This window comes from Leuciscus leuciscus (genome assembly GCF_965113295.1).
Source record: "Leuciscus leuciscus genome assembly, chromosome: 5".
In the NCBI taxonomy this organism is placed as follows: Eukaryota; Metazoa; Chordata; class Actinopteri; order Cypriniformes; family Leuciscidae; genus Leuciscus; species Leuciscus leuciscus.
In genome coordinates, this window is record NC_138729.1 from 23,216,798 (window position 1) to 23,358,504 (window position 141,707).

General features: G+C 37.2%; 3 protein-coding genes and 2 long non-coding RNA genes across 10 annotated transcripts; 2 read left to right on the forward strand and 3 right to left on the reverse strand.

The window, feature by feature from the left end:
- The first annotated feature begins 454 nt into the window (after nt 1–454).
- Nucleotides 455–3,704, forward strand: ifngr2 (interferon gamma receptor 2). The gene is made up of 8 exons (XM_082170055.1): nt 455–556; nt 694–821; nt 928–1,042; nt 1,290–1,444; nt 1,548–1,702; nt 1,817–1,964; nt 2,167–2,327; nt 2,583–3,704. The coding sequence occupies exons 2-8, from the start codon at nt 764–766 to the stop codon at nt 2,706–2,708; spliced, it is 918 nt and encodes a 305-aa protein (XP_082026181.1). The 5' UTR covers nt 455–556; nt 694–763; the 3' UTR covers nt 2,709–3,704.
- LOC309499031 lies at nt 3,481–9,179 on the reverse strand. Its single transcript, XR_014206095.1, has 2 exons — nt 5,781–9,179; nt 3,481–4,424 (listed from the first exon to the last, which is right to left on the reverse strand). It is a non-coding gene; the product is annotated as an uncharacterized lncRNA (long non-coding RNA).
- Nucleotides 9,180–12,720: 3,541 nt separating this feature from the next.
- On the forward strand, nt 12,721–80,960 carry slc4a4a (solute carrier family 4 member 4a). 6 transcript variants are annotated; one of them, XM_082169997.1, is made up of 27 exons: nt 12,721–13,110; nt 13,145–13,254; nt 18,899–18,972; nt 26,756–26,929; nt 46,799–46,934; nt 48,765–48,925; nt 50,521–50,700; nt 54,834–54,910; nt 60,201–60,358; nt 60,503–60,590; nt 61,177–61,331; nt 62,603–62,716; nt 63,535–63,709; nt 66,304–66,437; nt 67,383–67,654; nt 70,348–70,418; nt 71,224–71,409; nt 71,675–71,788; nt 73,577–73,738; nt 75,241–75,419; nt 76,693–76,765; nt 76,886–76,954; nt 77,185–77,358; nt 77,596–77,760; nt 78,201–78,294; nt 78,966–79,045; nt 79,418–80,960. In XM_082169997.1, exons 2-26 carry the CDS (start codon nt 13,238–13,240, stop codon nt 79,007–79,009), a joined length of 3,246 nt encoding a protein of 1,081 aa, XP_082026123.1. In that variant the 5' UTR covers nt 12,721–13,110; nt 13,145–13,237; the 3' UTR covers nt 79,010–79,045; nt 79,418–80,960. The 6 variants fall into 6 exon arrangements, with proteins under 6 accessions (XP_082026123.1, XP_082026122.1, XP_082026121.1 ...); XM_082169996.1 differs by having other exon boundaries at nt 12,721–13,023; nt 13,166–13,254; XM_082169995.1 differs by having other exon boundaries at nt 12,721–13,254.
- LOC309499044 lies at nt 43,926–46,792 on the reverse strand. Its single transcript, XR_014206118.1, has 2 exons — nt 45,591–46,792; nt 43,926–44,526 (listed from the first exon to the last, which is right to left on the reverse strand). It is a non-coding gene; the product is annotated as an uncharacterized lncRNA (long non-coding RNA).
- A 10,742-nt stretch (nt 80,961–91,702) lies between the features above and the next one.
- On the reverse strand, nt 91,703–115,201 carry gc (GC vitamin D binding protein). Its single transcript, XM_082170028.1, has 12 exons — nt 115,043–115,201; nt 114,603–114,672; nt 114,183–114,315; nt 104,477–104,688; nt 102,177–102,309; nt 100,736–100,824; nt 100,214–100,340; nt 99,355–99,557; nt 94,017–94,149; nt 92,909–92,979; nt 92,684–92,783; nt 91,703–92,180 (listed from the first exon to the last, which is right to left on the reverse strand). Exons 1-12 carry the CDS (start codon nt 115,104–115,106, stop codon nt 92,139–92,141), a joined length of 1,377 nt encoding a protein of 458 aa, XP_082026154.1. The 5' UTR covers nt 115,107–115,201; the 3' UTR covers nt 91,703–92,138.
- Between the last annotated feature and the right edge of the window lie 26,506 nt (nt 115,202–141,707).

The following is a 141,707-nucleotide window of genomic DNA, read 5'->3' on the forward strand; positions in this document are numbered from 1 at the left end:
GTTGGATTTTAGTTGGACTTGGTCAGAACTGTTTCAAAAATAGTTATCTGCATGATGCCTGCTGCCTTTGGACTCAGTGATGTTGAATTTAAATGACATGTAAAATAAAGACATGTTATGTTACATTATGATGTGGTGTTTTTTGGAAGGGACTAAAGAACAAAGATTTTTTTTATCAGCTGAAAGGAAGAATACAAATGTTTTATTAAGTTAGATAGACATTATATAACAGTTTCAGGTTATATTTTGGTGTTGGTAACATGTCCCACACGAACCACATTTGGTTTGTTTGATGGTGGTCACCCTAGTTAAAAATCGTATTCGGTACCAAACCTTTATTTTACGTTCTATGTACCAAACTAGCATCAAATGCGAGTCGAGTACATACATAGACAGGGTCGAGCATGCGTCTCTGTCTCGCGCTATAATAATATAATCTCGCGTAACTTCGACACGAGTCGTGGGCGGAACGCGGAAAAGACAGACGGAATTGAATCTGATCCAGCCACTGATTGTAATATAACGCTTACAAATAGAATTTATAACTAAAGAAGAAGTAAGAAAACAGTTCTGTCGTATTTATTATTGGGTTTAACAGAATTTTATTGTGTGAGATCTTCTACTGAACTCCGTGGATTACGCTGCATTTACTGTAAGAGCCCAAGAGGAACTAACGTTAGCGTGTTTCAACAGAACACCATAATGGCGCTTCATCAAAAAGCCAAGGTTTCATGGTGAAAAATATGGATACAACACCGTCGAAATGATCCGCCACCTTCACGTAGTGATCGTTTTGATACTGATCATCAAAATCAACATCGGTAAGGACTCAAATGATATGATTTGTGGAATTGCCTCAATTATAGTATTTAAAACAACGTGTCTTGCTTTCGTGTCCTTAAACAGTGTATATCGGTTTTATTTCAGAGAGGACATTCGGCTTAAAGCCTCCTAAAGATGTCAAGATAGTCAAATCATATCTGCAATGGAAGCCTTCCAACGATGACAACGTGCTGTATTCACTACAGTACAACCCTAAATAGTAAGCATATTATGTAAATGTATAGTTCAACCAAAATTAAATGATGTCATCATTTACTCACCCTCATGTTGTTCCAAACCCTTTTGATGTTTTTTTTCTTTCTACGAGAGTTATACATAATTTCAGTCACTTTCATTGGCTCTTTTTCCATACAGTTAAAAATGTAATGGTGACTGAGGAGGTCATATATAACACCTGCACTATCATCTTGCCTTTAACTTATTCTGTATTGTTATTTTGATTTTAGCAAATCAGAGGATGAGTGGCTCAATGTGTCAAGCCATATTGGAACAAAGTTAAGAATGACTCCTGAATTTTATGGAGCGGTATTCCGAGTTCGCACAGAGAAAGGAAACAACGTGTCAGAATGGCAGTATTCAAATCCAGTCCAGTGTGTAAATGGTAAAGATTGCTTTATGTGGTTATATGTACCTTCCATTATAAATGTTTGTTTATCACCTCTAATATCTCTAACACAAACATCTATGTTCTTTGTGTTTCACAGTTGCGTCTTGTCTTCCTGTGACGAATCTGATTGTAACACCTGAAAGGGTTTACCTGACTATGGCACATATGGATGAGAGCTTGGAGAAAGAATATGGAGAGCACATTGAATTTAATATATCATACTGGAAAGTAGATAACGGAGGATCCTCTAAGGTCTCTTGCATCCTTCAAAAAAAAAAAAGAACAAAAAAAATCATGTAAACAAACATTCATTCCATTTCTGTAGGAGGACTAGTGAAAGCTGACAAGAGTTTTTTATTCCTACAGGTAGAGTCTATTATTACGAATAGAAAGAATGAAAACTTGCCTGAACTGGAATCGGAGCAAAACTACTGTTTCCAGGTTGAATATTTGCTTTACGATAATCCTTACGGAAATGCTAGCAAGGAAATATGTGAAATCATCCCGGAAACGCGTGAGTCTTATTCACTTATTTATAACTAGAGCACAGACTGCATCAGCTTCATTCAGAGTGTGTGTGTAATTAAACCCAATCAGAAATTCATTAACTTTCAGAAACTGAAATGAATCACATGCTGCAATACATTATTCATTTTGCTCAAGTGCATTAATTGTTTAACTGAAGTGTGTTCTTTCATTCCTTTCTTCCTGTGTAGCTGAAGCAGCGAGGAGACGTGTTTTGCTCTATAGTATTTTAACCACATTTTTTGTTTCGGCCATGTGTGGTATCTGCATTTTTGTACTTTTTAAACACCACAAAAAGGTGAAACAACTATTACAGCCAGTCCAACTGGAAATTCCTGACCACTATCGAGAGGTACACATCCATATTTTATAATTATTAATCAGTTGAGATAAAGTAAACTGAATGGTAGCTCTAATATGGCAACCTATAACAATTAACTACTTTTTTGATAAATATTGTTTTGGTGCATGTTGAGTTCTGAAGAGGCCTGCTATCATCAGGCAACACATTTTTCTTAAATGATCATTCATCAGTTCAAAGAGTTAGATGTAAATTATTTTATTATTATTTTTAAAATGAGTATTTATGTTCTTTCCCTTTATGTAGGTTCTGTATGGTAGGTTTCCTCTGCAAGCATGTCCAAGTCCCAGCAGTCAGAGTCTACGGTCATGTGACTTGATCACAGTAATAGAGAACAGCAAAGAGGAACAAGAGAAAAGATCTTTGACTTAAAGATTGTGACTGTCTTTACATACATATTCGGTATTTTTGGTATTTTTCTTTGCAATTAACATACTTTGCACATCACTAACAAGCTTACAAATTCAGATGTAAATGCTTCAGAAAACGGTTACATGAGCATTAATATTGTTGTTTAATGTTTATTTGGTTTAGATTAGATTCCAATGATTGATATTTCTTGCACTTTTAACACTAAATCTGAAAATAACTTTGTTGCGACACTGAATTTTTTTTTTCTTTGGCAAGTTTTTGCACAAATATTTTTAAAGTAAATTTCACATATGGAATTAAGTAAACTCTACTTAACTAAGTTAAGTGAAAGTAACTAAGAAAATAAGTAATTTTAACTTGGCTAGTAATAGGTTGAGTAATATTTTTATTTAGTTGAAGTTTCCTTTACAATACATTTCATTCAAACAATATAATATTGAATTAAGCCATACTTTTTAAAGTATATGCTTTACTAAAAAAATACCCAAGTAATTAATACAATAGATATTGTTTAAGACAGTATATCTACATATCAGACATAAAGGTATGAATGCAGAGACCTCAATACTCGGTAGACAATACACAATGACGGTAAAATTTGATGGATCATTTTTGTGTTTGAATTTGTCATTCTGAGTAGAAAATGAACTTCAAATGTCACAAAATTACACACTACTAATCCTAACAACTAAAGCAATGATAAAACAGTGTAAGTACAGCTGGAAAACGGTGACAAATCAACCTCATTAATTATTCAAGGCCTAGTGCATGATGGGAACACCAGTATCAGAAAAGTTGAGTAATTTTACTTAATTTTATAATAACGTTGATATTTACACTTTCATTTCTACACGCTTGAATTGAGTACTAATAGACTTTACTTCGTTTTTTTTTTTTTTTTTTACCTGAATTAACTTTTTCATGTAAATTACATTGTTTTTTCTGTAGTACTTCACCACAAAATAATTTTTAGCAGTGCACAGTTTTAGAATAATGTAATCGCTATCTACATTTAATCTGCATGAGTATCAATGATGGGCTAAGTAGAGATTCAGCTAAAGAAAATAACTAAATTCTGAGAAAAAAAAGAATATAAGAATTCTTCAAATCACTGTAATGTATTTTAGTTGTTTATATTTGGCCATAACAGTAACTGGTTGCTCCATTTGACCCTCTGATATTCTTTCCCTATTTCAACTAAACTGTTACAACACAAGTGCTCAGTTTTCAGTATTGCATATGGGTTTACTTTATTATATTTCAAAATTCCCTTTAAATAGCTGTACACAGTTAGTCTTCCCTCAGAGCATCATTTCTTGTATATGTCCCTCATTTACATTTTATTCTATGTTTTTATATATGTATAGTTTTGTTAAATTTCTTTTTTATTGTGAAATTCATTTGGCTGCCAAAATGTAAAAATATATTGAAGCATTTCATATAGCAACTATATCTGTCTACACTGATGGAGTTAATTAGGAAAAGTAGATTCTGTGTCAGCTTATTTTAATTGTTCAATTGGTCTGCTTTTGATAAAAGCTTGCGCTTGTTTGTATTTTTCTATGTTCTTGTCAAGAGGTTTTTGTTAGTGCCTACATTTGTGATAATGGCCATTTAACATGCAATACAAAGTTAGCAATTGTGGGAGCTTAATCATTTTTAAACTGTGAAATTGTAAAATAATAGTGTAGTTTTTAATGATTGTTTGATTAATAGCTTTAAAGGTACCGTATGTAGGATTGTGGCCAAAACTGGTACTGCAATCACTTTAAAAATACTGTAGAGCCGTGTATCACCTCCCCCTCCCCCCTGACTCGAGGTTGCCAGATAAGCTGCAGGATTCAGCAGAAACGTATGCTGCTTTCAATGAGCTTCCAATGGCAAGTGACGACGAGACGTACACAGTAAGTTTTTTTCTGTTAATTGTGTTTATGCTTCATGAGAGATATTTTGATGAGTCATTATTTATTTAAAAAATGTACTAATTGTCATTAGTTAAATATAATCGTAAAGATTTATGCTTGTATGTGACAGTATAATCATAAAGATGTATGCTCGTATGTGACAGACAGAACGGTAGCTGTTAGTCTAATCTTTTGTTACGTTATGTATCTGTCATTAATGTAAGTACAAGCCTATGTCACTATGTGTAACCAATATCAAAGATACAACTATACATTTAGCTGGACAAAGTCAATATCACCAATGGCTGTCACAGGGTTGTTTTCAGTCCCATCAGAATATATTGTTAGAGTAACTACATTACATTAGCAATGGTCATATAGGTCAACTTGCAGCATGTGTAACTTAGAAGAACGAATGACGAATAATTTTTTTCTGAGGTAAAGTTAGGCTGCTGTCTCAATTAAGTTACGTTTCAAATTGCCATAAGTTAATGGGTGTGCTAATGTTGTTTTCCTCAGCGTCTCAGCATAAGTACAGAGAAACGGGCTCCTATAATGCATTGCTAATGTTAGCATACGTCCATGTGAGCTGTTACGTTACTTTGCACGAGCATGCATAACTTTGTTCGACTGTCATGAATAACGTTATATGAAATGTCCATTGACATCAAGTACAAGTTATCCAAGCATAGATGAATCTTACCTGTCCAGGAGAAAATTAGCAACGTTGGCGTCTGTTTTAAAATTCTTCTCCGTTTTCAGCCGTCTCCATCTGTCAAAAGCATCTCCAATACAAATTCTGGTTTTATTTCGGACTTTGTCACGAAGAATTTCTGAATTGTAACGAGGTCTTTTGGATTTATTAACGTTAGACATTTTTATCCGACTAGAGTTAGGGTAGGTTAGAGCAAAGCTGGCAACCCGGATCCCGAAACACTACTGACTTCGTGATTGGTAGATGGTGGAGGGAGGCGCTTCAGGCCAAAACACAAAATGACAACATCAACATCAGTTGAGGGCTGCAAGTCCACTTTTTAAATGACAATATCCTAGCCATACTACTGTTGTCAGTGATATAAGTATTTGAAATGAACATGATTTCTTAATGTCTAGTGACATATTAGGGCAATTTTATGATTAATTGAAATATATTTCTTACATACGGTACCTTTAATATAACCAAATGAACATTGGAGATTTGAAACTACTGCTAAGCTCTCATTGTGTTCTTTGATTTAAAAAAAATGTTTTTGCACAACTGTGAAATTATACTTCTAAAACAGTGTAGCTGTTTATTTTTTCTTTTTTGTTTTGATGTATACAGAACTTTTATTGTGAACCAGCTCAAGACAAAATGTGCAAAGTCTCTCAATTGTGAAATAGGCGCTATAAAAAAGGTAAATTACTTAAAAAAAAAAAAAAGACAGAAGTGTGTTTCCTCTTGCATTATTTTCAGTTATTAGCATGAGTTGAGTATGCTAATTGCTTGATGTACAATATGCAGATTTTACCTTAAAAATAAAACTACTTTTTCCAACCACAAGAGGTCACAAGCATACTTGACAAATTATTCTTGTTATTCTTATATTTTAGTGCCTTGATTTTCATAAGCATTCAAGGAAAAGCCAACTACAAACTTCCTGAACCTTTCTGCTTTTCTCAGAAAACCTAATCATATTTTGCAAAATTTGTCTTTTTTTTTTTTTTTTTACCTGATGAAAAGACTGGAGTAAAATGCCAGGACTGTTGTAGTCTGAACTGTGAACTTCTGCACCCTGTTTACTCTACAGAACATCCGATCTTTGCATGAGACTGAAGCGAAGAATGTGCCAGCGGCATGCAATGTGTTGGATAGCTTTAGAGATGATAGGGAACAGACTTAAACCCCTTAACTGTTCCTCCTGAAGCCATTGTCTCAATATCTCCATCAAAGGAATGTTAAGCCTCCATGCATTACACTGTGAGGAAAGAAGGGCTTCAAATACTTGAAGCAGACAGGTGTTTACACAAGTGATGCTTGCTTTGACACGTGGATGTTTGTGTCCTGAGAAAGACTGTCAAAGAGTTTATTATCTAAACACTTTAAACTACCATGAAAAAAGCACCTAAAACCAGCCTCAGAAGTTGGTCTTGGATGGTTTAGCTGGTCTTTTGACCTATATCTTAACTAACAGGCTGGCCAAGCTGTTTAGCTGGACGGCCAGTTGGTCCTCCGGCTAAGGCTGTTTTAGCTAGCCTACATTTTTGTTGTTATTTTTTTCTTTCGAAAAGATCGGAAGACTTTTACTATTATGCTAATGAAAGCAAAAGCTGTGTAGAACAACTCTGATATAGTATAACCTTCGGTCTATGGGTCTAATAAAACCATTCTTGTGTGCAAAGGTCAATCTCTCAAGGAATGATTTAAAGAATGGAAAGAAGTACTTTTGATTCAAATGGATGTTTTAAAAGTGGAGGTGATCGTCAGCCTGGAGTCGCAATTTAGAGTTGCATTCATTGATTGTGTGCATTCTTTAGTCATTTTAACAGGATTGATTTTTATATGAGCATTAATTCTCGTTTCATATTAGAAAGCAAGCTAACAACTGCATACTCATTACCACAACATGCTACAGTCTTATACCTTTTAAAAGTTTGGAGTCAGTAAGATTTATTTGAAAATAAAATAATAATTGTATGCATCAAGAAGAAATTAAATTGATCAAAAGTGACAGTAGTCATATATAATGTTACAAAAGATTTCAATTTCTAAATGCTGTTCTTTTGAACTTTCTATTCATCAAAGAATCCTGAAAAAATAAATGATAGAGAAGAAATGAAAAATGTTTCATGAGCAGCAAATCAGAATTTTTGAAGAATCATGCGAGACTGATTGACTTGAGTCATGCAATGTAACATTTGACAAAATTACATTTTACAATAGGCCTATATTAAATAGAAAATTTTAAATTGTTATAATATTTCACAATATTACCATTTAGTTCAGTACCAATTTGTACTGTATTTAATCAAATAAATGAAAAACAAACATTTCAGAAATTTTACCAAGCTTAAACTTAATTTGAACAGTAGTGAACATGCATGTCTTGAGCCAATGTGCAACCCATAGTGAAATATTTGAGAATCAAAACTTATTTTTAAGCAGCAAACCACATTATAACTTACTATATATTCTTATCTATTTATGACAAGCATTTCAATATTTGTTATCGGAATGGACTTTCAAACTAACATGAACAAGATGTAAGCCAAGGCCTGTCATGTCCGTGCGTGACAGCTAATATTGAAGAAGTGCATTCCCTCAATTACTAAACTATTATAAACCCCAGAAGAACCATAACAGCTACTAGTAGGGATTTTGTTCAATTCTGTTTGCAAAAAGAAAAAAAAAAAGACACTGATTCAATCTGTGACTCTTTCTGTAGATTACAGTATTGCACCAGTAGGTGGCGACCAGTTAATGTTTGAGTATTATGATTTAATAACTTCGTTCCAAACAACAAATTAACAGCATAATTTAAAATATGAATTAGGACGATAATAATTAGGCCTACTTGACTGATCAACATTAGGCTACTTGTATTTTTAAACAATGTGAACACATGAGGGCATTTAAAACACTAAATGAGATTACAAAGTTTATTAATTTCATAATAGTCGTATGCTTTATTACAAAGGTTTTCACCTCAGACGACAGAATGTGTGCGCTTACATAGAATAGGCCTATATATATTTTTATTTTTTATTTTTTTATAATGAAGATATTTAGCCGTTTCCTATCAATAGTGTAAATCAGTGTTTCTCAACTGGTGGGAAGACTGTTCTGGCTGGGCTGCGGAGTGCAGGCAAAGAAACAAGATCAACAGCAACAAAAAAACTTAATTCTAAATGTTTTCTGATGTGAGACTTTTATTATGAAAGACATGTGTGAAGCTGTTGACTCTTCTGTCAGACGCAGTTTAAGTAAAGAGTGCCTGAGAAAAACATGTCCCGAAATGTGTGAATGTGGCCGCACACGTTTTATATCTCTCCACTAGCGCAAAAGAAACTACGAACATGCAACGTCGTGGTCTTGTTGTCAATTAGTAAGTCATGTAATAAAAGTAAAGTACCAATAAAATCAGTAACTGTGTAATCTTCGTGTATGTTTATACAACCAGCCCTGTGACAGAAAACCGGACCAACAAAGTAAATAGTGACGTGTTTTGTAAGATTTTCTTTTCTGTTTTCGTGTTCAGTGTTTTCTACACCATGGACTTTCCGGTAGTGAAACTATTGTGCCTTGAGCAGGGAGCTTTGCGACATATGTGCAGTGGGTGCTAGCTTCCTGCGGATCAGCGTTCACCATCGAGGACGGCGCCAGCCTCACTGCCCATTCAGTGCCCAGCCAGAAGCACCTAGATGATAAGGATCGATGTCCTGACCCCACTGCAGGTAGTGCGACGGAGATCGCCGCAATGTATGAGCCTGCACCCCCAAGAGCGACAGAGGATCACATCGCCACGGAGCACACCAAAGACACTTTTTGATTTTGAGTTTGGAGTGTACATTATTCTATACCTGGTACTATTACCTGAACCAGTCTGTCTTCTGCCAGTCTCGCTCCATCTCCAGCTTCGGTGTGCTACGATCTGCCTCGACCCGTCGCCCTGGCACCCGCACTCCTTCTGCCCTCGACCTCAGCGTAGACCATCGGCCATTCAGCCTCGCCGGACTCCCTTGGCATGTCGGCTCCACATGGGTCAGACATCGCTTCACCTGTCTGCTGCTCTCTGGTCCTCCACCCCTTCAGCTGCAGCTCGCTCCGCTCTACCTCAGGCTCCGCCTCCGCCCTCGGTCACTCCAGCTTGCCCTCAGATCCCCCACCTCGGTCTCGGGAGGTCGTCACTGAGGCTCAATCACGGCCACCTAGTTCGTCGTAATCTCTCCACCACCTCGGCTCATCGGCTATGATTCACGCCGTCATTGCCATTCATGCCGTCATTGCCTCCTGTCCTGTAATCCCCATGGCGGCCCTCATCAGTGTTCCTCCATGGCTCCTACCACCATCAACGCCGCCATGGGGCACTCCTCTGGCTGTGGCCTGGATATAGAGCCATCATCCCCGGCTCAAGATCATCCCTTGGCTCACTTCACCTTCATCACCACCCTGGACTTTGTTGTTCGTCCTTCTCCCGGTCGTCCATCCAGCCCTAGAACTTCCTCCTGCCTGTCTGCGCCATTCCTTCGCCATCCCCTCATCCTCTTCGTCTCCTCTTCTCCACGGCGCAAGGTCGTGCCTACCGGGAGGGGGCGTTCTGTTACAATCACGTTAGTTTGGACTTGTTGTGTTTGGTCATCGTCTGCCAAAGTCATTTATTTGTTCTCAAATAAATGGACACTTGTTCTGTGCAGCAGTGCACTCATCAATCACCATCATTATCACCTGTATATATGTTCATTTCTGTTTCAGTTCAGTGTCCAGTGTTGTCTTTTGTGGATGTGTTGTATGTTGCTCTGTTCGTTTGGATTACCCATTGGATTTATTAAATATTACCTTATTGCCTTCATCTTCATCTTCGTTTTCAGCCCCATGACACCCACATACTCAAAATGATCAAGATGAACTATGATGATGATAATAATTGGGTGTAAAATTATTTCTCATGCTCCTAAAAGAGTCTAAAGAGTAGCCTGTTTATCTTGATGATGATACCAATGAGTTATGTAGCTACATGATGGATTAAAACCGCTTTAAAGATTTCAGCCCTTTGAAAACACAATAAAAAAATAAAAAAATAAAAATCATAGATTTTGTGATGATGTTTTTTGAGTTCACAAATGGTCAAGTGTTTAGTTAATAGTATGCTGATGGATATAGATTTGTATTTTGAGAGCTCTTACTGGAAGTCTCCCAAAAACCAATTATATAACTTGAAGGCAATACACAGCAGTCTTTATGTGACATGATCTCCCTGGAGTCAATGACAAGATCCTCTCTTGATCATCTGAGTGTCTGTGTGTGTGTATTTTCCTCTTGCCTCAAGGTGAGACGGTGGGTGTACTTGTCTTGTAAGTATAGTATTTATGAGAAGGAAAACAAGAGGGAAAGAAAAGGGATGAAGTGCATAGATTCCAGGAGTCTCCAAACATCAAGAAGAAGCATCAAAATAAGACTGTCTGGATCAAAAATGTTTAGAGACAGTTGAAACTTCAAAACTGTTGCATGCCATCATAAATGCTTTAGAAAGCTCTCAGAGTGATGTTTTAGTTCGAGAGAATGGATTAAGATTGTCTGCCAAGAAAAAAAGTCAATAGAGCAACAAGGCCTTCAGAATCCCTTCAGTGGTTTATTTTGCTCATTTAAAATCTGCAGATAACACCATACAGCCTAGTTCTGTCCTTGTCTATCCACATAACTATAGAAACCTACAGCCTGTCTGAAACAGTTTGAAGGCAACTCAATGTCTTCATTCTTTTCTGCATACATATGGGAAACATTTAAAGAATATTTTACTTTACAATCAATAGTGTGTTTGAAAACAAGGCAAAATAAACAGAGAATCAAGTAAGCATTGAATTTAGTCTGATTTGAAGTCACCAAATTCATGTGAAAGAAACCATTAATTAATTTGCCCTTGTAATCTTTAATCAAAATAACTTCACCTCCCCCTTGCAGCAACATCTCCTCTCTTCTCTGATGACATGCCTTTTCACCCGGATATACGTCACAATAAGGAAGAAAAGACCATCGCAACTTCCGTTTTGTGCCAACTTTAAAAACATTTGCTATGTTACATAACAAAAACTGCAACCGTTTAATTTGTAAATCATTGTAGTCATCATTTAACCTCTAATTAGTTCATTAATTAGAATGTGTAATTTATGTTGTTGAACAAAACGGGGAATCTTTTTAAAGTAATGTTAACAGATCCTTTTAAAATGAAAACCCATACGAGATTTCCAAGAGAACTCAAGGCTAGTAAATGCTAAATCTCTTCTGACTTTTATAGGACTACAAAATGAGCATCTCTATGAAAGCAACATCAATTCTTCTAATTCAAAAACATAAATGGTATAAATTGTAATGCTGACAATTTTCATTACGCTCTGAAAATAAGATCTTTGAATTCATCCATCTATTCTCCATGCAGCTTATGTAGGAGACCTTTGAATCATTAAATCAAATTTATTCTAAAAAACAACTATTGATATTTCTAAATTATTATTTCAGCTAAAAATTCAGCTACAGTTCAAAACTCAAAAGCGCAAATATAAAACAAACAGCTATTATTAATAGTTATTAGTTAGGCTACTTTCCACCACCATCAAAGTTTCATTCACCCGCAGTATTTAATAAAGTGTTCTGCCTAATGTGATTCAGACAAAAAACAAACAAACAAACAAACAAACAAACAAGAGTAGAGTGTGTGTAAAGAAACTAAAGACAATAATGTGCATACATTTAAATATGACTGTTATAAAATAATTTTTTTCAACCATTATTTTTGTCTACCATCCTCTAACATCTCTGGACTTGAGTCCACTCCCTTTGCACATATGGCTTTTATTCCTACCGGGGAGAGCAAAAGAATGGCTTACCTTCAGAGAGAGGCTCTCCGACTGAGCATTTAATAATGTATCATGTACTAGAGTGTTTGTGTGTAAATGTGTATGTGTCTAAGTAGCATGCTCTGTTTGGTTTCTGTTTCATCCAATTGAAATGAAACCTAACCTAACAAAACATATAACATAACATAACATAACATAACATAACATTACATAACATAACATAACATAACATAACATAACATAACATAACATAACATAACATAACATAGTAATTAATATAGGCTATAACAAAATAAAATAAAATATCCATCTTTAAATAAATCTTATTCAAAAAAGTGCATTCAAATAAGCCTACATTCTAAGTTTAACATGAAAACATTTCACACGTTTTACCTAACGTGTATTTTGACTTACCTGAGAAACAATGTAGTCTGTGTGAGATTTCTTCAGAAGGTGTCGCTGTGTCTCACGTGAACGTGAAGTAGCCACAAGGTGCGCGCGCGCGCACGAAGTACCTGCTTTCTTTCATCCCTCCGCCAAACTTCGGGTCCACTTTGAATCCGTTGATCACTTGAGCTCACATTAAACTAGACACGCGGATTTCTTATGTCTACGCTGAGGCGTGTACCATATTCAGTCGTCTTCTTACGGTGGTGAATTGACGTCTTCTCAGATAAATATGTGTTAGTCTCATCTTACTCAAGGTAAACTTCTTGACCTCCCACCCCACTCGTGCTGTGACGTGACTAGCAGCGGCTAGTAATAAATGAAACGCGCATTTTGAAGCGTCCAGTTGTTCTGCTGCTTCAGCAGACGCGCGTCTGTCACATGCGGCGGGGCACATTCAGACAGAACTGGAGGTATTTTTTATGTTCTTTTCTTTGTCACTTTTTTCTTCTTCTTGCTATTAGAAAAAGTTCTTCTAAGGAGTAATTAAAACCAGTGTTGTCAATGTTTTGAGAGCGCCCAGTAACCGGACAGTTGACACGTTTGCCGTTGCAGTGTTTCTATTGATCGCGCTGGACTGAAACACCAAACCACTGGGATAAACTATCAGCTATTCAACTTCACAAAATGAGCGCCGGGAAGAGGTAAGAAACCCCGAAAATTGTTTCTATATTAACCGGTTCTGTGATTCGGGTTACAGTTCAGTTAACAAGTCTCATTCAATTCATAGCAGAAGAATAGCATCTGAAAGCCCCATATACAATAACAAACACTGTAGACTGTTTATATGAATGAGTCTCCACACATGGGACAAAACAAACCACACAACTTTATCATTATAAGTTTTTACGTCCCTACTTTTTCCAGCACCGTCATAGGCAATGCACGAAAACCTTTATAAAATGAATAGCTAAGTCATTCTGAAGGTCCTCTTTCCATATCTAATCTGCTGTAAGTTCAACATCACAAGCTCTGTTTAGCTTTGTAGTGTTTTTGTTGTTGTTGCAGTTTTGCAGTTTTAAGTAGGCTAATTGCATGAATGATTTCTGCCATTGTCTCAATAGGTTAATCATACAAATTATGAAGACATTCTGTTGGATATTTTTTTAGTAATGTCCCTCATTTTAAGATATTAGTAACTAACTTTATCAGAACAAGTTGGCTACTGCATTTAATATACAGTATGTTATGCAAAACGTGGCTAATTTATCAACACCTTCAGCTGTCAAAACATTAAGATTGTCTTATTAACTAATAACAGTTTGATTGGAACTAAAGTCGGCTTGACTGATTGATTCATTCATGTGAATGAAGACTATAACCTATAGCCTATAATAAACATGCAATAGCCCTACAACCAAACTCAGGTCAGTGCTTTTCATGTTCAGCAGATACATCCAAAACAATTTGTTAATATGTAGGCCTAAACTTATTTATACCTATATTTTTTCTCCTTTGTAGTCTGCCATGTCCCAGTTCTCAAAAATCAGCAATACAGTATCTAAATACAGAAGCTGAAAATATTCGAGACAATCCAATTGTAAATCCAAACTGTAATCCATAAAACACTAAAGAAATCACTTTTAAAAAAAAGAGACCTAGGCCTAATTGATTTAATTTGCCTTTATGGGAATATTGGCCATGTCGATTTTATTTATTTATAAATAGTTTAAAATATTCTGTTACCACTTACCAGTCTTGCTTGTATTGTTAAGTGTGGGTGTAGTTTATTATGCTATAATATTTCCCATGTATTTACCTTCAAAGACTTTTAAATATGTTCTTAATTCTGGTCAGTCGTCAGTTGCCCAAAACAGCAATGCTGAAATGATACTTTACCCAATTGACACCAAAGTGTTTTTAAGGAAACGTGAGGTGAACTCATCTCATGTGAAGGAGCACTGTGTGCCTGCTGTGTCAATATCTGTTCCATAGGTGGCAATGAAGATTGGGGGAGGAAGAGGGACAGTTTTAATCTGATGGGACAGAGTGTGATGTTCAAAAAGCAGTTTCAATGCGGATCTTTCATTTTTCCTTTTTTTTTGTTATTATCTTCTTCCCATAATGGTCGACAAAAGTAAAAATTTTCCAAGAAATATTTTACCTTTAAATCAAAACACTCACCGTGCTCTCCCAGCTAATTAGGTGCTGAGACAAAAGTACATGTAAAAAATACATAAATTATCTTAGAGGCAAAGGTAGGCTCTCGATTAACCCAGGGTTTGTTAAAAGGTACAAAAATGCAAAAAAGGTCTGCACTCTAAGAATTATTTGTTACAAACAGGAGATAAAGAAACGTATCAAAACGTTTAGGCTATGTATTCTTTATCTCCTGTTTGTAACAAATAAAGTATTAGACCTTTTTTGCATTTTTGTACCTTTTAACAAACCCTGGGTTAATCGAGAGCCTACCTTTGCCTCTAAGATAATTTTTTCCCTACAATTTGTAAATTCCGTACAAGTAAGATTACTATAAACAGGATTGTTATGTAGAAGTCTGTGATTTATAATACGGTTATCATTTTTGACACTGTCTATAAAGCTGGTATTGTTGATGGTTGCTATTAACAGTATTAACCAAGCTGTGTGTAAAGTCTAGCTGTTAGAAAGAGACAGTCATGTCCACAAGCTCTGTGTTAGCCAATGTTCATTGACCTTTTAACCAGTCGTCTAGTATTATATCACGTCACGGATAACCAAGTGCTATACAATAATTTACACCTTGTTTGGGTCACAGTTAACCTTCCGTATATAGTTATTGTTTAACAACATGTATAATTGTAAAACCCCCACAGGCCTTGTGATATAGTTTCTTAAATGGTCGTTAGTGTATTACTAACTGTTAGCTTTTAACTTTTTTAGAAAAGTTAAATGGCCCTTTGGGTGACTTATAGCTTGACCTGATGTAGACTGTCACCTAGGCTCATTGGAAAAACGTGCCTCTATCTACATTTTTGCAAAACTCCAAAAAACGTACCTATACATGCAATTCATTGCAGTTTCTAGCTGAAATGAACACTAGAGGCAGTAACATACTAACAATTCCTTTTAAAGTCAGCATGAAGAGTATTTTATTCCCTATTGTGACATATATCCCAGTGAAATGGCTTCATGAATGAGAAAAAAAATTAGGGTGGGACTTTATTTTGTCCATGGAGAACTGATTAGATTGTTGCATGGTTGTGGTTTGCAATAGCTGTGATGTCATGTGAGTGACAGGTTGATCCTGCCCCCGCACCAGTTAACAAGTCATCAAAGAATAGAAGAGATGTCGCTGCAAGAGGAAGGAGAAGTTATTTTGGTTAAAGTTTAGGGCACATGAATTTAGTCAAAATAATGATATGCACGGATAAATCATTTATAATAAACACTACAATATTCCATTAAAAATAAGATTCGTCCATCTTGACCTCATAGTGACTTTAAAACAAATTATGAATACAGAGGCAGATTATCGATAACAAAGACTTATTTTCGTGCGGTTCCTTGCGTAATACTTCATGATCTTAAAATACTTTTACCATAGTGCATGATATCTAAACTGATACACGTTTGCGCTTGTATAACATAATCCTCTCGATGTGCCACCACTCACTGGACATTTCATTAGACAACCAACAAAATAAAACGTTAATCTGTTTCAGATAAAACTGAACACACTTCTAGCGCCACTCATTTGACATTTCACTGAAACGTGCAAGAAGCAATGTGATATCATTGTGCAGAAATGTCACCACAGGCACGCTTTTTTCAATGAGCCTGGGTTACTGAATTGAGTGGTTAAACTTGGCATCTTTTCAGCATGCCTGATTGCATCTAGTCGAGATATGCAGTGACACTGGGCTCTCAGGGAGCTCTGTGCTCTTATCAGAGGAATAAGCTCTATCCTCTCTGTTTGTGTTTACATTTTGGTTTGTTTTTATGGTTTTGTAAACATTCAGTGACAATTCATGTTGTAAGGAGCCCACAGAGGAAATCATTGTCTGAGTGTGTTCTCCAGGCAAAAAAGAAAAGAAAAAAGGAAGGTTTTAATGGATTTTAGAGGTCAAATTCACTTCAATTTTAAACCTGAAAAGATGATTGTGATCAGAACAAATAACATCCTATCCATTTTCTGCACACCTTTAGTCTTACCTTACCTTAGAGAAATGTCAGTGCCTGAATTGTTTCAGTCTGGACTTCTTCCTAAAGTGACAAATAGCAGTCACACCTCGCTAGGAGCAAAAATCTTTGTCTCTATAGTGGACAAATGGCTACATTGTCCCCAAGATGCAATTGTAAAGCACACCACATAGAGTTTACAGCATACCTTTTACATGCAGAGTGTGATGACGTCTCAGAAAAGACATTCCTTTGATGTGTTAATATTAAAATTAGTGTTATTGTACATGGAAGAATTGTGAAACTAACATCATACTCTTTAGTAAATAGCCCCAAAAAATTATTATGCATATTATTGTGATATTCACTAAATTTATTGGTTGCTTCTCAATACACAAATTGATGCTTCCTCGTTTCCTCGCTCCTCCGTCCTTCAGCCTGTGACCCGGAAACCAATCAAAGAAAGCCTTGGAGAAAGACATCTCAATTCTGTATTTGCACCGTGAGGAACGAGGAGTGAGGAAGATTCCAGAGGAGCTATGAGCGAGGATGCACAGGTGTATCCTCTGCAGAAGTCTTTTTTTGTCGCAAAAACCTGATGCACATATAAATTGCACATATAAAATCTAGGCTATATAAAAAATGTTTTAATGTATGCTTTACTTTTTTTTGTTGAAATACATCTCACATATTTCAACAGGGCCTCTTGCTTTATTATTTATTATGAATTTCTTAACCTCATTTTCCTCATTTTCTTTCCTTTGCATCCTTCCCTCGTATCCTACGGGGGGTGGAGCTGAGACAGGAGGAAAGGAAGCAAGGAAATAAAAAGAGAATGCACAAATAAGAAATGAGAAGTAACATTAGTTTTAGCCAGATCAGGTCGGGTGAAAGTTTACTAACGACTGCTTCATGCCCTTCATCAGTCCATTCAGAACTGACTAATAAGAATCATCTTATTATAGAAAGATGTAAATGTTATTCTACATTTTGAACATATGAAGTTTTGTTGACACTTTTAGAACTCTTGTGTATTTGTTGGTTTAAAACAGTTTTAACTCAAAGTATTGAAATTAACAATAACTTTTGCAGTGATATAACTGACTTCACTTCATTAAAAAAAATCTGTATGGAATAGCATACTCTTATTGAAAAATGTCAATCAGGAAATTAGTTAATTTCGGCACTGTTATGGATATTCATCCTCCTTATTCCAAACATCCAGTATATTGGACAAATTTGTTAGAGATTTTCTTTTTGCTGTATTTTCTTGGTATGCTTAAACATGCATCTATTTTATTTTTAATTATTTGTATTATTTTATTTTTGTATTTTATTTTATTTATAAAATGCATAAAAGCACATTACATTTATTTTGATTCGTTTTATTTGCTAACAAATACTACTGTATTTTTCTGAATATAACTCACAATTTTTACATTATTTTTAAATGTAGTAAAATGTAACGTATACCGATGAAATCTCAACAATGCAAATTTGACCTGGCGTGATTTATTTTCCAGAGAAATACAGTAAACATTGATTGTTTGTAAAGTTTCCCATCTCAGGACTGATTAGGATATTTCATTATTGATTTAATGCCACAAGGGCATATAATAATGTCCCATAACCAAGTGATATTACTCCAGCCTTTTGTTAATGTGCGTGTGTGTGCGTCGTGGATCACTTTTGAGTATAATAGACCAGATGGAGAAATCCGATTGTCATAAACGGTGTTTGTGTTCATGCTCAGTGTTTATTCCGCCCACGTGTAGCTTGTTGTATTAGCATTAGTATCGCTCTTTAGCTGATCTGAAATCTGTGTGTGGCAGCCTGGCTCACACCTCCTGGACATCAGACTCAATTAGCATCTTACTAGGCTGCCCAGCCCGCCCCATCCCCCATAGATGGGATTACCCTCCCAATGTCTACCTGACCGCTCCTGCGTACCCTCAAGGGCAGCAGCCTCAGAACAGGACTGTGTCTCGTAAGTTACACCACACATCTACTAACCAGGGCTGGATCCAGAACCAAAAACTTCCCCCTTGTTAGCGGTACCTGCTAACCTGGGAAAATGGCTAGTACTAGCAGAAACACACTGCAAGTGAATGAACCGCGATGCTACGGCTCCACGCTGTCTTTAGAAGATAAATGTGAGCAGTCTTTCTTCCTCTTTTACTACTATAGGGTTGAGGATGAGGCCGTGCTGGACAGAGGGGCCTCGCTTCTCAAGCACTTGTGTGATCAGGAAGAGGTTGAAGGTAAGTACCACATTTTTAGTCTAAAGTCTCTTATTTTCATTGTTTAATTTGTTGTTTTTCAAAGTTTGGAACCAAGAAAATGTTCTAAGTGTGAAAGAATCATTTGGTTTTGATTTGATACAGTTTGATTTGAGTGGAACGTTTAGTGTGTACTTTAAGGTGATGAAGATGTAGGGCACAAATACCAGGTGATTTTGTGTTTACCCTGTCAGTTTCCTTCCGGTCCAAAGATAGATTTAAATGAGTGTTAGTGTGTGTTGTTTATCAGAGTGTAGTTTAGGAGCATGTTTAGGAAGGTACTTAGAAAAGTACACAATTTATTTTTTAATATATTTTTGAATCTATCTACTGTAAGTCAGACAACTAGATACTAAAGAGACTAAATACTTAATAAAATTAGTCACAATGGAAATAGAAGGTCAAGTCAAGCACATTGGATTGTAGGATACAGTATTTCACACTGTATGTTCTGTTGTACGCTGTTAATTTTTAAATGTAGAAGGTCATCTGTGCATTCTGAATATTTTCATACTAGTATATGTCAGTATGCTATTCTAAACATAATCAGAGAAACTTTGTATTACAATTGCATTTTTCATATCTTTGAGGGACACTACAACTATTTAAATGGAAGTACTATCGCTGCTGTTTAAATGGGAATTGGATGGAGCGGTTTAATAATAAGTATTCATTTTATTAAAATTGTATTTACAAAATCTTACTGACCCCAAACTTTACTGTTGTAAAGAAGAAACATTAGTCTTAGAAATCCCCAAAACAACAACAACAACAAAAATGTCGGCCTGCCCTCAAAGTAAACTATAACAACATGTGCCTGTTAGACAAAAAGCCTATGTCGCAGTTCTTTTAGATATAGCCTAAAGCTTTATTAGCATCTATATTAGCATGCACAGTAGCGTGTCGCTATCTTCTGTACTTGTACCCTCCATCTCAACAGCTCTGTTACTGCGGTAACACAAGGTGCTCAGATGTTGAAGCCCATAATGTCCCAGCCAGAATCAGGGAATACGCTTTATCCGGTGACGAATTGCGTGCCACTCCAATTCAGCTCTCTTTCTATGGTCGCATAGAAAAGGGTCCCTCCGAAAGAACAGGAAGCTTGGCACAAAGCTGGCTCGACAATGTGTGGTTCCTCCCTCCCTCTTACCTCTCCCTTTCCTTCTCTTAGTCCTTGCTCTTACTCCCTTTTCCTTATTTGCTCTCGCCCATCCCAGCATAGGTGGGATCCCTATTCATAAATGGTTCTCGATGATCTTTCTGCACCATTTGTTTGTTTGTTTGTTTGTTTAAAACAAGCAAAGAAAAAAGCAAATTGTCTACAATTTACAATCATTTTCCAGAATGTTTGCAGAAAAGATGCTGAATGTTCCCTTGAGCGGACCATTTTGTCTGATTGTTAACTTAAGACAAACAGGCACATAATTAAGTCACTTCCTCAACCTACATGATTTATACCCATGATGCACCAAAAATAAAATATCGTTAGATTTTTTTATTTATCAAAAGGCTTTTTGTATAATTGATGACCTTTTTTGCAAAATAATTTGTAAATCATACTATTAAAAAAATTCACAGTAATAAAAAGTAATTCATACTATGACATTGTGACTAATTATATTGTAACATTAAATATGATCTATTGTGAACGTACTAATGAAGTTACACATATTGGTAATGAGATAAGATAAGAATGAGATGAAAACATGAGATTAACACACTCAATAATTACAAATGCATGTCACATTTGGAAAGACAATTTGGACTGCATCCAAATGCAGTGATCTCTCGCTGACTGTGAGAGTGTATTATCCTGTAAGAAAAGAGACAGCAGGGCTTTGAATCCAGTTTAAACACACTCTGCATAATTTATAATATGGGTGATGTTTTACAAATACAAACAAATCTTTGTGTTTAGGTTCAGTGGATAATCGTTGTCATTTTGCTTTGTTTGATATTTGTCAGGGCCTTAGACGACCATAGTTCAAAGTCCCGGAGACAGTTTTGACTATTATCAAATGCAGGTGCACAAAAACGTGCAGGTTTAATGTAGGATTTGTCTCTGTTTCAGAAGAAGAAAATCATTATAAGATCATAAAAACAGTTGCAGTAGTATCGATTTAGTCAAATATAATAAAGATCAACTGTTTTAGAAGAAATCTCCATTTAAATTCAGGATACACTGGATTGAAAACCAAGTGATTTTCTTTTTTGTTTAAACATTAATACATTTTATGCAATAAGAAAGGTACATCATTTATTTGCAAAACTTTTTTTCCGACTCATCGGAAAGTAAGTAATTTTAGATCAAATTTCGATGCAGAAAATAAAAACAAGAAACAAACAATACAGAATGTTCCCGCATCATATCATCTATAGTCATCTGGACTTGTTCTATCTAGCCATTTAAAGATGCATTCACACTACCAGCGACAAAGCGACACGATCCGATTCATCTCAGTGGAGAGCTGGAGATTTCCGACGACGTGAGCAACAGTTGGCGGCAGGATGTAGGCATGTCCAGCGTAGCGACAAAGTTGAGATATGTTGAATTTTATGCAAATGAAGAGTGACTTTTTGGAGCGACAACCAATAGGAGTTAAATCAGTGGGGCGTTGTCTACAATATGGAGTAACATCTGTGAATGTCATTCTCAAACTTTACTTGGGAACGCCCACTAGTGACCTTACCGCCGGCCACTCGCAACATGCAAAATGCTGGTAGTGTGGACGAAGTGTGGGACATGTTGCCACTGCTTCCAGTGGCTTCATCTGTCGCCTTATGGCGGTGATTGTCCTGCGTTTAACCTCGTCATGCTTGATTATGTCATGAGGCTTGTAAATCACTGTGGTGGTCTATTAGTCTCTCTGATGGGGTGAATCATGATCACTATGTGACCTGTGGCACTACAGCTGGGCTGAAGATGTAAAGACAGCCTTGTAATTGGCTGTGGATAAACAAGTACAGATGCACCTGAATAAATCCTACATGACATGAATATGACTTTGACTTAGTTTTATGAAATTTTTTTGTCATACTTTTAATTGGTGTATAAAACCTTCATTTGAGACGTGCTTTAGCACTGTAACCCTTTAAATACAGAGATTTTAGAAGTCTCTGTCTCTAATACTTGGGCTGAAAGTATTAAATTGAAAATTTTTGACACAGATTGCCATGTTGCAGACCAGAATCGAATCCTTATTATTTTTTACCTCAAAATGTTTAGTTGTCAAAATGTTGTGCATCAAAAGCTAATAAGTGTTTATCTTTAAGTATAGCAGTTTATTATGGAGTCAGAGGTTGCAGAACACTGGCTTTTCGTAAGACCTTTCCAACTAATATTGACATGCATTCATTTTGGTTTAATTATAAATGCACAGCATACTTTAATATAAATTGCTTCTTTGACAACTTATGCCATGTTAGATGCCAGATTAATTAAACATCTCAGTTTAGTTGTAGCACTAGCCTGAAAAAGTTTAGAATTCAGGCATATAATGTATCAGGTCTGGTTTGCAGATCTGCACTGATGTCACTGGTCTAGTTAGAGATGCATTACAGAATATTTCAATAAGTTACACATAGTAACACAGTGTGGGATGTAGTTTTAACAGATGTACTTCATATGACTGGGGGAGAGACATGGAAAGTGTCTGTATGATATGGATCTAAACATTGGATGTTCCGCACTACCTGCTAGCTGTTCCAGACAAAATATTTAGTTTGACAGTCTGCTGCAAACCCCTCCGGTGAAATCCACAATTTCCAGCATAAATTGCGCTGAGGAAGTCACGCCATTTATTTATGTCTTTACTCAGGTTGCATCATATGCTGTAACCAATGGGCCGCAAGGAAACAGTTGGCATTCAGCTCCTGACCTCGGTGACACTACACATTATTTATCTTACAGATGTTGAAGTGTGTAGCTGTGGGATGGTCACGTGGCTTGTGCTATCTTGAAAGAAGGGAACCGTTTATCTCATGACAACAACAATGTTAGGACTGGCATTATTGTATTTACTTGACTTGGCTGAGTCAATTAATTCTGTAAGTGTTTATCTACGTCATCAAGGGCTTTTTTGATATACTGAGGGGAATTCACTCAGAACGAGCTGCAGCCACTGATAGCGTTGTTTTTGCACATTTTGCCTGGGATGCCTTAGCCCGTGATTCACTAAAGGAAGTGCACAGCATCATTCCATCGTCCAGGCACCTGCTTATTTTGTTAAAATACGTTAAAATAAAAGTGCTCTCAACCTCACTGTGTCTGGATTTAAACCCGGTTAACTTCTTCTTCGTTGTTTAATCATCATTTGATAAATAACTGCTGCTGTTTTAAAGGGCACCTATTATGACCCTTTTCACAAGATGTAAAATAAGTCTATGATGTCCCCAGAGTATGTATCTGAAGTTTTAGCTCAAAATACCCAACAGATATTTTTTTACAGCATGTTTAAAGGGATAGTTCACTTTGAAATAAATTTTTGGTATGTTTTAGCTTACCTCAAGGGCATCCAAGATGTAGGTGTCTTTTTTTCCGCAGTAGTTTCAATTTTGATATTTTTAGGTCAAACCGTTCTTGTCTGTCAGTCATATAATGCAGGTCTATGGTCATGATCTCAAAACACAAGCACAGAGTCCAAATTAAAACAATTCCCCGTCGTCCAAATTAAACAATTCCCCATCGTAAGTACACATTGATGGCCTAAGACACGAAACGAGCGGTTTGTGTGAGAAAACGAACAGTATTTAAATCGTTTTTACCTCGTATACGCAGCCATGTCCGAGTGATCTGATCTGACGTGTGCGCAGACTGGTGCATAGATATATACACACTAGATGTCGCCTTGTCTACGGCAGTTCATTGGAACGAATGTCTTTAAGGCGACATCTAGTGTATATATCTATGCACCAGTCTGCGTACACGTCAGATCAGATCACTCGGACATGGCTGCGTATAAGTGGTAAAAACGATATAAATACTGTTCGTTTTCTCACACAAACCGCTCGTTTCGTGTCTTAGGCCATCAATGTGTACTTACGATGGGGAATTGTTTAATTTGGACGACGGGGAATTGTTTTAATTTGGACTCTGTGCTTGTGTTTTGAGATAATGACCATAGACCTGCATTATATGACTGACAGACAAGAACGGTTTGACCTAAAAATATCAAAATTGAAACTTCTGCGGAAAAAAAGACACCTACATCTTGGATGCCCTTGAGGTAAGCTAAAACATACCAAAAATTAATTTCAAAGTGAACTATCCCTTTAAATTGTCATTTTTTGGGGGCTCAGAAAAACGCACCGTTTTAGTGTGTATCCCTTTAAATGCAAATGAATTGCTGCTGCCGGCCCAGGGGGCGGAGCCTCACGAGCGCGTGCTCATAGCCAGGACAATCTCATCTGATAATATCAAAACAGAAACTCTCAGTAGCGGTGTTCATTTCGACTCGGAGTCGAACAATAATGCCCACAGAGCCAGATAATACTGTATGGAGATTGAACAGGTATAGTTTAGCTTAATTATGGTTATAACTTATTTGTCATCTGCTTTTATCCACTATTAATAGAAGCCTGCTGTAGCAGACCTCGTCCGAATGATGACCAAAATATACTGATGAGTTCAATTAAGTTTATTGTACATGACACAAAAGATGAAGCGTTAGTTTTACTCCAGAAAATCACTGTAAGAGCAGCTAAATAAACACAGTATAAGATGTGAGCATTTAAAGGTATAGCGGAGGATTTTCCCGAATTTTAGAAAAGAACCGCCCTCTCCACTTTTTGAAAAAATGCACATGCACAACACTCTACCTGCTCCCGAGAGGGAACGCCTATTAAACGCTAGCATCGCTAATCATAGCTTACATTTACTTTTACTAGCAGTGATTTTAAATGGATTTCTCCAAATAGCATGCCAAACTTTACCTGTCGAGTAGAAACTTCGCGACTGAGGCATCAGTGGGAAGCCCAACCTGTGCTTTTAGCACACGCCAGTGTGTGAAATATTCTCCCAAAAACACTGGTCTTGTTTCTTTCTTCAGAGGCCTTTCTCTTCTTGTCATACAATTCGTAGACACTTTTTCTCTTGTGACCCTCAGACATTTTGAAAAAACCCCGTGAGAACGGCGAGCTTCAATGAATGGCTGAAACCCTAGCTCACCACACATATACACCTGAAAGTGCGCATGCGCAGAAAGGACGAGCACGTACGACGGCCTTACGTAAACATATCACCAGAATGATTAACAATTAGGAGGACCAATAGTCTTGATGATCCACCCGGAAAAAGAAAATCCTCCACTATACCTTTAAGTCTTATCCAAAACTCTCTCTCTCCCTTTCATTAGCATGGAACATACACAGCAAAGTACACAAAACACTCGTTACAACTAACAGTAAACAAATATATACACACCTTTTCAGTCTGTGCTTAATAAACTGGTACACTGTATATCCGTAAAACTACTCGATGAGCTGTCATAAAGAGCACGCTCCCACTTTCATTTCTGCCGTGGTCAGTAACTTTAGGCCTATCGCTCCGGAGACCGTAAGCTGGATCACGAACAGTTGGTACAGATCCATCCTCGAGTAACAACGAGAGTAAATGAAGACTGCTATGTTCATTCTTACATCCTACAACAAAACACCTCAATCGCTTAGGAGACATTCTTGTCTACAGCTGCTCAAGCGTCGAAACAATGGTGGACTGTGTCCCGCTCCCTCAGGGCGGGTCTATGCTCAAACTGCAGTGTCAATCAACAGTCGTGGGAGGGGCCTGTGCAAAGTGACATCACATACGCTGATTTCACGCAGCCGTTATTTTGAAATCGAAAGCGAGGCTCCGTTGGGAAGAAAACCGGAAGTGTCGCCTTTAATCACAGGAGAGTCGTGAATGCGATGGCGTATTGTTGTTTAATGTATAAAATTAGTTATTCTAAAACTGTACATACATTTCTTTCATACTTTAGACTATATACAGTGAAATTCATTTATAAATAAAATATTTTTTTTTTTTGTAATTCAGAAAGTAAAAAAAGATGCAGGAATGAACTATATACATATCCTATATTGGATATTAACCAATAGTGTAAATCGCGGCAGCAGCTTCAGGTTGGTAGTCCAAGGCATTGTTGTTTATCTTTACTTCCGGGGTTCTTCCCACTGGAGCCTCACTTTCGATTTCAAAATGGCGGCTGCGTGAAATCAGAGTATTGCCCCGAATCTGAGAACAGCTAATTCTGAGACAGTGCTTATGATTTATGGGGATTATAAAAAAAGGCACTGGGTGGATTTTTATCATTATAGGGTGGTTGTGTACACACACTGCCAACACACGTTTATGTTCAAACACCATGTAAAAGTGAATTTTGCATAATAGGTGCCCTTTAATATCATAGTTGTTGAAAATAAGGATGTCAAATATCTGAAATACAAAGACTTGTTTATAGAGAATATATTTGAATGAAATAGTCTTTGCCACATTTTTTTTCTTGTTTTGACCATAAATCACAAAACAAAAAAGGTTAATGCAGAAGTTTTTTTTAAAGTTTTTTTTTTACATTTTATTTCCAAGACAATTTACACTAATGTTCAAATGTTTGTGGTCCATTTTTTTTTTACTGAAAAACAACACACTTTTTTTGCAGTGTGCTTATGCTGAAGAGCAATTGTTTTCTGGAGTCTTTTTGTGTCTCTTAGGTTTGGGTGATGTCATGTGATCTAAATAGCCTGACTTATCTTCTCAATTTTACTCTCTCAGGTCACCACACCATATACATCGGTGTGCATGTGCCCAAGAGCTACCGTCGACGGAGACGTCATCGCCGGCGCACCAGTCACAAGGACAGAAAGGAGAAAGTGACTGAGAACACTTCGGACAGGTCAGACGCAGAGAACAATGAGGAGGCCAGCAACAGCATCCTCAAACCACTCAGTAAGCGCTTGCCAAAGAGCCATCAGTTCACATTAATGCTGAGGGCTCCTTCACAGAGCCACAAACACACACTGACACACACACACACACACACACACACACACACACACACATAGACTCACAGCTAAAAGCCAAGGCTGCTGCTGACTCTACTTTGTCAGAACAGATATCCAGAGCTGCCTAGCCAGCAGATGAGTGTGTTTGGACAGACAGGGCTAGGGCCCCTGCGTGTAAGTAATAACCATCCAAATGGGTCACGATTGCCTGACGTGAGCCGCTGAAGGAGGGAAGTATGTGTGTCTCTGAGATATCTAATGGTGAGGTATTATACGCCCAAGGGAGGATCACTTAGGAGGCGTTTCTGTTGATTTGGATGCCAGGACTTTGAATGCTCTCTAATGATGTGATAGCTGAAAGGGAGAATGAGGAGGAAGAGAGGAGGTGAAAGGGATCACTTAAGTGAGGGAGAGGCTGAGAAAGTACATGATGATTCCAAGGTCATATAAGGAAAATGTTGCCTTAAAACCGTGCAGTGGCCATATAGACTTGTTCAAAGTAAATAAAAAAAGTGGGTTTAATTTTTTATTGTCATTTACTCACCATTATGACAAGTTAAACCTTCATTCAGTTTTATTTATTTATTTTTCAGTGGGACACACAAAAGTGATCTTCAAAAGAGTCTTCACACAGAATGTTTCCATACAAAGACACTGGCTTATAGTAAACAGGGTTGTCAATCTCCAAAAAGTAGTTCCTATGATTTGTGCTCTATATTTTACTTTACAACTTTACCTTCACCTCCACTGCAGGTTTCAAATTAAATATGGCACCTATAGTGTACAGGTTTGACATCATCATTTCTGGTTACTTGACACTTGAGAACTAATGACGTTTGATGCTGTGTTTGCTTTGAAAGACAGTTTGATTTGATTTTGACTGTGTGCCACTGAAGACATAATAGCATAAGGGTTTGGAACGACATGAGGGTGAGTAAATAAGACACAGTTTTGGCTGAATTATTCTTATATATAAATCTGCTGAGGTTTTAGTGCAGTTTACTGTGCTGACTCTGCACAAACTCGGTTATTGACCTTAATCTGAAACGTATTCAGCTCCTAATGGAAACTCAAGTGCAACCAAGCAGAATCAAGAACTTGACAGTGATGTCGACCCAGAGCTCACCTGACTTACCATTTCTGGGCTTTCAATTTATCCTCTGAATTCCCTTTATCAAAAACATGTTTTACAATACACTTTACAATTTGGTCCCATTAGTTAACATTAGTTAATGCATTATGCAATAATCTTTGTTAATGTTAGTTAATAAAAAAAAAAATAATATTAGCAGACACAACTTTTGGTTTTAATAATATATTAAATTAACATTAAAGGTACAATATGCATGATTTTTTTGCCGCTAGAGGGCGCTACATTCCAAACAACAACAACGGCGTAGCTTGATGATGGGAACTGTTGTTTTAAACTCCACCGTGGATGTAAATCAGTCAGATGGGAATCGAAAAATCATGTTCATGGATGAGGTAAAGTTCTATTTTTATAAATGCTGCGTTTAATGACATGCTTTTTGTGGCGAGGGGCGTCGTTCAGCGCGGTCTGTAATGGGAGAGAGAGAGAAACGAAACGAGACGAGCGAGTAGGTCAAGTGCAAATGACGAACACCTGTGTCTTATTGCAGTATTATTGGCGTGGAGAGACCGCTTATAAGCTGCGCTGGAACGAGAGAGAAACTGGAGAGAAAATTGGACGCCGAGAAAGAAAACCGGTGGATCCGAGCTCTCATTTTTTAAGCGTTTGTGCCGTCGCGGTTGCCACAGTGTTGTGCGCGACTTTTGTTTGTTTTGTTTTGTTTTATTTTATTTTAATAAAGTACGAGTCCCAGTCACGCCGATCCCTGTCTTCTTCCTTCCTGACTCTTGAACCTCATCACACTTTTATTTCATTAAAATGAATTAACCGTAAGAAAAGTAAGGTTTAATACTACATTGGTTATCATAGATGTTATTGTATGTCGAATTCATTGTTGTGATAACGCGGGGCAGTTTTACGTGTTCTAAACAATTGTAAAAGTATATTCGAACATACCCACATCATTTGCCAAAATACTGATTAATCTTTATGTATAACACATGCTATATTTATTTACATGGCCATAACACCATCATAACGTGATAAACAATGTCAATAAACTAAACACAAATCTAAAGCAATAATACTTTCCTTACATAAACATAACTATTACCGAATGCTACATTTGGAAAATATAAAATTAAGCATGCTTTGTCGACAGAACCAGCTGCAATCGGTAAAGAATAATTGTGTTCCATAACGACAGCACGAAACAAGCTAAAGTTTGTTGCTTGATAGACGCTACAACTACAACTTCCGCATTTGTCCAGGACGAGCGGAAACCGAGGGTAACGCGGATATGACGCAATTGACTGGCGAATCCCAGCTCCCCCCTGCTCTAACGCCCCGTTTCCTTGGTTAAAATCGCAATTTTATCACGATTTAAAAATAGTTGGAAAAATGTGGGATATTGTAAGTAATCAACTTAACAAAATATATAACACTGGCCTTGAGATTTTGGGATATTTTAATGCAAAATTCTTACATATTGTACCTTTAACTAAAAATTTTATTAAACTAAATGCTTCTGAAGTATTTTTCATTGTTGGTTCATGTTATCTAATGTAGTTAACTAATGTTAACAAATTGAACCTTATTGCTATGTGTTTCCTTTTTAGCTCCATAGGAACGCATTAACCCAAATATTTTAGAATAGGAGAAGGTATTTTAAAGGGATGGTTCGGAGTAAAATCAACCTAGAGTCCTTTGCACCATGACCTCGAGCCAAACAGGCTCGAGGTCATGGTGCAAAGGACCCTAGATTAATTTTACTCCGAACCATCCCTTTAAAATACCTTCTCCTATACTATTTCAATATGCACACAACTACCGGTATAAGTAAGCTATTTGTAGGTCATTTGGACAAATTAACTTCTGGCTCAACTAATGGTGTGAATTTGGGGCGGGACTTCCTGTTTAGGTCTTCTTGCATTTAAGTAGAAGTTAACTGAAAGTGAGAGTGAGCTCTCATACATTCTTACACAAAGAATCAAACCTCATTTTTATACGCGTATATGTTTTGTACATGCAAAATTGTCGACACAAATATTGTTGTAAAGTGTGTCAGTGTCTGCTTTTCCCATGCAATGGATTTTCTGATGTAAATTGATATAACACAGAAGATTAGGGCAGTACCACATGTAACAATGTTCTGGCTCCTTGCCTTTTGACCCTGAGCAGTGCGAGTACTGACCTTTGTCTGTAGATGGATTACTTCCTGATTGTTATCCCTAATCCGGATGCATGTTTGTTAGTATCAATCTTCCTCTTTATAGGCTGCAACAAATAACATCATAAATCTTTTTTAAATGTGAACAGTATAATGTAAAATAAATAAAATAAATTGCAAGCACGAAATGTTCTGAATATGTTCATATCCCTGCTTCTTAAAGGAATAGTTTACCCAAGAATGAAAAAAACTCATTTTTTCTTTGGAATACTAAGTTTTCTTTTTTTAAGAATATCCCTTTCAGTATAATAAAAGTGAGTCAATCTTCAAAATTACAAAAAGGCGGCATAAAATCTGTCTATATGACTTTCTTGAGAGAATGCATGATGCATGCATGATTTCTGTATATATCGTTCTTTTGGAGTCATGTCTTTTCAATGAATTGTTGATTCACAAAACTGAATCAACAGATTAGGTTGCAGCAGTTAACCTGGAGGGGAAGATTATTTGTCAGTAAAAATTACATTTAAATGTGTTCATCTCTCAAAGCTTTCAAATGACTTGAGTACTTTGATTGCAGCTTACCAGTCATATAGACCACTTTTAAGGTAATTTGATGAAGCTAGAAACCTCCAGGCCTTGTTTTTTTTGTAATTGCATGAAAAGGATTGACCAGCATATTGGTTGCAATCAAAAAGCCATACAAATTTGGAATGACATAAGATTGAATAAATAAAGCCAGAATATAATGTATCTCTTTAAACTGGCCTTGTTTTTAGGATGAATTCTGCTTCAGTGCTCTGAAGTCATAGTCTTTTGAGCTGCCGTCACCCTTAACTGTATTTTTTAGTGCTGAAGAAACCTCCCTGTCTTATTCCGTTTTCTTTTCCTCCAGTTAAAAACATGCCTTAGTACCTCCAATTCAGCACTATGGTTCATTTTCATGCGTCCAAATATAGGCGGGAAACTCTCCTCTGTGTTGTGTGAGATCATTGCTAATGATCTGATGTGAGCTTTACAGTTAGAGGCAACTGCCCATTGTTTTCTGAGAATTTTATATTCAAAGCTATTTAAAATATGACTCTTATGCTTATGCTCACTGTCTTATGCTCACTGTGATGCATTTTTGTAATGACAACTCTTTGAGAAATTGGCATGTAATGGTAATGTTAATATATTTGGTCTTGGCGGAATAGATCTGCTACCCTGCAGCCGCTGTACTGAGCAAGTACTGAGACTTTCTTTTGCAGTACATTCACAGACATTGCTGTGAGCATGTAAGACATGCTGCTGCTGCACATGTGTCATACATTAAATACATTTGTGAAGCAACTTTTCACCCTGCACAGTTGCACAGGTTAATGGAAGAAATAAACAATACAAACATATATGGGTAGATGACAAATAAGGGTGAAACAGCATTTTTTAAAACAAAGTTCTAAATTGCTTAAGAATTGTATGAATTTGTAAAGTACAAATACTGTTGTTTTTGAAACTGTTAGAGGTTAGCAGATTTTTTTTCTCATTATGTAATTTATTAAGCTTTTCTCACAGCTCCAGGCAAAATATGTCCTGCGGTGTGACATGACATTACTATAAAATTCAAATATTGAAATATTATTAATTTCAAATACAAATCAGGTATGTTTTATGTTTAACAAGTATTCTTAAAGAATGATCATTAAAATTCTGCTTTTTTTTTTTTTTCACAGCTGTTTTTCGATTATATTCTTTGCTTGTGCCATCTTTTACCACTCAATCCAGTGGAAATATTGTTTAAAATGAGAAAAAATATTTGAAAATGTTTATTATTTTTTTATATGGTTATATTATGCAATGTTTTCAAATGCATATAATTATTTAAGCTAGTTAACATAGTAAAAGTCGTTTAATTGTGTTTGAAGTGATGTCACACCACAGGACATCCCGTCACACCACAGGACAAAATGAGACACTGCATGAACATTTATGGTGAAATTTATTGAATACTTTTGTAACAAACAAATTCATTTGCATCTCTATTTGAACATTAATGAAAATCCACCATATCAGTACAATCTTATTACTTAGTGTATGAATTTGAACTAAAAACATAGTGAACAAGACATACTGAATAATTAACATTTTGGAGGTGTCAGATCAGACCCAGTCATAAAGACCATTCATTTCTATTTTTAACTTAAAAGACTAAACAAATATCTTGTTTCTCAGGGGAAAGTCATTAAAATCATGCTAAAAGAATTAAAAGCATGTTAAAATCATCAATTCAGCTCTTTGAACAAAGATTCCAGTGAACAAGAGAAATCTGACTTCATCATTTCCCTGTACCTCCTTGTCCTTTCTTTACTCATGCCTAAAAACTGACAAATCACTTTAAAAACAATGATCAGTGACTGTTAACATACACATACAACAAACAAATGAAGACAGATATATATATTTATGCTTAATATATGTATAATATAGGTATATTATGTATAATGAAGACAGATATATATTTATGTTTAATATATGTATAATATAGGTATATTATATATAATATTTACAATATTTGTTTAATATATATAGAGAGACAGAGATATATTTATATTTATGTTTAATATTGCAAACATAACAGACGAGAATCTAGCTAGACATCTGATTTAATTATGTCACACCACAGGACTTTTTCACTTTTGCAGCCATTTTGAGTAATTGCTATACAAGACTGACCTTGGGCATTACAGTAACTGAATAAGTTCATTGTTTTAAACCTGAATATGATTCTTTTTTAAAAATATTTTTATTTTTTCTCGAACTAGATCAGTCTAGATCAGTCACACCACAGGACTATCAAAAATGGACACGTTCATGGTCTGACAGAAATGATCAAATATATCAAATTAATAAGAGATTAACACTCACATTTTAACCTCCTTAGCACATCCAAACATCTGGGGGACTTCCTGGTAGGGGGCTTGACTAAAGGACCCCTATGGCTGTCCATGTAACTGCCAGTACACAAATCTAATATCCTATGTCACACTGCAGGACAGCATTTGTGTTTCAAAACTAAATGTACTGTAAATATTATTTTAGTACTTTTTAGCATTTTGAAAACTTAAGTTAAGTAAGTAAATGCATACAAAAAAATGCCAAGGCATTTATTAGCTGCTCCAAGCATACCTGCTTTATTTTACTAATATTTACATTTGATGAGTCATCAATGTTACAGTCACACCGCAGGACATTTTGCTATTCACCTTGAAATATGAACAACACCAAATAAATTTTACGTCCCAAAATCATAATATTTAAATAAAATTGTTCTATGCCCCAATGGCATGTGTTGTTTTAATTGAGAAATGCAGTTCAATAAACATTTAGACTTGATTACAGAAAAAACATGCGTCACGTCATCTGCCCATATACACGTGCTGCTGAGGGAGAAAACAAGCTGCTGCATGCAGATATGCATTTGTACATATGAAAATAGACAGAACGAGATTGGACCCCGCCAGGACAAGTACATTTGTTTAAGAGCCATGAGATCGCATGTTTTAATATCTGAACACAATTGTGTAAATGCTGCGGCTTATACGCTTGGTGAATCACTCCACAAGACCGTTAACATAACGCTTAAGCTGGGAACACACTTAACGACTGTAAGGCTGATTATAAATGTAATTTGATACTTACGACTGATCATGCCTAAACGCGCCGAGTCAGACACAGTTGCGTTCAGTCGGTGTTCACAGTCGGTGTTAAAATCTGCTACAGTCGTTGAAAAGTCTGTAAGTGTGTTCAGTTCAGTCTTAGAATGTTTCAGCTTGTTAAGTGTCCCCCCGGCAGTATTAAACTGTAATGATTGCTCATTTAGGAATTAATAAGCAAACCACACAAAACGCATAAAGATAGTTTAATTTGAATATGGTTACTATGATTGAGATTGATCGCATTAGTTTGATCGAAGTTTGCTTTTACATGAGATAGTTTAAATGTAATATTGCCAAAATCCCATTATAATCGCAATAATGAGGGTGCATGTAAATACACTAAGAGATAAAATACTGCGTAATATTGCATTTATTTCAATTAATGAATTGTAGCATTTTTTAAAAATCATTATAGAGAGAGAGCAAGAGATGAGAGATGCACATGTGTTTTCTTGTGTCTGTTCAGCGTCTCTTTATTAACAATGAAGCTGTGAGTTTAACTACTTCAAAACCAGCAATTTTACCCCCTCGTTAATGAGAAATATAACATAGGGATTTAGTAGTGAAGCTATTATATTAATAAAAGTTGCGGGACAGTGTGCTCCTGAATGCTTCTGTGTGTGTGCGTGCAGCGTGATCTCAGAGTGACATGTGCTTGCTTCAATGAAAACGGCATGAGTGACATGGTATGTGTGTGTTTTGCATTGTTGTTTTTTTGCATTGAGAGGATCCAAGCAAAACCTTTATTCAAGAAAAGTCACAGAGACGTTCTCACTACACCACTGAATTTTTTAATTTTTTTTTACATAAATATTTTAAGATTAAAAGATTATTTTTAGTTTTGACTTGATTTATAACGGATGCTCTGTCCCTTCTCTCTGTGTCTCTTGATAATTTTAAACGTCATCAATGTGAGCCAGTCAGACCCTCTACTGAGTAGGATGTCCCACAGGAGATCTCTTAAACCCAGAGGCAGGAGGGCTGGTGCACTGTAATCCTCTCAACTATAGTTATTCTCTTCCTCCACTGCAGGTTATAATTAGTTAATCTTACCTTCCTAAGTCAGACCCACATATGTGATTGCCAGCAATAACAAATCTTTATTTTCTTGACTAGTTAGTTAATATCGGACATGAACAAAATAATGGTCTCCTTGCTATTACAATAGTAATGAATAATCTGGTCTGCATGTGAATGTGGAAACACTGTTTAGTCGAATGTTGTTTTGGATGGATTATCACATTCTAGTGTATACATGTTTGTCAGCTTTGTGTATGATAATATTTGGCAGCAGTTGAACATGTATTATTGAAACATAGAGAGTGTCTGGACATGCTGCTTCCTCTGACCATGCTTTGGGGGATGTTTGGGATTAAAGGTGCTTATAGCTGACCACATGTCTACCCACACACTATTCCCAATGACCAGGAAGTGACCAGATCACACTCGGATATGTGTGAATACAAATAGACCAACACTGTGTATTATCACTACTATGATGCACAGTGATCTCGGTCTATTATGTAGTCTTAAAATTGCATGTGATTTATCTTCCACTGAAAGTTTTGGTTCTCTGTTTTATTCATCTGCTATAATTAAGCCTAATGCCTATTGGCCACAATACACCATCGTCTTGAGTGTTTTATATTATTAAGCACTACATAATAAAAAAAGGACACTGTTTTCATTAAAATTGTATGTATTTTATTTATTATTATGTCAAGCAAATTCAATAATTTCTATCTTTCCACCAGATGTAGTTGGTGGCATTTTTTTTTTTTTGGAGAAATTAATACTTTTATTCAGCAAAACCACATTAAATTGATCAACAGTGACAGTAAAGACTTTTAGAATGCTACAAAGATTTATATTTCAAATAAACGCTATTCTTTTGGACTTTCGATTCATCAAAGAATACTGAAATGTATCACACTTTCCACAGTAAGCAGCAAATCGGTTTTAGAATGATTTCTGAAGGATCATGACTGTGACACTGAGAGAATGATGCTGAAAATTCAACTTTGACCATCAAAATATAAAAATATAAAAAAAGTTATTTTAAATATTAATAATATTCACAATATTAATGTTTTACTGTATACTTTGATCAAATAAATGCAGGCTTGGTGAACATAAAACACTTTTATTTTCAGACTAGGCTTGCTGCAACAGTCAGTGTTACCGATATTACACGGTGTTCAACCACACACTGATTACATAATTTTCCCACCACGGCACCGCCCCCCACTGTTTTGATTTTTTTATAGTAATAAAAATCATTTTCAGTTCAGTTAAAGAACAGACCCTACAATTAAAAACAAATCATGTCTGCTTGTCTGAAGGAAAGTCACAGCACAGATCAGCAGCAGGAGTCAGATATCATTTATTTTATTTGTTTTGTTAATAAAAGTTCTGTTTTAATATAAGCATTTTTGTCATTGTACTGTTTAGTTGTTGTGTTTTTTCATTAAGAATAATAATGAACCCACCATTTAAGCAATTGCCGCCCCCGAAATGAAGTAAAATGCGAACGGCCACACGGCATTCTTAAGCAATTTAAAAGCAAGGTGAAAAAAATGGAAAAACTCCAACTGGTGAATACTGGTATTACCGGTGTTGTCGTGTGTCGATTTTCCTCACCATTACATCCCTAGTTCAGACCCCAAAGTTTTGAACCATAGTGTAAATTTGTGTTTTAGTTTTTGTTTTCCCTATCTGCCTGCTCGTCTGTGTTCCTAGTTTGTCTCCATGGTTTATTAATTTAGCATGAGTTTCCCATGTGTATTTAAGCCTTGAGTTCTCACAGTTCTTTGTTTGGTGTTTCCATTTATGTTGAATTATGTGTATTCTCCTGCATTTTTGATTTTGTATTTCCAGCAATCTATATTAATAACTTATTCTAGTATTTTCCTGTCCATATGTGCTGCTTACAACACCAACCGTAACAGAACACCGAACCGCAAATAAGGATTATAATTTATAACATCATGGACTTACCTGCAGTCCATTTGCTCTGCGTGGAGCAGGAGCAACGTTCCCTCGAGGACCACACAATAGACTATTTTTCATCTGACGTGCCTTACAAACTTCCTAGACTACTCTTTGTGTATGTTTTTTTTGGGGGCTAGTTTGAACAAGCCAACTATGGAACGCCTGCCCGCCGATGGTCCTCAAGTGACATTCATAGAATTTGTGGAGTAGATGCTGGTGAGCTGCTGCTCACCGTTCACTGTCTGCCTAGCTGAGGAGCCCCAGTCCAGACCCAGAGCGCAGCCAGTCTTTTAGCCTCCTCCCTAATTGGACCAAAAGCCTAAACCCTCAGCAGACTTGGAAACCGAGCCAGCCACAAAGACGGCGCTGGAGCTGTAAACTGAGGCCATCTTCGCTCTGGAGTCCGAGCCCCACAGAGAGTCTGACCAGGTGTGTGAGCCGGTAACAACGTACTGTGAGGAAGGTGTTTTAGTGGAGTATACTACACGATCATGGGATGGAGCCCATCGCTGAGGGAGAGCTGTGCCAGGTCCCTATTTGTTTTGAGGAACTGGAAGAGAGAATTCCCAGAAGTCTCTTGTCGCTGCTGGTCCCACCCAACCTCCCTCTCCCGCCTTCTTTACCCAAGATAGCCAGTTCTTTGACCCTGTCTCCACTGGCTCTCTTCAGTTCTGCATCTCCTCAGTTTACTCCACTTTGCTGCGCGGATCCTCCTTGGGTCTTCCGGTCGCCAGCTCCGCCTTGCAAGTGGATCCTCTGTCTTCACCTCAGGCTCCCAAGCCTGTCACTGCACCTTGGCCCGTCGACCAATCTGCTCCCTCTTGCCCCCCAGTATCACTTTGCCTGTGGCATAGACATCTGGCCCTTCAGCTGCACTTCGTCCCTCCACTCCTTCGACTCACTCGGGCTCCACCTTCCCTGCGGCTTCGCCTTGGTCCTCTGTCCCACTGGCTGCACCTCAGTCCTCCACCGCCCTCGCTCTATCTCGGCCGCTCATTACTATGGCTCTGATTTGGCTTCCAGGATCTACGGTGTCACCCAGTCTCATCGTTGTATCCTAGGCTCAGGCTGGGTCTCCACCTATCCCATCTTCGCTTCCGTTGGTCGGTCGCCAGGTTTCGTCCGGACTGTCTGCAAAGGGTCTGTCATGGCTCACAGTTCTTCTTGGTTTATTCTGTGTTGTTTGCATTTAAATTGACAAATTTGTATTGTATTTTTCTCCAGCTTTTAATCTCCAGCAATCTATATTAAACTCTTATTATAGTATTTTCCTTTTTGTGCGTGTGCCTGTTTGTGTTGTGAGTACCATACCGACCATAACAAACTATTGCTATAGGCTATTGTGAATTTCAACATACCTAAAATTTTGAATTTAGAAATCCAGGGCCATAACTATCTGTTTTAAAAAGTTAATTACTTAACTTTTCTTTCCATGAAAGGAAGAAATTGTGCGTGAACCGTAAAATGTATTTTGGAGTACGTGTGAATAAAAAGTAGGTCCCCGCGGGTCTTTAAAAAGTCTTAAATTCAGTTATAAGTATCTTAAATATCTTAAATGGTTTAACAAATTCTTAATTTTAGGAGGTCTTAAATTCGAGTCAGGAAAACAGGAATCTTGACACGGTTTTAATGTGATTATTACATTACAACTTAAGTTTTTTAAGTTTCCTTGAGTTGATGATTTCATTAAATAAATATTAGAGCTGCACGTTCAAAGTAAAATGTGACACTGTTGCCTGAAGCTTTTTGAAATTGCTCACGGTTTCAGAGCAATTCGCAATAATTACTGCAGATTTTTTGCCAAGCAATTGCTTGTTTTAGACAGTTACAAAATAAACTGTATCTGGCATTTAATTCAATGTTTAGAATATGCATAATTCCATAATTATTAAATAACTTCAAATTAAATAATTTTGCTTGTAAATTTTGTATCCTTTGTTTCCTCGTAAGCCTTTAAGACATTAGTCTTTGCGCCCCTAAAGTTCTTTATGGGCTCCTAAATTTTTCAAATTGGGAGCAGATGTGCTCCTTGGAAAAAAAAAAAGTAAGCGTCAATCCCTGCTCTGGTGATATATTTCTCCATTCATTATTAGTCTCTCAGGGCTACCATTATGGAATCCCTCTCAAAACATCAGTTTTAAGTCAGACCCAAATGTATTCCTGGTCCTTTGTTGACTCCGCTCTAATCCTGACATCTGAGGAGGGTCAAGTGTTGAAATTAATTTTCAGATAACAAAAGAGTGATTTCACAAAATTTGAATTGTATCTATAGAGAGCAACACAAACGTCATGGTAAAATTCTCATGAGGTATGTGACAGGCACGTAGGGTAATCAGAGAGTGTTAAGTGGCTCAATCTAATCACTTTCTGATGAGAGTGGAGAACAGACATAAGGGTCCTGCATGTGAGGCTTCTTTTCTGATTAACGGGTCATCGACGATTCTGTCCCCTTGTTGTCGCTAACAGTTGCATAATCACATACTGAATAACAATAAATGTTTATCTGACATAATATGTGCTAGAAAATGTTACTAATAGGGTAGAAAAGTTTAATCTAAAGAGGAAGATGAAAACTCAGGCAGTTAGCTGTCCCAAACAGCTATTCAAAGAATCATTAGGATGTGGACGTTCTCCATGATGTGGGAAAGTTGTTGTGAAGACATTGGTAGTTGTGCTCTGGTGTGCTCAGGGTATCAGTTACTGTCAGGAAGTCAGTAGGAGATGGCAGGGGAGGCAGTCAAGTGAAAGAACAATAGCTGTTCTGAATAAAACTCTTTTGTGCCTCAAACAAAAGACAAGAGCCACTCATCACAGGCATGTGACGCCTCAAATGTGTTTAATCACTGTTGTGCTCATCACTGCTGGACTGATGTGAAACACACAGCAGTGATGACCAGCATTTGACTTCTTTCTTACAGGCTAAATGTTTCATCTGACATAGGAGACAGAAAACATCACACTTGACACGTCATTTTGTCATAAGAGTTAGTCTGAAAGCTACAAATTAAATATTTATTAGTTGTAAACCAAAGTGTTGAGAGTCATAAGTTTTTATAGTAGTTATTAACTTGATAACGGGTAAGACCTAGGCACAAACCATAGTATTAGAGGCACAAATATTTTTGTTTTGAGAACTATTAGATAACCTATAATAAACTATATTCAACTATTTTGAGTTATTGCTAGTTTAAGTGTTTCCCCATTTGTGCTTCCCATTTGGAAGTTGACTTGAAACCTTCTTTGTGTCTTGATATGTGGCAAGTCGTGTGTTTCTGCCAAGCATCTGTTGCTAGGAGAAAATACAAAAGACATCCTCTTAATACACACTCTTATCATGCCTTTTTGTGCCAATAAACCAGTGAAGTGTGAATCTACTCACACATAGCATGGCTGTCAGGTTTACAGAAATGTTTAAAAATATACTGTATGTAAATAAAAAAATTAAATAAACATGTTGCATGCAATTATTCATATGCAACGCAATCATTAGTCTAAAAACTATGTGAAAGTGTTACATACATATGATTGTTTGAAAATGGATTGCTAAAACAAAGATTACTATTGCTCATACCAAATGTGCCGCACAAGTCCTGAAAAGTGAAGCCAAAACGTTTAGATCGCTCCTAGGTGGCTGGATGCAGTATAGCTCATAAACCCCACCCTCTCCATGTAATCGAATGGGACGTGAGACAAACTAAACAATCAAATTAAACTTCAAGATTGGAGTTTTAACTTTAATTTCTACCTTTCCATAGCTGTTTATTTCACACCGACATAATGAGTTGTTCTGCAGTAAACTGAACTACTAACCGTTTCTGTGGGAGTGTGGGTGGGGCCTCCACTTCACGCTCACTACTGCGCGGACTCTGGCTCCGAGTTCACTACTGCGCAGACTCTGGCTCCGAGTTCAACACTGCGCGGACTCTGGCTCCGAGTTCACTACTGCGCGGACTCTGGCTCCGAGTTCACTACTGCGCAGACTCTGGCTCCGAGTTCACTACTGCGCGGTCTCTGGCTCCGAGTTCACTACTGCGCGGACTCTGGCTCCGAGTTCACTACTGCGCAGACTCTGGCTCCGAGTTCACAACTGCGCAGACTCGTTTGAGAGAAGCAGCTGTGAACTGTAAACTGAGCTGCACGGTATTATAAGCTGAACATGTGTAAATGAACAGAGCCGCTCTTCACTCTGAAACTATGTAGTTCTCATTAAATCACAGCATTTGATTTGATAATAGCGATCTGAAAAGATAGATCGTTATTTCAGTTTTTTTTAAATGAATTGTGTGGCCCCATTTCTTAATTTTAATGTTACGTTTGATTGAATTCATTATTTGCCTTTTATCAATTCACGAACCCCCCATTTGGGAAAACCTGTACTATCAAATCTGCTTCTGTTGGTTGTATTTTATGCCTTGAACGGTTAGTTCACCCAAATAATCTGTCATAATTTACTCACTCTCATGTTGTTCCAGACCTGTATGAATTTAGTTCTTGTGTTGAACACAAAAGAAGATATTTTGAAGAATGTTGCCAATCAAACAGTTGATGGGCCCCATTGACTTCCATAGTAGAAAAAAATACTATGAAAGTCAATGGCTACCGTCAACTGTCTGGTTACCAACATTCAACAGAACAAAGAAACTCATACAGGTCTGGAACAACATAAGGTTAAGTAAATACAGAATTACAAATTTTCTCAATTAAACTATTTCTTTAATATTGGCCTCTTTCTGGAAAGCACCGTCACCATCAGCAAAAGAATAAGAGAGCAGGACTTCTGATGAAAATATTGTGTATTCTGAATGATTCTCTTTGAAATGCCCACAAGCTGCCAAGCCTGCAGTTTAATCTATGTCTGTGAGTATACAGGATGTGCAATGCTCCAAAGGCCATTAATTCTACTACAGACAGACGTGGGAAGCTTGTAACTGCCTCAACACCACAATTCACAGACCCACGAGCATTGAGAATTATTGTTTTTCTGGTCTGTGCATGGCGCAAGAATGTCATTGAATACTTGCTCTCAGATGAAGTGAGAGGAATGTGGATTGGGATACTGCTGTTTGCATGTGGGATGTTGCACAGTTTTGCTAGTGAGATTGGGACTCTCCAGCATAAAGTGGCCGCTCAGCTAAGTCCCTTTTTGGACCCTGGGCATACTTCCCCCTCGCTTTTCCCATAAGCCCCTGGTGCATGGACAAAGTCCCCTTTGTGTGGGTCGTAGCTCTTGGCGAGAGAGCCCACAGCTTTGAAACTTTGTTTGAACGATGCGATTTTCATTTCTATCTGTCCTTTGCGCTCTCTCCCATACTGAACTCACCCATGCCTCTTTCTCTCCCTCCCTCGCTTGTTCCCTCTGTCCCGGCCCTGCTTAACAACAGCATGAAGTGAGTGTCCGCTGAGGCTTAGTGCTTGGTATCCATAGCAGAGTTGTCTGTATGCATCGCAGGGTCACTTGAAGAACAGAGTTGGGACACCGAATTGGCCCAAATGAGTTAAACAGTACTGCCTAGTCATTTCCTGTGAACTGAACATATCTTAAAAAATAATAAAATAATCAATAAATAAATACTTTAAACTTTGAGATATATATTTTTTTTACTTTAAACAATGAACATAATGTATTGCAATTTTGTCGATACATACCGTTTCAAAGGTTTAGGGTCTGTAAGAATTTTTTTTTATGATTTTGAAAGAAGTCTCTAATGCTCAACAAAGCTGCATTTATTTGATAAAAAAATACAGAAACATTATTACAACTTAAAATAACTGTTTATTTTTTTATATATTGTACAATTTAATTTATTCCTGTGATGGCAAAGCTGAATTTGCAGCATAATTTCCTGTCTTTAGTGTCTCACAATCCTTCAGAAATCATTATAATATACTGAATTGGTGCTCAAGACACATTTCTTGTTATTATCATCAATGTTTAAAACAGTTGTGCAGCTTATTTTTATGTATTTTATTGAATTTTTATATTTAAATATTTTTATGGAGACTTTGATTAAAAAAAATTAGGATTATTTGACAGAATTTATTTGAAATAGAAATCTTTTGTCACATTATACTGACACTTTTGATTAGCTTATTGCATCCTTGCTGAGTAAAAGTATTCATTTCTTAAAAATACTGACCCCAAACATTTGAACGGTAGTGTATTTGAAAAAGTGTGTATTAAATTCTTGAAATATCTTAAAATTCACCAAAGATAAGAGGAACTCATGGCAGACTATCAATGCAAAATCTCTGTATATTAGTTGCCACATTTTTATAGTCTCAGTTACAGTGTTTTGATTTGTAAACTCATAATAGTGTTCAATATGAACAAAGGTGTCGTAGGTTATGGTATTATAAAAATGTTGGAATTACTGATGTTTTGTGGCTAGTGTAGTTTTAAAGTTTCTTCTCATTCTGTTATCACTTTTTCAGTTGCTGATAGCATCTCTGACCTGCCTTTCACCATATCAGAAGCAATAAAAGTTGAGGGAAATACTGGCTTTGGAAAGCTAGTGTTATATCCAGTACTTCTATCCACTCAGATACTGTAGTTTAATAACCTTTTCAAAGAAACACAAGCGCTTTATGGATAGTAATTCAGTCTGGAGGTTTCGTCAGAAATCACACTGGTTCAGTGCTGAACTGTACAATCAGATTACTCATTTACTCAAACAGCATTGTATCCATGATGTTTATTTTGATGTTATCAACATTAGAAGATGTCAACTCAAGCCAATGACATCAGCAATGGTTGTTGAATCAGAGGTCAGTTTCTCTTTTTATTACAGTATACGAAATGCCTATGACAGTTTATTCACACTGAGCTAGTGCTACATACATCACTTGTACCAATTTTTTCTGAGCATATATTGAATAATAGGGAGAGGTATTGAAGAATAGTCACCATGACCTTTGACCTTACAGAGATATCTGAAAAATATTAAAATGTCCAGTTCTATTTTGTTTGATAATGCAAATTATATAAAAAACAGTGCATAGACTGTATAAAACAATGGACGTAGTGTCCGTGATGTCATCCGCCGGTTTCTGAAGAGCTTATTTGAAGCCCAAAGTGGGCGGAGCTGGCCGTCGCCATCTTGGCAGCGTGTCACTCCTGGATAATCGAAAATGGGCAAAGAGGCGGGATTAGCTGAGGTGACGTGACGGCTAACAGACAGCAGACAAACGGCTAGTAGTGACAGCAGCGGCAATCCACCTGTCACTCAAGTGGCCACGCCCTTAATTATGCTGAACTTTAAGGCTTAATATAATTTAAACGGATGAGTTATAAAAAAGTTCACCCACTTCAAAAAGCACAGTGCAACGCTTCTAGGTCCTACGTCAGAACACCGGCTCATTATTGGCTGGCGGTGTTCACGTGAGCACCACGACGCACGCGTGTGCTGCTGACACAGGAGTTGGCCAATACTGAGCCGACATTCTGATGTACAACCCAGAAGCGTTGCTCTGTGTTTACCTGACATTGAAGAGAAGAAATTGTTGAATAAAGTCGCTATTTTTGCTTGTTTTTTGCGCACAAAAAAGTATTATCGTCGCTTCATAACATTAAGGTTGAACCACTGTAGTCACATGGACTATTTTAACTAGTGGTCGACCGATATTGGTTTTTTGATTGCCGATGCCGATATCTTAGAGAGCAGGGTGGCCGATGGCCGATATTTTTATATTTATTTTAATCAATATTTAATAAATTATAAATAAATTAGAAAACAAATCTTTAAAATAAACATGCTTTTTTACTTTAGATGGCAACTTCTTGAATCTGCAATCCTATTACAGTATTTTTCACAAAGTAATTGTTTATAAATATATGAATATGTGAATAAAGGAAGTAAACACTGTAACAGGGCACTCAGTAAATCTGGTAATTTCGTGCTGGTAATCATATTTTTTTTAAATAAAGACAAGGTAACGCTAATTTTACATACAGCACAGTGAAAATAATATGAATATGACACAGTTGGCAACTGGATATATCACAGATATGAATATGACAGTGGGCAACTGGTTATATATCAGCATATTTTAAAATGAAGGATTTAAGGTTTTCTGATCGCGTCTCCTGTGAAGCTGATCTTCTGTTCGCATTCACTCACTTCGCACGGACCGACCGTCACTCGCAGACGCACACTTCACAAGATATCACAGCTGGATTCAATTAAATCTGCAAGGTTTGTGAAATTAAATCTTTATTAGATATTCAGAGATTTGTTTAAATGACGTAGATGCGCATTTGCTGAATGCTGACGGCAAATGAGAAAGTATTTTAGCCTGAGATTGTTTGCCTTTTCTGTTACAAATAATATAAAAGCAAACGCTTTACTTTACTTACTTCGCATACCATTTACTTTCTTTGTTTACCAGTTCTGTCTAACAAAGTATTAGATATGACTGACAGAGATCGTTAATGAAGACAGAGAATGTGTGTGAGTGAGCGCTGTTTGTTTGATCTGAGGAGCTGCCGTTGCCGTTCTCTTCTGGCGCTGGTGTGTTCTCAGCGCCGCCCGTCAAAATAAAAGTCCGGAGCGCCGTCAAAATAAAAGTCCCGCTTCCAACACATCGGCCAATCAGAAAAACTTATCGGCCGATGCCGATATTTCAAAAATGCCAAATATCGGCCGATATATCGGTCGACCACTAATTTTAACAATGTTTTTACTTCCTTTCTGGGCCTTGAAAGTTGCAAAAACGTTGCTATGTGTGGTTCAGAAACCTCTTGGATTACATCAAAAATATCTTAATTTGTGTTCCGAAGATGAACGTCGGTCTTGCGAAGGTCTTACGGGTTTGGAACCACTTGAGTGTGAGTAATTAATGACAGAAATTTCATTTTTGAGTGAACTGACCCTTTAGTTATCCGGAAATAGTGCTGAGGTCCAACTAAAGATATACTTATTTGATTGTGCTAAAGTGGAACTATTGCATGTATACTTTAGGTACACTTTAAATATCTTGCATTTAAGTATCTTATACAGAGATCATTCTATCCTTACTAAGAGTGATATTTAAACACATTTTATTCGTAATATTAAGAAATGTGCATTGTGCAATACAGAAGTACTCCAAATATTACACATGTCAGTAAATATGTCAATGCGTTATACTTCGTATGGAACAAAAGTATTTTAAATACATTTTGGTATATATTCTTTTTTTACTAGGGACTGTTTACTCTTTTCCACAAGAACTAATAAATATTCAAATTAGAAAACAAGAGAGAAGGAAAGCGAGGCCCTCTTGTGAAGAATGAACAGTTTGTGAAACATTTCCTAATTGTTAATGAGGGGCTCAGGGCAAGGTGCCAAAGTTGGAGGGCCAATGGCGAGGGGGTACAGCCGGAGCAGCCGATGGGCGGGCTATTGCTCTGGGGTGACAAGTGGGACCCCCTTTTAACTACCTAGGTGTCACTGTGTTAGAGTGGGGTGTACGGGATAGCAGACAACACGGAGGATCTCTAATGACGGTCTGAGTGCTGCTTGTCTGCGTGGGGTCTCGTGTCTTTGACCTCCCTCCCACTCTCAGCCATCCTCACCAGCTTTGATCGTGTTCTGGGGAACAAAAGTGTTTTTAAAGAGGGTTTTAGGATGGATGCATCAGATAATAACCTGGAGAACATGTCTGAGAACAATAATGTGGAGAAGAGTGAGGCTGGAGAGGAGGTGAAGATGAAATTTGAGTCCAATCAGGCTGTGGACCCAGATTCAGACCTGTCTGCGGTCAAGATTCCTCCTCCACCTCCTTCTGGAGAAAAACTGGATATCTGGCCTAATGGCATAAGTGATGGCAAGCTGGAAATATGCAGGACTGTACCTGTGCCTCTGACCCGCAGTATTTTTCCTGTTGCAGTTTCACCTGCTGCGGAGCGCATCCGATTCATGCTGGGAGAGGACGATGACAGTCCAGCGCCTCCTCAGCTCTTCACAGAGTTGGACGAGCTACTATCTGTTGATGGCCAGGAGATGGAGTGGAAGGAAACTGCGAGGTAAGAACCTCGTGACTTTGCTGGGACTCAAAAAGGGACCAGAGCTATTAGAACCAGTATTATTAGCAGGTATAAGGTGTTGAAAAAAGCAAAGGTTCCCTGAATATTTATTTGTTTCTAATAGCATTATTTTATCTCATGTTTTGCCCACATTTTATTAATTTTAAATTTGCAAACAGATGTCCTAATTTTTTGGAGGAATTATGTTAATTTATAAGTTTAGGGTCATTTAAGAGTAAAAAAAAAAGAAGAAATGTATACTTTTTATTCGGCAAGGATGCGTTAAAAAGATTTCCATTTAAAAAAAATTAGTAGTTGTGCTCGGGTGGCCCGAGTTCGAGTCCCGGCTCGTGGACCTTTCCCGATCCCATCCCCCGTCTCTCTCCCACCTAATTTCCTGTCAACTCTCTACTGTCCTGTCCCAATAAAAGGCAAAAATAAAAAATATAAATAAAAAAGAACATTCAGTTTTTCAGCATTTCAGCTTTCTATTCAGCATTTTATAATGATTTCTGAAGGATCATGTGACACTGAAGTGAGTTGTAATGGCTGCTGACAATTCAGCTTTCCCATAACAGGAATAAATGGCAATATTTTACAATATTACCTTTTTTGTTGTATTTTTTATCAAATAAATGCAGCCTTGGTGAACATAAGAATCTTCTTTCAAAAACATAATTGTTCAGATCCCAAACTTTTAAATGATAGTGCATTTTTAGAGAAGATGGGAAAAATAGTACACTTATGTTCTGTTTGCTTTATAGACCGCTATGATTACTCTTGCAGACTTGTTATACAGGCTCCATACAATTCATCAAAAGAACATTCAAGTGTACTGGCTCATTGCCAATGACTGCTTGGTGCCAGTATCTGAAGACATTTGAAAAGCCTGACAGTGTCTAAAGGGATGTTTCCCATCTGATTATTTTTTAGGGAATGGTGTGAAGCAGTTTAGAAATATTACATGGATGCTTTCAGCTGACACTCAAGCATTTAACAGACACTGTTGCTTTAAATCCCTGTGATCGTGAGTTCATTTGAGCAGAAAACTTGGTCTCTGATGAAGGACATGTCTTGCATGCAGCACACATCAATTATGGAGCTGTGCTGCTCTTGAATGGGTTTGATCATTCAGTGAGAGAGGCAGTTTCATGTTAAAATTAGTAGCACTCCAGGTGGTCCCCAATCAGTGGCCATTATCACATGCCACAGTGGCCATTTAACAGATCACTACGAATGAGTACAGGAATTATTACTGCTGATCTATTCATTTTCAATCAAGACTTTATTTGAGAGATTGTTTTGGAGATGAGATTACAGCCTGTTTGTGTATTTTAGGATTAGAGATTGCTTATTTAATCCTTTCAAGCCGGCTCATCAATTTGAATAAAGTTTTACAGGAGGAAAGATTAGAGCTCAATATGAGGGCTGTTTTAGACTCTAGTTTGATGTATGGGACTGGATTTTGTCTCTGATACAGTAGATTTAAGAATATAGTTTGGGTTTAGTATGTTTTTAAATTTTTTTTATTAATACTATTATACAGCAAGGATGCATTAAATTGAATGCTGTTGTTTTAAAGTTTCTATTCATCAAAGAATCCTGAAAAATTTCTCTGTATCTCAATTTCCACAAAAATATTAACAAGCACAGCCGTTTTCAACTGTGATAATAATAATAATAAGAAATGTTACTTGTTGAGCACCAAATACATTTTCAATCAATGATCAGTTTACTTGCGCATTGCACTTGTCTTTCATACAGAACTGTTCACATGAGACTTGATTTGAGCTTCATTACCTTCAAGTCTCTGTTGTTTCTTCTACTAAGGTGGATCAAGTTTGAAGAGAAGGTGGAAAAAGGTGGGGAGCGATGGAGTAAACCACATGTGGCCACTCTGTCCCTACATAGTCTCTTTGAACTTAGGACGTGTATAGAGAAGGGCACCATCATGCTGGACCTAGAGGCCTCCACACTGCCAGGGGTCGTTGGTAAGCTTTTCCTTTGCAGACATTTTGGCCTTTGACTGTCCTGCTTACTCAGAGGATAATTAACTTAAAATGTTGTGGATGCTCTGATTACAAATGTAAAGTCTCTATGGCACTCAAATACCCTTTTTCCACCAAAATGGAACCAAAGTGAACTCAAATTGAGTGACCGACTGATTTAAGAGCAGAACGATGACGTAACTGACTACATTATAACAAGTTTTGAAAACAAATATTTTCTTTAACTTTTTATTACTTCCAAAATAGTTTACTTCAGTTTCTTTATCACAAACAGCTAGATTCAATAAAGTAAAATGTATTGCAGTCATTTCACGTGTTGTTTATGTATAAGCCTATCATTTTATTTTAGAACGACAAGGTAAATAAGGCTGAAAGTACATGTTTTTAGAAAATAATTTAACATAATTATAACATTTTGAGCTGCCTTTTCTGTAGTGAAAGCATGCAGAATGGTTTCTTGTAAGGCATGATCTCTGGCACCAGCACTGGCACCCTCTCAGTGGACAGGGCAAAAGAAAGATCATAAAGATAACATTTGAGATCAGATCAGACTCAGAGAAAAAAAAAGCTTTTCCAAATGTACTGTACGGACTGAGATATAGCACGTGTGATATGCATTCACTGTCTCGGCCAGCACAGCCCATCTATTTATTCGCTTTCCAAATGCTCACATGTCAGGATGCATTCATTGCTCTGTTTAATACACTCCTCTCTCAACCTCCGCTGGTAACTCTGGGTTCAGATGCACGGGTGGTTGCATCCATTCAGGGCGGCCATTTCTTTTATACTGAATTCAGACAGAGCGTGAGGAAGATCAGGTTGAAAATTGTGTGGCCGTTAAACAACGCTAGTGCACTGTTAGCAAAGTATTTTGAATCTGGTAATTTTTTCATAAGAGCTTCCTTAGAGGATTGATTGAAAAAATTAGTCATTTACTGCAGCTGTCTGGATTTAAGATGGCTGGTTAGAGATTGTAACCACTGCCACCAATCAAGTGAGATTTATTAATTCACATTCTTGAATCTCATACCCGAATCTCTTACTCAGAGCATGATGTGTCAAGTCCTATTATCAATTTGCAGTAAATCTTAAGTTTGGCTGAGTTAAGCTCAGTCAACCTCATAGAGCGCCTTTTGAGATAAAAATGAATTGAAGGATCAGCCATTAAGGGCCAAACCATTCACAAAAAGGGCCTGAGGGCCCAGGCCTCGTGTCTTTGACCCTCTTTTATAAAAATAGATGCTTACAGGAACCACCAGACAATCTTATGCACAAGCCACTGCCTCATTAGAAGTCCACTTCTAAAGACTAAGAATAGAACGCAATGTGTCGCTTCACTGACGCTGACTTCAAGTTCCTTCAGAGAGTTCAATTTCAAGTTCTAGTTAAAAGTTTTAAGAACAGAGTTATGTAAAGTTGATATTTAAATAAAAAAAATTGCTCTGTTTTGATGGGGTGCAATTAGCTCCTCAAAATCTGTAGAAGTGAAATAACCATTAGGCAGGTCTCTTCTAACCCTCATTTTGCTTTCTCACGGTCTACCTTTCTCTGTTTGCTATTCACTCTGTTTCTTTCAGAAATGATCACTGACAGTCAGATTGAGAATGGTCTCTTGAAAGCTGACCTGAAAGATAAGGTCATGTACACCTTGTTGAGGAAGCATCGCCACCAGACCAAGAAGTCCAATCTTCGCTCTTTGGCTGACATTGGCAAGACGGTCTCCAGTGCAAGTAGGCTGTTTTCCACCCCGGATAATGGTAATATGGGTGCCAGTTTGGTGCAGTTATTCCTCCTTTTTCTTTTTAAGCTATATATATTTTTTTTATTCTTTTGTTTCTTTTTTTTTTTTTATGTAATATTTTGTGAATTGTTTTCTTCACACTTAAAAAAGTATTTTTGCCTTTTTTGATTTTGTTTTTTGAATTTGATTGTGTTATTCACAAAGATAACTGAAGAACCATAAAACCAAATATTTTTTTGTTTTATTAGTTTTTTCTTTATTTTGAAGATTTACATCACAACCTTTTACAGATTTGATAGCATCTGTCACATAGTTTTCGAATATTAAAAATGTGTTTCTAATGAATGTTTTACTAATTTGCTGATTTGATTAAGTAGATGTCTCCATGTTTTAAAGACTCCATGAAATCACTTGCAATTATGATGACATATGCTACCATTCAAAAGTTTATTTTTTTTTTTGTATTTTGAAAGAAATTAATACTTTCATTTAGCAGGGATGCATTTATATGATCCAAAGTGGCAGTAAGGGGATTTAAGATACAAATCATTTCTATTTTGAGTAAATTCTGTTCTTTTGAACTTATATTGATATATTCATCAAAGAATCCTGAAAAAAAGTATCACGTTTTCCACAAAATCACAAATCAGCACAACTGTTTTCAACATTGATAGTGATTTCTGAAGGATCATGTGACACTGAAGACTGTATAGTAATAGCTGCTGAAAATTCTGATATATTTAAATTATTTTAAATTGTAATAATAGTTCACAATATTACTGTTTTAATTTTTTTGGTAAAATAAATGCAGTCTTGGTGAGCAAAAGATACTTCTTTCATAAACATAAAAAATCTTTCCAACGCCAAACTTTTGAACAGTAGTATATTTTCTTTTATAACAGTAGGTTTGGGTATGACATATTAAAGGGATTGTATTTTTTAATAACCAGTAGGCTTTAGTTGTCACAGCTATTAACAGGATTTGCCACTTGCTAGTCAGGTACAGGTCGAATTAGGGGGAGGGGCATTCTCATTCTGGAGAGTATTTTATTGGACAAAAAACTGTGCAGGTAAGGATGAGTCATCAATATCTGTTAACAAACGCATATAGACAAAGTTAGTAGACATGGAAAGAGTTCATGGGGTCTTTAAATAGTAACTTCTTCCTTGTCAGTCCTTGATATTGTTTAGGCCGGCTACACACTGGCTGCGTGGTGTGAGCGTGGCGTTTCTGTTGCGTGTCAGCTGCGTGGCGTTTTCTATGTCTTTGCACACCAGAAACATGTCTGACGCGGCGCTGCTCACGTGATTGGATCACCCTTGTTCGACATATGGGGAGAGGGTTGTGGAAGGCCTATACTTCATGTTAAACGTAAATATATAGCTTACTGATACAGCAAAGACAACGTCGGCAGTATTGACGGCAAAATAGGCTACAGAATATTTCGTTCTGTATTGACAGGTGCAATATTTGAAAATCGATAATTATTATTATTTTTTTATTTTTTTATTACATTTATATCTGCATTTATGTCAAAACCTAGAGAATTTCAAACATCAAAATGCCATTTATTAATATGTATTCGTGTCAAAATGACATATGCACATCTTTTCCTATTCTATTTTGCCTGGAAACGCTTCCAACACGCTGAGACGTGCGTGTCACGCAGGCAGTGTGCAAGCTCTAACCTCGCCGAAATAAAAACGGACACGCCACGCAGCCAGTGTGTAGCCGGTCTTATTCTGTCCTGTCTCCATGTTTTTCAGTGATGCACACACACAATATGCTGTTGCGTTACATTGTTGAGAATCTAAACCGTTATGAACTTGTGATCTAATGAACTAATCTGAGAAAGATAAGATGATACAACACTTCAAATAAGGGTCAAGAGGATCATTCGATTTTTGGCAGTAATATTCACATTACTTCAGTTAAGACAAATAGTTCATTGATAAAAATGTACACAAACATCATGATTCGATTGATGGTCATAGGCTACAAATGCACAGGTTTTATGCCATGAATCCTGTGATTCATTGACCAATGGACTTTTTGAATGTGACAAATGTTATTCACTAGAACTTTATATTCCCTTAACTTCCCTACCTTCTTAACAAATGTTTCTTTTCTACCTTCTCTTTTTCTGAGCAATGTGTGAGATTTTACTCCAGTCTCACACAATCTTTTACAAAACTAGCTAAACTTTATACCTATAACCACTGGTATGACCTCGATCACCTTAACAATCTTTCTTTTCACCCTTCTTACCATTTTTTATCCTCTGGCTGCTCTGCTGCACTTGTCACTAAAAGCACGTAATCCACTTGAGAGTTCAGTGCCTTGTCTAATGACTCGCACCTCTGAGGAGGTGTTGCGAGTCCCTGGAAGTCCAAGCATGGGATGGCCTAGTAAGTTCCAACTTACCAGTTGCCAATGTGTGAATGTGTCTCACCCCACGTAGTGTGTTAATGTTAAGTCCAAAGTATACTTAAGTTTGAATGTGTAGGGTATGCATACAGTTCACATGGTGTGAATTTCATCATCAGCATTGTACAAATGATCCACGAGGTGGCAACTCTACCCTGGCCCGTTGTTTCACAGTCGAAAAATAAATGGCTGAGACGGAACAACAACAAAAACTACTCAAGATGGCAACAACAATAGATTGCCGCGTTGACAATTGCTCGTGTGAAGGGGTTAAAAGAAACCCACAACTTTAGTTTTAATGAGTACAAAGACATTTTTATCGGACACCGGACAACTTTCTAGTGCGCATGAGTTTGACCGCCTGTGTTCACTTACACTACTAAATGCAGTATACTTTAAAAGGCTATGCATTTGGCTGTACTCTCATACACTAGCCTTCACAGAAATAAACTGGAGTATACTTTGGGCTTAACATTGATGTGATAGAATAGCATAGCATGGTAGATTTTAAAGGGTCAGATCTTCTTAGATCTTTTGAAGAGTTCATTGAACTCTTCATTCAACAGTGAGTTTTCTCAGCGATGCCATAGATCATTCATTTTTGGTTCCTCAAAGAACATTTCAGTCAACGGTTCTTTAAAGAACCCTTTTAAGTCTAAAGAATATTAACATCTGAATAACCTTTTCCCACTATAAAAATAATAATTCGTTACATTTATATAGTGCTTTTCTATGTACTCAAAGCGCTTTACATATGGAAGGGGGAATCTCCTCAACCACCACCACTATAAAGAACCTATTGTACAATGTAGAGGTTACATGGATGTTAAAGGAACTGTTACTGCCAATAAAGAACATTCATTTTTAAGATTGTATGAAATGACCTTTCTAAAGTTTTTACCATGCTACCAATTTGTGTTATGTTGTTGTTGTGGCTGTCTGTGTTTAACTAGTCAATCCTGTGATCATTGTTATGTAATGGATTGCCATATCTAGAATTTCTCATTATGGTGATCTTCACCCTTAATAGATTTCAATGCCAAAGTCTTTTAATAATCACATTGGAATCATTTATGTGGAACTTTCCACTGGAGATCATCATATCATTATGACTATAACCTTATTATTTAACAGCTCTGATCAGATAATGTAGGATTTATGAAGGTGGATGTGAAATCTCTCTTTTTTTTTTTCAAATTACAATTTTTTCTTTGTAAGTGATTCATAAGTAAAGCATTTTTTTCATCTTTTGGCTACTTTTTTCTTCTTCTTTTGGCTGCATCAAACTGACATCTTATTCATTATAGCACAAGAATCCTGGTCAGTAATAGTGCTGACAGGTTTTCAGTGACATTTTAAAATACTTCACTGTGCTCGTCCTGTTCTCCTGCACATGCTTTTCACAGCATGATCACAATGACTTGGACTCTGAAAGGTTAATAGTTAACCTTTCAGTAGATTCCTTTCTCTCCTGGCACATCACCTTTCCTAATTTATTTTATTCTATGGACTCAAGGAATTCAGAACCTATAAAATATTCATATTCTGTAAAGTGTTTTCAGTCCCATTAGTTCCCCATTAGTTTATTCTGACATGCAAAGTGCTCTTGCTTTTTCTGCATTTGGGTTTCTCTGTTGACCTCTTTTAAAGTTTGTTTTTAAAATAATGTAACGGTGCCCTTTTAATTTGGGGCTTTTTTATTGAACCATTGTCTTTCTCAGGTAGCCCAAGCACTACACATCGCAACTTGACATCAAGCAGCTTGAACGATATCTCAGACAAGCCAGAGAAAGACCAGGTGAGTCAAATTTATATACCAAATGCCTTAAAGGAATAGTTCACCCAAAAATGAAAATTAGCCCATGATTTACTCACCCTGAAGCCATCCTAGGTGTATATGACATTTCAGCATTTGAAAAAGCGAGGCGTTAGAGAGCACTATTTTGAATGCAAAATACAATTGCACCGCTAGATGGGAAGACATTTCTACACACTGTACCTTTAATAATGGCCTTCTGAATTGAAGCGATGCGTTCGTGTAAGAAAAATATCCATATTTAAAACTTTATCGTCTAAAATAACTAGCTTCCGGCAGGCGGCCTTACGCAAGTCGACTTACGCCAAGAGTAACCCTTGAACTTGACAGACAACGTAATAACGAACGCAGTTGCCCAGCCCTGTTTGTTTGAACCGCGAGAGGTGTCAAAGCTTACGCTACTACTACGTCATACTGTACATCGTCAAGTGTTACTCTTCAAGTGTTCAATGATTCTCTTTTAAACTTCATATTCATCAAAAAATCCTGAAAAAAAAAATGTATCATGGTTTCCACAAAAATATAAAGCCATGTAACAGTTTTTAACATTGGTAATTAAGAAACGTTGGTAAAACTTTACAATAAGGTCTAATTTGTTAACATTAGTTAATGTATTAACTAACATGAACTAACAATGAGCAATACATTTGTTACAGTATTTATAAAGTAATGGATAATGTACATCCAGCCGGTTGTTATCTCAGAATAAACACAGACAGGGTGATCAGGACCCCGACACATCAGCCTGAAAGGGGTTTATTCTAAAATAACAACCAGCTGGATGTACATTATGCTGCTTATTACACAGCTACTTGGCACATAAGTAAATAATTAGACACAAAATATTAATATGAGTCGAAATATTTAATTAGGTCTTTAAATGTAAAGCTTCCGTGGAGAGAGCAGTTGCTAGCGTGGCAAGTTCTAACTGGACGGATATTTAAGTGATATGGTGCAGGCATACCACTTATTACACAGCATTTCATCACATAAATAATTATGGGGATAAGAGATATTGATTTGAGATTAAATTGTTTTAAAATCGTACATGTTTGTACTTTATATTCCAACAGTGTACAAAACAATAGTCGCAAGATGGCAGCTGCTGCGTTTGTATGAAACAAATGAGAGCGAGTCCACAATACTGGATGACATAATTAAATTAAATTTGACTGAGTTGTAATATTTTATTAGCTCACCAAACGCTAAACTTCCACGAAGTAAAAACGTTCCAAGCAAGCGTATAGCGCTGCTGACTTCAGTAACTCGGATGAGCCTCTGTTATCTGTTTTCAGCGGTTGTTTTTGGGGAATAACATACAGTAGGATGACCAATTGACTAATCAGAATCAAATATTCCACAGAGCTGTGTAATAACTAAAGTTAACTAATGTTAACTAACAAACAATATTACGGTTTTGACTATTTTTGATCAAATAAATGCAGCCTTGAGCATAAGAGTCTTCTTTGAACGGCATAAAGAAATATTTTTTATACTCAAATATAAAAATAAAGAATGTATGGTCTCTGTAATTGACTGTAATTTGGATTGCCAGAAACCTTTGCACATAAACACAGTCTTTTTTTATTATTATTATTGTTTTCCTAATGATAAAATAGGACATTTGCGGTTACATGCACAGTAGACCAAAAGCAGTGGACTTTGTAACGCAAGGACATAGCTGGTGGGAATTACAGACTTGCATTGCTAATGGGAAGTTGGTCTCTCATTGAGGGAGCACCAAGAGGTCATAAGGGTGGTGTCAATCTGTGACAAACCGTAAAAATTAACTCACTTCACAGAAGTTCACCTTAGAGGAATTGTAGAATCTTTCCTTTTTACTTGTGAATCCATCCCTTCTTGCTGAACGCAGCATTATGTGAAATAGCTGACACATTTTTGACAGTGTTTCTGTGCTTCGGGCAGAAAATACTAGTGCGAATGTGATTACTGGAAGGCCTCCGCTGTTGACAGACTCTTAGGAGATGGCCCTTGCTCCTTGTGACAGAGTAGGAGATTGAGAGGCTGCTTGCGTGAGGGGGGCCAGAGACATGGACAGATTGCGATTGTAAGCACAGATTGAGGGGTGGCTCGGCTTTGTGTTGTGCACTGTGAAAGCTTGTGGCTTGTCACACTTTAGCTTCTTTTAATTTTTTTGATGACGTCATTCCTGCTTTCTGAGATTAGACATTCACAGAATCTTGAAATGAAGAAAACTAAGTATTTTTGAGTGATTTGGAATGGTGGTTTAGAGTGATGAATTATTTTTCCCTTTGTACAATGAATCATTTTGCTTTTCTAAATTGGGCCAACTTAATATCCATATCCCATGGCTTCTCTCTGTAATGTAGGACAAGAGTACCTTGACTTTTTTCCTCAGAGAGAGCGCCCCCCTAAGGAAGGACCATGAATTTATTAGTCTTTCAAGCCTTGACAAAACTTGTTTTATTACATTTTATTAAGAGTGATGGGAATAAGACAATACAGTATGAAAAAAATAGCAACATTTTTTAAATTGTAAAGCATTCATTTAAACATATTTGCAGAGATTTTGGTTGCAGCCATCCATTTACGTTAGCTTCAACAGGAAGTCATCAGTTCCATGGCTTGACTACATAAAATGCAGGCTGTCAGACTGTGTTGACAGACTGATGTAATAAAGTATTGCTTGCTCTAGCTGGGGAAGTAATCCAGTATCAGAGATGATGCTAAGCCTTTCCACGCCGTATACATTTTGGTATACCTGACAGAGAGCTGGACAGCTTCGGGACCCTAGTGAAAAATAAATATACCAAAATCTATTTGAAATACATTTATTTTAATGCTAAGTATACTACAAATACATTTACATATTATGTATTTAATATAAATACCCTACAATTGTACTTTTGGTATACTAAACTGAAATACTTAAAATCTGCTAAATTGGAACAACTAATTTTGTACTTAATGCACTTTAATTATCCGGAAATAGTGCTGAAGTCCAACTAAAGATATATTTAAGTATATTTGGTTGTGCTAAAGTGGAACTATTGCAAGTATTCTTTAGGTCTGTTTAAATATCTTGAATTTAAAGACTGACCTTATACAGAGATCATTCTATCCTTACTAAGAGTGATATTAAAACACATTTTAGGCTTAATATTAAGAAATGTGCATTGTGCAATACAGAAGTACTCCAAATAAAGGTTAATTATAATATTTATATCAGTAACCCTCAAGCATTATGTCAGTAAATATGTTAATGCATTTGTAGTATACATGAAATAAATATATTTATAAAAACGGATAGTTCCGGTCCTTGATTCTGATTGGTTGAGCCGCGTTTGCAGCCGTTGTAAATGACTCAACAAACATACACCTGTGACCGCATTACATTAGTATTATTGCGCAACTATAACGTTATACTTTTTTGTTGTTGCTGGTGTTTATTTTATGAATCAAATAAATATTAAAATGAATATTTTTATGGAGTAACCGTTTTATAAAAGCAATAAGCCCCTTGAAGCCGTGTTTTATAGTGAATTTAGAACAGCTATGGGGGTTTTAGGCACTCCACTCTGCGTCGTGCCTAACAGCGGCCCTTAGCTGTTCTAAATTCACTGTAAATCACAGCTTCGCGGGGCTTACTGCTTTATTTAAATACATTTTGGTATAGGTTTGTTTTAGAGGGTAGAGATGTAATATTTGATTTTAATAGAAACTGATTGGGGTGTGTGATGTATTGAAAGGTCAGAAGTTACCTTTAATAAAATCGTGATACATACAATGTAAAAAATGCACAAGACTTTGTTACCGCGTTGTATTCAGCATAATGTGCTGCTGAAGTGACCATCTGCCGAACCTTCTTTGACTCCTACATATTACACTGAATGAAGCTCAGAAGTAAACATTCATATAAGTCTGAGAAAAACACTATGGGTTGTTTAAGGTGTGTCCTTCTAATACCTTAATCATCCCTTTGCGCTCGTCTGGTAATGTTGTCTACAATCTGGCCTCCAGTTAACATCAGTGACGTCACTCATCTCCAGCTATGACCTCACTTGTTTTTGTTTCATTCATGGTTAAGATCATTTTTATTACTCCATGGTGGCTTTGCTTTCTAAATTCCCAGATGATTAAGCATGAATTGAGTTTCTACAGGGGTTATTCCCACGAAGCAGGGATAATCATATTGGGCTGCCTCTTTCATCTCAGTCTTCTTTCTTTAACCAAGCAAACTCTGTGTTAAAGGTATAGTTCACCCAAAATGTCTTATTTTACTTACCCTCATGTTCCAAACATGTATGACTATCTTTCTTTAGTGTTACACAGGAAGGAGCCATTAAAATCACTCAAAAGTACCATGAAGTAGTTCATATGCTGCTTCTGATGAGTGAGAGACTTGTCATGTGCTCAGGTGCTCCAGGTTAAATGTTTTCCATTTTGCTTGCTAGAAGTGTTGTTCTGTCAATCGATAACTAAACTGCTTATTCTGCCTGTTAAATAAAACTTCCAGGAGAGAATATTTTTATGTGTTGGCAGTATACTGAGGAACTGGTTTATGAATGACTGACACTGGAACCCCATCTTCAGTTTATCAGCAGAGCTGTCAAATCTGATTTATGAGCTTGCTAATTAACGTCAATGGATTTCTGCCATGTGCGCTAGTCTTACTGTTAAATAAGTAATAAACCAATAAAAGTTCTTTATATACGCAATAACCTTGAGTAATTGTTAAATAACACATTTAGCTATTAAAATAATAATAGAGAGGTCAATAACGACCTTCGAGGCACCAGTTACAGTTGCTTAACAATTTATGGCTATGTGAGCAGGGTGTGCTAATTATCTTTGGCTTGTAAATTTCACATTTGGCATGACCTCAAAGACTGAGCTGGCAGATGCCACTGCTTTGAAGTTGGCCTTCATTTTATCACTGGTAGGAACAACAACAGCCCATATAAATAAAATAAAATTAACAGTTTTTTATACTGGTTACCACTGGTTCCTCTGAGTTTAGAGCAAAAGAATGCAGGAGTCACAGTGGGCCTTTGCTGAACCCTAGAATGAACCATCCTACGTACAACCACCAATCTTTGTAGTTTCCATTAGTTGGACAGTTGCGGCTGTTGGATTCATCACATCTCGCCTCAGGCAACTCTTGGCACAAAATGCCAGCCGGGCAATATGTTTAATGAGATCATGTGTTAGGGCTTGATTTGTGCACTTTGTTTATCTGTTTCTTCTTTCTTATCGAGCTTCATTAAAATACCATCCTGCGTGTTTCCAGCTGAAGAACAAGTTTATGAAGAAGCTGCCCAGAGATGCTGAAGCTTCCAATGTTCTCGTTGGAGAAGTGGACTTCCTGGACAGTCCTTTTGTGGCCTTTGTGAGGCTGCAGCAGGCAGTCATGTTGGGGGCGCTGACTGAAGTGCCTGTGCCCACCAGGTATGACCTGCTTTCATCCCACAAGGCCAAGGAGGGAAGTAAACGTAGTGGTGAAGGGGTGCTCAGTTAAAAACGAAGCTTTCATTAAATGTGTATGTTTTACATCAAGTGCGTTAATATTTGTTATTGTCTTCTTGTCCCCAGATTTCTGTTCATTCTGCTTGGACCCAAAGGCAAAGCCAAGTCATACCATGAAATTGGTAGAGCAATCGCTACCCTGATGTCTGATGAGGTACATGGAGAGACTAATCTTAGCCGAAAACTGACGTCAATCCTGTTTTAGAGTGCTAAATATTGTTGCGTTCATTCTTTCTTTTGTTTATGAACAACTGCATTCTGTAACAGAACTATTGTTATTTTACTTTTGCTATATTTTAAGTTTTTTTTTTTTTTTTTTTAAGTTTTAGTAATTCTGTTGTTTTTGTCTTTTTTTTTTTTTTTTTTTTAAATTTCTATTTAGCTTTGATTTATTTTTGTTTCAGCTTTAGTCTTAATAATTTAGTATTTCAACTTAAACATTTAATTTTTCTCACATTTTTAGAGGTTGGTACACAGATTGTATGCGTTACTCAGGGCTGTTGTTCATCTAAAAAAAAAAGTATTGTAGCCACTCCTGCACAGTAAACTGCGATTTGAACAGGCCAATTCAATAGTCACACCTATACATTTGTCAATCCCGAACACTGACTGTGTAAACGTAGCCTACATGTTCTGATACTGTGTAGCTGTGCCTGAAAAAGAAAAGAAAAAAGGTTTGTGCTTGGATTTGTTGGATTGTGTAGGGAAAGTTAGTGAGTAATCACCGTTCTCTTATCAAGGTCTTCCATGAAATTGCGTACAAAGCCAAGGACAGACAAGATCTCCTCGCTGGCATTGACGAGTTCTTGGATGAGGTCATTGTCCTCCCTCCTGGAGAGTGGGACCCTGCCATCAGGATAGAGCCTCCAAAATCCCTGCCATCCTCAGATAAAAGGTAATTGATGTTTATCAGCATATAAACTTTGCTGAAGCCCCACCAATATCTCACATCAAACTCTGTCAATGTTCCTATTTTGACTCAAATGATGGTTAGATATAATTTCTGAGCCTGTCCCTTTATATGTCAAATATATATATTTTAAGCTATATATGGTGTGTCACACATGGTCAGGAAATAGTTTCAAAGGCCAGCCAGCCAGGTCTGTGCGAACAAAGGCCATTCATTCATTCAGTGTGAAAGAGCAGAGCTGCGGTTAATTAGATGAAGTACGTGACCTCTCTTTGGCTTCAGGTGAAGTGACAGCAGGCTGCCGTTTTATCCTGCCACCTGAATACCAAAAGCAGAGCTGTGTGCCCGCAGAATGCAGTCACACCAGCATCACACACAGTGTACACAACACATTACACACCGCAGTCCTCGTACATGCATTCACGGGTTGTTGAATGTAAACAAGTCTGAACTGCTTCACTTACTATCTGTCTGTCTGTCGTTCATAAAACATCCATCCATCCATCCATCCATCCATCCATCCATCCATCCATCCATCCATCCATCCATCCATCCATCCATCCATCCATCCCTCCATTCCTCCATCCATCCATCCATCCCTCCATTCCTCCATCCATCCATCCATCCATCCATCATCACTTTAGCTTGTTCTGTCTATCATCTATCATTTTATCTATTGTTCAGTCCTTATTTTTTTATTTCATTTGATCGTTTTCATCATTCTGTCTGTTGTAAATTGTTTTATTTGATTTCATGTTTTATCTTTTTTTCTGTTTGTTTTTTGTTTTATCTGTTGATCAACCATTTTATCTATTGTTCAATCGTTCTCTGTCTTTATCTAGTTTTTATCTGTTGTTTTATCATTCTATCTATTGTTTGAGCATTTTATGAGTTTATCGTCCATTCGTTCACTATCATTTCTTGGTTTAAATGATTATCATACCATATGGATGATTGGATGAGTACCATATTCATATATCATGGCATTTAGATTGTAATTTGAAGAATACCATGGTATTACCATGTCTATCTTGTATTTTTATTTCATATTGCACAGTTGTGTGGGCTACCAAGGTACAAGCTTGCAGGATGTTTAGTTAACTTAACTTCAGGCTGGGGGCCTTAAAATGACTTCTAAAGAAGCCACGAGTGTGTCTCTTCTCTGTTTTCTTTCCTCCTCTATAAGTTATTTCAGGACATTAATGACATTGAAGTGTCTTGTTCAACAATCTCCATTTGTTTATTATGTTGCCCAGAAAGAACATGTATGCTGGAGGGGACAGCACACAGATGAATGGAGACACGCCTCACAGCGGTGGAGACGGGGGCGGGGGGCACGCAGTAGGCGATGAGCTAAAGAAGACGGGGAAGTGAGTTAATGTTTGTATAAATTCTTCTCAAGGAACAGATTATGTTCTCTGAACACCATGGTTTAGTTCAGATAAAGGTTTGTTTTCCTCCTTTCTAAATGACTAGACTTATCTAATATTAATAGTCTGTTTCTCATAAACAGAGCACATGCTGACTCCAGTGTTTGCCTAATATTAAGATATGTTTTTTCTAGTACAGTACATTCCCACTGTTGGTTTTGGAAACACCTTGAACTTTGGCAAATAACTGCCTAGTACTATTAGTACTGCTTTTGTGCTAAATATTTTATTTTTATTTTTATTTTATTTTTTTGCTGTTACCAATTCATAATACCAATAAACATACTACTATTTAAAATAGTACTTTGTTCATATAATATATGGTCTAAATGTCCACTAGTGAAAATGTTTCTATTTTGCATTTTTCTAATTTAATTGAGCATTTTTCTTTGCAAATTATATTGTCAGCATTAAAATTAGTGTGAAAAATAAATATTATTTTAATAATAATTAATACAATTAAAATTTATTTCAAACTGTTTTTAGTATTTGGTGTATTCCCCTATTGCTTTTGATTACTGACTTTGAAATAGTATATTATAATATTTCTTCTTCATTGCATGTTATAACATTATATTTTTGTGATTTATTGCACGTTTTATTTATTTTTGATTTATTTCAATTGTATCCCAGATTTTCAGATTTTTGAATCCCACTGTTCAAAGTAAAAAAAACATATTTGAATAGAGGAAGGCAGAATGAGATAACCTGTAGATATTTAGTATAAGAATTAACTCGTATCATATTTTGTTCTTCAGGTTTTGTGGAGGCCTTATTCTTGATATCAAAAGAAAAGCCCCCTTTTTCTTCAGTGATTTCTACGATGCACTACACATCCAGTCTTTGTCTGCCATTCTTTTCATCTACCTGGGAACAGTAACCAATGCCATCACATTCGGAGGATTGCTGGGTGACGCCACAGAGAACATGCAGGTAAAGATACTACTGCAAATCATAGGAAATTTCGTTTCCTATTGTGTGCCATGGATGTGCCATATGCTCTTTGTGCCTGAGCCTTCCTAAATAAGAATCAGTCCAACCTTGCCAGAGATTACAATGTAATTCAGTGTGGGTCAATCTTTAACTGACGCATGGGGCACCTTTTTCTCTGCCCTCTTTTTGAAATGTTACCTCTAGTTCAAAGGTCATGTTAGTAAGTTAAAGTCTCACAGTTCATATATTTAGCTGTTTTAAAGGGGTCATGAACTGGATTTTTTGGATTATTTTATAATGTTTCCTGAGGTATAATTATAATGTTAATATGACTTTTACATCAAAAAATGTTTTTTTTTAAATTTCACAATTTAGAAATAAATGGCTATTTCCTATCCAGATTTTAGCCTCTGATTTGAATGCTCTGTTTGAAGGGGCGTGTCTGCTTGTGAGACTTCAGTGGAAACGCTCACTGCTGTGATTGGCTGACATCTTTGCATATGAAATAAGTAATGCATGTGGAACCCTCTCGAATTCTTTTACTACGTTTTTACTATTACAGCTGTCGAATATGCTTATAGCATTATATTTAGATCTATTCCCAACACATGAAAGGTTTCAGTGATGAGTGATGATAGACTGTCTGTTGAACGCATGAACACAGTGATATCATTGCAGCGCTATTTCTGCACTCTCATGAATGCTTTCACCATAAATAACAATGCAATCACAATGCAAATACTGTAAGAGCTTTGTTGTGCAGTGTAACAGCATCATTGATGACATACTTGGAGTTATGGCAAGTGTCCAGATAAACTCGCGCTGTGTGATTGACAGCTTCAGCGATTGTAAGGGGAGTGTTCTTTGATCGCTTTCTGTGTATAATTTAATCACAATTTAAATAACGAAATATTTTCATGCTACTAAAAGAAATAATGTGAAGTTGAATAATCGTTTAGTTACTGGCTTGATGCATAAACAGTATTAAATGATTTTGAGACAAAGAAAATCGGTCTGACCTTGAATAATTACACATCAGAAATCACTGATCACAGATCAGGCATTAGAATAAACATGGTTACTTGCATGTTTGTGACGTTGCTGATGGATCCATATCATAAAAGTCTGTTTGCAAAGCCTGCGCCGAAATTGTGACTGAATTACCAAATAATCCACAGTGAAATGTACCGAATGCAAACAAATATTGCACTCCTGAGACTTTCACATAGTTGAGAAAAAACACTTTCCTAGCATTAGGATCATTTGGATGGTAATGTTATTGATCCTGTTTCGAGCTTTTCTCGTTCTCATGTCACTATTCACTAACGCACTAGTGGGCGGGGCAAAAGATGCTGTGATGTAGACGTAGGCGTTGATATTCTTTTGCAAAGACGGTCTTTCGCTGCCCTATGATGTCATAATTCCACACTTTTCAGAGCCTGTCGTTTTCTGGCCTTGGTTTCAATAAAAAGCTATTTTTGGAATAACAAGGAAGTTTTGAGTTTTGAAACAGTATATTTGTATAGTATACCGACCTATTACCTGTCAAATGATCAAGGAATATTTGAATTCTCAGTTCATGACCCCTTTAAAGAAAAATGCTGAGATCTACTGCACATGTCGTTGGCTAGTCAGTATTTTAGCTCAGGGAAACACCTCAGTAAGTCAGCTAGCAAAGTGGTGCAATTTAGATGTATCGATTTATTTTTTAAATACATTGTAACATTAAATGAGGAAATTAATTAAGATGAGGACTATAGTGTCTGTTCTGAGTAGTCCAGAGTAGATCAGACTCCCCTTATTGATTACATTTACGTCAAATGGGTTGACAGGACTATTTTAACCACCAACTGTTGTTTGTCATTTTACTCAACAAAAGGCCTAAATCCTTAATGAAGGTGTAGCAGGCTTTAGTCACAGTTTTTGATAAAGGTCAAAAGACAGATATAGTGGTAATAATATACCACAATCACAGACATTCTCATTTGGATGGGATTAGATTTCTCAGGGGCTGCCTGAGTTAGCCATTATCTGGTAATTTTTTACTTAGATTGTGTGAGAAAAACACAAACATGACCGATTCAGATGGGATTTAAATTGCAGAGCAAACTGTAACATGAAGTCACATCTCTTCAATGGCAGTTCATCACGACAGTTCTCATAAGCACTATTTCAGCAGGATTAGTCTTCCAAACAATATTTGGATTTCAGTTATAAAACAGGACGTATGTGAATTCATATACTGATTTGGACATGGCTAGTTAATATTGAGGAGGGAGTGTCTGTTGTCTGTTGCCATTTCTGTGAGTAACTTTGAGTTAGCTGAAAAGCAGTAGGCAATTTTCTTTGTGAAATTATCCCTTGAAAATATGTGCAGCTTGTTTCTTCTCACACATCCTCTGTAAAAATCACAAAGTATCTCTGTGAATGATGATGAATTTCCTTTAACCTCCTCAGGGATAGCTTGTCCCATCCGAATATGGATTTAAACATGCTTAAACAGACTTTCCTTGCAGGGAATGTGATTGTGACTGAGCTTCAGTTGGGTTTTTTCCATAACCCTTTGACTCTTCTTCATTGTGTGTTGGGTGAAGGGTGTGCTGGAGAGCTTTCTGGGTACAGCGGTCACTGGAGCCATCTTCTGTCTCCTGGGTGGGCAACCGCTGATCATTCTCAGCAGTACGGGGCCAGTGCTGGTGTTTGAAAGGCTGCTCTTCAACTTCAGCAGGTGCTTGATCATCTTTGTTCACAATGTAACATCACAAACCTTTACGGGCAGCCAAATCCCTGACAAAATTCAAGAAACAGCTGAACATTTTTACATGAGCATTTAAAAAATCACTATTCCTTAATCCATCCATGTTGTAGCTTCCACTATTCTGAACACTGACTGACACTTTATTTTACTAGCACTTCTCGTGTTTATTGCTCTCTTAAGATTAATCGCTTGTATTCCTCATTTGTAAGTCGCTATGAAAAAAGAGTAAATAAATAAATGTAAACGAACTAACTGACCATTTTGTAATTAACTGAAACTAATATTCTGTAAATAAAGCAGAAGTGTTCAATGCATAATGATTTCCATTGCTGGTCATAGATACACTACTGTTCAAATGTTTGGGGTCATTCAGAATTAAAAAAAGGAAAGAAATACATACTTTTATTTATCAAGGATGCATTAAATTGATCATAAATCACAGTAAAGACATTTACCATGTTCCAAAAGATTTTTATTTAAAATAAATGCTGTATAACTTTTAAGAATCCTGAAAAAAATATCAGTTTGCACAACAATATTAAGCAACACAACTATTTTCCACATTGATAATAAGAAATTATTCTCGAGCAAATCAGAATTCTTTCTGAAGGATCATGTGACTGAAGACTGAAGAGTAATGGCTGATGAAAATTTCACTTTGCCACCAAAGGAATAAATTACATTTTAAAATGTATTCAAGAATAAAAGTTATTTTTTAATTGTATTTATATTTTACAATATTATTGTTTTTACTGTATTTTTGATCAAATAATTGGAGCCTTGGCAAGGGACATCTTTCAAAAACATAAACCTTACCGACCCTAAACTTTCGATTGGTAGTGTACTTTTCATTGCTGTATGATTTGAAAGTGGAGGGACATGAGTTAATTTTCTATTCATACTTTTTTTCTACAGGGAAAATGACTTTGACTACCTAGAGTTCCGTCTTTGGATTGGCCTGTGGTCGGCCTTCTACTGTCTGGTCCTGGTGGCCACTGATGCCAGCTTCCTGGTGCAGTATTTCACCCGATTTACAGAGGAGGGCTTCTCGTCACTCATCAGCTTCATCTTCATCTATGACGCTATCAAGAAGATGCTGAAGTTTACCCATTATTACCCAATCAACCCAGACTATAAAATCGATTATGTCACGCAGTATGACTGCATGTGTATGGCGCCCACTGATGGTAAGACCTGGTACTTCTCTTTATCTGATGTTTTCTTCTTTCGATGTTTAGATGCAAGTTGAACCGACTAAACCTTTATTCATTTGCAAGTTTGTAAACATACCTACATTTTTCATTTTAAATTATTAATTGCCTTCCTAAGCCTTTCATATGTCCACACCAGATGCAAGAAACGATGAGTGCTGACCAAAAAAAAAAAAAAAAAAAGATTACTGATGCATATGTAACATTATTTTGCTCAGTGAAGCATATATTATGTAGCACAAAGTGACCTTTTTCCCCCTTGGTTGGGATCCAAAAGGTGCTACTCTGAGCTCAAATGCAGTGACCATATTTTCATTCCCCTGCTTGGCTACCTTGTAGTTGAAAAGTAATTTTGCCTGAGTATGAATTGAAATTTTATTGAAGATTGCTTAATCTTTACTGATATACAAATGGAAGCACAATAGTTTGATGGGGATGGATGTTTATGTCCGGCACATGATCCAGCTGTTTTTGAAAACAGCTGTTTTTGAAAGGTGTCCAGGTCTACATCTGGCAAATGTTTTATAAATATGGCCAGCATAAATATTTAACTTTTTCTTTTGTTGTACTATTTCTGGTCTTCAAGTGATAGTTTAGACCCACAGGGTTGTTTTTATCTTAAAGTCCCTCATTTTATCCCTTAAATTAATCTTTGATCCCCAAAATGACATAAAAAAAAAAAAATTCTCCCATTGAAAATCATTTCTTCATTCCTTAAAATAGCTTGAATGTAACTCTACACCCTTGGTTCATTTAGTATATGCGGAATATGCAAATGAGTCACCGCCTCCACTCAATCACAGTAGCTCGGACTACCTGATTCACTAGGTCAACTTTACTGTAGTAAACGCTGCACAATGGCAAGTGGAAATACTAGTTTAATTCAGCCATTTGTTTGAACCGGAAACTGAATAAGAGGAAGAGTGAATTATACAGGCTCGTCTACAAGTCGACCATCATATACATAATTCACCCGCTATTTTGCTAAATGTACCAGATTTTTAGGTCTCATTAATTTTTTACGAGTGTCAAGTCTCAAATTTGACTGTTTACAAGCCAAGTCCCAGGTCTCATGTTACTTGTTTTTGATTCAAGTCACAAATCTCAAGTCAGTTGTATACAAGTCACTTTTTTACGTCTAAAGGTATAGTCACATTTATTGTTGTTTGGCAAATGTTTGCTGTTAATTTCAGTAGAAATCCACATCCATCGGGAATTCTACATGAGGGCGAAAGATTTCCCCATGTAGATTTTGCAAAGTTGGTCATGTGAACAAGTTGTTCATGATGTACACGGTGTACTCGTTCATTTTATATATATATATATATATATACACAGTTACATAGTGTACCTTTAAATCTGCAGGATTGCAGTGTTGCAGTCAAGTGGAGTAGATTGGATACTTTTATGTTTTGGGTGTATTACATATTGATTTATGTTTTTAGAAAAGACATCACAGACTGACTTCATATTACGGCCATTGCTGTGTCCATAGAAATTTTGCTTGCTCAAATCATAGTGTTACCGCAGCTCCAGTCAAGTCAGTTTTTTTGTGATTTAAGTGCAACTTGATTTTCCATCTCTGACACTACTTGCTGTCGTCTGCCACTTTACGTGTATTTGTTTTTGCATGCAGGTTTAATATTGGTGTGAAAGAATGTGTTAGTCAATTATCACACTTCTAAACAATGTCTACACTGGGGCCGTTTGATATGAAAACCACTGAACAATTACAAACTTTGTTTTTGATGTTCAGAAGTAATAATTCATTTCTTTGTATTGGTGTGATATTTTGTGGCACTGGTGTTGACATTCACTTGTTGTTCACAGATGATAGATCTGTTTATTGTGCTAGTGGCTGTGTGTGTGTGGTGGCCTCAGTAGGAATGAAGGAGCGATCTAGGGGCGGATGTGGACGTGATGCGGTTTGGGGTTAATCTCCTCCATGCGTGTGGTGAATTAAGACTGCACAGAGACCGGCTGGCGGGTGGTTTTCTCTTCCACTCACGCTGCTTTCCTCTAAACCGCTGTTTGCTCCTCTTCGCCCTCCCTCGACTTCTTTTCAATTCGATTGCGCAGAGGGAACAACAGCTGTGTGGAAATTAGTTCCAGTTAGGGGAACCCAGCAAAGAGACTCTTTAAAGATTGAGTCGATGAGAAGTGATGAATGTTTAAAGTGGCCTTTGCGGGGATGGTCAGCACGTATGCTGTATTTAACTTAACCGCAACCGTGATAAAATGTTTCTTCTTGTGTGAACGTCTGCTTGTGAAATCTGTCGTGTGTTTAAAGTTTAAGTTGCCATTAAACTCATTAAAGCATTATCTACTGATTCTACTGATGATATGAGTCATAGGTATTTAGTCACTTGTCTCAGAGGCTAAATGTGGCTATAGGATAAACATAAATAAATGAGATCATCTGAGACTTGAGTCAAGAGTGCTAAATAATAATAAAAAAAAATTCCTTTTGCATTTTTCAAATGTATTTTTATTTGCATTATTTTTTTGTTTCACATTTATAACGTTCAGATTTTTTCTAAATCCTAAAACTTTGTTTATTTCCAGGTTTATTTCTTCAGTAGTGGATTCAGATGTTTGAGCCCCACTGTATGGTTTTGGTTCTTTCTGAAGGCCGCGTTTGAAACCTTTGACCTTTTTGTGTTTTTCAGTCAATTCTTCAGATGTGTACACTGATCCACTTGATTCAACAATTATCTGGACTGTAAATTACAGCGATACTGTAAGTGTTTCCCTAAAACATCACTGAAATATGTGTAAAGGCTGGAATGACTTTTTTTTAAACAGATTTTTACAGAACATTTTTACAGTAATTTTACAGTAACTTTGTAAATGGTTACAGAGTAAAACGACTGAGGGTCACAAAAACATGCACCTCATTGCGATTTTCTGTGAAATCTGTCCAAAATCTGCAGACTGACTCTGACTTTCAGCAACTAGCGTTGACTCTTCCAGACTGCAAAACTTGTGTAGTGTACTGTATTCCAGTCTTAAGACTTGTTAAATTCATTGAGGTCACCCAATAGAACTTACACAACACATTAGAGAAAACTTCCTTGTTCTGGTTTTGTTCAGAAAATGCATAGTGCTTTTTAATCCTTAAATTGTTGGCTGTTTCCTAAAACATTTTCTCTAGACCTGGCTGACGTTTTGTCCTCTTCTATAGCCAAACCAATCTCCCAGCTGCGAATAATAGAGAAAGATCTCTATGACAATGGTTCTATTCAGATGGAGTCCTCAGTTTGAGATCAATGAAACATAATGCCCAAATCCATGCCAACATCTTTGTGACTGAATGAGCCATAGCTCATGTTTCGCACATTTTGTGTAAATTTGAACAGTTACAGAGTCATTGTCCAACTTCAGAGAGGTTGAAGACAACAAAACAGAAACTAGAGAGCGTTTGATGTTCTATAACAGTCTTTGTTCATAACATAAGTGTCTGTGAATGAACTGAAATTTTATTTTAAAAGTCGACATCTGTAGGTTTGATATTCTGATCATGTATTTTTGCGTCATTTGTATAGCGCTTGAATGCCAGCTGGTCCTCCCTGTCAAAGAAGGAATGCCTGAAATACGGAGGGGAACTAGTGGGCAAAGCCTGTGACTTTGTGCCCGACATCACCCTCATGTCCTTCATCCTTTTCTTTGGCACCTACACCTGCTCCATGTGTCTGAAGAAATTTAAGACCAGCCCATTCTTTCCTACTACTGTAAGTAGCCACACTCTCAATCTGTAGCGTGATTGTGATGGATTTGTCAATATGTGGCTCTAATCATACTGCATGTGTAGAGGCAATCGATATTAAGCCAAACCCTGCCTCTAATTCATATACTGTGGGCAGGTAGACAATTATTTTGACAATTCAGTTTCTGATCCTAATCAATACTGCAGTTGTTGAAGCAAGAGACTACTGATGTGTGATGCACACTACATAGCTCCTAATAAAGCTTTTTTGTTTGTTTTTGTCATCTTAGGTGAGGAAGCTCATAAGTGACTTTGCCATTATCCTGGCCATTTTGATCTTCTGTGGTGTCGACGCTCTGGTTGGGGTAGAGACGCCAAAGCTCATAGTGCCAAGTGAATTTAAGGTAAACTTTCTGTTCATATTGTCTGTCTGTTACTGTAAAGTGATGTTCCTTTTGAGGTGCACTTCTAAAATTGCTACAGGATAGACTGTTCAAATGTTTTGGGTCGGTACATTTAAAAAACAAAATGTTTTGAAAGTATCTTGTGCTCACCAAGGCTGCATTTATTTGATTAAAATACAGTTGAATATAAATATTGTGAAATATTACCATTTAAAATAATATTTCTTTTTGAATATTTTTGTAAATATAATTTGTTCCTGTTAAGTCAAAGCTTCATTTTCAGCATCATTACGCCAGGCTTCAGAAATCACTCTAATATGCTGATTTGAAGCTCAAGAAACATTTCTTATCAATATTGAAAACAGTTTTGCTGCTTAAAGGGATAGTTCACTTTGAAATAAAATTTTGGTATGTTTTAGCTTACCTCAAGGGCATCCAAGTTGTAGGTGTCTTTTTTTCCGCAGTAGTTTCAATTTTGATATTTTTAGGTCTAACCGTTCTTGTCTGTCAGTCATATAATGCAGGTCTATGGTCACTATCTCAAAGAGCATGCACAGAGTCCAAATTAAACAATTCCCCATCGTCCAAATTAAACAATTCCCCATCGTAAGTACACATTGATGGCCTAAGACACGAAATGAGCGGTTTGTGTGAGAAAACGAACAGTATTTATATCGTTTTTACCTCTTGAACACAGCCGCGTCCAAGTGATCTGAGGGCACGCGCGCTTCCTGGTGTGTGACGTGTGCGCAGACTAGTCCATAGATATATACACTAGATTTCGTTTTCTCACACAAACCGCTCGTTTCGTGTCTTAGGCCATCAATGTGTACTTACGATGGGGAATTGTTTAATTTGGACGATGGAGAATTGTTTTAATTTGGACGATGGAGAATTGTTTTAATTTGGACTCTGTGCATGCTCTTTGAGATAGTGACCATAGACCTGCATTATATGACTGACAGACAAGAAAACCGTTCTTGTCTGTCAGTCATATAATGCAGGTCTATGGTCACTAATCTCTAATCACTATGGTCACTAATCTAGTGACCTAAAAATATCAAAATTGAAACTACTGCGGAAAAAAAGCCACCTACATCTTGGATGCCCTTGAGGTACCGGTAAGCTAAAACATACCAAAATTTAATTTCAAAGTGGACTATCCCTTTAATGCTTTTGTGGAAACTGTGATCAAATTTTTCAGGATTCTTTGAGTATCAAAAGAACAACATTTATTCAAAATAGCAATCTTTTGTAACATTACAAATGCCTTTATACATTATAAATGTCTTTTAATGCATCCTTGTTGAATAAAAGTAATAATTCACATGCGTCCTTGCAAAAGTCAAATGGAATTATGAACTGCTTCCAAACATGGAAGTCATTATGACATTGACTTATCTTGACATAATTAGTTATTTTAAATTTTTGTGTGATTATCTGGAAAAACAAACTAAATGAAATCAGTAGCGAACAAGCAATATACGTTTTAGTCACTCTCTAAATAGAATAGCGTGAATAAATAGCATAATCAAGAGATTAATTGTTCTGCATTGGATGTTATTTATTTGTATCAGATATATTGGGGACAGTGGGGTGTTTCTACCCAGGTTACATGAGGGTCTGCTTAATAGAAATGGATTTTGTTCAGGAAGAACAAATATCAGAGTGTGCATTGGCTGGCACGCTACTTGCCAATCCACTCAGGACATTACCGTTTGTATCCTGTAAACATTTGCCAAGTGCCACTTCTGTGATCCTCAAACTGCACTCCTTTCATGTCCTCAGCCAACAAGCCCAAACCGTGGCTGGTTTGTGCCACCGTTCGGAGGGAACCCCTGGTGGGTGTACCTGGCAGCAGCTCTGCCTGCCCTGCTGGTCACCATCCTGCTCTTCATGGATCAGCAGATCACCGCTGTCATTGTCAATCGCAAGGAGCACAAGCTTAAGGTAGGCCTGCCTTGAGTCTGCTGTGTGAATCTCTCCCAAGCCAGATGGTTTATCACGCTCACTTTGAGCCACCCAGGACCACAGGAAACACTCACAGTGCCGGGGGGGGGGGGACTTTATCAGGATATTTATAGAAAGTCTCTTACAAATATAGCCTTTTAATCTTTTGTCTGGAGGATGTGAATCAGCACTTGGAGTCAACTTTAGCATTATAACAGATGGTCTGAGAAACTGATACAAGCCAAAGGGGGAAAAGCTGCCATAAATAATCCAGGAATTAATATTTCTTAAATTCTTAATTTGAATGGAAAACTGAAAGAAAAGAAGTTAGATTTTGTAATATAATGATTTTAATAGCTAGATAGGCTCTGTTGATGATCAAGAAATATGAATTAAAGTATGAATTATAAGTCAGGGTTATTATACAGTATTTAACTGAAACTAAACTAAAACCATAAAACTTATTTCATTTCAGCTAGTTGCCAAGGGGAACTTTTATTTTATTTTAATTTGCTAAAATGTACTATGTACTGAAATAACTAAACTGAAAAGAATGAATAATAACTAGATGGACATATTAATACAAATGTATAAAAATCAAAATCAAAATTACAACAACAAAAATACTAAAACTTACTAAAACAGAACATATAAAAATAAAAACGAATTAAAAATATTAATAAAATCAATAATAGGATCTTAATCCTAAAATAATATTGTTATATAATATTATATAAGCGATTTCACCCCACCATCACACTTGTCCTGGTCCACATTGTAACATATTCTGAGTAGTGGAACAAAGAGGAATTGTGAATCAGACAAAAGCAAACCATTTATTCTCTGTAATGTGAGACTAATCTGTGTCCTCTCACTATAATGCCTCCCCACGGAAGAACTCCTATTGTCATCTCTGTGAGAATTACACTGCCCTGAAGACATATTTTACTGTACATTTGTGTGATGTAGTGTAGTTTTATGCAATAAAAACATAATCGTGTCTATGATTATATTTATAAAATCATAAATGGATGCTGCCTATTGGGTCCTTACTTGTTCCAGTCCTTAAAACCCACCCTAATCTCCTCTCTCCAAGCTGATACACGATGGGAATAGGGAGAAGAATAGGTCTGGGAAACGGTGGATTTTAACTTGAGACCTAACACATCAAAAGCTGAATCTACCATATTATCCACACCACTGTCTCACTTACTAAATGATAAATTCGAAATTGTCATGTTTTTGTTGGTTTTAACAAGACAACAGTCCACTATTTTTATGACGCTTTGTTTGTTTTGGACCTTGACAGACATGATCAAGACATTGGATAAAGCTAAAAGAGCTCCTTAAATTATGTTAAATAACAGCATACAGGTTTAGTACTACAAGAGGCTGCTAAAAATAATCATTACTGGGTAAACTGTCACTGACATCAGTCATCAAATGTTTTTGAATTCCTCTAACAACATTGTGTGACCATCCTTCATCTTTGTCTTGATCAGAAAGGTGCAGGCTATCATCTGGACCTGTTCTGGGTGGCTGTGCTGTTAGCGGTGTGCTCTTTCATGGGTCTGCCATGGTATGTAGCCGCGACAGTTATTTCCATCGCCCACATTGACAGCTTGAAGATGGAGACTGAGACGTCCGCCCCTGGCGAACAGCCTAAATTTTTGGGTGTCAGGTATGTTGTAAAGCATTTAAAAGATGAGATGATTTCTTGTGTATTTGTACAGTGTCATAGATCTGACTATAACAGCTTTTGCGTCACTCGTTGACTACAGTTTTGGGCTCAGTGGGGCGCCTTTTAAAAGTCTGCATGTTGGACTGAACTCTAGGGGGCTTTATTGATGCAGCTGTAAGCTGTACAAACGTGAACAGGCCTAGGTCTGCTGAAAACACACTAGCAGTATTTAGGTCGTATTTTTAACACTTCTCTGGTTTGGTTAACCATTCGGTTAAGTATTTCAAATAATAATGATAATCAATATTTCCATTAGAAGTAATCATTCATAATTGGGAGGTGGGGTCTGATGGTTAAGGAAATGTGCTGGTAACTGCCAGGTCGCAGGTTTAAACTCGTAAACTATCACCTTTATGCCCCTGACCAAGGAACTAAACTTCAAGTTGCTCCAGGGGGACTGTCACTGTTATAAGTGTACTGCAAGTCACTGTGGATAAATGTGTCTGCCTGTTGAGTTTTTCCTATAATTTAAACAATAATACACTACATGTTTGTTTGTCTAAGATGATAGTATGGCTATATGAGATTATTGCTGTATACACACTAGTAATGGGTGCAGCTGAAAAAGCCAACCCTGTAATTATAAGGTGGTGCCCACATACAGTACCGTTCAAAATTTTGGGGTCAGCAAGACTTTTATTCTGCAAGAATGCATCAAATTTATTGAAAGTCTCTAAGGACATGTATGATGTTACATTTTAAACATTAATGTAAACATGTAAAAAAAAAAATCAAACAAATGTTCTTTTCAACTTTCTATTCATCAAATAATCCTATAAAAATATATTATGGGTTGTAAAAAAAGAAAGAAAGAAAAAGCAGCACAACTGTTTTCAACATTGAAAATAATAATAAATGTTTATTGAGCAGTATATTGATTTCTGAAGGATCATGTGACACTGAAGACTGGAGTAATGATGCTGAAAACTCAGCTTTGTCATCAGAGGAATAAATTACATTTTAAAATGTATTAATGTACAAAACAAGTAATTTTAATTGTTATAATATTTCACTACATGTTTACTGCATTTTTGATCAAATAAATGCAGCCTTGCTGAGCAAAAAAAACAAGTATTGCACTTACAAAACAAGTATTGTACTTTTGGCCATGAAATCAACTGAAATGACCATAGATGACTTACAGTATTTTTTTTACTGTAATATTTATTTATTTTATTTTATATTTGAAATGTTGTAATTGTCTCCTCTTCAGGGAACAGAGAGTCACTGGTGTCTTTGTCTTCCTTCTCACCGGTCTGTCTGTCTTCATGTCCCCTATCCTCAAGGTAACGATACAGTGCATCCAGTAGCGTTAAACATACGTGTGTGTTTAATTTTTTCTTTTTTTCTTTTAATTTTCTCAAACCCACAACGACTTTGAATAATTGAATAATTATTTCCCGTAGTTCATACCCATGCCAGTGCTGTATGGAGTCTTCCTCTACATGGGTGTTGCTTCACTCAACGGAGTGCAGGTGAGTTCATTAAAAACTGAATTGGGAAAGCCTATGACATTCAATTTCTGGGATGTAGAATTATAATTCAAATTTGAATCTAACAAAGTAGAATTAAACCCATACACATTATCATGTGGGGTATTTCCAAAAGCATGAAATCATTTAAATAATCACTATATTAAATCGGCTGATAGTAACTTAGTTGGGGAAACTGTCTTTTTTGAAGAGTATTGCTCTTTGGTTCTCAGTTTATGGACCGACTCAAGCTGCTCCTCATGCCTGCCAAACACCAGCCAGACCTGATCTACCTGCGGCATGTCCCACTGAGGAAGGTCCATCTCTTCACCTTTGTCCAGGTGCTCTGCCTGGCGCTCCTCTGGGTCCTCAAGTCCACTGTGGCAGCCATCATCTTTCCCGTCATGGTTAGTCACCTCTTTCACCTATTTGTGATTTAACACACATTAATACTAGAAGCAGACGTGGCTGCAAAACTGAGAGCTTCAGGGCTTCGAAGAGTGGCTAAAAATGACTCGTCAATTATTTCAGCCCACTAGAAACAGACACTCAAGTGCAATATTTGTGCGAAACACTTCTGTTTCATCATCTGTAGTGTTTGCGCTAACTGAAAAGGCACCATTTGCTGTATTCTCATTGGTCAGATCTTGGCTCTGGTTGCTGTGAGGAAGGCCATGGACTATGTCTTCTCCCAGCATGACCTCAGCTTCCTGGATGATGTCATACCTGAGAAGGACAAGAAAAAGAAGGAGGATGAGAAGAAAAAGAAAAAGAAGAAACAAGGGAGCATAGACAGCGACATGGAAGATGTGAGTTTCCTGAAAAATGCCACAAGCTTTTTGTTTTTATATTACTATTATGAACACTTAAGACTTCGAGAAACAAATTTAGCTTTAATTGATAGCTTTATTACCTGCGCATGATACACATTCATTTCTAACGGTTGAGTAATTGATGATAGATGTTTATTTATTCACGTATTATTATTATAATTTTTTAACTTGAAATAGCTCCAATGACAAAGCAAAAAGATTGGAAATTAAAAAGTACTAAGCACCTCAGTGTCACACCAAGAAGTTTTGTATGATTGTCAGAAAGCTATGAATTTTCTATGAAGGCTTTTTTTTTTTTTTTTAGTTCAGTTTAATACTATGAATATTTGGGCGGTCATGAAAGAGGAGGTGTGATCCACTCTGGTACATGTAGATTCAGCTCCTAAAACCCCTTTTGACTGTTTCTCCCTGTGCAGTCTGACTATCCTTACAATGAGAATGTCCCCAGCATTAAAATCCCAATGGACATGATGGAGCAGGAGCCTTTTTTAGGAGATAAGGCCTCTGACAGTGAGTAGACCGGACCCGGGGCCTCAACTCAACTTGTACCTCTTTAACGATTCAGTTCGAACGTTTTGCTTTCTCTTCCTTTCGCATGCGGTTCACGCTATCACTTGCTCCTCTGTCACATAATACCTGTGGACTATGTCAGTCCTCTATAGCAAATGACAGCTTCATTACTTCTCACCTGTCGTGATCATTTTGCTTTACTTTTGCATTTCTGTTTGCATTTACTGTGATTTTTTTGTCCTGCTAACATGAATTCAAGGATCATTTTAACACTTATATCCTCTTGAATATTTTGTGCCCATCCATCTGTCTTCTTACATCAGTGAAACTGATGATCAAGATTAAAATTAGTCATTTAGCATGTAACAAGATGTCCTCTGTGATACATTTTTTACTAAAACTTTGTAGTTGAATTAGAATGAATAATTATCTAACGGAAATGTTAATCAAAAATAATCCCATGAAATCCCAGCACTCACTCGATATAGAATCCTTAGACACCTTTAGAATTGAGTGAATCTGCTTCTTTTTGTTGTTGTTGCATGTGAAACCTGTGCTGGTGCCGTTCATCCTGTATGGTATGAATGCATGATGTTGGTGTACAGTGCTGGTGTTCAGCAGAACGTGAAGTCATGCATGTGCTAATAATGGACCGTGTGTCCCTCTTGCAGGAGAAAAGTCCCCTTCATTCCTCGACCGATATTCATCGTGCTGAAAAGCGGCACTACTTTCAGAACAGCCCGATGTCAAGGTATGCATCTGTGTGCATTAGTAATATGTATTTATAGTATGGATGGATAACAACAGATGGTAAGATATAAGTGAAAGATTTTCCCTTGAGAACATCTAATTAAAATGATTAGATCCATGTTCAGATTTTGCATAAAAAAACAGGGTTTTCATTCCTATAATTCAATAAGGATGCTGACAATGAAAGCCACTTCAATTTCTAGCAACATCATAATTTGTCAAGGCTTCTTGATTACATAATATCACCTCTATTAAGTTGTTCAAATAATGCACTTAGGTATTTGAACCACAAGTTAAATTGTTTCAAAGAAATTATTGGTAGTTACTTTGAATACCTATCAGGAAGTTGACTGTACTCATCTGTATTTTTCAGTTCAGAGAGACTGCCATTAAATGTGCCTCAGATTAAAATAGACATGGACCCAGATGACAGCAATGCCTTCTACTGGAGAAGTCGAGGGTCCGAGACGTCCATATAACTCCTCCAGCCAATCTGCAGCATAGATTTGATTAAGCTTATCCAATTTGCTGAAAGCCATTTACCATGGGATATTTTGTAAAAACTCTTCCCCATCACGGACCCTTTCTGTGAAGACTTAAGAACAGCTTGAGGAACACTTGTCTTTCACTCACTTAATCATTATGGTTTGCAAATTGTAATCCCTAAACTACTATGCAATTCAGTTCATTGTTTCACTTATGTGCTGAGCTGTAGAGAAATGCTGTAGCTGTTTCCCACAATTCCAGAATTACTTCCTCCATTATTCATCCAGTACAATATGAATCTTTCCACCAAATTCACTTACCATGCCAATATTTTCCTTTTATTTTTTGCTGCTCTACCTCTGTTTTGCATGGTAGGCATTATGTAAAAAAAAAAAAAAAAAAAACTTTTCCATTTTTTTTTTGCACAGCATGAGATTTTAATGTTGATCTTTTTTAGTGTATATCTTGAGCAAACTATTCAGCAAATGATTTCTGTTATGATGAGAGCGAACAACTGTGACATAATATATTGTAATATTTAACTGTTGATTTAACTTTTAAATGATTATTAATGTTATTGATTGGCACTGAACCAGCTGTTTTTCATAGTTTCATTTAATATAATGTGGTATTACATTTTATTTGTTTCCTTTAACAAACGATATGCCTAATTATCCAAACATTTTCTAATGAGCTTGATTAATTAAGATAGCCTAATTCATTTTGATTTTCAAGTCTTGTTAGACATTTGCTTCCTCACCTGGTTTTGGAAACGATAAACAGTCTACATGTGTAAACCTACATGTACTCTGTCATCCTGCAAATTATTTACCTAAGTGGCTTAAACCTGAATTGCAATAATACATGAAATTCCTTTAGGTTTAAGATTTTTGTATTATTAATATTTGTGCACTATTTACATGATGTCTAGCATTGAATGTCAATTGTGTCATTTGTTAAAATAAGTCACAAAATGTCAACAAAGTGGTATATGCATTTGAATGAAGATTTTCAGAGGACGGGGACATATGTCATACAGTGCATGTCTGAAACATGTTTTCCTTGAGCCTTGATTCTTCAAGAACCCAAAATACTATATTGAATCCTGCTAATTTGTCATTATTCTCCCATCTTTCCATCACTTTTCCATCACTTTGAAAAATTCAAAATCAACTTATTTTAACCTTGTAAGTATACGATTTTTAACTTATATATTTTGGGGGGTACATAAAACACGAAATTATTGTGAAAGCATGTCTGGGGAAATTCTTGAACGTTTTAAGTAATGCTAAATATTAATTGTAGAGTGTGTAACTGATACATTTTTTTAATCAAGTTTTGTGACTTTTTAGAACAAAACAGCTGAAATTATTTTAGAATTTATATTTTTCAAAGGAAATGAATATTAAAAATGAACAGAATTTATTAAATGGTCTCCATTTCTTTTTTGTGCATTGTGTTTTTATATTTTTGCTTTTCCCATCAGTATAATTGTATCTGCTACATAGGGTACATAAAATGTCAAAACCATTTATTAAAATTTTACTAAAGAAATTAAAAAGTATTTGCATATGTGAACAAGTTTGATATACCAGTTGTCCCTATTTCTACACTAGACTTTCAAACCCATTTTAATCAAACTTATGCTGCTCCATCAATATCCAATAAAATTACATTTTATTATATATCTATATTTGTAGTAAATTTGGGGACCAAAACAATCTTAATGTGGGTTTGTAGCACTGCTTGATTTAAAAAAAAAAAATTATAACATTTACAAATAATAGTGATGTATACACATTACCTTAATTCGTGTTCAAGGTTAAACATGGTCCGGCATAGATAGGGTGGGCAAAAAGTGAAGGTCATGTAAACTTCAATCTTGCATTATAACAAAATTAACTAATTGTCAAACTGATTATTACTTGCCTTAGCTGTTCACACTGAATATGACACAATGTCACCATCTAGTGTTCAGAGTTAACATTGCAGAGTAGCGGGAGGTCCCATGGTATTACGTCAACATCTAATTTAGTGATGTTGAATTTCATAAAATTGCTTTTTTGCAGAGGATGAAGGGTATTGGAGAGAAGAGAAAGAGAAATAAAGATTCATTAATTGAATAATTAAATATAATAATGCCATTTAAAACGGTGTAGTCACAATCATATTTTCCTTAATGCTCATTTGATCTAATATCACTTTCCAAGCCTTTCAAAATCATTAGCATTATTAGTGCATAATGTGACATTTTAATGCCACATTATGCACTAATAATGCTAATGATTTTGAAAGTGTGATGACAACATCATGACAACAGAGTGCAGAATAATTAGATTTTTGCCAGTTACTTTTCAATTTAGTATAGGAGAAAAGGTTACGTATGTAACCCAGTTCCCTGAGAAGGGCAATGAGACGCTGCGTCATGGTCTTTACACTATGGGAAGACTCCACGTGAACCGGTGGCGGTGTCTAAAACGCATGTGAATACACGCCAATTTTGATTGGCTACGGCAGACAGATGACGTCACAGGCGCTCCGACAAGAGTCTGAATCACACGTCATCAGCTCCAGATTGTCTGAAGTATGGCAACAAGACATAACGTCTCCTTCTCAGGGAGCCGAGTTTCATGAGTAACCTAAGACATTCCCATCTGAAGTGGAACTTCAATGCTGCGTCATGGTGTTGAATGTTAAATCCCACGGTGGCATACTGAACAAATGCCTGCTCACTGTGCTGTGAAATTAAGTGTGAAATTAAAGTAGGCCTACTGCTAATCCAACCATATCCCTCGGCCAAAGCTCTAATGGGCAACGTAAACCGACTGGAGCATATAATTAAGCGGCCCGTCTTTAAGGACTAGAAGAGACATCAGGAGAGAGCAGTGCTTTCTCTCAATTGTCTCCTCAAGTGCCTCAAGGAGAAATATCAAATACCTTCAGGAGATCTGTCCGCGAATGGCGACAATGTCCACTTTTTTAATGGTCTGTCATTCCATTACTCCTCACAAACAGTTACAAACGTGTTAAAATAGTTCCACCATTATGTCCACACTATCACCTCCAGAGATAGCCGGTGAGAGTCGTCTCACAGACGGTGAAGCGTTTATGACCCGCGAGGAACATCTCCTTTACAGAGAGCCGAGTGGCAGTGAAGCTTCTTGACTGTGAAACGATCACAGTGAACACAGCCAGCTCCCTCAAGAGCTGACCACGCATGCTCCGCTCCAAGACAGATGACGCACATTTTGTTTGTATCATTGCTCGTAATTCAACACAGAACAGGGCGAGATACATTTTCTAAACCCACACTTTCTTTCCATACTGCTTGATTTCTTTACAAACCCACATTTCACATGCACAAACTTCAAACAAAGCGGCTTCCTGAAGACCAAAGAGCTGATGACGTGTTCTTCAGGTGCCCTTTTATAGCCTGTCTTGGCGTGTATTCACACCTGCTTCAGACACAAGTTCACAGAGTTTTCCCACAGCGTCACCAACATGATGCAGCGTCAAACTAATTAATGGCAATGTATTTAATGAATTTAGTCATTCCAAAGCAAATGCACACACTAAAACATGCTGTTTTATATATATATATATATATATATAGAGAGAGAGAGAGAGAGAGAGAGAGAGAGACAGAGAGAGATGTACTACTGTAGCTTATACAGCCAGTAAACATCAATGCTAAATCATAGCATTTTCAGTTCTTTTCATGTTAAGCAAAACTAACATTTTGGTCTTCACTATATGAGTTATAGTGGTTTTGTCCAACTGACCACAAGACTTTAAGGAAATGTTCAGTACATCATAAACATTTTTCATCCTTCTGTTATGCTGCTGGATTAGATGTGATCCAGACAGCTGTAGCAGAAGTGATTCTCTGTTCTGTTCTGATCAATACATGTTGCCATCTTAGTTCAGGAAGAACATGTTTGAGGGCCTAAAAACATCTTGCATTATAGTTAATTCATGTGGTTCACACTCCTTACACAGTGCATCATCATCAGAAACATTTTTAAGTGAGGCATAACATCCTTGCATGAACTCAATTTAAAAACTACTTTTGAATCCAAAAATCCATTAAAATCACCATAACAGAACAGATAAACAGCCATGAAAAGAGTTGAACAGTTTGAATTGGCAAAGAAAGCTGAAGTCCACTCCTGTACCAATGGAGCAGCTTGATAAGAAAAAGTTCCATATTCAAACTAAAATTGGAGAAGCCTTCATCAGCAATGCGAGATAGAGATGCACTTCACTGTGGACTGCTTCTTTCTCAAGCTCTGTGTGGGTTCCATATTGCTCCAGGAACCTCATGACCAATACAAACCATATCCATTTTGAATGAGGATGTAAGAATCCCGTTGAGAAAAACAAATGTAAAAATGTCTCTCTAATGGTGATGGTGTGGGTGAAATTCAATATCCAAGCCCTCCATAAATGCTGTTTGAATGGGGGTGTTCAGAAGAACCTGCGTGATATTGATTTGGACTGTTAAACAAGTTAGTGTGAATTGTATTGAAGCAGGGTGCATTTAGGTCACCTTTAGTGCCCCTCAATATGTGTGAATGTTAGCCTAATGACGCTTTGTGCTTTCCTTCCTGCTTTATTGTAAAGCGAGTGCTTTATTGTATTTCTTTTACAGTTTTTTTCGATTGTGGGCACAACTGGAGTCACATGTGCAAAACTCTAACTACAGTCTGCACAGCAGCAGTTCATGTGGACCAAACTCTAGTTCGTTTTTCTATGGAAGTAGAATAATGTCAAATGTTTTTGAAATAAAAAGCCTGTTGAATTGCACTACTTGAAAAAAAATAGGCATTGCATTAACCATGCTTGCATTTTAATGCATTGTATTTTTAGTGCTTACATTTTATGGGCTGAAATTCAACATGGTTGAATATTTAAGCTGTGAATATTTCAATTAAAAACATTTCAAACACCTTTTCATTATTAAAAATTCAATAATCCATATTCACCTTTCATATTTCACTTCCAAAATATTCAAACTGTTTAAAAATACAACCAATAATATTCAACAGGCAATTTTCGGTCCATTTTATTTCGCTTTGCAAATTCGCTTCCACAAATTCAGTGGTTCAAATTCGACAGTAAATTCAACATTGACGTCCAGGAACTGCAGGAAAAGCAGTAGATTGCCGAGCATACTCTCCATCTGCTGTTAGTCGACCTCACCATCAGATGGTGCAAAAGCGCGTGTTGAAGACCAGCAACAGTTAGAACAAGTCATTCATTCATAAAACTCATTTACAGCAATGTAAGTGTATTTGTGATTATTATGACGGCTGTTTTATGTTAAATTCAGTGTCTTCACGGTTACTTTTCCTGTGTAGCCTACATGCATCTTTCTCTACCGTGAACGAGATTATAATGTTATTCCCCGATGCGGATGTACAGATCCAATGTTACATTTTTGAGGTTAACATTTCTCTATCTTGGTTGTTTAGTTGCCTTAACTTTATATTGTGGCGATGTGCTGGATGCAGGCTATTAGGGTTTCCCTCAATACTTAAGGATTCCCCTGCTGGACATATACAACGCTTAACGTAGCTTAATGGACTACAGTGATGTAAAAGACCAAACGCGCAGGCAAGCAGATGGACTCAGAATAACGCGCAAAGCTTAATGCTGAGCGTTTCCCAGTGATAGATTGGCATACAGATGGCTTGATGTTGGACATTCGCACATTTAGGGACCATCTCTAAAGTGTATACGACTTTGGTATACACGTTTCTAACTCCGATAGCATTTACATTTACATTTACATTTAGTCATTTAGCAGACGCCTTTGTCCAAAGCGACTTACAAATTAGGAGTAAATTCAGCGAGTCATCATAAAGAGGCAAAAGCAACAACAACGCAAGAAGTGCTCAAAATACGAAGTTCAGGTATTATTCAGAGTAGCATAAGCCTGATAAGTGATGTTTCAAAGGGAAAGAAAACTTTTTTTTTTTTTTTTCTTCTATAAGGTTAAGTGCTCACGGAAGAGATTGGTCTTCAGCTGTCTTTTGAATGTTGTCAGGGATTCTGCATTCCGGATGAGGGTGGGGAGAGCGTTCCACCAGCATGGAACTGTGAATGAGAATGTTCTGGAAAGTGATTTTGTGGCTTTCTGTGATGGAACCACGAGACGTCGCTCGTTGACCGATCGTAGGTGTCTGGTAGGGATGTAGACTCGTAGGAGTGAGTGAAAGTAGGAGGGAGCTGAGCCTGTGATAGTTCTGTAAGCAAGCGTCAGTGCCTTGAACTTGATGCGAGAGGTAGCCAGTGCAGAGAGATGAACAGAGGAGTGACGTGGGCCCTCTTGGGCTCGTTGAAGACAAGACGAGCTGCAGCATTCTGGATCATCTGTAGGGGTTTGGTTGCACATGCTGGAAGTCCAGCCAGAAGAGCATTGCAGTAGTCAAGCCTAGAGATGACCAGGGCCTGGACGATAAGTTGTGTTGCATGCTCAGTTAGGAAAGGCCTGATCTTCCTGATGTTGTGCAGTGCAAACCTGCATGATCGAGCTGTCTTTGAAATGTGATCTGTGATGGTCAGCTGGTCATCAAACGTTACTCCAAGATTTCTGACCGATCTTGATGGGGTGATTAATGATGACTCTAGCTGGATGGTGAAGTCGTGCTGTAGAGATGGATTGGCAGGGAGGACGAGAAGCTCAGTCTTTGCCAGGTTGAGCTGCAGGTGATGTTCCTTCATCCATGTGGAGATGTCCTCCAGACAGCTTGAGACCCGTGCAGCTACTGTGGGATCATCTGGTTGAAAGGAGAGGAAGAGCTGCGTGTCATCAGCATAGCAGTGGTAGGAAAAACCGTGTGCCTGTATGATGTGTCCCAGTGATGTGGTGTAGATGGAGAAGAGGAGGGGACCAAGAACTGAACCCTGGGGAACACCTGTGGTCAGCTGATGTGCTCTGGATACCTCACCTCTCCATGCGACCTTGAAGGACCTACCTGTGAGATAGGACTCAAACCAGTGGAGTGAAGTTCCTGTGATGCCCAGTGATGAGAGGGTGGACATAAGGATCTGATGATTCACCGTGTCGAAGGCAGCAGACAGATCCAGGAGAATGAGGACTGAAGATTTGGAAGCAGCTTTTGCGATCCGTAGGGCTTCTGTGACTGACAGTAATGCAGTCTCAGTTGAATGTCCTTTCTTGAAGCCAGATTGGTTGACATCCAGCTGGTTGTTTAGAGACAAGAAGGATGTTAGTTGGTTGAAGACAGCTCTTTCAAGTGTCTTCGCAATGAATGGTAGGAGAGAGATAGGTCTGTAATTCTCTACAAATGATGTGTTTAGCGTTGTTTTTTTCAGCAGTGGAGTAACCCGAGCCTGCTTGAATGCTGTAGGGAAGGTGCCAGTATGGAGGGATGAGTTGATGATGTGTGTGAGTGATGGTAGAAGTGTGGGAGAGATGGCTTGTAGAAGGTGTGAGGGGATGGGGTCAAGCGGGCAGGTGGTAGGGTGACTGGAGAGGAGAAGTGTAGATACTTCTTCCTCGGTTAGCGAAGAAAAGGAGGACAGAGGGGTATTGGCTGTGGAAGGGGTCGGTCTGGGTTCCTGTGAATTTGTATTTGAATAGAACGACTTACAGTCATAAAACCAACTGTAAAGTGTTCATTTAGTGTCAGGCATAATGCGCACCCTTTGGATTTTTGATATTTATTCAAATAAATTTAAGTTTGCTATTGAAGTTAGAAACGTGTATGCCAATGTTGTATGCAACTTTAGAGACGGTCCCTAAATGTGCTAATGTCCAATATCAAGCCAATTTTTACATTTAGTCATTTAGCAGACGCTTTTATTGTAATATTTATATATATATATATTGTAATCGCTTTTATATGTAAGCGATTTACAGTTAAACTAACAATAGGAGGACAATATGCAAGTGCTGTGACAGTTTAAGCTAATGCAATACACGTATGCATACTATATATATATATATATATATATATATATATATATATATATATATGTATGTGTTGATTTTATGCCAGTATATCACGAAACGCTGGCAAGTTCATATTCTGAGTCCATCTTCTTGCCTGTTGCCTATATAATAGCCTACAGCCTACTTCCCTAATAAGGTGCAAGATCTTTCATATCACTATCAACGGAAGGGAAATCCTTGAGTATGAGGTATTGAGGGAAACCGATTATAATCCTGTTCATGGTAGAGAAAGCTGATGACATGTAGAATACACAGGGAAAGTAACAATGAAGTTATTGAATGAAACATAAACACAGCTTATTGCGTGCTTATCATCTTTTCCGCATATACTGACACAGATAATCATTTTCATTTTATGAATGAATGTCTTCGTCAGCAACAAGCGCTTTTGCACCATCTGATGGTGAGGTCGACTAACAGCAGATGGAGAGTATGCTCGGTAATCTACTGCTTTTCCTGCAGTTCCTGGACGTCAATGTTGAATTTACTGTCGAATTTGAACCACTGAATTTGTGGAAGCGAATTTGCAAAGCGAAATAAAATGGACCGAAAATTGCCTGTTGAATATTATTGGTTGTATTTTTAAACAGTTTGAATATTTAGGAAGTGAAATATGAAAGGTGAATATGGATTATGGAATTTTAAATAATGAAAAGGTGTTTGAAATGTTTTTAATTGAAATATTCACAGCTTAAATATTCAACCATGTTGAATTTCAGCCCATAAAAATGTAAGCACTAAAAATACAATGCATTAAAATGCAAGCATGGTTAATGCAATGCCTTTTTTTTTTTCAAGTAGTGCAATTCAACAGGCTTTTTATTTCAAAAACATTTGACATTATTCTACTTCCATATTTTTCATTGCTTGAACACAGTTTTCAAAACTCTACACACTTATCTCATGACTTTAACCACAACCTGCACAACACTGTGGATTTACAGCACATTGTTCAAATGCTAACACACTGCTGTCAAAACTGTGAACCACACATTCAAAACAGAATAGATTTCAGCCTTGTGCCTTTCAAACACTGCTGACTGCAATTTCAGCTGAAAGGCTTGTTTTAGACTTGTTAGTGAACACACACGCATATATAGATAGATAGATAGATAGATAGATATTTAGATAGATATTTAGATAGATATTTAGATATAGGCTATAGGTAGAGCTCAGAAAGACTAATTTTGGAAATGGAACAAGGAAGACGGGTTGGTGGAGGGAGAAGGGTGGCAGGGAGAGGGCGGATGCGTGCCGGATGTGAGGACACGACTGCCAGGGATGGATAAGGCACTCCAGAAGGTTCTTCCACAGGTGCATGGCAAGAGAGAACATTAGATGTGATGTTGATGAAAACCTGTGGCCTGATGCTAGAGAGAGGCAGGATTAGCCCCTCAATTATTTGTTCGAATTACAGTATGTGGGTAATTCTTCAACTATGGTACTCTTTGAGCTAGACAGTTTCAGAAAATAAAAACATTTCTACAAACAGTTTTTTAGTATCAGTTGGTTTCTCAATCTGTCTAGAAACCTTCCCTTAAGTTGGCTGTGATGATTTGTATTGAATAATATATATATATTGCCATTTTTATCTGACAGTCCAAGAAAACCGTCATTTCCATCACATAGCAAAACATGCGTTTTGAAGAGAAAATAATTAAATATCTTCTGTTATAAATATATTTGATTAAATAGCACACACATCTCTGATCAAATTTGTAATTTATTTATTTTTCAGAAATGTAACTGTAAAGATTTTACAATGTTTACACTAAAAAACACCTAAAACTAGATCACTGGAACATTTCATTTACTTATCATAGCTCAAAATCATGTATTTCTCAAAGTGTATACACATATCTTACCCATAACTGCACAATTATCAACACCACTGAATATAGTTGTTTTGATTGTATGTTTTTTATATGTTTTACTTTAAAATATGTGTTGTGGTGGAAATGACATGGCGTGGCGGAAAAGACAGTGTGTGGCGGAAATGACATAGATAGGCAACTTCCAATTAAAAACTATTTTTCTACTGCTCTATGTGGTGACCCAGAGCAAATCAATAAGCAACAGCATTAGTGAACAAAAACATATCAATATTTTTAAATGAAAAACAATCCAAAAAATGAAAAAAACATGAATATGTGTTAAAAATCAGCAAATCATTTCTTCACTGCTTTCTACATGCTGAACTAGGACAAACTAGTACAAACTAGAGCAAACCCTTTATGTCATCATTGCCTTAATATAACCTTAATATAACCAGTTGAATATAAATGTTGAATTACAGATAAAATAGGCAATATTTAAGTGGATCTGATTTTATTCTTTCTCTATATGATCTTGACCTCTGTGCTGTGGTATTGCTTGCCATCTTAAAGAAAGAGCCAAGACATCATGTCAAACTTACTTATCTATTGTTCTCTTATTTACCAACAATATTGTAACAATAATAAATAATAAAATATTTCCTTACTACCTTAACTTAACCTTTTCATGCATGAATTATGATAACCTCAGTCAGGATTTTTTTCCTATGTGTTTTTATTGCTCTTAGGGCATGAAAAACAAGATTTGAATTGTTTTTTTGTTTTTTGTTTTTTTACGCATTTTTCAAAGAGATTTTCAGATGTCCACTTGAGCTGACAGCATGCGTTTATAGTTTAAACTGAAGAGATACTGTATTAAACATACCGTAATACAATAATCAAATTTGGGGGGGGGAATCAAAACACAACGGCTTGCCACTTGGTTGCAATGTATAGGATGATGCACCAGGGTCCAATAGTATTATAGCCCAAATAATTTGCTGTTTAGCACGAACAATGTCATTTCCACCACAACCTGTCTTTACCACCACAATGAACACCGTGGTGGAAATTACATTTCCCCCTTTTCTCTCTAAAATATCATGCTATGTTAGCCTGCTAATTATAGTTTTAGAGTTAGCATTAAATATACACAAATTACACATTATTAAATTAAATGTATCCAGTTATTTGTACGTCCATGTGAAAGATGAGCCGTTTGGAAATGACGACTAATAAACATACTCTCAGTTTTATATTTACCTTGATTTTTCTTCTTTTCATTACCCCCTAAAGAGGTCACCCTTTCACCCAGCCTTGTGTTCCATTGTGGAGTTTCTGTTGCTATGGTTACTAAGTATACAACCCTAAAACAATGATCCCAGGATTCTATTTTGTACAGTGTGGTGGAAATGACAGTGAACCCAAGGGACAAGGGTTCTACTTAATGAAAAATATAGGAAAATGTAAATAAATATTGCAATATATAATATGTATAATTTAATTAGACATTATTTTATCATTTGTACTTGAAATCTACATTATTTAAATATTTAATTTAGAATTAAGCGAGGTTGAAGGTACAAAGTCTGACTTAGGGACAGAGGGAAAACAGTAAAAACCATGCATAAAAGGCCTCATATTATATACTAACAAGAATGATTGAGTTTTTTAGAGTTTATTATTTCGTCCAAGGACAAGAAAAGTATACAAAGAATCACCCATGTACTTTTAGTTTCTACCTTTTTTTTTCTCATTACTGTAATTCCGTAAATTACTACAGACTATTGAAGCAAACTGCTCATTTTCATTTACCTTAAAGAATTATGTTCTAAAATTTTAAATAAATCATGTGAAAGAATGTCACTTTCTTTGAAGAAAATATAACTTTGTATGAAGTCACTGAAATTGTTCAAACTGTAAAGATGAAAAGTTAGAATGTTCTGTATTGGTGTTTGATGCTAGTGTTTTTCCTCTCAGTGTGTTCTGAGTGACAGTGTGTGTTATCTCAGTGAGGGTTGTGTGTAGTGTTTGGCTGCACTGAGCTGTTTTGAGCCATGTGTTAAGAGTTGTGTTGCTTGGAGTGAGTTTTGCAGGTGATGTGAACTGTTTAGCTCAGGTGACTGTTGGTAGTGCAGACTGTAGTTAGAGTTTTGCACATGTAGCTCCAGTTGTGCTCACTGTCGTTTAGCAATCGAAAAAAACTGTAATTGCTAAAATGTATAAATAGAAGCTAAAAAACCCATCTACGCAAATGAGATTTTAATTTAAAGTGTGCGTCTTATCTGAAACCTGACAAGCATATAAATTCCTCTGATAATTCCAGAGGGCCTACTATAACTTATATTTCACAAACACGATTTTGTATTTTATTTCACAAAAAAAAGAGGAAAATAAAAATGTAAATAAATATAAGCTAAAAAATATATTGAAATCAAGTTAAAATTACATCTCAAGAATAATTTGTTAATCACTTTGTAATGAAAGCTAATGTGAAGTCTTCCAGTGTGTGATGAAACACCATGGCAACAACAGAAATCATCGTGGATGTTGTTATGCTCCCGGTAAAGGTTATTCATACAGAAGCCTAATACATTTACACTGCAAATGCCACAAGCCTCATGGGCTAAAAGAGCAAACGGAACAGGAGACAACAAACAAACACTCTTTGAAGCAAGTGGAAAGTTTATTTAAAGAATAAAACATCTGAGGTGACGAGAGACATGACATTTTCCATTGGAGAGGGAATTTAGAAGATCTCTTCATCCAATATAATTGCTGGCGCTCAAACGGATCTTTGAAAAAGCGAGTCTTTAAACGCCAATGTCGTCGTCATACTTAAGGACATCCTCTGTCTGAAAAAGAAAATATGAGCTTTAATCAAACCTTAGTTTAATAACTGTATTAAATTATACAGACACCCTAAATCCTGATTTGATCTGCTTGCCCTGGTGATGAACTACCTAGTTAAGTTTATTTTCCTTTCCCATTGGGGGATTTATCGTGTTTTAAGCATAAATTTAACAGTTTAATTTGGTTTATGCTAAAAATGGGGGGTAAAATGTAGTTGTTGTACCCCATTGACTTAGTAAGGGAAAAAATACTATGGAATTTAATGGGGTCCATCAACTGGTTACCGACATTCTTCAAAATATCTTATTTTGTGTTCAGCAGAAGAAAGAAATTCATACAGGTTTGAAACAACATGAGGGTGAGTAAAGGATGACAGAATGTTCATTTTTAAGTGAACTATTCCTTTAACAAATGTGACCTTATTGTAAAGTTTTACCCTTTTCATACAGTATATAAATAAATAAATAAACTGTTCAAAAGGACAGTGGTTCGTCAGAGCTCTCACCAGCTTTTGACACAGTTGTGCCGGGGAACGCTTGGAACAGCAGGATGCAGTCAAGTGAACCCATGCTTGTGCCTGAGTCTCACCTCTCTCAGTCGGTTTCCTGCAGGAAATAAAGCGTTAATGAAGAGTTTTGTACTGATCTGCAACCAGCTCCTTCCTTTCAAATCCCCTGTTGTTAAATAACATCAAATGATGATGTTCTTTTCTAGTCTGACTATAACTTACAGCTTGGAGTACTGCGAGCAAGTGTCATCCAACTTGGACAGAAGAGCTGTAGTCTTTTTCAATTTACTTTCCTGTTCGATAAAAGGAGAGAGAGAGAGAGAGAGATAGAGAGAGAGAGAGAGAGAGAGAGAGAGAGAGAGAGAGAGAAATGAAAGAACCGTTTGGCCAGTAATACAACCCTTTAAATAAAAAATGTGTATGTTTTTTCCTTGTCAGTGTTCAAAGTCGAGCAGCGGGAGAGAAGATGAGACGTGTTGTTGTTTGACAGTTCGGGTTTGGTTAGCACCCAGCGAGTAGCCTACAAAAAGCACCCTGTCACTCGAAATTAATTGAAATCTTGCAAGACTCTCTCAGTTGAAGAGTGAACTTCATTCGTGCATGTTAATGATGTGCGTTCATTCCCTGGTTACAGATGAAGTTTAAACCCTTCAATTTAATGTTCACACCAGAAACTCTTCTCACATCTACTGTAGAAAAGCAGCGAGCGAGCAGATAATTGGAGGAACTGTTAGAGAAAACTGAAAGGCTAAATTAACCAAACATTGACACATTTTTGATCAGGTTATCTGTGGGTTTTTGACATCATTGTTAAGCATGAAAAGAAGTGCTCATTGAGCTCCAGTCCAATTATAGCATTATAATATGATTTATTCAAGGTTATATTACTTGAGCATCCTTATGAAATGTCGCCTGCTGCCGAAAACACAATTTTTCATGTGAGTTCACCTTACTGCCAAGAGAACCATCCATCAACATAACATCTCAGCCCTAATGAGAGCTCCAATCTCAAAACCGAGATGAGACTTCATTGTCAAGTCAGAGAGTGGCATTGTGCTGGTAAAATCATCTAGACATGCATCAAAAAAGATCGAAACCTCTCACAATAGCCATCTTACCCGTGGTTTTTAGCAATCTTAGTCATATAAGCACCCAAAAAAAAAAACAAAAAAAAACTTGAAATCTGAAGAAAGGCTTGGTTGTGTGATCCAAAAAAAAGAAAATGAAAAACCTGCTGCTAAGCACAAAACATAAAACAATGATACAAACCTGTAGTAAAGCAGAGACTGGTAAATCATGTCAGTTTCAGGACATATGAACATCGTCTCACCTTCTCTGTTAAGCACGCTGTGACGTCAGCAGATGAGCAGCAGGCTGTTACCGTGTTCTTGATTCGATTGAGGACGGTTGTCAGAACAGGCAGAGAAATGGAGGAATGTTTTACTCCAATCAGGAACAAGTATCTGGAAACATGCACACATACATGCTTTTGATCTAATTAATACACTGAGTTTAGGAAACATTCTTCCCCTGCTGCTGCATACAACATGACATTTCTCCTTTTCAGTGGCCACTACAATGCATGTTCTGAGGCAGAACAGGAGCACAAATCTTTAGCCAACCAGCAGGAGGCTGCAAGACCTCAATGCTCTCCATAGGAGGCTCTGATCTTTTCACCGTAGGTTTATGTTGTAACACAATGGGGGTTTTCAAACTGGGGTCCATACGAGTGTTCTCCATGGACACACACATTTATATAACTCATTTTAGGGCTGTCAAAAGTCACTGTAAAATAGCCCTGGAACCATATTTATTGGAAAAAGCATTAAGTCATTTGCAGACAACATGCTGTCTTAATTTCATACTATTTCTCGCACAGTTTAAATGGGTCTTTATAGGAAGGGGGCATTTCTGGTTGCACTTTATTTTACAGTAGGCCTACATGCACTCACGTGTAGTGTACTTACAGTGTAGGCTAATCACCTAAGAAAGTACTGGTTAAAGGGATAGTTCACTCAAAAATGAAAATTGTGTCATCACTTATTCAACCTTGTGTTGTTCTAAACCTGTATGGGTTTCTCTGTTCTGTTGAACACAAAAGAAGATATTTTGAAGAATGTCGGTAACCAAACAGTTGATGGACCCCATTGACTTCCATAGTGAAAAAAAAAAAAAAATACTATGGAAGTCAATGGGGTCCATCAACTGTTTGGTTACCGACATTCTTCAAAATATCTTCTTTTGTGTTCAACAGAACAGAGAAACCCATACAGGTTTAGAACAACACAAGGTTGAATAAGTGATGACACAATTTTCATTTTTGAGTGAACTATCCCTTTAATATAAGGTAACTACAGTAGTCAACATTTGAAGTGGATCAGAACATTTCATCAAAGTTATACATGAATTTTTATGGGTTAAGGTTAGGTTCAGGGTTAGTACCTTATTGTAATTACTGTAATGGGGAACAGGACTGTAAAATAGTGCCCTATCAGTAAGACTCACTCTTACTCTTTAATCCACACATTTCACCCAATAAAAAATAAAATAAAAAAACTGCATTTGATACTGGCTATCATTTAGAATAATTATTAATATAATATTAGCAGTGTTTTGGTATTATATATATATATATATATATATATATATATATATATATATATATATATATATATATATATATTGAATTTGCTTTTATTGTTATATTTTCCGTTTTCATTTCATTTTAGTTTGGACTTTTTTATTTAATTTTTTATTTTAGTTTTAGTAAATTAGTACTTCAACTTCAACTTATTTATTTCAGTTACTTTCCAAGGCAACAACTGTACTTTGCATTTAATTTAATTTTAAGTTTTTTTATTTATTTTTTTAAAATAAGATTATCTTCAAGTAGCCTACTTATATTTTATTTTATTTCTGCTTCATTTACGAAATTACGAAAATTATTTTGAATAGTTTTAACTTTAGTTAACAATAAGAGCACAGTCTATTATTAGTGTAGTTAGTAAAAAAAAACAATGGCTAAAAATACATGGAGCACATGGCATCTTGTAGAATTGAATTATTATAGAAGCTTAACAAGTATGAAATAAATGGTAAACTTTATTTCGATAGTCGAAAATGAAAAAAAAAAAAATTCCGATTGTATTCGTCTGAAAGAAGAATGGCATATACACCTAGGATGATTTGAGGGTGAGTAAATCATGGGCTAATTTTCCATTCTGGGTGAACTATCCCTTTAACTATAAGAAACTTTGCAACTGCATGTCAACTAATCTCATTAATTTGCAACTACATGTCAACTAATCTCACTAGAGTATTAGTAGACTGGTAGGGTTAGGGTCATTAGAATAAGTTGACATGTTTAGTCAGTAAAATATCTGTTGGGGGACCGTCAAAATAAAAGTGTTAGTGGATATTAAGCCGACAGTTTACTAATAATGCAAAAATCAGCAGCTGAAACATCTCTGCAAGAATCCGGACTACTACCATACATATAAAACACTTTGTTGTAATTTTAGTTTTGTATGTTTAACAAAGCAAAAATAATTTATAATACTCTGGTGGTTGGGAATAGGGATAATGAAAGGTTTACAACACAGTTTGTGTTTTTTTGCTTTATACAAACTAAATGTTGGTGGCATGAGTCTATTTCATACATTGTGGAGCTCAAAATGATGTATTTATACATTTAAAGGCTGATTTTTCTGGTCATACAAAAATGAAGAAGAACACCACTAGGGGGTACAGTTGGACAGTGTATAACCGAAGAAGGAGAATATTATTATGCTTTTAATTATTATTAGTTTTAAATAAATATGAATGAAAACTTACATACTTCTCTAATTTCTGTCAGAACACCCCATCTCACATTAATTTCACTTGCATACACTCAGAATCCAAAATAAATGACCTAGTATTAGCCCCCCCGAGGCACTCTAAAAATGTCACCTTTAATGACACTAGGCCGCGAGGTAAACTCAGTAGAACTTGCTAGCACACATTCAGAACCAACGGTGAGTGGCTCAAAATTACAGTCCAAGATAAATTAAACATAGGCTTCTGTGCACGCCTGTCTGCCCCTCAGCAAGAATTCATTCTTTCTTGTCTACCCAGGCACACGAGTGACTTCACAAGCTTCATTCATCACAGCATGCAGTGCATACCGGCTACATTTTCACTAAATGAGAAAGGCATGAGAAAGGTGCTGATCAGAGAACAGCCATAACATACTCCAACAAATGAAGCGGACCATGATGCAAGAGGAAAAAGGTCAAAATCTTTGCTTGAGGGCATCCTGTTCTAATTTTTGGTGCTCCAGGCAAGCATCATTTGCATGACAATGATTGTTAGTCAGCAAAGGAAATGTTACACAGAAGATAAATGGGTCTGTTCTGCATTATGTACTTAAAGGTACAATATGTAAGAATTTTGCATTAAAATATCCCAAAATCTCAAGGCCAGTGTTATATATTTTGTTAAGTTGATTACTTACAATATCCCAAATGTTTCCAACTATTTTTAAATCGTGAGAAAATTGCGATTTTAACCAAGGAAACGGGGCGTTAGAGCAGGGGTGAGCTGGGAGTCGCCAGTCAATTGCGTCATATCCGCGTCACCCTCGGTTTCCGCTCGTACTGCGTGGAGTCAGAGAATGTGGAGTCCTGGACAAATGCGGAAGTTGTAGTTGTAGCGTCTATCAAGCTACAAACTTTAGCTTGTTTCTTGCAGTCGTTATGGGACACAATTATTCTTTACCGATTGCAGCTGGTTCTGTCGACAAAGCATGCTTAATTTGATATTTTCCAAATGTAGCATTCGGTAATAGTTATGTTTATGTAAGGAAAGTATTATTGCTTTAGATTTGTGTTTAGTTTATTGACATTGTTTATCACGTCTGGTGTTTATGGCCATGTAAATAAACATAGCATGTGTTATACATAAAGATTAATCAGTATTTTGGCAAATGATGTGGGCATGTTCGAATATACTTTTACAACAATTGTTTAGAACACGTAAAACTGCGCAGCGTTATCACAACAATGAATTCAACAAATACAGTAACATGATCTATGAAGTATTAAACCTTACTTTTCTTGCGGTTAATTCATTTTAATGAAATAAAAGTGTGATGAGGTTTAAGAGTCAGGAAGGAAGAAGACGCGTCGTCGTGACTGGGACTCGTACTTTATTAAAATAAAGCAAAACAAACAAAAGCCGCGCACAACGCGCATTCACCGTGGCAACCGCGACGGCACAAAACAGTTCAAAAATGAGAGCTCGGATCCACCGGTTTTCTTCCTCTGCGTCCAATTTTCTCTCCAGTCTCTCTCTCGTTCCAGCGCGGCTTATAAGCGGTCTCTCCACGCCGATCACTGCAATAAGACACAGGTGCATTTGCACTTGACCTACTTGCTCGTCTCTTTTCTCTCCCATCACAGACCGCGCTGAACCACGCCCCCCTCGCCACTAAAAGCATGTCATTAAACGCAACATTTATAAAAACAGAACTTAGCCTCATCCATGAACATGATTTTTCGATTCCCGTCTGACTGATTTACATCCACGGTGGAGTTTAAAACGACAGTTCCCATCATTCCACGCTCCTTCACATCGTCATCAAGCTACGCCGTTGTTGTTGTTTGGAATGTAGCGCCCTCTAGCGGCAAAAATTCTTGCATATTGTACCTTTAATCTGATCCCATCAGTTTTCAATAACTCCATCACCTCAACTCCAATAATCTATAATGTTCTTGTTCATGTTCAAAATAATTTTTTAACGTCCAGCTGTGGCCAGAATTCTCCTGGTACAAAACCTGTTTTACCTTCATTCTGATAACGGGATGACTTAATTTTAGACGAGAAGGGCAACTTGTGAAACCTTTTCATGCACAGTTAGGACTGAATTTCAGGTGGTTCTTGCAGCCCAAATAGATCTTTGGATTGATCCCTGGAAAATTGATCACAAGAGGCATTCTGAGCTTCAGTATCTGATGAAATGGAAGTTGTGATAGTCCTTTTCCCCCTATTGTGGCAGATATATCCAAGTAAAATGGCTTCTCAAACAAGAAAGAATGTTGGGAAGAAATAACTGATTGGATTGTTGGATGGTTGTGCTTTGCTAGAGGGGATATGGCTGGAGATTATGAGGGCACATGAATTTAAAAATAATGAGAGAAATCATTTAAAATAAATTATTGAAATATTCCATTAAAAGAACCATTTTGATTTCATGGTGACTAAGCAAAAGTCTGAAGAGATTAGTTTTGATCATATGATCATATTCAGAGTCACAGTATGAATAATTCATGACTAGTTGCACTTTTACCCTTTAATAGACTAGCTAAAGATCAAAATCAAGAGGAACGCACTCTATTGTGTTTGGGAAAAGGGGACCTGGTGGCTTTTCCCAGAGAACCTGTATTAAATCTGAGTGGGTCACGGTAAAAGCACAATATACCCATTATATCACTCAACATTACATTAGCATATTAGCACATTTGGCAAGTGAGTGATGTCATTCTTCCTTCAACAAAATAGCACAGACTTTGGCACATCATATTGAAATAAGCTGGCTAACATCGGAAATATCTTTTCCGGATGACCTTTCCTTTAAGACACGCATGGTTTCCCTACCACCGAATATTTAATGAATATTAAATAAGCACCTGTCAATCCCATGTGGTTGAACTTCCTCGCAGAGCTGGGATGAAACAGGATCGGCTACATGTGGATGCTGACGGGCTTGTCTTTCCAAGTCATCCACGCAAGGAAGTGTATCCAGGGCAGGTTTCCTGCAGCACTTCCGGAAATCCTCAGACATGGCATTAAGTTTGGATTCACTGCAGAGAACTTTCTGAAAGCTTGTCAACTATTATGAAGGGAAAAATACAATAAATCAGGCCCTCCTGCTGAATTTCATGACAAAATAAATGATATCAGAGGGTTCTGTCAAATTTCTCTATATCTGTTCCATGTACACTTTCTCTTGAATAGAAATTATAATCTCTTCTGATCATTTCCCTGTCCTGGTATTTTGATTTGAACTGCTGCACATATATATTATTTAGTCTAAAATTAGATGACACATAATAATCATAAAATTGAATAGAAAATGGGCAGCAGATGTGATAAACAACATTATACAACAGCAGGTATTGTTACGAAGTACAGAGAGAAAGGCTGTTTTTTTCAATTGTTTCCACTCAAAGGACTCCAGGAAATTTGTATAATAACCACCAAGTATGGTCATTAAAATAAACCCAGATTCAGAAAATCCCTATCAATTAGGAAGCAGTGAGTATTGTGTCTTCCAAAAGATGACATGTTTTTCATCAGTTACCCCAAAAATATTCTTATTTGTCATATCATCAAATGTCTTATGAAGCGGAAGAGGAAAATTCACAGCCAGAAGGAAATCTGATCAAAATAATTGTCCCAAGAGAGATTTGAACCTTTGTGCTCCTCATTGTGGTTTGTTGAACACAACATCGAGAGGAATCGGAGCGGCCTGACCGTTCTACTCACTTCTTCAATTATACATTCAGGTTGGGGCTGTAAACAGCATTTTTCAAGCCCAGACTGGAAACGACTGGATATGGCTGATGCATCTTCAAAGGACAGTCCTAGGAGATTTCCATAATATGCAGACAACCTATTAATAAGTAAAGCAATGTAAGTTTAGTTTTCTCATCCTCATGTCATTCCAAACCAATATTCTGTTGTGTCTTCCATAACAATAGGACTTTAAAAAAATATAATAAAAGTGAAAAAAAACTAAAACTAAATAATAATAATAATCAAAAATATTTTCCATTCAGTGACATTTAATGTTACGGTAATAACTAAAATATTTCAATACAAGCATTTCAATCAAATATGATTTATGCAATATGTCAAAACTTTAGCCCAGGGGGAAAAAAGCTACCTGTGAGCTGGCAAGAGTTTAAAACTAGTCTGAAACAACAAGAGAATAACAGAATTGTCTTTTTTGGTGAACTTTTCCTATTAATGGTGTGATGATGCGGTGCAAGCCATGTTTTTTTTTACCCAAATTTGTAGGATTTCAAATTCACTTGGTTGTTGCAAACATTGGATAGAAACCTCAGAAAAATGTTGGCGCTTCCCATTTGGAGTCTCTGTAAACAGACAGGATTTATATGAGGTACTTTACTAATAATTCCACATCAACCATCACCATTCATCATAAGGATCATCATCATTTTTCTTACAGTTTTTCTAATTTTAGCACAGTTTTTCTAATTTTAAATTAAACTGATTTGAACTAAATGATATCATCATTAATCATCCTTATCCTCATAATCATTTTATTCCATTTCATTTTTCTGCTTTCCCTAGACAAATTGCTACTCACAACTAGACAAATAGCACAGTTCCCTCCTACACAACAAGTAAAATAGACATTTAATTAGTAGTTGTTTAAAGCAATGTGGGCCGAAGAAAGCAGATTTTAGCTCCATGAACAGCAGATTTGAGTCTGCTGGCGCAGGTTTTGTGTTGACAATAATATCTTGGAATCCTATTTGTAACTTACAACAGACCCTGCAAGAGCCTTCAGGGCATTTGATACCAAATGCAGACACACAAGGCACAATGATGATTATTAGTCTCATTATAGTCTGGCATAGCACTCTTTAGCTTCTATACGGTGGCATATGGTACTTATGTTTGATTGTCTTCAGACAATACATATAACAATAGCAACAAAGAGGGAGCAATTATGCGTCTGTGGGAAGTACAGTAAGTGTGGTATCTCATCATCCAAAATTCAAACACACTGTCCATCTCTTCCTACCTTGTAATGACTTGGCACTGGACATTATAAAAAATAAATACAAAAAATAAAACCTGTCATAAAATTACATTTCCAACTATGTAGAAAATTAAGAGCCTATTGTTGTCTCTATTGTTCGAAGTACATTATTTCACAATTTTTCATCAGCTTCTAATTAGACAGCTTATTATGTAAACTGAATGCACTGTGAGTTAATGAATGCATACCTGCAGAAAACAACAATAATAAAAAAGAATCTGCATGCTGATGCTGGTCCAACTTGAGGACCAGCAAAATCATTCAATTCTGTTTAGGTATATGTTGAAACATACAAAATGTATGTCTTGACAGCATGTATTTTGCATGCACAGCTTTAGAAACTTAAATATATTATTTGTACAGTTATTTTACCGTTATTATTACTGTCCAGATATTTTGGACCTACAGTATGAACCGAAAAAGATTCGCAAACATTTGTATGTGCCTGAATTTGTCATGCGCAAAATGCTTACTATTAATTGCTGTCAAGTACGATAAAAATGTATTACTACTGACAGCACGTTACTTCACATGCAAAAACATGCTGTAGGCCATAATCAGCATTAGATATATTCACCCAACATGATACCTCTCACAGGGGTTATGCCACCCCAAGGTTTCCAATGAATGTAATCTGAAATGTGTGGTTAATACTACCTCTTCGAGAAAACAAGAGATCTTGACAGCAGGGTGGCAACATCGCTTTGCCATTCTCACATGGTGCTGAGTAGCATTAAGAACAAAGCCTGCTGGGATGTTTCTATGCCTCCGGGCAAACTCATACACATACCTGAGGGAGAGAAAATAATGACTTTGACGTCAATATGGTAAATCAAAGCCATTCAAGTCAGAGTACATGATATTCTGCTCTCTATTAGTAATTCTAATCATAAATCAAAGCCACTAAAAGTCTTTCTTTGATTTAATCCTATCAAAGCAGAGCATAATCCTCATGTTTACTCATGGATGGGGGTGTGCTGTCACCAAAATATATTTTTATGAAAATGTTTTGTCATCATGCTCCCAAGGCTTATTTTAGAACAGCATGATTCATGTGACTACACCATTTCAGCTTAATTATGTAGATGTTTGTTGAAGAGAGGTAAGAAATAAAGCCAGAATTGTATGGACTAAAAGGGTTTCATGTGGTCTGTTTTTTTTGTAAGCAAACAAATGTAATGACATGACATTGTATAAGTGATTGAGATGGAAAAATAGGAAAAGATAATATTTACATTTTCCTTGTTAAAATGATAAAACACATTATGTCTATATAGCTGTGAAAGATTAAGATAAAATAAACAATTGATTAATCTTTATATTTTACTGATCTTGTAAAATCGGTACTTGAGAGCCTGATAAATGGGACTGTGGGTACAAAATACATTTTTTATGCCATAAAAATAACAGAGATCAGGTTTTAAGCCAGATTTACTTAAGCACCTTTTGATGTATAGAATTATTTGCTATATAAAAATCTGCTTCAATGCGTTAACAGCTGGCACCTCACTATTAATGCAACCACAATCAGAGACTATAATGGCCAAAAAAGCAATCAACACTCTAAGGTATTTATTTATTTCAGAACCGAGGATTTCTAAATGCCATTAAAGCCAAAATAATTCTCTATTACTAAAATTGACTTTAATTAGAAGTTCTGACCAAGAGGCCTCCCTGAGGCAAACCAGCCCAACAAGCAATTATCACTGCCACCTGTCTATTAAGCCCATTTATCTTTCCTGAGTAAAAAAATCTGATTAGATTTGCCACAGCATGTTCTACAAATCAGGTAATATTTGCTGCGTCCCAAATGAAAGGTTGCATGCATCCTTCGAAGGCCAACTGTGTCACTGCGGACCAACGAAGGCTGTGCCTATTCTTCTTTAAATGCAGCAATAAAAGCACCAGTAGAAGGTTTAAGAACTCCTCTTGCGGCATCAGGATTAGGAATTCATGCTGGACATTTGGATGTCATAATTCATAAAACTACATGGAAGCTTTATTGTGTAAACTTACAGGTCTCAGTTAGCAAATATTCCACATTTTCTTTATATTCTGTCCTGATGCTTTTCATACCCATTCATGCCCATATTAAAACCATTCCTCACATGTAAAAATGTACATCACCTTGTATATTAAAACATCAATGCACTGCAAAACTTAATCTAAGATAAATCCATTAATCCTCAAAACGGTTTAATTTCCAAAACATCTATAAAAGACATTGAGAATATCAGATCAGAAATGACAGGTAGATAAATAGGTTATAAATAAATACTTTGTTTGTATACATATATATTTGGTCTCAGAATGTTCTACTAAGGATGGGAACACAGTGGATAAATAATCTTTTTTTTCTTGATTCTTAATTCTATCTTTAGATTCTATCGTTGAGACGTGACTGACTGATTGGGAAATGAGTTTCTTTCTCTAATCATGCTATACCTTGGAGAATAGTTTGAAAAAAAGAGAGAGATATGGCTATTCAGAGAGACTAAAAAGTCAATGATTTTGTCTCAGGTAATATAATTGGGATACTTCATACTAATGAATGTATTCAGAAGGAAATGCTTAATTTGCTGATATAAAAAGATTCGGAAGATGCTTTCGATATTGTGACTTTCAATTGGGGCATATATTCTGACATAGGCTACTGCTAGCCTCTACTAACACTACTAAGTCAGTGTTAAGTTGTGATTAATTAGTCAGAATAATTAGTACTTTTAAACTAAGGTTATTTCAAAGGGCTGCAAGTTTGTCTATATCCGGGCAATGCCTTTCGAGGATGTCTGAGGACTTAATGATTTGCGTAGTAGTGTATATGCTAAAGAGAATGAGAGATGAAAGTGACCAGTGGTTAAGCAAGAATGTTGCATTGATCCCTTCTGTTTTTATTTCCACTGATGAACCCCAAATCACTGTGGCCTTCATAAGTAGTCCAGTGGGACAAATCTCACCTGACAGAATAGTTCTTCTTGCATTGAGTGTACTCAGTGCAGATCTCCTCATTTGTGGGCTCTATTAGGGATGGCAGCTCATCTGCAGAGTACCGTAGTGAGGCCAGACAAAGTTTCCTCTCATGACCCTGAAGTGTGCAGCACTGCTCAATGCCTGGATGTTTGGGGAATGGAGAGTCCTTTCCGCATGACTTCTCAGAGATCTCTGTAGCCTTAGATAGAGATTACTATGTGAATAAAAAGCAAACAACACAACACACAAAAAAAAGGCACGCAAAACATATTGTGGTAAAGTGCTGACAAAATGACCATTTTTGTTCAGTAAATTTGTCTAGAAAATATGTCTTTAATGATGTTTCAATACAAGTTCACTTATCATCGTTTCTGTGGTGGAGACAGTGGGCCTCATTTATCAATTTATCGTAGAAAAGAGCGTAGATTTGAGCGCAGAAATCATCTTACAAGAGGGTTCACGTGTGATTCATGAAACATTTGTACGCTGCCAATCCCATCGTACGAATGATCTGACATTGATAAATGTAGTGGCTGAAAACAACCGTCATTTAAATATCATGCCCCTAAAATCCACGGTTTAGAAGCCTTGCCCCTAGAGTTTACGAAACTGAGAAAGTAACCTGGCCAAGAAGAGGAAGTAATCTCATGACCATTTAAATTGAGCAGTGTAATTTTTTAGTTTTTTTGGTTGATTTTAGTTTGATGATGAATGGCTGAAATGTCAAGTTAGCAACACTAGAAGTGATATGTTGTGTGTGTGTGTGTGTGTGTGTGTGTGTGTGTGTGTGTGTGTGTGTGTGTGTGTGTGTGTGTGTGTGTGTGTGTGTGTGTGTGTGTGTGTGAGTGTGAGGCACCTGTGCGGTCAGGTGTATTTAATAAAATAAAGATATATAAAGAAAACAAATACAAATTAGAGTGTCACAAAAACCAGCGTAGCTTATACCTACTACTTATACCTTAGACCTGCACAGTTTTTCTTTTTTGTTAATCTGTTAATTTTGCGAAATATATTTTGTGTAGTCATTTATTTTATTCCTTTTATAGGCTATATACTTAATTTTGGTTCACAGACGCGCTGCAGGCGATGTGACAATGCGTGAATCCTCATATTATGTTGTTTATGCTGCTATTTGGACATCTAGCCTTAAGCTACATAAAAAAAACTAAAGCCTAAAAAACTAACAAACATTTGTGGTATTTGTAATGGGTCACAGACACCCATGTTCTCTAATTTAATTTAAATTTGACATTCTAATCTAGTCGTATAACGGTTAATGATCGATTAATGAGCTTCGGACTCAGTCAGGAAATAAATAAACAAAATGCTCTCATTATAGAGAATCCCACCAGATTTACTATGCTGCACGCAAGTTCAGACTAACTCAAAAACTTGCGTACACGAGCTGAGACCTGACGTGAGATTTGATCGTAGCCACCGCTCACGTACATATTGATAAATGCCAAGGTTTGCATGGAAACAAATTTCTGTCGTACTTTCGTTTCATAAACTAGGCCCATTATTTTCATTGGTATGGAGACAATCGGATACATCATAAATGGTTTACGTATGTGCAGTGTTTGAAGCCCATTAAAGCAGTCCTTGAATTTAAAATTGCAAATGCAATGTGAGCAATCAGCCAGTTCATATGAGGACATTTGTTCAAGTAATTATTTTTTAATGACATGGATGTAAGCTGTCCCTAGGGAAAGACACTGATACATTGAATGGAGCAGTGAGTAACTGCACACCAACTAACATGCACTGTAATTAATTTGCATTAAAGTGTGCAGATAGGGCTTGTATAACTGACTGGATTGCAGGAATGTTTCTAGAGTCGAGCTGGAGTTGCCTCCAGTCAGGATTCATGTTATTATCTCCGTGCACAAATTGAAGGACAGTTTTATTTGCATGAGTAATGTAAGAGGCTATTTTGGAGACAAAGCCTGCAAGTAAGTGGCCTTTTGCCAATTCTTATTTTATTGGATGTTGGAGATAAAGGGCAAGAATCAATAGGGACGAGCGGGTGAAATTAGATTGGGAAATGTTATGAGGCAGATTTAAACTCATGTCATCTGCATAAGTACCACAACCATGTCAGAACATGTGTGCTAGCAGCCATGCCACCACTCAGATTCAAACAGCTAGAATTACATTTTTCTCCAAAAATATAATTCTCTTTTTTTAAATGAAAACAGAATACTCTAAATCACAAACTCTGAATAATGGCTAAAATGCCTCTCTCCCATCGCTAGTCAAATCTATCTTATTTGAGTTGACAGCCACTGCAAAGGTCTGGCTAACAAACCACTGATGTACTTATAGAATTAAAACAAGCTTGATGACAGGAACACATGAAAACAGATGAGTTTATGATGAAGATCAAGCCAGAGAGATTTAGCAAGATGTGCTTTATATAGTCAGGCATAAAAACGCACAACCTGTCACTGTGAAGACCATCAAGGGTGAAAGACTTCTAACAAGATGGACTGTGTTAGTTAGAGATGTAATTAAGTTAAATACCTCCAGAACTTCCACAGTAATTAGAATGTGGTCATGAATCTATTTTAGATAGACTTAAGATATGTTGTGCTACATCTAGCATGTGATTCTGTCTTTCTCCAGTTTCTCTTCAATGTTCATGCCTTTGAAAGCAGTCTGGACAAGTGTATACAATTAGCATATCCTACATTTAGTTATGGTAACTTTTGGTATCTTACAGCTATCCTTAGCTCAGTCCACTTTAAATCTAGGTTTATCTCGTTTCATTTAACACCTGGGTTAGCAGTTAGTCCTGGATATTCAAGATTCAAGATGTCACACGTAAGGGATAATGTAGAGCGAGGCGGTTGTTATAGCGAATACAACCCCGACAGGCTGTCTTGAATCAGCCTGAAGGGGTTGTATTCGCTATAACAACCGCCTCGCTCTACATTATCCCGTTTATTACATGGCTACCTGCCAAATAAATCAATAATTTAACACAAAATAATGATTTAAAAAGGAGTTTATTGATTTAAAAACGATTGTATTGCTTCCGCTAAAGAAAATAGTCTGTTCCGTCTCTACGGTTAGAATCCTGAGTGTCCATGACAACGCTCTGCTTTGCATGGCAACGGTGTGTTATACTCAGCAGCGGTCTGTTATCAAGAAATAACAGACCACGCATTCTACATTAGAATTCAAGCAAGCCATGTAATAATGTCGGGTAACATCCTTATTTGCATATTCACAAGGTCAATTAAATGTATTAGACAAACAGAGCTTAAAGGGTTAGTTCACCCAAAAATGAAAATTCTGTCAGTAATTACTCACCCTCATGTTGTTCCAACCGCGTAAGACCTTCGTTCATCTTCGGAACACAAATTAAGATATTTTTGATGAAATCTGAGAGCTGATCACTTCTCCATAGACTGCTAGGTGGCCCAAACTTGCTGGCCCAGACAAGTTATTAAAGAGATCGTTAATATAGTCCAAGTGACTACAGTGGCTCAATCTTAAGTATATGAAGCGACGAGAATACTTTTTGTGCGCAAAAACAAACAAAAATAACGACTTTATTCCACTATTCATTTCCTTCTCTCTGGGCCTCTAGTTGGTTTGCGTAGTGTTTTTGCGCTGCGTGTCACACACATGACCAGCATCGGCCAATAGTGAGCCTACGTGGTGACGTGTAACACAGACGCGCTGCGCAAAAACACTTACGAGGCCCAGAGAGAAGGAAATGAATAGTGGAATAAAGTCGTTATTTTTGTTTGTTTTTGCGCACAAAAAGTATTCTCGTCGCTTGATATACTTAAGATTGAGCCACTGTAGTCACTTGGACTATATTAACGATCTCTTTAATAACTTTTCTGGGCCAGCAAGTTTGGGCCACCTAGTAGCCTACGGAGAAGTTATCAGCTCTCAGATTTCATCAAAAATATCTTAATTTGTGTTCCGAAGATGAACGAAGGTCTTACGCGGTTGGAACAACATGAGGGTGAGTAATTACTGACAGAATTTTCATTTTTGGGTGAACTAACCCTTTAAAACAGGCACCTGTTTGAAGCAGACAGAGAAAACTAACAAAAAATATGAAGAATCAAGAGCCCAACTCCAGGAAACAATGATCAAACAGACCTGTGTCCTTTACGATGTTTTCATCACTTCCGGTGGAGAGAACGCTGGCGCATGTTGGCTGCTGCTTCTCCATCCAGCTTTCTTTATTTTAATTGATTTATTCTTAAACAGTATTAATTTTATTAGTTGGTGTTTGTTTTTTTTACATTGCTTTTAACGATACTGGAATTAAATTGTGGAGTCTTTCTGTGCGTGCCACTATTGTTTGATCGGATCTAACACCGTGGGATCGCTGATCCTGTCAACTGGGAACGTTGCTGGCTGCGTGACTGCTATCTCTGCTGCTGTGTGACAACAACATGTCTGGATTCTCTCTCAAGTAAATCAAATTGGATATTTCTGTTCCTATCATGTGGATTTCACTGCTATCTTGTCATCATCATTTTTACCCTGTCTGGGCTTCGTGGAGAGCGGGTCCTTCAACATTTGGATTTCATCATGATAAGGTACTCTTTCTCTGAACTTCTCTCATTGGAACATCATTTACTTCCTGACGTCTGTATTTAAAAGACCCTGAAATCGTCTTGACTTCTACGTCAGCCGAAATACTTACAAAGAGGGTCGCGGAACGTTCACACTACTGGGACTGGCATTAAAGTTTTATGCTCTCGGTCTATGGACTCAGAAACAAAAAAGCATTCTTTACACGGTGTCTGCCATGCAAACTTGCGTTATCCACAACTGACTCAACCGGAAATGCGACTCGACACTGCGCGATTTGCACATCTAAATGTTCGTTCTTTGAACAATAAGATTTTGCATCTTTGAGACTTGGCACCAAAATTTTTGTATTCCACTGGGATATACATACATCCAGAGGCCGTGTCTAAGTGGTAAAGGTGGCGGTCTTGCTGTTATCTACAGAGATGATATATCTATTAGTCTACAGAAATTAGCATTCCCTGCGTATCATAATTTGAGTGTGTTGCCTTCAAAAGGAACGGTACTTCTCCTGTTCTTATTGTACTCATCTATCGACCTCCAAAACCTAATACTTTGTTTTTCAATGAACTCTGTCTGTCCATCAATGATTCTCACTGGAGACATTAATATCCATGTGGATAACTTTTATAGTAATCTAACTGTTGAATTCATGGAGGTATCACACTGTTTTAGTGTGATTAGTGATCATTAGCTTCTCACTTTTAATTTAAATGTTCCATCTTTAAGAAATGCTCAAAAAAGGGTAATTAGTTTTAGAAATGTCAAGAATATTGACACAGTGTGAAAATCTCCTTTAATAAAACTTTATAAATAATCAAAAATTGTTTGTTATAAATTATGAAAGGAAACTGAGGTTACGTTAGTAACCAAGTAGTTCCCTTTCGAGAGGTCTCTCGTATTGCGTAAGGCTAGCTTACGCTATGGGAACCCCCTTCAAAACGTGCGCTAAACTTCGCCCTACCGTAGCCCAAGGCAGATGCCTGAAACTCAAAGGGAAAAGCATGATCCAGTTCTAGACGGGCTTCATATACTGGGTAACAGGGCTTGACATTAACACCCGCCAACCCGCCAAATGCGGGTGGATTTTGCTCGTGGCGGGTAACAGTCACTCCAACTAGCCACTTTGGCGGGTTGAAAATTTTTAGTTTTTTCAAAAGGCATCTGAAATAAGTGTGACACTACAACTCCCATGAGTATTAGGGCTGTCAACAAATATTCTAAATTCGAATATATATTCGAATAGTTTTAAAAAACAGGATTTCAAAGGTGAAAATGAATATTCGAATGTGGAAAAACGCCCGCGGAGAAATGTCAAGCCCTGCTGGGTAACTAGGGACCGTAGTTCATGGTCATAAGGGATACATAGGAACCGTAGTTCAAAGGCCAGAGCCGAGTATGTAATGAGCCCTAAGACTTTGGGGGGAGTACTTAAAACTTTACACAGAGAGAACCTTGGCCTGTAAGGCGGGTACCTCCAAGTTATAAAACTTCATAAATGTGGACGGCGAGGCCCAGCCGGCCGCCGCACAGATATCTTCAATGGGTATCCCACTGGACCAGGCCCAAGAAGAGGCCATGCCTCTCGTGGAGTGAGCTCTGACGCCCAAAGGGCAGTGAAGGCCCTTGGACTTATAAGCTAGCTCAATAGCATCCACTATCCAGCGTGACAATCTCTGCTTTGTGACGGCTAAACCTTTAGTGCGGCCTCCAAAGCATATGAAGAGCTGCTCTGATTGCCTAAACGAGGCAGAACGCTCCAGATAAAACCTGAGAGCCCTAGAGGTCTACGCTTTGCGTTGTGCACCAGCTAGAAAACACTGCCCATTTCTGAGCATAAAGGCGCCTTGTTGAGGGCGCTCTGGCCTCAGTCAGGTCTCTCCTCAGCGGAATCGGCCATGGGGCTGCTTCCAGCAGTTGTACCAGCTCTGGGTACCATAGCTGGGTTCTCCAGAGGGGGGCTATTAGCAGCACCGCACATCTGCACTCCCTGATTCTTTCGTTGACCTATGGTAGCATCGTAACTGGAGAGAATGCATACAGAGGGCGGCTTGGCCAGTCGTGGGTGAGCGCGTCTCTGTTCTTTGTAAAAAAATATTTGGCAATGAGCGTTGTCTTCGGAGGCGAAGAGGTCAATTTCCGCTCTGCCAAAGATGTCCCACATCAGCTGAACCGGTCTGTGGGTGAAGAGACCATTCCCCTGGGAGAACATTGTTTCTGGATAGCATATTCGCACCCTGGATCAGAACGCCTGGCACATGTGCCGCCCTCAGTGGGCGCAGGTTGTGCTGGGCCCAGAGAATGAGATTCTCGGCCATGATGTGCAGGTTGTTTGACCTGAGACCACCCTGGCGGTCTATATACGACACCACTGCCCTGTTGTCCGTCCGGACCAGGACATGGTGGTCTATTAAGTATGGGAGAAAGGCTTTCAAGGTTAAAGCCACCGCCTTCATCTCTAGACAGTTTATGTGTAGGCGTTTCTCTAGGCTTGACCAAAGACCAGAGACGGGCCTGCCTTCGTAAAGGGCCCCCCAGCCTGAGCTGGAGGCATCTGTCGAGATTACTTTTCTCCTTGAAACCACACCCAACATCACGCCAGACCAATACCAGTCGGTCGCTTTCTAGGGAGTCAGGGCATTAATGCAGTCGTGACTCACTCTGATTTGAAAGTGGCCAGATCGCCACGCGTTAGCTGGAAGTTGGAACCTGTGGTTTTAGCCAGCGCCAAAGCGGACGCATACCCAGGAAGGAAATATTGATCCTGAGACCCAGGCATTCTAGGTGGTTGAGAACCCAGGCTCTGAGTTATCAACAGTTTCTCCGATTGGGCTATGATGAGCCGATCGTCGAGGAAGTTTAACACTCACCGTTGTCTTAAGGGGAAGAGCGCCGCATCCATACACTTCGTAAAGGTACGAGGTGCTAGTGACAGGCCGAATGGCAGTACCGTGTACTGGTAAGCCTGGCCTTCGAATGCAAACCTCAGGAAAGGTCTGTGATGGGGCACTATTTGGATGTGAAAATAGGCATCTTTCAGATCCACTGAGAAAAACCAATCTCCCGGGCGAATGAGCGCGAGAATTTGTTTGGTTGTCAACATCCTGAACGGACGCGTCATAAGCGCTTTGTTCAGGTGTCTGAGGTCTAGAATGGGTCTGAGACCGCCATCCTTCTTGGGGACGAGGAAGTAGCGGCTGTAAAAGCACGCTGTTGCATTTGCAACAAAGCCTCAGAAATTCACTCTTCTAGAAGTGCGTTGAACACACTATATTTAGCTTTTAGAAAAGGATATATAGCGCGCCGAAGGGCACAGCAAAACAACGGGCTGAAGGCGGCGAATGGAACCGACGTCCTCAGATCTGCCATGCAGTGGCTCGCCCTGCTGGAAGGAGTTTCAATGGCGGCGAAGGTTTCTATTCCGGAGGTCAGCGAAGTGGTGATATCGCTGAAGGAGTAAAAATCTGGAGCACCTAGGCGAGGCATGGCAATATATTGCCTCTGACCACGCCCATACTGGCAGGCTCTGACGCACCATGGCGCGAGATGCCCTGATTGGTTCTCGCGTCAAAGCCGCCTCGCCATAGGTTCGTGCAGTTGCCGCAGCACAGCCAATGACTGCTCTCGTGCTCAGATGTGCTCGCTGTGCAGCTGCACTGCGTTTTGAAAAGTTTGCTTCAATATTCTCGAGAAAAGACGTTTTCCCATAGCGTAAGCTAGCCTTACGCAATACGAGAGACCTCTCGAAAGGGAACGTTTTTATGTAACTTTTGTTTAGCATTTTAACTGATTATTTTATTATATCAATATCAACCTCTCAACTTCCAACCTCTCAACTTCCAACTACTTTAAGTCAGTCCCATAGACTGTAAAAAAAGTTACAATGATGGTGACTTCAAACAAAAAAATTTCAACCAGACATTAACATCTAAGGGCCCTATCATACACCCAGCACGACGCAAGTGTTTTTTGCTAGTTTCAGCCTGACGCAGTTATAATTTTCACGTCCTGCGCCACATTGTTTAAATGGCAAATGCATTAGCGCCCTTGGGCGTGCTGGTCTGAAAACGAGGTGTGTTTAAGCGCATTGTTGGAGCGTTGCTATTTTGAGAGGCAACTGAAATAGACAGTGCCATTGACCAACTGAAATCTGGTCTAAAGTCAATAGTGCAGTATTTTTTTGTTATTTAAAGAGCACGTAAGTAATGTGTGCCTACAGGCGGGTCCACAACGTGCGTACTCTCTGCTTATTACACACACAAGGATCCGCAGCAGCACACAAACTAGCCAAATATTTAAAATAAAAGGAGTACAATGTAAAAGATTAATATTGTGTACATAAAGATATGGTGGAAACCGGCTTGACCCGTAGATGGGTTTCTCTCTGGAGACACAACTAGCTTTTAAAGGGAATGGGAAATTACTCTGATTAGTTTTTTGCATGTTACACCCAAAACATACCCATTACTCAGTAAGAGAATAGGGACAACCCTTTTAGACCATACGCTGGGCGCGGCAACAATTTTTCCCGTCATTAAACTAGCAAAAGTGGATTCGGACACGCCCTAACTGCACTTGTGCCGTGCGCTTAGATCGGTAAAATAGGGCCTTATATCTCGATAAGAACTTCTGTAGACGTCTGACAGAAAAAAATGTAAATCTGGTTAGTAATAAGTGTCCTGCCATGCATTTCACCTTTTTTATTTATATAAAATAAATATAATTTTTTTATATTAAATTGTTTTTTATGCATTGCCGTTTTTATTTTGTCGTGTTTATTCCAACCAAAATGCGACGTCTGCCCAACGTAGCTTGACGTCAAACAAACGTTTGATTTAGATGTCAAATCGATTTTCATTTTCAACCAAAATCTAACGTCAAGTGTGAAAATCAAGTGTGAAATATTTCATTTAGATGTGATCTTAACTGGGGGTTAATAAAAATAATATAACCCACAGTTAAGTTGAGAACAGTGTGAAAGTCTTCTTTTGCGTTTTATCTAATGGCTAATAGATTTGTATTTACATAACTTTTCCCAGACACCTGGGATTCATTTGAATGGAGTTTGGTTTGTCACTAAATTGCATTTAGCCACAAAATACGTCATTATCGTAAAGGACAACCACTTACTCCTTTATCATAGCAGTCAGGACTGGCATCATCTTTGCAGCATTTTTCTGCAAGCTTGGTCATTTCATCTGCCACACAATTCACCTCCTCAAATGTGCCATTCGGGAACTTTTGACTGTAGAGGACAGTGAACCTGCAGAAGGATCGACGAGAAACATAACTTATGCAAGCATGTTCAAAGAATATCCTCTTTTTTTCTTTTTTCTATACATCAAACAGAAATGCAGGGATAGCCTATTCTGTGGACAAAAGTGAATGGAATTAAGCTATAATTAACGAAATAATTGTTCAAACAAATTTTTAATAACCTTATACGTGAACCAAATATTTTGAGCATATAAAGCAGCAGTGAATTTAAACATCCATAAACTGTGGTTGAGACTAAGAATTGTGTAAATCCTAAAATAACTTTATACTTGCATTTCTTTGAATTTTTCAATTCCAATGGCTTTGAGCTCTTGGCAAACATTTTCTTTGGTATAATTCTTCCCTGTAGAGATACAAAAATACAGTGAAGAATACATGCATAAAAAATAAGGACAAATGCACTAATCATCAACATAGCTGTCATTAGCTATAATTTACTATTTATTGTCCCTATATGGCTAATTTATTAATCAGCTCTAGCTCCCCACCTGCACACAACAGATATTACATCATTTCAATGCATATGCTGACTTAATCTTTTTAGATTTAATCTAACATTATTAACACAAATTCACCATGTAAGTGCCAATATTAAACATTTAAACATTTAAAGAGATATATTGACAATGAGCCAAAAATGATTTTACCTTTTACCACTGTGGAAATACAGCATGTAAAATACCCTTAAATTAGATAAAGTCTGATCTTCCTACCTTTGTCAGCAAGCAAAGCTGGAACTATTAAAGCAATAATTAAAATGAGAGCTGTGTTCCTCATATTTTACCACAGGTAATAATGTGATAATTTCAAGATCAAATTAGGAACTGCCTCTGCATTGCAGATTTACAAGAGACAAAAGTGTGCATAGTCAAAAATTAACTTCAGTAAAAACAGACAGTTATGTAAATGTTTAAATGCAAACAAGACTCTGGCTTTCCCTTTGACCCCATGACACAGCTTGGCAGCTAAAACACTAAAACGTTTTGAAAGCAGTGATTCAAACTTACAGTGATCTACAGGAACAGCTTTTGTGAACATTTTAAAGGTTATACTCAGAACCTCACATTCGAATATTAAAGTTGATCTAAATTAGTCAAGATCTTACTTCAGATTTGAGCTTGGTATTAAGAAGTAGGCTAAAAATCTCTTGGAAAGAGATATTAGCTTTCACTTTGATATTCAAGTAAGCTTAACATTAACTTTTTCACTGTCCCAAATTCAAAAAATTTAAATGCTGCCAAGCACTCAACTTTTAAACTTTGCGAGTAAGTAGTAAGTTATACTCAGAATATTTTTTTTCATGAAGTTGTGGGTGAAGGAGTCAGAGAATATTGGAGGTCCAGTTTATAAAGTTGGTCTGATATTTCTGCCATCCTGGTATTCTCAAATCTCCAAAACTGACAGACATGCAAATATGTGTCTATGTGAGAAGGCTTTGAATGCCTCCCACAGTGTGTTGCTGCTAATAGAAACAGTGTCATTTATTTAAAAATATAGATTTATGATGTGGGAGGAAATCTTTGAAGATGTTATCAGAAAGTAAATGTGAACTGTCCATTGTTTTAAATAAGTTTTGGCTTGTGAAAACCTAAAAATCCAAAGAGGTGGGGGCATGATCGGAAATGACTACTATGATAATCACAGGAATTGACAGATTGCATCATTCTATAATCCCCCCAAAAAATAAAAATAAAATATCTGCGAGTATGAACAATGACCATGTGAAAAGAAAGAAAAGACTTTACTAATTAGAAACCTTGATCTCCAGGGATCTAACAGGCCAATCTGTTTAGTATAGAACTCTAAAAGTCTGGCAGAGTTGGACAACGTGGTATGTTTTGAAGACCTATCCAATATTGTTGTCAGGAAAGACCAGGCAAGACGACAGCAATATGGTGAGAGTAACAGGTTTATTTTGCAGTGTAGTAGAAACGGGACAGACAGGTAAGTAATTTGATAGATGAAAATGAGAACAGAATGATAACCAGAGTATTTACTGTGTTACAGCTGGTGATGGAAAAACAAAGTATGTTCTGTTGTCCCAATTGGGACCATACAGTATATGCATGCTAAAACAAAAACAGCAATCCGCCATGGTGCAAAAGCAACTGACTTTTAAAGGGAATGGGAGATGAGACTCTGATTGGTTTATTGCACGTTACGCCCAAAACACACCCATTACTCATTTAGAGAATAGGGACAACACTTTTAGACCAGGCGCGCCGACCATTTTTCCCGTCGTCAGAGTTTTGTTACCGTTCTGTGCGCATCATCCATTATTTATTCCACTACTTAATCAAACATGACAGTATTCCTACCGCGACTGATTAGGCTCATTGCCGCTCACATCATTCTCTTTCTATGAAACCTGTAAACCGCATTCGGCAGTGGCATCAGAAGTGCACAAATCACACATATATCGTGTGTATCCCCACCTGTAAGGAAACGAGGGCAGGGAGAATAAACATATATAATTTATTAAATTATTCTATAATTGATTAATTGCTATAATTCATTATAAACATAGTCTTCATAGAAAGTGTTAACATTAATTCTGACTTTACAATAAACTGCCAAGTGTTTGCTTTCAGATGAGACCAAATCTTTGCTTTTAGTGCAAAGGGTTCATGAACTGTATCTGTTTTAGTTTGGGTTTGCCATTTCTTGGGATTTTGCAGACTAACAGGTTAAAAATAACACTCACTACAAGATAATCTTTCCTGCTTTCCTAACTAAGAATTTTGCTGCCCAAGACTCAATGCAAGCATAACAATTGCTAAGAAATGGCCAGTAAATTCAATACTGAAGCCCAAATTTTAATTAAATTATACGTACATGACTTTGAGAAACAGAGAGCTTAATTCATGATTTTTCCATTTTCAAAAACTAAAGTTTGTTTCAACTTAAGAAGCACATTTATTTTTAGGGCAGATCATTTTATTTAGCACCTTCTGCCGAGGTTTCAACCTCAGGATTTTTCACACTTGCCCATTATATTTTTAAATCCTCTCTCCATCTTTCTCAAATAGAATGATCCTTTCGGCAGACTATTTCAATTTTACTCAAATGACCCCAACTACCTTCGTGCTGCTTACCGCTGAAGATCCATTTCTTCGTAACTATGGCTGCAGAGATTCTAAGCCACACCATGGAAAGGATTTAATCTATAGTATAGATCAACAATTCCCATCCCAGACCTGTAATGGTCCAATAATCCAAAGGGTATAGGTACATTATTAGTTCATATTGTTTTCAGCTATGTGTTATGAAATCAGTTTCTTCTGTTGCACACTTTTCACATTCTCAAAATAACATAAATTAATGTTTCAGTCAAGGTAATCAATAAAATCTGCTGTTCTGCTTTTCAATCATCGGCATTACTACGCCACAGTTGCCATTATTTTCCAGACTTTAATAGGCATATGGAGTCTTAGATCTTTGCTGGTTCACAGTACAAGTACACATTGATTTTAAGTATCTGGTGCACTGCAAGACCAGCTCAGATTTTTTTCATGACTCTTTTAGAGTGCCTCACATCTGAGCACAATTGACTGATACAGTACCCATAGTATTTACAGACTTTAGGTCTTGGGCATATGGAGATTAGTGCAAAAGGCCATGATTTTAAATCAGCAGTTTAAAATCAGCAACTGAAAAGAGTTTGGTGAATAATTAGGTTTGTTCAGGCAGGCAGCATGTATATTCAGTTTTAAATATATTTTTATGTTGTAACAACTTTCACATTTAATTTCCAAAATAATGTAGAAACAATATAAAGACGGTATATTTTAAATATTTGTTTAATGGCATAGTTTTACTAAGTACTATGACTGAAGGACTGTTACACTGATACTGTTACTGATGTCTCTATTAGGGATCTACTGTATTATGGATTTTTTCCTCCTCAATTTTAGACATTAATTATAGCCATTGGCTATCATTTTTAACATTTAATAGATTTAAAAATATAATTACTTTTAATTTAAGTGAACTAGATAAATATACAGAAATTATTATTTAATTTTTTATAATTTCCGTATCTGTGAAGTTAAACACTGCAGTCTTCACTGCATAAATAATAAATTGAATATAGAATAATCCTTATTAAAACTACAAAAGTGAATCAGTCAAGAGCAGTGAGTGGTTTTCTCTTTGTCTTTTGTTCTTTGATTAGCATTAATGACACAGCAGCAGGTTTATTAGGGCTGCTGTCACTTTAGGACCTAACGCACAAAATGAGTATCATATCAATTAGCTGTGGTTGCTTCTCATTTCTTATTTGTGTATCCTCATTTCCTTTCCTCACTTCCATTACTCGCATCTTAGCTCCACCACCTAGGATGCGAGGGAAGGATACATCGGTGTATCCTTGCTCACGACTCCTCCTCAGGAAGCTTCCTCGTTCCTCATTCCTCACCTCCTGGAGGTGCAGTTAGAGAATTGAAATGTTCATCAAGATGGCTGAGTATGATCGTTTTCCAGGTCACGGGCTGGAAGACGGAGAAGCGAGGAAGAATCAATTTGAATATTGAGTAGCATCCTGTGTCTCATTTCAAAGGCTGCGTCCTCTGGAGGATGCATTTATCAACTGCATACGTCATTGAGGATGCTTCATTTCAGTAAACTGACCACTACATTCCAAAGTCATTAAATCATTTGGTCAATTTAATGGTTACTGTTCTGAAATGAGACGTCTTTTATGACAAATGCAACCTCTGGAGGCAACCTTCAAAATAAATCTCGTCCTTGCTTTCGCGTACTACGCCATCATCAACCAATCAACATCATCAATTCCAAAGATCAAGAATGCAAGTACAGAGGACACATGAAAGTACCTGGATGTGTTCTTGATATCGAGGATGCATCGAATGCAGACTTGAGAGAATCAAACCATTAAGCCAGGCATGCACTGTGTGTGAGTTCGGACACTCCGGAGGTCGCACGCCATTGCAACACATTATGTGTCAGTTAACCAGATAATCGTGTCAAAGCAGCTGGTAGCCTACACGGCACGAATGTACTGCACGGCGAGCCAGCGGCAATTATATAAGCTTGGGCACTAAACACGGAGACTGGAGCTTTCAATGTTGCTGCTATAGCTTCAGATAGATAAACAAAAGAAAAGAAAAGGACGAGTGTGCAAATGATTTAGTGAAAACAGTCATTCCATTCAACAGAAATGAATACAGAGTGTATTTGTGTTTGTGTCAGTGTATGTGCACACTGTAGGGTTTGCAGCCACGGGGCTATAATAATAATAATAATATTCATATATCTAGCCTATGTGATGTGGTTGTGTATGATTTGGCAATTGGGAACAGGTCGGGAGGTGCTTGTAACGTATTCGGCTCGGCTCGTGATTCCTCTGACACAATGCGAGCCGCAACCATACGCGCAATGATTTCCAAAGCAATTTTTCCAGAGAAAAAAATTGCCTTGCATACAGAAGCCTCAAGCCTGTAAACTTTAAACTTCTCGTTCTCACTTAAAGGAACACTCCACCGTAATTCCCTTAACTAAGACGAGTTGATACATACCTCTCTCGTCTCAGTGCGTGCACTCAATCGCTCTGGCGCACGGCGACACTTTGATAGCACTTAGCTTAGCCCAGTTCATTCATTAGGGACCAAACAGAGATGAAGTTAGAAGCGACCAAACACCTCCACGTTTTCCCTATTTAAATACAGTTACACGAGTACACGACCAAGTATGGTGACACAAAATAAAACGTGGCGCTCTTCTAAGCGGGTAAAAATGATAACTATAATGTATGGCGGAATAGCACTTGGGAGCACTTCGACTCTGCGCAGTAAAAAGTCACGTTGGTTCTAATGACAGAAGTGAGAGGGAGAGGATTTTTCAGGCGTGACTTTTTACTGCGCAGAGTCGAAGTGCTCCCAAGTGCTATTCCGCCATACATGACAAGGGGGGTGACAAGAACGGGTATTGTTCAAAATTCATATGTAATTTTGATGCAAGTCATGATGAATCCACTTGTTCACTTGTTGATACACAAATGTTGACTACTGTATTAGGGCTGGGCGATATGAAAAAATTTTGGGCGCGATAATCGCCTTAAAAAAATATCACGATATCCGATAATATCGTCTTCTCCGCAATGACCCCGCCCACTCGCGCCCCATTGCTCATGTCCGATGTCAAAATTTTCCTCGCATAAAATGGAGGACGAAGGCTTAATATCCAAGAAAAGATGCACATCGTTAATTTGGCAGTATTATGGATTTAAACCAAATGCAAATGGTGAACCAGCGGATCCAACAGAGGCTATCTGCAGGCTGTGCAAAAAAAAAAGTAAAGGTTAAAGATGCGCAGACCAAACTTTTGACTGGCAGTATGAAGTACCCAGTCGGAATTATTTCTCAAGAACAGCTATTCCAGAGCTGTATAATACAGTGAAAACCGAGGTTATGACTGACATCAGTAGCGCGGACTATGTCGCGCTTACATCAGATATGTGGTCGAGCAGCAATACGATGACACCTTACATGTCAATTACTGCTCATTACATAGACAAAGACTAGGTACTACAATCAAACTGCTTCAGAACGATTTATGTGCCTGAGAGCCACACAACAGATTATTTGGCAGATAGTCTCTTGGAGAGTATTAAAGAATGGGCCGTCGATGAAAGAAAAATTTCATGCATCACCACAGACAACGGAGCTAATGTCGCTGCAGCAGTGCGGCAACTAAATTGGCCATGGCTTAATTGTTTTGGGCACAATTTGAATGTCGCCATAAACAATTCACTTCAGAAGGAGAAGGCCAGTACAGACCGAGCATTTGGTGTATGCCGGGCCACTAATGGGGCTTTCTCGAAGAGTTGGCACCGAAGACGTGAACTCGTGAGAGCGCAAGAGGAGCTCAACATCCCTAATCACTCTCTCGTAACGGTAAGATAACCATTATATTTTAATATCATTATTATTTTTTATTATTTTGGTAACACTTTAGAATAAGGTTTCATTAGTAAACATTAGTTAACTACATTAGTTGCATGAACTAATAATGAACTTGATGTTATAATGAATGTAATAATGAATTATGTTAATTTCAACATTTACTAATATGCTTGATTATTAAAATCAAAAGTTGTAGTATTTGTTAACATTAGATAATGCACTGTGAACTAACCTTAACAAAGATGAATAAATAGGCCTAATGTAGGCTATTTCTCATGGTTAGTTCATTACATTAATTAATGTTAACAAATTAAACCTTTTTGTAAAGTGTTACCATTATTTTATATATTGTATTTTATTATGCTATTTTAAATAGCCTACCCATGATTTTTGTCATCACTTTAATATATTTTTTCTTTCATTTTTTATATTAAAATAATTTTATTCTAACACCTTTATTTTAATAGTATTTAAAATACAGGGCTATGGTTACCTTTTATATAAATTTACAACCGTTTAAGGTTAAGCTATAGGCTACAGATTAGAATTGCAGAACACAAACGCAGCTATTTTAAATCTATCTTAAAAGAAAATAGGAATCTTTCTTAAAAGAAAGACAAATGTTTAATTAAAAGATTGATATAAAAAAATACATAAAAACAAACATTTTAAATAGTAATGTTATTTGTGTTGTTTATTAATTAATTGTAGGACTGTCCAACGCGCTGGGGCTCGAAGCTGAAGATGACAGAAAGTTATTCTGGAGCAGACTCCAGCAATACGACGGGTCTTTGCGGATAACAAAAGCCGACATCCACTACCAAACTTAACGTGGCAAGATATTTCAGTTCTGGAGTGAACAAAGGACTGAAGCCTGTAGCAGACTTGATCGACGTTTTGTTAGGAGAAACTTATGTTACTGTTTCTTCTGTCACCCCAGTGATACAACACAGACGTCGTGTCTTACCGGAAAATGACGATGACACACAATTGGGTAAAAAAATTAACACTGGCATCTTGGAGGAATTAGACGCCAAATATAACAACCACGCAACCCAAAAACTTCTCAGAATCAGCACTCTCCTTGATCCCCGCTACAGAGGTGGATTTAATTTGAACGAACTGGAGCAAACCAAGACAGAAGAGCTTGATGCCATTACAGAGTGTCATCGTCACTCAAGCCCGGTAAATCCCGAGAACATGGAAGAACAACATGCAAACACCAGCGTTCAAGAGGTGCCTTTGAAGAAGAAGAAAAAACACTGAGTGATCTCCTTGGAAAGACCAAAAAAAAAAAAACACCTACGAGTGAGGTGGGTCGTGCAGTGGCTGAGCTCGCGGCCTATCTTTTGGAGGATGTAATTGACGGAGAGGAGGACCCCACTTGCGTGGTGGAAAAATAATGAAAGCCGATTCCCGCTCATGTCTCTCGTAACGCGGAAATTTTTGTGTGTGCCTGCAACAAGAAGTCCTTCAGAAAGGGTTTTTAGCACAGCAGGTCAAATTGTCACCCCATTCCGTAATGCTTTAACCCCGGAGAAGGTGAATATGCTCGTTTTCCTGTCTAGAAACCTGCGTTAGATTGTGGCGTTAGTTAAAGGGATACTTCACCTCTGGAAAGATGAATGTGTATTTAAAATAGGTCATTTATGTAGAAGAAATGTGAAATTATTTTTGAATTTGGAGCTTTCTAGACTGAGAAAAGCCAGAAAATTTATTTTTGGCTTATATGGATGAAAGACAACAACTCCCAGAATGCAATTGCTTCGCTGTCCTAGGAGGCCACTCCCAAGCCACGCCTACCGGTTAGAGAGCGCAGTTGAAAACAACGAGGCTAGGCTACTAGTGAGACTCTGACGAGTTTTCCCGGGATTTCGAGATCGCCCATAATGTCCGGGATTCGGCTTTTGCGTTCTACAGTCGCCATTCATTATGTTTACTGTGGCGAGCAGGACGAGGCTGAGGGGCGCGGGAGAACGGCGCGAGGCCGGTGGCGTGATTACTGATGAGCGAGACGCACCGGTCTCATATCTCTCACGGAGGAGCGGGAATTTTCTTAGCAATGTTAAAACGCACATCAACCGGCCACTTGTTTAGCGTTCATGTAAACACTACATTCAGATTCACCAATCGGAATGAATTCAGTTAGATTGAAACAAAAGGTGTGCATGTAAACAATGAATGGCGACTGAAGAAAGCAAAAGCCGACTCCCGGACATTTTGGACGATCTCGACGGCCGGACATGTCCGGGAAAAAGAGGATGGTAACCCCTAATACTCAGCTTTCTCCTACTACTCAGCTTTCTCCACAGAGCAAGAGCCAGTTAGCTTAGCTTCCAAAGAAAGACGGCTGATACTGTGTGTACATTTCTGTGAGTGAGATCCCTCTATGGGCGGGCTAAAAACATGCTGAACAGCTCCTACTACTGGCTGTAGTCTTTAGCCTCTGGCCAAAAAATCCTCCGATGACGCAAAATGACGATTTTTGCGTCATCAGAGGACTTTTTCCAGACAAAAAATATGTAAATCTCTCATCTCAGGGAGATATGAGTGTAGAAATTCGAAAATACTACAGGTTTTCTACTAATACAAAGCTTAATGCTAAATCCTGAAGTATCCCTTTAATGTTTTATAAATGCATAGGTTCAATTAAATAACGTGGTGTTTGGATTATATTTTATTTTGAAGAACTAGCCTAATGTGTCTATTTAAAAAAAATTTGAATGATGATTTAGTTTTTTGATGATTTTAATGATGATTTTTAAAAATGCATTTATGATTTGCATACGCAAACTGTTAAGACATGCTGGGTAAACCACAGTTACGGTGGTTTACAGATCACCTGGTTAAGGTGATTTTAAGGTGATTTTTGTTTACCCATAGTTTGATTTTAAAATAAAACTTTTTTAATATGCTACTGATAAAAGCAATTTGTCTAAATGATTGAATATCGTTCGCATTGTGTCTTGAATAAAAATAGCTCTCTCATTTTATTTTTAGCGTTAGTAATTTAAATGTTTTCCAGGTTTCCATGTTTGATTAATATATGTATTATTAATATTCCATTTAATATATTTTAATAGCCGATAATATTTTTAGAGCTGTTTAAAACTTTTAGCAAAGCTATGTCTCATTAATTATTTGTAACGTCCTTCTCTCTGCATATGTATAATGAAAAGACACAACCAACATATTACCTTCAATGTTTTGCTTTAACACATAGGCTACTGTAGCTATGCATCAAAAACACTAAAAAGGTAAGTGTAAGCTATTTATAATGTATTTGGCAACGCAACGTCCTGTAAGTTTATCAGTCGTCATTTTTACGACATTGTCGATTATCGTCTGGTAACACTGACTGTTATTGTTATCGCGATATTTGAGAGACATCGTCGATATATGATAATATCGTCATATCGCCCAGCCCTATACTGTATTACATAATACGTACTGAATAAAAAAGATTGTAAATTCAGAAAGGTTCCAGTGAGACCTGCCCAGGGGATACTCTAAGTGACATGAACTTTATGAAAATCATGCTCACATTTTAAGTCATAATTATGCAGATTTTTTTTAAAGCTTTCTTTCATTTTTGGAATGTCCCTTTGACAAAAGATGCCTTTGACTGTCACTGAGGGCCTGATGGGTTGAACAATGTGTCTTGTATAATCTTCCTGAGTATTCTGCGTGAAGTAGAGTGTAATGTTTTGGCAAGACATGATCCTTGTAAGCTAAACCATTTAGATGCGATGCAGTGCTGATCTTTGCATAGGGCTAATGCAAATGGGACTAGTAAACATTTAAATGAAATAGCAAATTATTAGAATGTGCCCCAGACATTTTCTTTTACTCATCCTGTATCTGTACAGAGCATGAGATTATCTTTTTTCATAACAGCAGCTTCAAAGAAGCAACTGTTGAATCTTACTGAGGTTGCTGTGATCAAGGCCAGATGGCAGGTTGACACATTGGCATAGAAGATCACCCACCCTCATGCGAGATCATCTGGCTGTTTATACCCCTTTTCATTCTCCTTTACATTTTCATGACTCCAGGAAAGGATTATTAGGAAATATCTTATTGCCGTCTGACAGAGATGAAACGGCTCTGCTTCCTTTTTAATTTATATTTATATATATATATATATATATATATATATGGGCTGGGAATCGATTAAAAAAAATTAACTAATTAATTGCACAATTTGCTGTAATTAATTGCAATTAATTGCATTTCCCCCAAGCTTGTAATCATCAATATTTAAACTTAGAATCACCTAATTAAATTAAACAACACAGGGAAAAAAAGGAACAGAAAATATCCCTATATTAAAATAAAACATCAATATATCAATATATTATTCTTTTTCAATAATCAAATTATTTATTTTTTTTACTAATTATCAAAATAAAATATATTCCTACAAAGCTATTATTACCAGAGCACGTGATCAGAGCAGGTCATTTTACCATTGTTGCCCAGCATGACTATACCAGCTCAGTAGGGCTATTGCAAACAGAAGTCTACTACAGGTTATTTGAGCGGACTTTGACACATGATGTTACATGACAAGGTGACTTGGTTCAGCACACTCGCAATAGCAGCCGCAACAGAAAGTCATTAAAAGATGCAAAAAAGAAAAAGAAAAAAAGTGCTGCGTTAATTGCGTTTTTTTTTTGTTTTTTTTGGCGTTAAAGCTCCAATATGTAACAATTTTGTAATAAAATTTCCAAAAATAACTTGCACAGTGTGATATATTTCCTCCAGTTGTGTACTTACAATATCTCAAAAGTCTCCAAAGATTTTTTAATTCAGAGAAATTCCGATTTTAAATAACTGGCCGTCCCGGAAAAGAAATGTCGCCTCTCAGTGACGCAATGTCCGCTTTTTTCCGGTGTGGACCATGTGATATTCATCACATGGTCAAATGCGGAAGTGGTGGTTATGGGTCCGAAATTAAAGGAGAACTCCGGTGATTTTTTAAGTTAATCTTGATCGTTTTACCTTTGTGAGTACTGTCTATAGAAAAAAAAAAACGAACCGGATCGGTGCTTGCAACGCGGAGCTGTTACAGTTAATGCCCAGAGCTCCCATTCAGCTAAAACGGCAGTTTTGGGGGCATAAACCTAAAGAGTGTCTTTGTGCCTCTTAACAGACACAAAATGCAATTAAAATGTCTGTCCAACATGAACAGGGCCCTTACATGACAACAAGATGCGTTTAGCAACTTAGCCATTGTTTAAACTCACCTAAATAGTGTTTTAGACGGCTAGCTGTAGTCTCGCGCTGAAGTCCCGTGGGAACTCAGTTGTAGCCGGAAAAAGTGCACGTGATTTTTTTTTTTTTTTAAACCACTTCAGCGGAAATCCCGCCCTGCAGCTGATTCTAAGGTTTTCATTGGTCATGTCAATCGTCACTGTAACCTAAACCAATTAAATCAGCTGCAGGGCGGGATTTCCGCTGAAGTGGTTTGGGGGGAAAAAAATCGCGCACATAGTGCAGGTGGGAGGAGCGTCGTGTTCCGGCTACTACTGTTCATGTTGGACAGACATTTTAATTGCATTTTGTGTCTGTTAAGAGCAGTGTTGCCAACTTAGCGCCTTTGTCGCTATTTTTAGCGACTTTTCAGACCCCGTTGGCGACATTTTTTCAAAAAAGCGACTAGCGACAAATCTAGCTACTTTTTGGACAAACCTCAGTAACCTCCAAATGTTGCCAGCACAGCCCTGCGAGCGCGAGGTTTGCGTTCTCCTTGCCGTCACACACCTCTCTCTGCGTCTACCCTGTTCAGTGAATGGCTGAGAGAGGAGCAGCAGCACGGCAGACGTGAATGAGCAGTGTTGTTTCCACGGACTTATCACTTATCTTTTGTTTTATATTTAAAGAATTTAGTTTGACCATTTTATTTTATTACTTATGCTTATCACTTGTAATACTCACTATCACAGTGCTTTAGTTCACCCAGTTCCCGAACTCTCTCAATTCAGATAATTTTACACATATAAAAAATAGTCATTCAATAGCTACTCGTTCTATTGTCTGACAAAAAAATATAGTACATGAGAACAGCTTTATTGGACATTCGGCTATATTATATTATATTTCAGTATGTTATATTAAAATACAGTATGTGAGCATGATTTTAACGAGAAAAAACATTAGGCAGGCAGAACCCAAGTACGCCACGATGACGTCATGAATATGCTAATTGACGTATGACGTCATTTAGCGACTTTTAGGGGAGGCGTTAGCTACTTTCCTTTGAAAATAGTTGGCAACACTGGTTAAGAGGCACAAAGACACTCTTTAGGTTTATGCCCCCAAAACTGCCGTTTTAGCTGAATGGGAGCTCTGGGCATTAACTGTAACAGCTCCGTGTTGCAAGCACCGATCCGGTTCGTTTTTTTTTCTATAGACATGTAGTCACAAAGGTAAACGATCAAGATTAACTTAAAAATTCACCGGAGTTCTCCTTTAACACCCGCCAAGCGCCAAATGCGTGTAGATTTTCTGTTTGGCGAGTAAATCTCAAAAGGCTATCCACCACACTGGCGGGTGAATGTTCTTACCAAAAATGAAATTTTCAGCGCACACGCGCTCTTCTGCCTCTAAGAACGAGCACACACAGAGAGAGAGAGCCCCGGTCGCGCGCGCGCACTCACTCACTATTCAGAGCGGCCAAGCTTCCCCGTACTTTTTGACAAGTGACCTTGACAGGGCGGCCAGAGCTTCTTTGCAGCTCAAGTCGGCGGCGGTGTGTACGTACAGTTAACGCTCTATCTGTTGACGGCGCTGAGGGAAAAGCTCCCGCCACTGGAAGAAGCTGTCGCCACCCATTTGTGTCCTGCGCACCCATCAAAGCCGTGCAGAACGTCTTCAGCACTCGCGGATCGTGCATACTCCGCCGCTGGCCAGGCTGCTTCTGCTTTACACACCATGGTCGTTATTTTCTCGAGAAAAGGAGTTTTTTCATAGCGTTTGCAACGCAATACTCGTTCCCTTATCTCTCAGGGAACCGAGGTTAAAGTAACCCGAGTAGCTCTGCCTTCCCTTCCACATGATCGAGTCAGGTAACAAACATGACAAAAAATGTTTTTTTATTTCACCTCAATGATAATATTTCATATATTTCTCACATTTTGATCAATATATATATATATATATATATATATATATATATATAGAGAGAGAGAGAGAGAGAGAGAGAGAGAGAGATATTTTTTTTATTATATGATTAAAATTTTGACAATTTGAAACAACAAAACGAAAGCGTCCATATTCGGATACACGCAGACTGTGTGACAAACGGAGGGATAAAACCCGGATAAATATCCACCAGGCGTTTTCGAGATGGAGAGAGCTGCGCGACAATCTTGGACTTGACAGAGACTCTGCTCTCGCGAGTGTATTGATAGACAGGTAAGCAAATATATATTTTTTTTATTGTACAAGTAACGTAATAGTTACAGTAAAGATGATTTTAATAGATATGAATTAGGCTACACCACATGCCTGTAATAATATAGCATAACATTTCACGTTCCTTGCAGTTCATTAATTATGATGACATAAAATAATACGATCAGACATACAGTAATACAAAAACGAATAAATTACCTCATCCGTGATCATGATTAATTAATTCCGTTTAGATACATCACTAGATGGTGAAAACGCATTAAAAACGACATCTCCCATCGTCACCTCCTTCATAGCGTCATCAAGCTTCGCCTTTGTTATTGTTGGAAACTGCGCCCTCTTGTGGTGAAAAAATATTACATATTGGAGCTTTAAACATCTCAAATTAATCGCAAAGATTAACGCGTTAATTCCCCCAGCCCTACTATATATATATAAAAATCCACATCTATAGTTTATACCTTTTCTCCTATTTTCTATTAATTTTAGTATTAATAAAATTAATAATACAGTATTATATTAATACTGAGCATACGTTCTGAGGCCCACACAGAAGAAAATGATTAGTTGAATAAAGTCATTATTTTTGTTTTGTTTTTAACACAAAAAGTATTCTCATCGCTTGATAAACTTATGGTTGAGCCACTGTAGTCACTTGGACTATTTTAAACATTGTCTTTACTAACTTTCTGGGCCAGCAATTTTCAATAACAAGAACAACATGAGGGTGAGTAATTACTGACATAATTTTAATTTTTGCGTGAACTAACCCTTTAACGCATTATAGTCCTTTACGTCTATTGCAATCTCAAAATTGACTGCTGGCGGTAGATCCTTTTCCTATTTAGCACTTAAACTTTGGAACAGTCTTCCTAACATTGTCCGGGAAGCAGACACACTCTGTCAGTTTAAATCTAGACTAAAAACACATCTCTGTAACCTAGCATACACACATTATCAACTGCTATAATTTAATGTTAGGCTGCATAAACTAGGTCAGCCAGAACCAGAAACACTTCCCATAACATCTGATGTACTCGTTACGTCATAAGAAGAATGTAGTCTACGCTAATATTAGTCTCTGTTTATCCAGAGTTTTACCGTAGTCCGCCGGATCCAGGCAGTATCCAGATCTGATGAAGGAACTCCGCCTGGACACGACGACAATGCAGTCCTGAAGTGTCAACTATTCTCTCCTCTGTGAAGGCCTCCTTCCCTTTACCTCTGTACAGAAAAAACGTTATTAAAATGATTCCAGTTCACATGAATATCCGGAAGCGACTAAAAATTCTGTATTACGCAGGCCAGACAAGACATTTGGTGAGGTCAATTTGTAAAGAAAGACTATGCGCCTGCGCACATATATATATTAAAACACGCATACCTATAGAATAAACACATAATATGTATGTGAACGCAGATTCACATTTTTGAAGTTTACACAGAGATGATTTTCTACATTTTTCTAAACTTCCACCTTGGAACGCATTTCAAAGTTTGCGTTTTCGAGCCACCAAACACTGTTGTCATGCAAATGAACGACCAGAACACACAAAAAGTTTTCTGTTTTCAGTTAAAACGATATTGTGTAAGCGGCCCCTAAGTTAATAACTAACGTTAATGATCTTTGCAACGGAAGTGAATCAATAATTAATTCCAGGTCTTTAAACAGACTAATATGATTTTGGTCGTTGATTAGTGTATTAAAATGATAATGATAGCAATTATCAAAAAGCAAATTTTTTAAATGTCATATACTTTTTAACACACTTTATTCTGACCAAAATCATATTAGTCTGTTTAAAGACCTGGAACTAATTGACATTTTAAAAAAAAATTGTAAATTTGATTAAATTGTTAAAACTAAATGGTAAATGTGAGTAAAAGTTTGAGAGATAGAAGACTGTTAGGGGTTATGGAGTATAGCAAGCTTAGCTATTAGCTAAACAGCACATGGCTGTTATATGTAATTGTTCAGTCAGTGTTGCATTACTTTTATGCCATTTAGGTGTTCTATTTTAGGATTTCTTAGTGAATAAATACATTTACAATGTTAGATTTTTGGTTGCAGAGAGGGTGAAAGAGAGAGAAGACAAAATAACTAACCTTTTGTCGGCCAGCCGAGGTAAAGAGGGAACAATCAAAATGGATTGACTGCATTTGGTCGTCACATGCTGATGACATCAGAGGCTTATGATTGATTGATTAAATGTTGATCCAGGATCAACAAAGGATGTTGATCCAGGAACACATCTTACTTGGCAAAATCACGTTGACCGTATGGGGTGATGAGGCAGATGGTGCACTCAGGCAAGGATAGCCACCATGTCCCTTTCCCATCCATGATCAGATTCCAGTCTGACTGCAGCAATGAGAGACATAATGGACAGAAAAGACAGGCGAAGGTGGTCAACTATTTCATCAGAATAAAGCCGCAGAATTGGATCAACTGTGTTTAGATGGCAGTAGGATGTGGGGTCACTGCCTGTAAATATGCAATTGTTAGAGCAATAAGATTGAATAAAGCTTTGTTTCATGAGTTGTTGACTTGTATGCATTTATTCATTGTGATAGTTACTTTTTTTTCAATATTTTACTCATTTATTCATGTTTCTTATTGTTGTCAGTAAATAAAATAAAATAAATTTAATTCATTCATTCATTAAATCATTGCTTAACTGAAAATGTCTGTATTCACCTTGGCTGCATTTGTATAGTGTTTTCATGCATATCTAAATCATATGACAAAACAAATTACATTTAGCTTGTTTTACTGAAATATACATTTTCATAATTAAGTATTGGTCAACATTAAGTGTTGGGGTGGGCTAGCAATGCAATTCATTCTGAGGTAATCTTCATTTTTAAGGAGTGATGCTTACATAACTATTGACCTTTAATATTCTCCTCAGTTGCAATTAAATGTATCTGATGTTCATGGGAATCTATTTAGTAGTTTTCAGGAATCTAATCAACAGACGTGAGTTTGGACGTGTGTATATTAATAGTGCGTCTGAATATTCCTACTTTCCTACTATATATAGTAGGAGAAAACAGTACGTGAAAGGAGTAGTATGTCCGAAACCTCAGTACTCATGAAAGAGTAGGTGCAGTTCCCGGATGGCTTACAGCTTCTGCCCAGATTCTGAAGAGTTTTCTATCCGAGGAGGCCACGGGAGAGGATTAGGGATCGACCGATATGCATTTTTCAGGGCCGATGCCGATACCGATTATTACAGATCAAGTAGCCCGATAACCGATATTTTTGAACCGAAATTTTGTTTCACTCACTTGTTGTGACACTGTGAAACTGAATGATTTGTAAATTACGCATGGCGGGCCACATGTTATGTATTGTGTAGCTTATTTTTAACGAGCTGTTTAAAATGAATCCCCGGGCTGTAGCTATTTAGTCAGCTGCAAATATGGCTTGACCCCCAAAAAATTCTAACAAAAGGTTTCTCAGTGGTTTACAGTAGTATCAGATATGTACTTAAAAACATACTAAAAGTTTACCAAAGTTTGACTCCAAGAAAGGCCCCATTTTCAAAATGGCGGCCGTCAGGACCCTTAAAATGACCATTAATCCTTTGTATTCCTCCTAGACCAGGAATACTGGTGCCTGATACATGTTTGGGCCATGTAATATTCTAATTAACATATTTGCATGATAGATAAGTGATTACAAGTACAATTATATATTAAAGCAATTGGTTACAAGTATATTTTTCTCCTATGGAAGTCAATGGGGACCAGCTACTGTTTGTATAGCCACATTCTTCAAAATATTAATATTAGAAAAATATTAGAAAATATTAGAAGGAAATTAATACAGGCTTGGAACAACATTATAGTGCGTAAATAATGAGATCATTTTTATTTTGGGGTGAACTATCCCTTTAAGGACAAACGGCTGCGTGTTTACTATTACTACTGTCTCTTTAAGAGCTGCGCTCGACGCGTCTTTTATACACGCATTTGACAAGCAGATTTTCTCTCAATTTTCTCAAGTTTGCTTTCACTTTAGACATCACCGACTTTGTTTATGTAAACCTTGTGTGTATTTGACAGTATTAGCACAATAAGACTCGAAAGATAACTTAGACCAGTATGCAGGCGCTGGTAGACAGGCTTTTAGTGCATGTGAGCTTCGCATGTATGCGCTGAGAAACGCACACGTTAGAACAGCGCATCAGCACGCGAATTAAATGTTTAAAGTCCCTGTAAAGTCAAAATTAAGTATGTGTTCTGAGTTTGTCACACCACAGAAAAATGTGTTATTAGCCACCCAGCCAAATTTGAATGATAAAAAAAGCCGGAAAGTACATAAAATAAGCTATCAAAATCTTGAAAAAATTAACAGTAGTCTCTGCTCTCAAACGCTGGGGGCGGGTCCGCTGGCTGCGCTGAAACCACGCCAACTCGCGGGAAAGCTGTCATCGCCTCACCGCTACAGCCGGAATGGATGCTCCTAGCAGCTTAATTAGTTTTACAAAGCCATACATGTTCAAGCCTGGACTACCTTATATAATTATAACATAAGCAAGCACACAAGGCAACTTACACTCATGTGGGCACGCACTGCCGACGATGGGACCAGTTGTCGGCGCGACGGGAGGATGAAGGCCGAGGGAGATTGTCGGTTCGGCCCCATTCACCAGTAACAGCGGATTATCAGTGAATCCCAGATGTCTCCGACGAAAGTTTATAAAACTATACCGTGTAAAATTATCACTACAGAGGCGGGTTTTGGCGGTGATCCTCAGCTCTCCATCAAGGTGGCTCTTCACAAAATTAATCCACCTCTTGTTGATGTGATCGTTTTTCGGAAGTTTAAATAAGGACACCGATCTGTTTTGTACATGATCGCATCCAGGTAGTGCGCATTTCCGTGACGAAGGCATAGCTAGCTAGCAAACTGTAGGCTGTAGTCACTAATAGTAATGAGTAACAGTAACTCGCGATCGGCAAACTGATGTGAATGTGCTCTATATATTTTTAGCAGTGGGGCCAGCGTCAGGGGCTCCAGTGCGTCATCAAGTAGGGGCGTGTCCAGGAGCTCAGGGACTAAAGTGCGTCATCGAGCCCCCGTTTTAGCCCCGCCCAAAAAATCCGGAACACAGCAATGGTGAAAAACTGTTAAAGGTCTAACTCCACAATTCAGTACTTCACAGTTCACAGTCTTTGTAATGTGTTTTAACAATACATTTCTAACATTTCTAATATGTTTAGAATTTTTTTTTAGAATTGCCTTTACAGGGACTTTAACCGACAAGGCATTAAAGCACATGCAAATTATGAACTTTTGTGAACTGTAGTGTCCCGTTCCGCTGCGTTAACATTTGATCTGAATATACGTCGCGTTGTTCAGTATGTTGGGACAGAGGCGCCAGAACAGCAACTGAGAATGCGCGATACTACGATATTTCTTCAAAAGCAGATCGTGGAGACATTTTAATCGTCCACGATAAAAAATCGTCATATCGCACACCCCTACGGTGCATATGCCTGTCGAGGGTGCGCGACCACGAGCCCCCCTGGCGATTTACATGGGACACCACTGCCATGTTGGCCGTCCTGACAATGACATGAGTCCATCAGGGCAAGGAGAAATTGATCCAGGGCCAGAGAGACAGCTTGCAACTTGAGGTAATTTATGTGCCATGAGAGAAGCTCGCCTGTCCAAACATCGTACGCTGGTCTGCCCTCGAAGACCGCACCCCAACAAGTCAAAGAGGCGTCCGTCGTGACAACCTGCCAACGGCAAACTACACCCATCTTGACCCCCTGAAGTAAAAAGGGGGAGTCTTTCCACCTCCAAAGAGCGTGAAGGCAACTGCGCGACACTCTCAGCAGGCGGAAGGCAGACCAAGAAGGGCGGATGCCCCTGAGTTTCATCCAGCACAGGAATGGTCTCATATGAGGGAGACCCAAGGGAAGCACAGGAGAGGCTGCTGCCATGAGCCCCAGAAGCCTGCGACATATGCCCACCGCTACATGATGGCCGAGCCTGAAATGGGCCAAGCACGCACGGAGACTGGAAACTCGAGCAGGGGCCAGACGGGCCTGCATCGAGAGAGAATCGAGTTGGACACCCAGGAAAGTGGTCTGCTGAGAAGGAGTTAAGACATTCTTGAGCATTCAACCTGAGACCAAGAGACCGGAGGTGGGGGAGAATGACGTCCCTGTGACGAAACACCAACTCTCTGGAATGAGCCAGAATGAGCTAGTCGTCTAGATAATTTAGTACACGGATGCCCTGGAGCCTCAAGGGGGCCAGAGCTGCATCCATGCACTTGGAGAATGTCCGCGGAGCCAAAGCTGGACCAAATGGAAGGACCCGATTCTGATACGCCTTTCCCCCAAAGGCGTATCTAACCTGAGGTTTAGTATAATGCCACCTTTATACTCAAAAACATCTATAGAGGATGTATTACATATGTATTACCTTATTCAAATTGAAATGAGTGACCATTTTAGAGGGTTCACACACAGGCCTCTGTTCGGGCTAATTCAGAGTTGTTTATGATCAAAGTTATACAACTCCAATTTAAGTTACTTTTGGGTGCAATAACTTTTACATTGAATGGCAAGTCTGTGTTTTAGCAAAAAAAGGGTATGTGTCCAAAAACACGTACTGAGTAGGAGTTACATGACATAGGCTAAATCGTTTACATCTCTGGTTCACCCCAAACAAAGATAAAACCTTACAGTTATCTCACAAAATCATGTATTCCATAAGTATGTAATCATGTCAGTGCAATTTAGATAAGTCCAATGGATTCATAGACCCAGAAAACATGGGGTTAGACACCAAGATTACTTGGCTAGGTCAAATAATGAAGGAGTTAGGATATTTTAAGGGCTTCCTGCCCATCTTGGACGCCATCTTGAAAATTACACCTTTCTAGTGGTCAAACTTTTAGTATGTTATTAAGGACACCTAATACCACAAAAATCAGCTGAGAAACCTTTTGTTAGAATTTTTTTAGGGTTAGGTGTTTTTTTTTCCATATATGCAGCCGCCTAATTGGCCCTGCAGGACAAACTTCGGACACCTGTCCGAGAGTGTCCAAGTCCTGCGGAAATGGCCGTTATAACATTTTAAAATATAATAAGTCAATTCATCTATTTTGTCACACAGGGTTGATCATAATGAGATTTCCAGTTATTCGACTGTATGCCAAAATCATGTTGAGTCAAGTAAATAAAGTTTGATTGTATTATGTTTTCAATTATTTTTTATAGAAGGTATAATGAATGCAGGATGAATCTGAGGTAGTATCAGCTATCAGAAGGACATATTATCCATGTACACAATAATTACATGTAAAACTTATCTTCACCACCCTAGTTTTTTTTTGGCAGGCAGAATGATTTTCTAATTTCATGCAACTGTTAAACTCTGCTTTTAATTCAGCTTACACCACCTGACTGAAAGGGGCTTGCAAGCTCTTAAAATTCCAATTTAAACCATGTCTGTCTTCTCACAAGGAACTAGAAAATTAATCATTTTTTGATAGGCTACACATAATTGTTCAATGCACAGTGTGAAGAACATGAATTCACAGCTTGTGTAGGCTATGTATAATGTAAATATAAAACATCAATGGACATATGCCTTATACTGACACGAGCAGAATTCAAAGGACTGCTGAGGAAACTAACAAAGCAGTTGTGAGTCATGTTGATTTCTTATTGAACATAGCGAAAAGCTTTTACAAAAAAAGAGAAGAGAAGAAAAACCATTCCACTCATTGCCTGCACACCGCTCTCCAAAGTATCTTTGTTCATATCACTTGCATTCTGTGTCTGCTCATTGTTGTCAATGTTAACTTAACTTAATGTTAACTGTATTGTTAACAATACATGTAATTTTGCCAAAGAAGACCTTTTTACTTTAAATAGCTAAATGTTAATTTAAAAGCAGCCTAGTTCACTGTATTATGTTATGATATCATCACGCTTAACAATTTGAATTTGAAATGTGAAGATCGGGTGCGGATATCTAAATCAGAGAACATCATAGGTGCAGGTGGATAATTTTTTAAGCGGATTCAGGTGATGTTTCAGCTGATCCGCGCATCTCTAGTTGGGACGCAGATGTAGGCTACATTTATTTTGATCAACAAAAACTAAAAAATGTACCTCCTACCTCCACACAAGGGTAAAATTTAAATATTTTATTTAATTATATAAATATTTAACCCTTTCATGCATGAATTATGATACCCTCAGTCAGGATTTTTTTCCTATGTGTTTTTATTGCTCTTAGGGCATGAAAAACAAGAATTGATTTTTATTTTATTTTTTTACAAATTTTTCAAAGAGATCTTCAGATGTCCACTTGAGTGGATAGCATGCGGTTGGTTTAAACTGAAGATATACTGTATTAAATATAAGACAATAATCAAACAGATAAAGTATGTGAATTTAACAAACTAATCAATGCAATTATATCAAATAATGTGAAAACTATAAAATATATACAAAAAATATAAATGCAAAATATTGCAATGGCTTCATACAACTTCATACAAGTTGCACTTTGCGTATCTTTGATATCAGAACATGAGGACGTGATTCCATCAGAATTTTCTACAGCCTGTCAAGGTACAACTGTGGAAACCACTCAGATGCTCCCTCCAGTGCACCAGAGTATGGAGATTTACCCTTATTAGCTGATAATTCTGATTATGTTCAAGATGGACATGCACATTTCTATCATAGCCCTCCTCTGAGAAAACCTAGCGATACGTTTTTTCAATCTCATCTGAAATGATCAGTGTTGGGGGTAACGCATTACAAGTAACATGCATAACGCATTCAGATTACTTTTTTGATGTTACAAGTAAAGTAATGTGTTACAAGTAACATGCATTACCTAATCAGATTACTTTTTGATCTAACAAGTAATTAACTACAAGTAATATGCATTACCTAATCAGATTACTTTTTGATGTAACGAGTAAAGAAACGCATTACAAGTAACATGCATTACCTAATCAGATTACTTTTTGATGTAACGAGTAAAGAAACGCATTACAAGTAACATGCATTACGTAATCAGATTACTTTTTGATGTTATGAGTAAAAAAACACATTACAATAACGCACATTACATAATCAGATTACTTTTTGATGTTATGAGAAAGGAAACGCATTACAAGTAACATGCATTATGTAATCAGATTACTTTTTGATGTTATGAGTAAAAAATGCATTACAATAACATGCATTATAAAATCAGATTACTTTTTGATCTAACAAGTAAAGTAATGCATTACAAGTGTCATACATTATGTAATCACATGACTTTTTTCGGTGTCAATGAAAATTACATTCTAATAATACAAATACATTTATTTACAGTAGAAAAAGTCAATGCATATTAAGTTTTTAAGTTTTAAATTTCAAAAACAATATTCACATTATAATTATGAATTGTATCTGAAATATAGCCATTGCATGCATGACGTCCACTACAGTGGACATGTGATTAATCAGAGTTTTCTCTCAATCTAAAATCAAAACTTGGAAAATTTTACTGTGATATGACTCATTAGATATTGCTTTATGCTGCAATATTTTTTTTACCTACAAGAGTCTCCTAGGATAGAAGGAATGGGTGGATATTCTGGAGCAACTTGGCATGTCTGACTGACCCTTGGCCATCTTGGTTTGGATGGGGAAAAAATCGAAACACAAAGGCTTGCCACTTGATTGCAATTTATAGGATGATGCACCAGGGTCCAATGAAGAGATTGATGTGCAACTTTGCCATAAAAACCCGTGCAAATTCAAGAAAATGCTTTTTTAATAGCTGTCCACTGTAGTGACCACTATATAACATTTAAATCTTATTAAGGTTATTTGTTACTCCTTTAATATTTAACAGGCTACATATTAATAATACTGTCATGATCACCAGCTATAGTGCCCTTGAAAGCCACCAGGGGGCACTCCACCTCGGACTATTGTCTTTATTGCCATTCCATCCCCCATAATCCGCTGCAGTTTCATCATCACTGATTGTCTACAGCTGTTACTCATTAGCTCTGTCTCACAAGGACCTAGAAAATTAATAATTTATGATACACACACTTGTTCAATGCACAACGTGTTTTATATTGAACATGAATGGACAGCTTATAATGTAAATATAAAACATCAATGGACATATGCCTTATTACAAAATACTGGAATATTTTGAAATATTCAAAGCAGAATTCAAAGGACTGCTGGGGAAACTAACAAAGCAGTTGTGAGTCATGTTGATGCATTTCTTATTGAACATAGCAAAAGGCTTTTACAAAAAAAGAGAAGATACATTCATTTTCTCATTGTGTATAGAATCCCCAAGAGAGTCATCCTTTGAAGGTAGTTTAGTTATCCTACAGTGCACTCAAAGAACTTCAGTATGTATTTGTGACTCAAACCTTTGCCTAAGAACCCCAGTGGTCCCCAAGTATCTTTCCATGTCTACATTGTACATAGTAGCTGCATTTTTATTTTATTTTTGGCATCATTTTGTAACACTGTGACAAACTGTCAAACAATCAGCAGCCTCGAACGGAGCACCACACGCATTCATCATTTATTAGAGAAAACAATGAACATGCTTGCAATTTTGTATTGTTCAACTTTTCACAAAACATGAAGTCTATCACAGTTACATGAAGGCTTTTAAATCTCTGTTCGTGGCTTCATTTCACACTCTGTTAAATTGTGTTATTCTAACCTCTTTTGAGATGCATGACCATACACAGCACTGCATCAGAAAAGATTAGCTGACTCTTTGCAGAACCTAAACTATGCTTATCTCTCCTATTTCAAAACAAAATGGTCCAGTTTTTTATGACATGTAGATTTACTACAGCACACCTGCCTGTTATATAAGCCTTCATTAGGCCACAGAAGAAAATGGCAATAAAAATGGGCCCCTTCGCCCCTACTGCACAAGCCTTTAAATGTTTCACCATCCCACTGACACTGTCCCATTGGTACAGAGCACATAAAATCAAACAGAATCTTCATTAAACAATATACCCGAAGCCCTGAATAAAACACTGGTTTTTATCACATTATCATATTAGTGCAGTGAGGCAAACATTGGTATATCCATTTGGGATTGACTTTGAATATGCACCTCCTGAACTTTCATTTGCAACCAGATAAATCATAAATCTTAGAAACAATATAGAGAATGAGATTTATGCTGTATATACTCACACACTTGCTCACTTTTAGATTATTTGGTATGAATTATATATTTGGTACAAAAATACCATAGTTATGTGGACATGTTAACATAGCTAAACCATTTATTTATTTGTTTAGACAAATTAACAAATAAATTCTATGACACATTAGGCTAAAATGAGAAGAGAAGAGTTAATACTAGTTTTCTCATTAGTTTGTTTTAGGCAATTAAATTAACTAAATAAATCTAAAATGAAAGAAATAATGTTCAGACATAATAATCATAACTGATGTCTCTCTCTTCTTTGGAAGCCCATTTTCAGCTAATTTCACTGCACTGACAGACACTTCAGACTTCCTTACACTTAAGAGTTCCTTACAGACTGTGAATGATGTACACTTCTGCTTAATATTTATATCTTTAGCACATTCTATCCCTCTATTCAGTAATAACTATATGTTTCCACTTTATTTAGATAACTAAACTTTTTTAACAGTTCACTTTAGACATTCTACTGTAAGTAACTTTGCAACGACATGTCAACTAACTCTCATTAGGCTGTGGTTAGGTGTTAGGATTCGGGTTAGTAGAATAACTTGACTTGTAGTTGCCAAGTTACTTATAGTCAGTAGAATGTCTGTTGGGGGAACATCACAATAAAGTGTTATCAGATATTAAGCAGACAGTCTACTAATACTCTAATGAGAGTTAGTTGACATGTAGTTGCAAAGTTACTTATAGGTTAGTAGAATGTCTAAAGTGGACTATCAAAATAAAGTCTTACCATAACTATTATTGTGAATAATATTTTATGGAATGTATCAGTATTTATTGTAAATAATATAGGGTATTCATGGGTTTCATCAGGTCCCTTTCCACAGATGTATAAAATCAAGCACCTAGATTATGAATGCAGACTGCATTGTGCTTGATTAATACACATGTGGAAAGGGACCTGATGAATTCCTGCATGTCATTATTTTTTTTAAATTCATTTGCCCTCATAATATTTAATCTAAACAACTGCCTCCCTCTTGCAACGACATCTCTTCTCTTCTGATTACATGGGTAATTATATAATTGCAGTTACATTTGGTGTCCAGTAATTTTTTTTCTGCCATTTTCAAATGGTTATATTTGTAATTATTTTTATAATTTGTTACTAATTGTCATGGATCACAAGATTTACAGGCCATAACAATATAATATTTTCTGTAAAAAGTATCTTATATAGCTGAAAATCATGATTTCTTAACATTTCTTGGCAGTTTATTTTTTCCTTCATGTATCATTGTGTAATCAAAATATCTTATTTTACTTTTGGTAATTATTTCATTTATTTTATTTATAAAAGCCCTAAATAGTCATTTTCCTAATTATACAACATTAAAATGTTTAAAAATAAATTTCATCTTATAAAAATGTGTGCATAAATCTTACGTCAATTCTATTACTGTACCATACTTTGAATTTAAATTGGTATCTCCCACAACTAAGATACAGGAAATGATGTCATTACCTCACTGATAAGATCTGAAGCACTGAAAGGTATGTGTGCTCTCTCTGAGAAAATATTTGAATCTAAAAAGTTCTTGCATCAAGAGTTATTTTGTAAAACGTCAAAACTGTTACCACAATATTAAGGAAAACAGAACGTATCACTGATCACAACATGGGTTGTTTAAAAGTCTTTTAATCATGATTTCATTAGTGCCACACTGCCATGTGCTCTTAGCATAGACAGTAAAAGAAAGGCTCTTAGCATTTATGCTAGCAAGTGGAGTTTTTGGCTAAAAGTTTAACATTGTCAATTCTGTTACCTTGATTACTCTG

Excerpts from the sequence above, each read along its gene's own strand:
- slc4a4a (XM_082169999.1), top strand. The coding sequence starts at position 18,786 with ATGGCTAGTACTAGCAGAAACACACTGCAAGTGAATGAACCGCGATGC. Across the intron at positions 70,419-71,223 it reads CTGTAAATTACAGCGATACT|CGCTTGAATGCCAGCTGGTC; the intron begins GTAAGTGTTTCC and ends TCATTTGTATAG. Across the intron at positions 79,046-79,417 it reads CAGAACAGCCCGATGTCAAG|TTCAGAGAGACTGCCATTAA; the intron begins GTATGCATCTGT and ends TGTATTTTTCAG.
- gc (XM_082170028.1), bottom strand. The coding sequence starts at position 115,106 with ATGAGGAACACAGCTCTCATTTTAATTATTGCTTTAATAGTTCCAGCT. Across the intron at positions 94,150-99,354 it reads CAACCACATGGGATTGACAG|ATACTTGTTCCTGATTGGAG; the intron begins GTGCTTATTTAA and ends GCATGTTTCCAG. Across the intron at positions 92,181-92,683 it reads CACAACTGTGTCAAAAGCTG|ACAGAGGATGTCCTTAAGTA; the intron begins GTGAGAGCTCTG and ends TTTCTTTTTCAG.
- ifngr2 (XM_082170055.1), top strand. The coding sequence starts at position 764 with ATGATCCGCCACCTTCACGTAGTGATCGTTTTGATACTGATCATCAAA. Across the intron at positions 1,445-1,547 it reads TCCAGTCCAGTGTGTAAATG|TTGCGTCTTGTCTTCCTGTG; the intron begins GTAAAGATTGCT and ends TGTGTTTCACAG. Across the intron at positions 2,328-2,582 it reads TTCCTGACCACTATCGAGAG|GTTCTGTATGGTAGGTTTCC; the intron begins GTACACATCCAT and ends CCCTTTATGTAG.